Raw genomic sequence first — 137,847 nt, 5'->3', positions numbered from 1 at the left:
ACTGACGGATTATGGTTCACGTATGGCAGAGGGAAGGGAGTTCTACAGTGCTGAGTACAATAGAAAAGTTCAGCAGGTACCTGGCCCCTGTCAATTAATCTGGAGATGGTGTCACTGTGTCTACAGTTGCTTTACACAAACTTGGCACCTGCCATTTCTCCTTCTCTCATTTGGCCATTTATTGAAGGAAGTCAAGTACCCAGAGCCGGCCCAGCATTAGGCAAGGGGCTGCTTCTGCCTCAATCAGGACAAGCCCCTCAGGAGACATGCCCATGGGTGTCCCACCTGCCCTGATGCCACTGCCAGCGACAGAGAAATGCAGCTGCCATCTCGCCCAAAATCAACACCAAGACCTGCCAAAATCTGTAGGGATGTGAGCAGATGCTCAGAGAGATTATATTAATCTTTCCTTGCTCATGTTTGTGAGTTCAGCAGAGTGCCATCCCTTTGTAGCTTAAAAGGGAAGCTTAGGCTAGTTTTAGCCTTTTAGTTTAAGCAATCCAGGACGATTTAAGGCAAACAGGATTCTCTAGTCATTTCCCTTTTTTCTCTCCATTAAAACAATAATCACACAAACAGTCTAGTAAAAGGTAAAATTAACATTTACTCATTCAGAATACTTGTTGAAGAGCAAGAGACGGGGCCGGATTTAGGTTTGATGAGGCCCTAAGCTACGGAAGGTAATGGGGCCCTTTTATATGTCCAGCTGTCCTTTGTCAACAAGAAATTGTCACTGTTTTTTGTGTTGAAAATATGCTATATGGTAATTTATGGACCTAATATGTATCTTAAAGCCAAAATGTGTATTTTATCAAAGTGTTGAACTGAAATACAATTAAGAAGAAATATATTAATAGTGAAATACATGCCATGCAACCAGTCCATGCAGAATGTAAGCACCCTATATATAGAAATGAGCAAACCAGTGATATTTTAGGGAGCAGGCTAGCAGGTGGGGCCCATGACTTACCGGTACATCATAGGAGCCTACACAACACAAAACACTGTTGCTATATGTAGGTATTATTTTATTTGGTTTTTATCGTATACAGGGTTGCGAACGTGATCCGTGTGGGATGCACGTCCACAACCTGCAGCGTCCACAACCCGCAGCATCCGCAACCCACAGCAGTGCGTCTGCGCATGCACGGCTTGCAATTCAGTGTGTCTGCGCATGCGCAAAGCGCGATTTAACACTTCTGCGCATGTGCGACCGCCAAAACCTGGAAGTAACCCATTCCGGTACTTCCAGGTTTTAGGGGTCCGTAACCCAACAAAGAGCAACCTGAAGCGTCTGTAACCCGAGGTATGACTGTATTTTGGAAATGTACATCCAGTTTGTTTCTCCTTTATTTTGGGGGGGGGGCACCAAGAGAGTGGGGTCCTAAGCTATAGTTTTTTAGTTTATACGTAAATCCAGAACTGGTAACAGATACAGCAGCTTTGTTCAGGCAGGCTTAAAATGGTAATTCAGTTACAAGGACATACTTTGGTCTAGTTTAAAATGGCGTCTGGGCATTGGAGCTGAGACACAGCAGATGTTCTTCACATCTCTGGCTTGGTGGTGAGATGAAGAGAAGATAGAGGATATGCCCAGGCAGGTAGGAGAATATATGTCCTCCCCCTGTTTGGGCACACGGGGAGTGTCTCTCACATAGTTCTCTCTAGCAAACTTACAGGAAAACTCTGTAAGCTTCAGTGCCAATCAGATGCCTATCTAGGAAACCTGGAGTTGCTGGTTTGACTGCATTGTAAATATCCCACACAATTGATGGTGATGCTGCTTTTCTGCTAGTGACAGATGGGGCAGGGTGTGCAGGGGCAGTGGAGCAGGTAGATGATGGCAGCAGTGGTGGAAGTGGCACAGCAAAACAGCACTTCCTCTTCCGCCTCAAGCAGCAAAATGGGATGCACCGCCCAGAGGCGGAGCAAGGTGGGTGCGATTTGCCCCGGGTGCCATCCCTGAGGGGAGGGTAACATCGCCGTGGGTAGCACCTCCCCTGGGATGTGCACCAAAGCTGCACCCCCGGAATGCCCACCAAAACCAACCAGCTCCGCCTCTGCCCGTCCCTATGGGCGCCACATGCCACGGCCCGCCCCTAGCCCCTATGGGCTCTGCACGGTGTGCTCCACCCCTATGGGCGGTTCACCCTGCTCCTGGGCACACTGCCCCAGGTGCCTGGGAGGCCTCCTCTAACACTGGCATTACCCCTGTATCTACCCAGCTGCAAATTGACATCTATGGGTGTTATGTACTGAAGTTCTCACCCTGGGCCAGCAGGGGATACTGTAGATAGTTTTCACTCAGGTCCACATATGCAAATAAGGGATTGAAAGTGACGTTCAGTGATTGGATAGTTTTAGAAAAATTGTTACAGTTACATTGTACTGGAGCTCTATATAAGCAGGCTGACTGAACCCTTCAGTTCAGTTCTGTTCTGGCCTGTGAATAAACAAGAGCTGTTTGAAGAATCGCTGTGTCGTCTGATATGTTCACCCACAACTTAACAATGGGAGATTGTTTTGCCCAATAATGAGGGGTGGTGTGATTGCTGCTTAGAAGACTTATATTGAGAAAATGGTGGTGGAATCATGAAGCCGAGAATGGATTAATCATTTCTGATGGTAACCATAGGATGCTGCCTTATACTCAGTCACATCTGTGGTCCATCCAGCTCAATATTGTTTACACTGGCTGGCAGCAGTTCTCCATCCCTTACCTGGAGATGATGGGGATTGAACCTGATACATTCTCCATGCCAAGCACATGCGCTATCATTTAGCCACAGCTTTCCCAAATTGTCTGGCCCTTAGGTGCATGATAGATGCGCCCACATTGGACTTCTGCTGCTCCTTAGTTACCAAATTCCTTTCTTTTTCAGTTACTGCTCAGCAAAGGCTACCAATCAATGAACTTACTTAAAATGCCTGCAACTCTCACATTTCTTCCAGAAGTGGACCCCAACCAGGCCATGGAAATTCTTCCTGAAGGATATACTTGTAGAAGTCTGAATGGCGCTATCACAAACTTCTTCTTTGCCAGCTGTTTGGTAATAGTTTTTAAAGCTTTGCATAATAACAGTTACTCATCTTGCCTCTGAAATGCAGTTCCTCTTTTTCCATCAAAAAAGACCAGCATTGTGTTGTACATAACCTTTTAGGCCATCTATAGTCATTTAAATCTCATAAAAGCCTAGACTTTCTTCGGGGGGAGGGGAGCAAAAGAGCAATGATTTGGCTGATAATTGCAGCAATAAATATTGGCTGCACATGCCACAATGTGAACAGGCTTGATCCTTTTTCAAGAACTAAAATAGCCAGTGTTTTATTGTGCTAATTTTGAAGGGGGAAAAACCCCCATAAAATGTTATTGTTTTCCAAAAATATTCTCTTAAAATGTTCACAGTCTGAAGTGTTTGTAGCTTAGGACTAGTAAATTTTCTTCATGTTTTTCAAGATTTTCTTTTGCTCTCTTAGGGAGCGATTGTAAATATAGGAAGCTTAAGTTACACTGGTTTAACTTAAGCTGGTGCAAAAAACACCAGATCCAAACTCTGTTCAGGAGCAGGACTCCTGCCAACTGAGCTGGCCTAAGCTTGGCAGAGGGAAAACAAGCCTTTAAAACAGTGTTTGAGTTAGACCGGCCTCCTTTGCTTGCACTAAATTCCTCCAGGTTGCCAAATGAAGTGACTGAGCTGAGCAGAGGTAGGATCTAGTGTAGGCTCCCACTTCTTAGTCTGAGCCCCAACACTATTCTGGAACGCTTTTTTTCTGGGCTTATGTCAGCGTAAATTCCTCCAGTCTTGGCTCAGCCCCAGTTGAGCCAGGATGGGGGGAGCTACACTGGTGTTAGCTCCAGCTGAGCTGGAGTTAGGGACTTATGATCGTGCCAAACAGTTGAGTTAGAAACCATCCAGCTGAACCACAGATCCACCACATCCTAACTTGCTCATCCAATTGGATCTAGGGTTAGAATTGTGCCAGTGACCACCCCGAAGCCAATTTTTAGCATTTACCTTTAAACTTGGAATTTTGAAAGATTCTTATTGCCTGCCGTACGTAAGGAAGCAACATTCAATCTGTTTAGGGAAGTTTTTAATGGTTGATGTTTCTTCTTCTACTTCTTCTTCTTCTGTTGGGAGCCACCCAGAGTGGCTGGGGAAACCCAGCCAGATGGGCAGGGTATAAATAAATTGTTGTTGTTGTTGTTGTTGTTGTTGTTGTTGTTAAAAATACAGCAATTAAATTGTTTCTGAAATCTTTGAACTTTAAGAATTCTGGAACAATTCAATTGTTGTGTTTTTCTTCTTCTTACAAATTTGTCATCTATTTCTCTCCATTTTACTTACAAGTGAAAGAATGGACAGATCTTTCAACACACACACACATATATTTGTTTTGTTGTTGTCGTTTAGTCGTTTAGTCGTGTCCAATTCTTCATGACCCCATGGACCAGAGCATGCCAGGCACTCCTGTCTTCCACTCCCACAGCTTGGTCAAACTCATGCTGGTAGCTTCAAGAACACTATCCAACTATCTCATCCTCTGTCGTCCCCTTCTCCTTGTGCCCTCAATCTTTCCCAGCATCAGGGTCTTCTCCAGGGAGTCTTCTCTTCTCATGAGGTGGCCAAAGTATTGGAACCTCAGCTTCAGGATCTGTTCTTCCAGTGAGCACTCAGGGCTGATTTCCTTAAGAATGGATAGGTTTTTTCGTCTTACAGTCCATGGGACTCTCAAGAGTGTCCTCCAGCACCATAATTCAAAAGCATCAATTCTTTGGCGATCAGCCTTTTTTATGGTTCAGCTCTCACTTCCATACATCACTACTGGGAAAACCATAGCTTTAACTATACGGATTTTAGTCAGCAAGGTCAGCATATTTGTTAGGGCCTGATAAAATTGCTTCAGGAACCAGATTTGACTCCACCAGGGCTGCATGCATTGCATTGCTTTCCATGTGTGCCTGTCATATGCCGAGTTGACAGGATTTTTGTTGGTGCAATATACATAGAGAGAGTGTGTGTGAAAGAAAGGAGAATTCCTGGATGCAAGGATCCAATTAGGGACTAATACTATTTGGAGAAAGAACTCAGACAGAGATTTAAAATCACCAAACCTGCAGCATAGGAGTGCATGAAAATATATGCTGTAAACCCTTTAGAATGTGCCCCTCCAAATGTGTTCCAATTTTTTTCCTTTAAAAAGTTCCTTTCCAAAGTTTCCTTCTGCCAGCATAGGAAAAAGACCACACGTTTGGTAAGTTAAAAAATGGTTTACTTACAAACTCTCCAAATGTCGGATTCATGTGCTTTTCCATACATCAGTCATAAAAGTTGCATAGGCAATAAAACTTAGTTTAGTTCCAAAGTGGCAAAAGTTCCTAGATTATTGGTATAGGAACTTAATAATGGCTCGTGAGAGTCATGTGGGTGAGCTTGAACAACTAGGTGAAACCTCTTTCTTTACACACTGATCTGAAGGTTTCCTAAAAAAAAGCTCAACAATTTTGGGGGGGACCTGGTTTTTACTCTTTGAAATATGGCAACCCAATCAAGGTAAGGGAAGTAACTTAAGCATGTTGGTTCTATGATGCTAGTTATGCCACACTTTTATCATATCAGATATACTCAAGAACTCATTACTTAATAATCCCCGCCCCCCAAAAAACCATCACCACATATAGTGCCCTTAATAAAACATCTCTTTTACTTGAACTGTTTGTTTCATTACATCTATCAGCTGACATTATGATGAATGGGACCAAAGGTCAAGAATCCTGTTACAAAAGGAACAGCTGGGAAGCCTCCAGGAGAGATGATTCCTGTTTATCTTATAAATGTTAATTTGGGCCAGTCATTTTTCTGTACTGTATCCATATACTGTACTGTACTGTATCTAGTTATCTCCTGCTTGGACTACTGCAATGCGCTCTACGTGGGGCTACCTTTGAAGGTGACTCGGAAACTACAACTAATCCAGAATGCGGCAGCTAGACTGGTGACTGGGGGCGGCCGCTGAGACCACATAACACCGGTCTTGAAAGACCTACATTGGCTCCCAGTACGTTTCTGAGCACAATTCAAAGTGCTGGTATTGACCTTTAAAGCCCTAAACGGCCTCGGCCCAGTATACCTGAAGGAGCGTCTCCACTCCCATCGTTCTGCTCGGACGCTGAGGTCAGTGCCGGGGCCTTCTGGCGGTTCCCTCATTGCGAGAAGCAGGGAACCAGGCAAAGGGCCTTCTCGGTAGTGGCGCCCGCCCTGTGGAACGCCCTCCCATCAGATGTCAAAGCGGTAAACAACTACCTGACATTCAGAAGACATCTTAAGTTCAGGGAACTTTTTAATGTGTGATATTTTAGTGTATTTTTGGTTTCTATGGAAGCCGCCCAGAGTGCCTGGGGAAACTCAGCCAGGTGGGCGGGGTACAAATAATAAATTATTATTATTATTATTATTATTATTATTATTAATCAGCATCATCATCATCATCATTATTATATCTAAGAATGCATTAGTCCCTTCCACAATTCCTCTTCAGGCGTGTATGAATTCACAGAGAGAAGTGCAGAGCACTGTCCATTGACCATACCTGGAGTATTGCCGTCCAATTGGATCGACTGTCCATGCGTTTGGTGGAAGAGACAGCTGATGCACATTAAGCTGAATGCCTGTAGGGTCCTCCAAGCAAACAAGCCTATATGCCTTTGACAGACATACAATTTATTAAACTTCCCTTCTCAACAACACCGTGTTGTTTTGAAATTTTGAAGTCTGAAAGCATGAGAGTGGGTGTGAAATGTCACAAGTGCAGTGACTTCCTCATGGAAGCTCAGGATATTAATATGTCAGAGTAAATTGCAAATTATTCAGCCTACACTTTACATTTATTTTCCTCTTTTTCAGAGCGGTGCTGTGCTCAGTGCACGCAGAGCCTGGACAGTTAATTGACTGAGGAGGGCAACCTCAATTTTGAGTCCATGGTTTCAATCCCTCTTTTTCTATGGTTCATTTATATAAGCAGAGGGAAACCTGCCATGGTCCTCCAGATGTTGGTGGACTCCCATTCCTATCAGCCACAACCAGCTTGGCCAAAGGTAAAGGATGATGGGAATTGTAATCCAATCTCTGAAGGCTTGTAAAGGTTGCAAATATAAATGCCCAATTTATATTATTCTGGGTGTTTTAACTGGTCCACGCCCTACACACTGTTGCTTTGCTTTCAGTTTGTCTTCAGATACCAAGTAATTTTTGCTTCTGGAAACTTTGTATCTGATGTCACAGAAGTAACACTCTCCATGCTTCTCACATATGAAGGGAGAACTTTGCTTCCACCATAGCTGTCAACGTTCCCTTATTCTGAGCAGGATTCCTCGCAAGAAAAGGGAAAAGTTGACGGCTATGGTTTCCACCCCTTTAGACTCTTCCTCCCTTGGGGAATCTGAGGCTCTCCTGATGTTGCTGGACTGTATCTCCTATGAGTTCCAGCCAGCATGGCCAATGATCAAGGATGATAGGAGTTGTGGTCCATCAGTGTTTGGAGGGCAACAGATTCCCTGCTACTGCCTTACAAAGACTGAGGCCTGAGATGCAAATGGAGAAGATCAGCCAGCAAGGTTAATGTTGTAATTAACTTTATTTTTTATCACATTTTGCCTATGTGGCACTTAAAGTTGTGCATTCCTATCCCAATATTGCATTAACATGCTTTAATGATTACTTTGCATTTAATGCCTTCACTGACAATCTTGGCCATAGTAGATCTCAAAGGTGTGTTAGAAATAGAGCTTTGAAAAGCTTCAACAGGCACAGCTCCAAATTGCCTTCATAGCAAATCAGGAAAAATGAGGTAGATTTTTGTCCTGTGTTGGGAAGCTTGCTTATCTGTGGTCTATCAAGTTCCTCTATTCTTATGAATCCTGGAGCCCTGCTTTTTAGGGGACAACATCTTCCTGGCTCCTGCAGGTTGCAGCTATGGCTATCAAACGAAACGCCCTCCCACCAGATGTCAAAGAGAACAACAACTACCAGACTTTTAGAAGACATCTGAAGGCAGCCCTGTTTAGGGAAGCTTTTAATGTTTGATGTATCATAGTATTTTAATATTCTTTTGGAAGCCGCCCAGAGTGGCTGGGGAAACCCAGCCAGATGGGCGGGGTATAAATAATAAATTATTATTATTATTATTATCAAACCCAATTTGATTTAATTACTCAGAAGCATATTTTGCTTGCATATGCAAATAACTCTCCCATTGCAAACAGCAAGTGTGGAGGCGATTTTGATTGGAATCATGGAACTATGATTCAGGTTTCCCTTTGGCCCTCCATGATGCAGGTAAGCTACCCCCCACTTTTCTTTACTGGTTAAAGAAATGTCAACAATGCAAGGGCAACCTTCGTGACAGATGTCATGTCTAGTTTGGTCCTGCAAGGAAACTTTCAAAGCCTTCCCAGCTCCTAGGGATGAACTAGGCAGTTCTTATCTACCACACCACTGAAATTCAAGCATTTCCAAACTGTTGATAGGCTCCCAAATAAATCAGCAGACAACAGTCATTATCAGAGCAAAATGTGATAAAGAACAATCATTGTCCTTTGTAAGCATTATAAGTAACCATATCAAGAAAAGGCTGCCTTGTGGAAGACTATGTTTATTCAAGTTGTTACTTAGTCCCTGGAAACTCAGATCTCATTTCCGTATCACAAGGACTGAATACTCTCCATCGGTCAAGGCATACAATGTTGTCTGGAGCTCAGATAACAAGCTGATAAGGAGAAGCAGTCTGTAGAGCATTAAAACTTCTCTCATCAATATGCAATTGCAAGGGAAATATATTGCCTCCGTCTTGGAGATGGATGAGTTCAGAAATCCATCTAGGATATAAGAATTTAAGGTATCCTGTTCCCAAGTAGTTCAAGACTTTGTATATCAACAGAAGAACCTTGAACCTGATCCAGTAATCTATTGGCAGTCAGTGCAGATGTTTTAGTCAAGGTATCACATGCTGTCAGCCGTTTGCCCCCATTCGTTCACCTTCTTGCATCCCATTGCAGCAAGGAAAACCTTGCTTACCAAACACCTGCCGTCAAAAGCAGACTGAACTTGTGGGTAGGAACACATTTGGTTCAGTTCTTATTTTAATGGGAACCTACCTAACTTGCACTTCACAATACAATACATGAACCAAAACGCAGCTTTGGATACTCCTTCCAGCCCCGCCCCACCCCAAATCCATGTACAGAAGCTAAATGTACTGGCCTTTCTACATCACTTCAACACTGATAGAGTTCCCCACTACACTCAAGGAAAGCAAGTTAGTTTATGAGGTTCAGGGCATACCATGTGGATGGCCAGCCCAAGGCATTTTGCTGCCTGATGGAAAGGGCAAGATGGCATCCATACCCACCGAATTCTATATGTAGAAGATGATTGGACTGTTGACTCTTTGTTTGACACCAGCAATATGATGGTTTCCTCCAATGCACCTGAGGGCAATAGGCTACTTCAGGGTGGAGGGCATGACCCACATAACTCTGCTATTCAAGGGTGGCTAAGGAGAAAAGGCAGAATAGGGTAGGGCTGCCAGCCACTGCTGCCTCCCAGAATTTGCTACCTAAGGCAGTTGCCTCATTCAGGATCATGGTAGTGCTGTGTGGCATGCAGTACTCTGTCTTCTAACAGAATGGAGAGGTTGGTAGGTTCAGGAGAAATGGCTGGGAACCATCGCAGCTTTTTACTTTCGTTCTTTGTTTGTTTGTTTATCACCAAAATACAGACTCCTAGGTGCTTGTACAGTCAGATTTGGAATGCAGGCCTTTCTGTTATGCTTTGCTAAATGAATACACAGTGCAAGCTGACATAGATATGGACCAGCTTCTTTTTCTTCTTTTTGTCATGTGTTGAAGCAGCATCCTCTACTATCAAGAAGTGAGTCTTTTCAGAAATTCGCTGACTGTCACAGAGGCCTGATATTCCAGGGAGGCCATTTGAATCCCCTGTGGGGAACCTCCTTATGCGCCTCTGTAGGAACTCATTTGCACTTCGAATTTGATCGATTCCAGCAATGCATCAAGTTCATTCTTGAAATTTAATTGAGAATCGGGGAGTGGGGGTGGAATCAGGCTTCCCTCCTGAGGGATTATTGCCTGTATCACCTAGTTTCTGAGTGTGGGTTGTTTAAATTCACTTGGATTATCCCTGATGGTGGAATTTAAATTGCTATTATATTCTCAGAGAAGGAGTCATTTCAACGGGGGCACTGATGGTGGGAATGAAATACTGTGTGTCTGGATATATTTTTTTTTAAAAGTGTGCTTTTCATTTCATTTGAAGAGGAGGAAGGCTGATGCTCAGACTGTGTGTGTACAGATTTGGGGAAAGAGAGTACAGAGAATCCTTGTGGGAGATGGACTGCTACACTTGGGTACAATTTTCCAGTGAAAAATCTCTTATGGGTATTGCTTCCTTGAGGGATTTTCCTCTTAGTTTTAGCTCGTTAATTAAATATTTAAAGTGAGTATAACTCAATATATGAGGGTCTCAGATTTTGTCTCCAAATAATTCATTTCCAAGCCCTAGCAAAACACAGGATAAATCTCCAAAGTTTGTCACACATACAAAGACAGAACGAACAGTATAGCAAAGTACACTAAGACACCCTCTTCTGGCACAGGGGCTCCCATTCAATGGCCCACATGTCTTTACCCAACCATGACACTTCAAGCTTAGTTTAGTATCACAGCTGCTTTGACCTTAAAACTGCTTCAAGTGGCTACACTATGTATAAACTCCAAGATCACTGCCTTTCAATCCAAGGTTATGGATCCATTCCAGAAGCTAAATAGCTGCAGGATCAAAAGGTGGAAAAAATAGAATGTGTTGTGGCATCCTGTTTTCCCAAGCAATTAAGGATCTGATGACACAGTTCCCAGGGAAGGGAACCCATCTTGGTTCAGTAAATATGAGCCAAGGACTAATACAGAGGTATCTAACGACATAGGTCCTACACCAGTATAGTTCGCTTGTGTTGACTGATCATATAATTGTCATTATGGTATCCTCAGCAAAGGCAAGGACCACAAGACATCTTAGCAGCTATAGCATTTGATGATCACTGTATTGTGCAAGAGGCCCAAGCTTCTTTCCTTTTAGAATTAGCCTTAACTGATCTTTTTACCTTCTGTTTTGTCTCCACGGAATCAAATCTTTTTTGGTTACCATGCTTGGTGAGTATTAACAAGCTAGCAAGTACCTGAGAGACAGGAGATAACTAAGAGCAAACAGGACAGGCTTTGGTGAGTCAAGATCTGTAGAGGTCAAAATTCCACAGGAAGGACCTCACTCATGCTGTGTTACGATATGCAAGACCACCGCTTTTGAACAGGAATTTCAAATGTGAAGCAAGTGCTCAAAATTTGTCAATGTGTTCATTCTGTGATGCCAGCTGGTAATATCTGAGCGATGGCTGGCATATTGATAGGAAGGAAATGAATCTGGACTCTCCTTCCTTCCAGATTTTAAGCAGAGTTTGGATGGCCACCTGTCATGGATGATCTATTTGAGATTCATACAATGCAGCGGGTAGGACTAGATGAGTCGGAGGTCCCTTCCAAATCTACAATTCTATGATTCTAAGTTCAAAGTGCTTTATTACCTAATTTGGTAATCCACCTTGGGTCGAGGGTTTTAAAGAAAGTTGAGATATAAATATGGTGCAACGACAGAGAGAAGGAGAAGAAGTATAAGTTAAAGAGAAAAACAGCTTCCAGACTTTTAGAAGACATCTGAAGGCAGCCCTGTTTAAGGAAGCTTTTAATGTTTAACAGGTTATTGTATTTTAATATTCTGTTGGAAGCCACCCAGAGTGGCTGGAGAAACCCAGTCAGATGGGCGTGGTATAACTAATAAATTATTATTATTATTATTATTATTATTATTATTATTATTATTAAGTTAATGTAGCTTAGTGGATGGATTACAGCAAAATGGAACATTCAAATCTGTACTGAGCCGTGATGCTTGCTGGATGTTCCACCCACATGCATAGAAACAGGGGGCCCCTGCCTCTCTCCCCCAACTGGGAAAGCAGTTTTGGACAAGTGATTTTGAACAAATAGAAGGAAGAGGAGCGATTAAACAACTCATTCACAGTCCCATCATTGTTCAGCTCCTGATAACAGCCTCTGCGTTTCCTTTTCAGTTAAGAAAAACATAAGCAGGTAAAAGAAACATGCAGCCTTTTATATTGTAACATATAGTTGGAACAGTTAATTCCTCACCTGCCTGGGAGCACTTTTTGTGTGCGTACACATGTTCTAATGACCTCGTCTGTTTGATTTTATATTGTGTCAGAGTTAATTGCTGGGCAGGTTGGTGGTTTTAATATATTTTAATACGGATGTTTAATTACATTCTGCTAAATGCTGTCTTGAACTCATGTTGAGACACCTTTGTGATGAGACGTCTCCCATAGCCAACTTGGGTGAGTTCTCTCAGTTGCCAAACATTCTACTGTTCATTGGAGAATGCTCTGCCATACATTGATGACCGGCAGCAGTTTTCAGCTTTTTGATAGGCTATTGAGACTGTAATGACCTGAAGGAAATTAAAGGGAAATTACCCTTTGCTCCATGTTTGGTTTATGATGGACTATTTTAATTTTAAAAACATGCATTGTTTGACCAGGATTCCACACAGGATATGCAGAATGATTGTTTCAAATTAATAAGCTTAGCCCTTCATTTCAAAAAAGGTAAATGTTAAAGAGGAACAAGAGGATGCATAAAGAAAATGGACAAGACTTCTCCTTTAACCATTTTCCCCCAGCTCCAAGCCAACTTGATTACATGCTAATTCGTTATTGAATTATAACCTCTTTTAGATAGTCTGTGGATAGGCTTTTCCCTTTCCAATCCAATGGACAAGCAAAGAGTAGCAAAGTTGTAATGACCTTAAAGCCCTTGGTAAGTTTGGTATTACCATGCAGAGAGAAATATACCAAAACTACTTGTTTTATTATATTTATCACTGTAAATCAGGCATAGGCAAACTCTGGCCCACCAGATGTTTAGGACTACAATTCCCATCATCCCTAGCTAACGGGACCAGTGGTCAGGGATGACGGGAAGTGTAGTCCCAAACATCTGGAGGGCCGGAGTTTGCCTATGCCTGCTGTAAATGTTACATCTGGCAGTGATCCAGCCTTACGCTGTCACTCAAGACTCTCTCAAATCTGCTGACGGGACAAGAAAGAATTTCACATTCTCCTCCTGACAACCAAATCAAAGTATGATCTGGGTATTGTCAGCATATAATAATTTAGTGCTGCGGATAATGTTCTCTTTGATGCCGAGAAAGAACGGTAAAACAAAAACGACTGAAATACTTCTCTTGTTTTCAAAAGAGAGACTTCTTCTGTAGTGAGGAAATTGCTAAGATCGTTATTACCATTTTGAACATGTGTTTTTTGACATTCGAGAAGGTGTGGAAGATCTATTGAAAACATAATAATTTAATGAAAAAATAATACAGGCCCAGATTTAATGTTGTGTAATTCTGCGCAACAGTACAGTCATACCTCGGGTTACGAACACTGCGGGTTGCGTGTTTTTGGGTTGCAGACTGCGCCGAACCTGGAAGTACTGGAACTGGTTACTTCCAGGTTTTGGCGCTCACGCATGTGCAGAAGCACAAAATGGCGTCACACGCATGCGCAGAAGTGCTGAATTGCGTCACGCGCATGCGCAGACGCAGCACTTCAGGCTGCGAACGCTGTGGATTGCGAATGTGCCTCCCGCATAGATCACATTCACAACCAGAGGTATGACTGTATTGGAGAACTGGGGGAAAACTGCATGAGGGTGCGGCAGAATGCCTTGGAATTCTAATGTTTACCTATAGAAATATAGCAATTAGTGCCAGCTGGACAACTGTAACAGCCCTGTCATTGTGACCAGCTATCTCAATGACTCATTGTCCAGCTGGCACTAATTGCTCTATCTCTTTGGCCTTGCTTGAACCTATTTGGATCAGGTGTTTGGGTAGATATCCCTGTCCTCTTCTGGGTAACATATATTGACACTTATTTTGTAGTGTATGGACACTTGCACGCATGTACCAAGGTGCAGACAAACTGGATGGTATTCAACTAAATAGAGATGTTCATTAATTTCAGTTGATATACTCTCAGTAACACTAAATTGAATACCATCCACTGTGTACTGTGATTGTTCTGCTCTGAGTCTGAAACCCTGATGCAACAAAGCAAAGCTTTTGTTTCGGCAAAGAATAAGGGATCCTGAAACACTTATTGTGTATCTTGCAAGAAACTAATTGCAGTGCCTTAGCCTGCTTTAATTGCTATGGTAATTTAAATGACTTGTGCATTTTGCTGTAATTATAGTGTCATTCAGGCCACAAACCTTGCGGAAGCAAAAAATAAATATTGCCTCGTTGGTAAAGTTGTTCAGCCTATTTTGCCAGCGATAGCGTTAAGAGACCAACAGGGGTTCATCAATTTAGTCCCCATTTAAGCAAATTATTTAGGATTATTTTTGTTCTATTTATGTTGAATAATTCACAGGAAATAATCAAAGTAGTGCCTGCTGAAGTCTGCTTTACATATTCTCCTCCTCCTCTCCATCCCCTAAGCATCTAAAGACAAGTGTCAGTACAGTCGAGCAGCATAGCAGCACCCGTCAGAAGGATTAGACCAATTTCTACCTCACTGTGCGCATTCTAGTAGTTTATTGCAGTTTATCGGCAATCGCAAGTGACACTATGATGAGGAGTTGCTTGGCACTGTGTGGATTAGTAAATTGGTCAGCAGTAGTAAGGAGAATTATGATGTGCATTACTTAAAATGGATTTATGCAAATGTTCCATGTGGCTTTAAATGGAATCTACGCTAAGTACCAAATGGGGTGGTTACATGGAGCTAGCAGATTAATAATTTAGAAAATCTTAACCTTACGACATGTACATATCCATGATCCTGAATATGTGGCATCACTTTCTGGCGAGGCATACTTTTTTTAGGTAATAATGGAAGAATGGGATCTAATAGAATTAGGGGACTCTCCTAAGGCAAGATCTGCTGGGATGAGCAGCTTAGGATGCAGCTGATCTTTGGCTCAGCTGACTGATTCTTGGCTCAGCTATGCTCAGCCAGCAATAACTTTGTTCGGTACAACCAAGTGGCTGTGGTTTCAGAGTTTGTCCAATGCTTATAAAGGTAAAGGGACCCCGACTGTTAAGTCCAGTCGTGGACGACTCTGGGGTTGCAGCGCTCATCTCGCTCTATAGGCCGAGGGAGCCGGCGTTTGTCCGCAGACAGTTTCTGGGTCATTTGGCCAGCATGACTAAGCCACTTCTGGCAAACCAGAGCAGCGCACGGAAACGCCGTTTACCTTCCCGCCGGAGCAGTACCTATTTATCTACTTGCACTTTGATGTGCTTTCAAACTGCTAGGTGGGCAGGAGCTGACACAGAGCAACAGGAGCTCACCCCGTCGTGGGGATTCAAACCGCCGACCTTCTGATCGGCAAGCCCTAGGCTCTGTGGTTAAGACCACAGCACCACCCGCATCCTATCCAATGTTTATACGCTCTCACAAAATAATAATGATAATAATAATTTTATTATTTATACCCCGCCCATCTGGCTGGGTCTCCCCAGCCACTTTGGGCAGCTTCCAGCACATATAAAAACATAATAAACTGCCATACCTTAAAAACTGCCTCCAGGTGTCTTCTAAAAATTGTGTAGTTTTTTATCTCCTTGGCATCTGATGGGAGGGTGGTTTACAGGGTGGGCGCCATTGCCAAGAAGGCCCTGCTCCTGGTTCCCTGTAACTTCACTTCTTACAGTGAGGGAACCACCAGAAGACCCTCAAAGGTGGACCTCAGTGTCTGGGCTGAACGATGGGGGTGGAGACTCTTCTTTAGGTATACTGGGCTGAGGCTGTTTAGGGCTTTAAAGGTCACCACCAACACTTTGAACTGTGCTCAGAAAAGAACTTGAAAATATGGTGAAATTAAAACTAGGTTGCACTGAAACCCCTTTTGTGCTTGAAAACATTAAAGTGATTCCACCCACTCATGCACAGACCTAGAACTCTTCAACTCAGGTAAGGAACCATCTGTTGGGGAGTTTGTTTTCCTTAATCTCTGCATGGGGTGTCATTTCAGTTCTAATACCATTCTCAATTTTAATCAGTTACCGGATTTGTCTCTTTTGCTCAGCCGAGCTGCCTTATGGCTATCGGATAATGGTTAGAAGAATGCAAAGAGTAAAGGAAGCCATGGTGGCTCATAAGGAAAACACCAAAATCCATCCTATTGTAAGACCTTTATTAGGCCAACCAAAAATGTGTGCAAACTTTTGAGTTCTGCAGAACTCTTCATCAGGCTACATGATAAATGGGGCAAGGCTGGCAATGGAGAGGGGGGCACAAAAAAAAGTGAAACAGTGAAATGTGCATCTGGTCACACCTTTAAGATGGAATGAGGGAGGAGGTAGCAGACATGGAAATGGGGTTCTTTAGGTGCTCTGCAGGTTTTGGGTTGCACCTAGAGCTGCTAGGAAGACAAAACTGCTTCTGAGAGCCATAGCTCCATGGTAGAGCATCTGCTTTTCATGCAGAAGGTCCCAGGTTCAATCCCCAGGAGCTCTGGGGAAGTCCTGAAGAGCTACTGCCCAACAGAGTAGAACATACTGAGTTAGTTGGGCCAATGGTCTGACTCAGGAGAGGGCAGCTTCCCATGAAAATACAGTGGTTTAGGCCCCATATATGAAAATACAAAATCCAGCTGTTACTTAGGAGAATGCAACAGCAATCTTTTTTAAAAAATAAATAAATCTGGAAATTAAATGTGCCATGTTGATAATGGTCCTGATGGTAGCTGCAACCTGGAAACAAAAATCAAGATCTTCATAAGACAAATCCCCTGTGCTTTTGAAGCTTAAATAAAATAATATAATAATAGGCACAGTCCACAGGGAGCATAACCTGAGCAAACCATGAGTTTCTGCAGCTGCCATTCATTGCCCTGGAACTTCTGCAACTGTTCTGTTGGGTTGCTTCCCTGTTGGGTTGATTCACCATCGGGAATCATTGTAGAGCCAGAATTCTTCTTGGTATTGTTGCTCCACTGATGGGAGCAGGTATTTCTCTGCAGGATAGTGCATCCACCTCTTAAATGAAGATTCCCATCTTCATGATGAAATGGTAGGTCCCAGAATTATCTCCTTGATTCATTCCTTATCTTCTGCCTTGCCTTGATTGATCTGTAAACTGCTTTGGGCAGCTTTTTCTGGCTGAAGAGAGAGAGGAAATATTTAAATGAATAATAATAAATAACCAAACTTTTTGTTTTTTTAAGGATGAAATTACAGTTCTAGAAGTCAGCACCCCTCCCAGGCCTTAGTGCTTCCGAATGATGCAGTGATTGCATCCACTCATACTGAGACCTTGAATAAAAAGGTAAAGGGACCCTTGACCATTAGGTCCAGTCGTGACCGACTCTGGGGTTGCGGCGCTCATCTCGCTTTATTGGCCAAGGGAGCCGGCGTACAGCTTCCGGGTCATGTGGCCAGCATGACTAAGCCGCTTCTGGTGAACCAGAGCAGCACATGGAAACGCGGTTTACCTTTCCGCCAGAGCGGTTCCTATTCATCTACTTGCACTTTGACGTGCTTTCGAACTGCTAGGTTGGCAGGAGCAGGGACCGAGCCACGGGAGTTCACCCCATCGCGGGGATTCGAACCGCCAACCTTCTGTTGTTGTTTTTTAAATGATATTTATTGAAAATTTTTTAGAATTACAAAAGAAAACAAGGTAGAAAAAGAGAAAGAAAAAACAAACCACATCAAACAATACAAATTAATCAAAATCAAAATCAAAAAATAGCACAACACGATCAAAAGACAAAAATATACCACAAACATTTAAAAACAAATCCATTATTCTCAAATCCTTAACTGTCATTACCTTCTTTCTTTGACCTCCTCCTCCTCCCTTTTTTTGTATCCTAGTTGTTAATTGTTGCAGCAAATCCTTTCCATATTTCATAATATTCTGTCATTACATTACCTTAATCTATTTTAATCTTATCTTACTATAAAAAACCTTAAAACCTAAAACTTAAATCTTATTTTTACCAACTTCTCATAACCATAATATTCTTACATAATTCTTTAAACATTTTTGCTAAAGCCAAATAATTTCGTTCCAACATTTTTCTAACATTCATCAATTTTATAAAACAATCCTAATAATAAAAAAGAAATAAAAAAAAATCCAATCTTCATCCAGCATCTCTTCCTCCTGGTCCCGGGTTTTGTCAGTCCTTTTTATCTCATCAATCTAGCGCATTAACCTGGTAATCTTATATCCGAGGCCCTTAAGTCCCTTCCATGTCCCTTCCGCGGCTCTTCTTCATATTTATAACTGTATTTTCCTTTGTCTCCCGAACCGCCGACCTTCTGATCAGCAAGTCCTAGGCTCTGTGGTTTAACCCACAGCGCCACCTGCGTCCCGAGACCTTGAATACATCCACTAAATTTAGAAAATAACCTTGAATCAAGCTATCTTCAGTTCTCAAGGAATCTGTCTTCCCTAGTGCCTCTCCACACTTTGGCTTAATGTGGATGGTGAATCCTTGTGCCTTTTTGTCCGCATGGGTTTCTCCAACTACTGCTGTCCCACACTTTCTCCTTCTAAATTAAGGGATTCCCTGTGCTATTGATACAGCTCTCCAATTTGTATTTTCAAAGCATGCAAACCTCTGGATTTAGGGAGGAGAAATTGTGGAACAGCGATAACTGGAAGAGAAGAATACATGAATGAGGGGAATTTAAGGAGACAGAAGGGGTTCACAACCCATATTAAGCTGAGGTATGGATAGGCCCTTAATCTCCACATAAGGTCAGTTAGGATGCTGTTTCTTTTCACCATCTGAGTACCATCCTTCAGACTTTTCCCACTTCTGACTCTGTTCTGAGTTGTTTTGATTCATGGCAATGAAATGAAGCATTAATTCTGTGGTCTGCAAGATTCATTTTGGTGCCCTTTCTTAAACAATTGATGCCATTGCTGGGATGTTGGTGTATGCAAATTTAACAACGTCATCATTTTTAACTGAAAGTTGCTTTGATTGCATTTTGAAGAAAAGCCACACACAAAATACTACATATGAATGAGTACATATTAATTATTGAACTGACAGGCAGTCTGGTCCAGTGCATAGAAAGCTTGTGTCAGATTCAAATCCGTCTTCAGCCAAAAGGTCATGGGGTATCCTTGGACAAGTTGCTGTCTCTCAACCTCAGGTGCATTATCTGTAAAAACAGGAATTATTATTGCTTTACAGCAATGATAGGCAACATTTACCCTATGGGTGCCCCCCGCTCCCAAAGTTCATTGCCAACTACACATAGATGTGATGCAACTGCTGGGGCTGGAATCAGGAATTCATAGCTATGCCTCAGGTGCTGAGCCAAGAAGGTAAAATGTTGGAGCAGATCCCTAGACCAGGGATCACTGGCATGGGATCCACCTGCCAGTGACTCCTAAGGTGTTTGCAAAAGGTCTCAGGAAATATCCCCTCAAAATTATACAATAGATGAGGAACTGCTTACTCTTCTAATTTGCACCAGCTCAGCATCTCTTACACTGAATGCATATCACAGGAGCATGCTGATCAATAATCACATAGTCCAAAATTGGAGTTAGTTGACTCTACAGTCATACCTCGGGTTGAATGTGCTTCAGATTGAGTGCTTTCGGGTTGCTCTCCGTGGCAACCTGGAAGTAATGGAGCGTGTTACTTCCGAGTTTTGCCACTCGCGCATGCACAGACGCTCAAAATGATGTCACGTGCATGCGCGGAAGTGGCAAAACGCGACCCGCACATGCGCAGACGCGCCATCATGTCTTACATTCTATTCAGGATGTGATCAGGGCTCCGGAACGGGGCTCTGTTTGCATCCCGATGTACTACTGTATTAGCAAAAACACAATCTGCACAGACTTGGTTGAGCACCAGGCCTAATGAGCTCACTCCTGGTGGTCTTACTCCATAAAAATCAGTTTCTGAGACTGAAAGCCTCCACGTCCTCACAGCCATCTAACTTCCCTCCTCTCCAGGGCTTACATGTAGCCAACCTCGCCTCCACCCTCTTCATGCCTCTTCTGGTTCTGAGAGACAAGGGTGGAGGGGAGCTTGTTGCAGCAGAAGAGGGAAACACCTGTGACTCTTCACCAGCCTGACTTACCTCTGCCTCTTGGGCTCCCTCATCCCACTCTCTTGCTTTAGCTTCTGCCTCTTGACTTCTCTCTGTCACCAGCTTTCCCAGCTCACCCTGTTACTTCTTCATCTTCTGACACCTCCTCTTCCTGGTCTCCTCTTCTCCCTCTGACCATTCATCATTGTCCCACCACCACTCCCCGGGCTCTGAGGATTCTTCCCTTGGTGGTTCTCCAGCTGGTTCCTCCCACCGTTCCTCTGCATCCAGCCATTCCATGACAACATGCCACATGTCACTGGATGCCAGGAATGGACACCCACCTTCCCATCTGTTCTGAACAAAAGAGAGATACCAAGAGGGTCTCTCTGTAAATGAGTGTAGGCATGGTTTATGTAGGTCTGTTTTCTCCATATTTATGAGATGGCTTATGGGCTGAGGGAATTCCCAAACCATTTTGTGCTATTATATCTATTTCTTCTCTTTTATTTGCATCAGCCATGATGCCACACACATTATGTCACAGTAGCCATTTTCTGACATGCCAACCCTCCTTGGTACCCATTTGGTGTTGTGCCATGCCCCTACAGCAGGCATGCTGTGGCTGGCAATCATGGCATTCTGAGGAAGTTCCACATGTGCCCACTGGCTCAAAAAAGCTTGGTGACCCCTGCCCTTGGCAGTAAAAGATGTTTAGATACTGTGGTGAATTGTCTCTCCCAGGCTGGCCATTGACTGTTCTCCACAAGAAGACTATAAATCCCAGTGTTGTACCAACATCTGTCTTCCAACTTTTTGGAAGTATTTGTCTCCTAGGAAAGAAGTTTCTATTTTTCTGCCTCTTTCTCAGGGTTCTTTAGAATTTCTTTAGAATTCTGGAGGGTGGAGACAGGGAAGAAATTGGTTCGCTTGGCATTGGAATGTGATCTTCCCCGATTTGCAATTCCTGAACCAATAAGCCAACCAAAACACAGCTCTCCTGAAAAATTCGCACTTCTCCAAATTTTGTGATGCAGTTCTCTAACCCACAAGTGTGCACCAAAATGCATATATGAGTAAAATTAGCATATAAAACATTATATCAGAGAAAATTGCTTGCAAAAAAGGTGTATAGTAGGCCATGTTGCAAACAAAATTGCATATGTTAGGAAGAATGTGTGCAATATTTCATGCTGTTTTTAAAGAAAAAAATGCAATGTGAAAATGCGACAAAGCAAGCTTAAGATTGAGAAACTGATAGAACTTAAAACTGACAATCCTATGCTTACTTAACTTGCTTCTGAGTAGGTTGTAGTGTGGGATTTTAGTGTAAAGTTATTTCCATACAACAGAAACCAAAATTGCACATCATGCAACAAACACACACTGCCTTTTTGCTTCTTGTCCTTTTGATGGCCCTAATACAGGTGTGCAGAAATGGCCTCTCAAAATTATCCCCCCTGTTTGTGGGCAAAGAAATTGGAAATAGCTTTTCCACCGAGTTTCTCCAGTGTAGAGGACAGGAGAGAAATTCTCCAGCAGTTTCTCAGGGGTGGATCTCATCATTAGCAGAGGTATGCCTGGCCTTATCACTAACTTCCTTATTTCTTTCCTTCTTTCTTTGATACCCCAGGCCATGCCCAAGACCTACACCAATTCTCAGCCATTTTATGAATGGTGGGGCAAGTAGCAGTGTCAGCCCCCACAAACAATGATGGAGAATATTCAGTGAATATTCAATGCCTCAAGGACCGCCTTACCCTACATGAACCAACCTGGGTCCTTCTCCATGAATCTCCTCAGGGCGTGGGTGGAGGGGGGGCGGCAGCATACCTGGCCCTATCACTATTTGTTTTTAGGCAACAATCAAAATCATTTTTCTTCAGCAGTCCTTTGGACCTTAATTTTCTTGTTATCTTTTAGTGGGGTGGGATTTTAGTGGGCTGTGGACCAGTGGTGGAGCTTCATGCTCAGGTACCGGGGGGCGGAGAGCAGGTGGGGACCCATCCTGGGGGCATGATATGCTGCCCACAGGGGCATGGTGTGCGGCCTGGGGGCCGGGCACACTGCCTGCAGGAGCATGGCGCCCAGCGTGGGCGGGGGGGCAGCCACGATGGCACCCCACTGGGATCACACTGCTGGGGGCGGTGTGCTCCTCCCGCACTCCTCTTCCTCCACCAGTGCTGTGGACCTGTCTTTTATCCATATTTTCAGTGAGTGGTTTCAGATGTTATTAACCCATGTTTTTACACTTGCTTTTAATATTTGGTTTTGTAAGTGTGGGGGGACAAGAAAGAGCTTTTAAAGAAATGTCTTCAGAAAGTTATCTTCTGAGAAATTGCAGCCCACAGCACAGAAATGTGTTGATAATGGGATTGATGGCAGTGCTTCCAAACAACCAGCACTTTTACACTGTGGAGGTGGTTTCCACATTACATCTATCTATGTATCTATTGGATTCATACCGGTTGTCCTTCAGTCTGCTCATCCCCCATGATTCACTTTTCAAAATGCAGGTCAGCCAGCTCAGAGTTAGTGCTGTGACATCATAAAATAGAGACCTGTGCATCAACATGCAGTTATGGTGTCCTCGTATCATATGATAACATAGGCCATGTCGATATGGATTGTTCCTGGCTCTGTAACAGCGCCCTTAAAAAACCGCTTTTCTTCCTTCCTTTCTTCTTTGGCAAGATTCCCCACCCAAAAGTGAGGAAGGTGAAGAATACGATTTGCTCCCTTGTTGCCAACAGGTTTAAGAATAATCAGCAGATGGTTTCTGAGTGAATAATCCAACTGGAATAATGTCAACACCACTATTGAATTTGCTCCTCTATTGGATTATTCTCAAGATAAACTACAACTTGAGCTCATTAGGTACATGAATTTCAATCACCCTCCAAGTCGAGTGATGCATCGAGGAGAGAACAAATTAAAAGAAATGTGGCCAGCAGTGGAAAAGGATTTGTAGAAATGGCTTCTAAGAAGCTCTTAAATATTAAATGTTATGTTTAAATGTTACCAGCATGCATATAAAGCAATAGGTCTATTGGCACTGGGGATGTTTGTGGAGTGGTCTTAATAATTTAAGCAAAAGATGTGCTCCTTTTTTCTTAGACCGGGTGCAGGCAACCCCTTCCCTCCCCTTGTTAAGGCCTTCATTCTCTTGGAAGTAATCTGTCAGGGGCCACATGCTAGTAATAGGTGGGGCCAGATATAAAAGTGGGTGGGGCTACCACATTTAACTCCTTCTTTCTAAGACCTCTCTTTCTGCTCTTTCTCCTCTCCCACTGGGCTGCTAGGCGAGGAACAAATCACTTTCGCCAGAGCTCAGAACTGGCTTTTCAAATTGGGCCAAGGGCCACGTGACATTAGCCCAGCAAATTGCCCATTTCTATCTACTACAAACATCCATTCTTTTTTCATAAATGTTCTGCTATGCATTTTGTGTAGGCAGACAGTCCTACATGCAAAACAAGGGAAGTGTCCATTTTGTAACGCTATAGTTTTGCAAAGGCATGCAATATTTTTGTAGGGTTTTGTGTGTGTGTGTGTGTGTGTGTGTGTGTGTGTTTTAATGGTTTAATGAGTCAGTGAGGCTGGAGGGTTATTGATCTGCACACAGGAGTAAATTCTCCAAAGGGAGAGATGGGGCAATTGTTCATCTGGTCCCAGGGACCCAGTGAGGTAGAGATAATTTATCTGCAACACAATGGAAACATAATGGAAGCTGGCATGATAGATCATGTGGTTGTGCTGGATGTGGACATCCAAAACTTTTGCAACATATTGTTTGATCCTGTTCAAGACATTGCCCAGCTGTGGATGGACAAATTTATTGTTTACACAATGGCTACAATTTCCTTTTTCCAATGAGCATGTAAGTAAATCAAGCCATTCAGTTGTGTGTATTCAGTTCTCAAGCCCTCTTTAGCAGTTGGTTTCTTAATAGCTGAGAAGGTAGCAGGTCCCAATACCTCTTAATGGATATATTCAAGATTAACAGTCATTCCTATGGACATCCTCTCAGAAGTAAGTCCTATTGAATTCAATGGGACATCGTAACTTTAAATCACCCCCAAAGAATTGTGGGAACTGCAGTTTACCTCCTTCATAGCTACAGCACCCTTAAGAAACTCCATTTCCCAGGAGCCTGTGTGTGTGTGTGTGTGTGCGCGCGTGCGTGCGCGCGTGTGCATGCTTTAAATGTGATTTAAAGGCATGGTTTGTATTTAGCCTTATTCCCAGGTATGCATACATAGAATTGCAGCCTAAAAAGACGTCCACAAAAGCATTGCATTTCAAAATCATAAGTTCCATTCAATTTTAAATTTATTATCTATAAAAATTGGGCATAGAAATGTGTTCACACGCAGTATGAAAAACAGAGTTGGTTGGGTGAATAACCTGCTAGAATCTGGCCTCTAATTGTAACGGTTGTCAAGCTGGCAGTTAATTTCTTTCCTTTTCTGACAATATAAAATCCTTCTTTTCACAAGGGAATATTAATGCTCAGAATTCTCTAGTGATGGCCATTAGCCTAAATGGCTTCTTTAAAAAGGAATGGACAAATTAATTGCAGCCAGTTCTATTTCTGGCCACGATAAATAGTTCTGAGGCAGTATATTTTTGAATAGCATATTCTGGAGAAAACAAAACTGGATGACAGTTAGCTTCATAACCTCCTCCCCACCCCACCACCTTTTGGGGAAGGACTATGGCTCAGTAGCTATGTACCCAAGAGATCCCAGGTTCAGTCCATGGTATCTCCAGGGTGAGGGGGAGGCCTTCTCTGAAATTCCAGAAAGGCACTGTTATTGAATGTAGGCAGGGTACTAGACTACAGTTCCCATCACCACTGATAATTGACTATGCTAGCTAGGGCTGGTGGAGGTTGGAGGCCTGAAATATCCACCTCTGGTATCGACAATATTCAGCTAGAGGGACCAATGGTTTTACTCTGTAAAAAGCAGCTTCATGTGTTCCTACTGGAACATGGATTCAGTCTGAAGAGGTAAGTGTAGGCTTTGCTTTAACTCAGTGGCATAGCGTGGGTTGCCAGTGCCCAGGGCAACGTAAGCGTTGCACCTATCAAGGCACGTGTTGTGCATCCTAACCAGCACCTCCATGTGGCGTTGCTGCTGCTGCCAGACGGAGCTGCAGAGCACCGGCAGGACATATATGTGCGCCTCCTCAGGTTAGGGTGCCACTACCACCATTGCTGTGAATCTCGCCATCTGCCCACCTCCCCTGCCATCAAGGGATGCTGCGCTGCTGAGAGATACAGGAGCCCATCCTTTCCCTGCTCCTGTTTGGCATGTTGCTCAGGTGTGGGATGGAGAGCGCCTCTGGTTGGGGTGGCAGCTGCAAAGGTGTGCCCCTCAAAAAAATTGTGCTCAGGGAAATCGCCCTGGAAGGTACACCTCTGCTTTAACCTATTTTAAAAAGGAAATTATGATGGCATTTTAATTCAGCTGTTTTCATTTTCATTTCATTTTTTTAATAAAAAAACACATGTTGAAGATGTTTTCCGTCCCTCACTGAGCTTTATCTACTCACCTTACATAATCATGATGTACTTGATAATAAAATGCCTCAATAATGTACTGAAAGTATGAGATACTGGATAAATACAACATTTCCCAGATTAATTGTGTTTGTGAGCATGTGTGCATGCGTGGGCGTGTTATAAAAAATAAACCCAAAACTCAGTGAAAGGTTTGCTTGGCACTGTGTACGCTATCTGCTTTCAGCATATTCTCCACATAAGAAGTCTGACATTTATAGGAAAATGGCCTATATTTTTCTTGAAAATACCACATGTGCTAAATATCACATTTAAGCACAAAGCAAAAGGCAGCTGTTTGCGAACAGAGAAATCGGAAGAGACCTTAGGTGCTTCTGTTAACACCGAAGTCTTTTTTGCTCATTCAACCCTCAACCCCTTTCACAGTTTGATACTTGCTTTACACTTGCCATTTATAATTTACAAGGAGAGAAGGGGAGGGGGGATTCAGTTTATCTAAGTGAATCTGAAGCTTAAGATACTGCCCCGAGAAAATGTCACAGAATGGGATTTGTTGCTCGTCTCTTGTTCAACAAATCATAGAATCACAGAAATGTAAAGTTGGAAGGGGCCCAGGGGTCATCTAGTCCAACCCCCTGCAATGCAGGAATCTCAACTAAAGCATCCATGGCAGATGACCATCCAATGGACTGCAGCCTGGTAGTACAGCACATGCTTTGCATACAGAAGGTCTCTGTTTCAACTCTGGGCATCTCCAGGTAAGGCTGGGAATGTTCCCGGTTTGAAATCTTGGAGAGTCACTGCTAGTCAGTGTAGACAAGACTGAGTTAACTGGATCAATTCAGGATAAGGTAGCTTCATATATCCCTAAAAGGTCATTTTTGGGTGCCGCAAAAAAGATCCATGCAAAGAGTACATTTGGTTAAAAATGGAAATGGACCACTGTATCCGCTCATGTAAAACCAAGGATGCTGGTCTGTATCAAGACAGCTCAAGAGAATCTATGCTGATCAACTCCACGCAGCATAGCCAATTGTCAAGGATGATGGGAGTTGTAGTCCAAAACAGTACCCAGTTTGGGAAGGCTGATATGAGTGCTCTCGCAAAAGGGAGGAAAAAATTAAAGGAATTTTGAAGAAAGACATTTGCAGCTTCAGCTAGGAAGCTGGAGAGCTAAATCCCATGAATGGTTTGGAGAAGCCTGACAATGCTTCTCTTAGTGGTGGGTGGAGCTACATTGGCAAGTGCAGAGACTGGCTGTTGCAGGCATAGGCTGTGACCATTTTCAGCCAGGATAGATTAGAAGGAACCAGTGTGCCTCTAAGGCAGAGTCGGTTTTAGGGCTGTTTTAGTGCATCTGCACTGGGTGCCGTTCTGCAGGGGGCACCAAAGCAATGCTGTAGAATGTGTGGTTGGGCATCAAATTTTAGCATCGCGCAGGGCGCCACTGAAATTTAGGAGCCCAATGATCTGTCGTAGAAGCCATGTTGGAGCCTAGGAGTAGGATGGAGACCATCATAAGGGTCACTGGTACACAGAGAGGAGGTTTGTAGTTCGAGTCCTCATCAGAACCTGAAGAGTTTGGATTTGATACCCTGCTTTATCACTACCCTAAGGAGTCTCAAAGTGGCTAACAATCTCTTTTCCCTTCCTCCCCCACAACAAGCATTCTGTGAGGTGAGTGAGGCTGAGAGACTTCAAAGAAGTGTGACTAGCCCAAGGGCACCCAGCATGTGGAGGAGCGGGGAAGCAAACCTGGTTCACCAGATTACAAGTCCACTGCTCCTAACCACTACACCTTCAGTTGCAGAACTCTCCTGTCTTTCCCCACTCAGAATATTTGATTTAAGAATTATATGCTGCTGCTTCAGCTAGGGATATGGGAGGATTTATTTATTTATTTATTTTTGTCCACTTTTCACAGCAGGCCAAGCTGACCCAAGACTCCTGAACTTGCTTGCAGGTTCCCAGTTGGATTGAGCACTTCTGGATATTTTTAAACGCTGTTTTTGGTACATGCAAAATACCCGTTTGATGTAAGAGATGCATACAAAATGCATGTTTTATGGATGTAATGAACTGAAAAGCATCGGAAAGTGCCTATTTTTCATAAAGAAGAGCATGCAAAATGCATATGGTTTAAAGGCAGATTTCCCATCTGTTCTTTGGGGGGGGGGAAATCCCATCCAAAATGAGATGGAGCAGACTTCTGACTGAAACAGAAAAGGGCTTTGTCCACCTTTTTTCAGCATGCATCTTTCTGTACAGTATTGGCTTGAAAATAAAAACACAACACACATCAATAATAAAACTCCAAAGCAGCATGAAATAATGCACTAAACATTAAAATGCTGGGAGAATAAAAAAAAGGCCTGTTTGCAGAAAGATATTGAAGTAGGCATAGACAAGTCTCCCTAGGGAGAGCATTCTGTAGGCAGAGTGTCAAAACTGAGAAGACCTTTTCTGCTGTCTCCACCTTCTTCACTACATCTGCTGAGGGCACCCAAAGGAAGATCTGGGATAGGGGTGGAGCCCACATTCTGGAACGAATGTGCTTGTTCTGCAGCACCTGAAATAATGTGTGCTGCTCGAGATCTACCTTCTTGGTGGATTCTTCTCTGAGATGGTCCAAAGGGCTGCATGGGAACGTACACTTTTAAAACAAGATTTCACTACTTAGGGGAGCTCTGAAATGGGACTGAGAATGTCCTCGTGAGGAAGGATACATGATGAGGTCTCATCTTTCACAAGAATTTTGAATGGGGGCAAAGATGGTAGCAATGTTAGAACAATTTTCAAAAGCAGTCCACATGCAGGATAGTGCAGTAAGCCAATCTGGAGCTCGCCAGGGCACGGATAAAGATGGTCAGGATATTTCTGATTATATGAATGAGTGATGGTCCCTATATACAGCTGGTAACATTTTTCTGGAAGCTACCCAGGGTGGCTGGGGCAACCCAGTCAAGATGGGTGGCATATAAATAATAAAATTACTCTTCTTCTTCTTCTTCTTCAGAGGGAAGGGTGAAAAAAGCTGGTCAGGGTGGGCTCCCCAAAAAGGGATGGCCCAGTACATTTTGCTGCCTTGGGTGAAGGGCAAGAGATCGACTTGCCCATTCCATGTACACAAGCCAAACGTGTCACTCCAACTTCATAGTTTGTGATGGAACAGCATCCTTGGCTATACTTAAGGGCAGCAGGCTAGCTTAGAGGAAGCAGGGCACAGAGAGCTCTGCCCACTATTTGCCACTCAGCATCTGATGCCTTGAGGTGGCTGCCTCACTCTACCAAATTGCCCCTGTCCTAACCACAGCAATAGATGGCAGGCTCCCATCTATTAAAAAGTTTGTTAAAAAGAGTGAATGCTGTGTGTAGAATCATAGAGCTTTGGTGTGGATATGGTTTCTTATCCCGATGCAGCAGAATCTGATGCGTAGACCTAATTAACTGGAGCTGATGGACCAAGATGCTTGAGCCAAGTCAACATTTGTTACCTGTATGAGCCATGCAGGTCCTGTACATGCTTGAAGGCCCCAGGGATGTAGAGATGGGAATGGTTTAGAGTGGCCATGAGTCCTACTTTAGGAAAGACAGCCTTTGAAGGCTAAGGGGTGTCTCGTCCAAGTCTAGTTTCAAAATAAAACCATGAGAAAGATGATATATCTCACAAAATGAAGCAGGATCTGTGAAGTTGCCCATCAGCAATTTGCACCTGGACAGCAGACTGAGCAGGTAAACAGAATGAGCTAGTAACTCTATTTCCCACTATGGTGATATGTATTACAGTTCTATTTAAATCACGGCCAGCTTTGTACCCAGCATTGCTCAGAAACTCCAAGAAACAAAAAACAAAACACCACACCAGTGCAGTTTTGAGATACTAGTGGTTGAAAGCCTCACAGTTTTGAAAGGTTCTTGATTCAAAATGGCATCCATTAGTATCCAAACATACTTCTTGGTCTCAGGAGCCATCAAGGAAAATGTGGTGACAATATCTTAAGAGATGTAGAAATGCATAGTGATCAAGCAACTTTCCAAAATATATAAGGTATCCAATATTAGTCCTAATCAGAACAGACCCAATGAAGTGATGTGATTAACTTAGGCCCATCAATTCAATGGGTCTACTCTGAGTAGGACTTAGTTTGATACAACCACCAGTAGTGAGCAGTTTTGTAAACCGCTTTGAGAGTGCCTTTTTAAACAATCAAGTGGTATATACATTTTTTGAAATAAATGTAGTCACTATTTTAAATTTGCGCATCTATATAGAAATGTCAATTTTATGCAAACAATGCCCCTTTTCCACTTGTTGCTGCATTACTTCTTTTTCAGGGGGCGGGGAGTTCAACTGCCAATTGATTGAATGGTCCAAATCCCGGAAAGAAGTGCCATGTCCTTAAACTCTTAATACAAATGATATTTCGGCAAACGCAATGCAAAAACGAAGGGCTCAGTCTCGTTAGGCTCAGAAATAAATTGTGATGTGCTTCTTATAAGGCAAGGTAGCAGTGCAAAATCAAGAAAGAAAGTGATGGTTTAATAACCTTTTATTTTTAATCCTGTGTAAATATTTCTCATCTCACTGATTCATTCCAATTGATTATTTGTTTTTCATCTGGAAGCCTGAAAAAGTTTGGGGGAGAATATAATCCTCTTCTCCCTCTGTGATTTCCCTCCCTGTCTCTCCTTAATAACATTAGAGTTTGCAAATGATGATAGATTGGCTCCAGCATGACAGTTTCATGATGCTCTGGCAACCATGAAATGAAGGCCTGCTTTACTTTATTTTTTAAAGAATCGTGGAAGAGCTTATTTTGTCCTGGTGGCACCTGCCTAGAGAAAACGTTTTCATGCTACAGCATGTGGTCAGATTATGACACTGATTCTCAGTTCAGGGAGAGACGAGCTTAGGTACCTGATCCACATTGCAATGACCTACTTTTAATCTGACACAAAGCATGTGGAAATTTAGCGAGCAGGAATAATTTCAAGTATGCAGCTTAGGGAGCCGCTTACAGAAGATACAAGTCTGCAGCCGTTTCCTTTGAACCGTTGCTTATTCTAAAATCCCCGTTCCTTCCTCTGAGCTGTCCCATAGGGCTCATTGGATCCATAGTATTTTGTGGGGGGGGGGGTTTTAAAAAAAATACCAGTGACATACCTTTGCTTTAAACACCTTCAATGCTTTCTTTTCAGTCATTCCAGCGGTGGCTGAATTGTGACCCTCCAGACCAGAGCCAATTTTATGCCTGCCAGATGTTTTTGGACCACAACTCCTGACATCATGGAGTTGTAGTACAGCAACAAAGGGGGGCACCATGTTGGCTAGCTCTATCCCAGATGTTGTTGGACTACAACTTCTATCAGCCCTGACCATTAGCCATCAGGTATGATGGATGTTGTAGTCCAAAAACATCTGGAGAGGCACAGCTGCCCCAGATTCATTGCATGATTAAGGTATGACAGTGTTTAGGAGCTGTTTCACCACAACCCATATGTAGTAGGCATTTACGTTCAACTATTGCCTGCCATTTAAGTCAAAAGCAAAATACCCATCTAAATTTCTCACTGGAATTTCTACATTACCTGGTCATGGATTAGAGGAAGCTGCCTTAAAGGCGTTGAAACTATTCGTCCATCTATCCCAGTATGATTTATTGTAGTCTCCTCCGACCTGGTGCCTACCAGGTATATGGAATCCAATGCCCATCAAACACAGCCAGCATGGACAATGGTAAAGGACGGTGGGAGTTACAGTCTAATAACATCTGGAGGGCACTGGGTTGGAGATAGCTGCTCTACTCTGACTGGTTTTGGCCAAGAATCTTTTGCAGCCCAGTGTGATAATTCCAGAAATGCAACCTGGGACCATTTACCATCCAAGCTCCATCTGAACTAGACATTTGAAGTTGGATCATACCCCTCCACGGGGCCATGTATCTTTCTATGATGCAAGATGTAACGTCTCATCATTTCCACTCATCCTCTCTCCCTGGAGAAATGAATTGAACCGGTCCCTCCAATTTCTCTGCCCACAAACAGGGTGGAGAATTTTGAGAGGCTGTTTACGCACAGCTCTGGTGCGAGCAACATCCAGATTACATCAAGGCTCCCTGCATTTGACATTTGGAAAGCATTACAGAACGCTGGTTTTCTGACAAAATACCCTCCCCGCCTCTCTCTCCTGAACTAAGGTGAACTTGCCCTAGTTTTCGCTGGTTGCAAATAGAATTTGGGGGTTGGCCAGGATGTATGCATGTCCCTCAATACCTCCATCCTGATTGCTGTTAACACAAGTGTGGGGCAATGTAGCTTCCTGTGATGATGATTCCCCCCCACTTTTTTGCTGTTTGCTACAAATCATAAGAAGTCCTTAAATATGCTAGCATGCTTGCCATGTTGAATGAGGCAGGTCGGCTTAAATGAGAGCTGCTCCCTTACATAGGAATTAGAGATACTCTATTGGTAAAGTCATCAAAGTCCAGAAGTGGAATGTAACTATTGGAAATGTGGGCTTTCAAAATTACAAACTACTTGCTCCACTTGGATCAGAATGTGAATGGGGAAAGAATTCTTGATCTACCAGACTCTGTCTGTCCTCACTGACTTCTCCATTCCTTCCTGAGCACTAGGACTGGATCTGGAATTTTCCTCCAGAAAACGATTGAGCCACTCTGAGAACACTCCTGGAGGGCTTGCCTATGTCCAGTATGAGTTTGCAGTATACCATGTCATTGCACAGCTGTTAATTTTGGCTGGCAGTACTTCTCCAAGGTCTGAAGCCAGAGATGGGGAACCTCAGACCCTAATCACAATTGTGGCCCTCCAGACCTCTCTGTCTGGCCCTTAGGGCACATCACCTCCCCATCACACACCCATCCTAAGGCCACACCCCTTTCTATCCTTGCTTTGCCTCATCCCTCCTCTTCTTCCTTGGCTGAAATGTGCCTTGATGTATGATCATGCTTCCTGCTTGCCTGGAGTAGGGTGTGCAAGTGTGTGTAGAAACTAGCCTAAAGTGCAAAGGTAACATTTGCATTCATTGCCCTGCCCACTTTTGCCTATGACTAGGTTCACTTTTGCCTCTGGTTTTGTCCACTACTGGTATATGGACCCTGGAAATCTGACCAGCAGGGAAGATGGCCCCCAGGATGAAAAAAAATCCCCACCTATGTCTTGGGCAGAGGTCCTTCCAGGCTGCTACCAGTGATCAGAATTGGAGGTGGTGAGGATGAAATATATGACTTGACCTACATAGGCATTTCTTTTTGATGAGAAGAATTGGTAAGCTATGGAGTTTTGCTATGCAATCCACTTCCAATCCATAGGCATGAAAATCAACACCAGCCAGTTATATTACTTGTGTTGTACCTTTATAAACATGACAAACTGAGCTAAGCGAAATGGTTTCATGATTTCTGGTGAACATTTCAACTCTAGTTGACTTATTCATTTACACTGACCTTTGGTCCTCCAGGTGTTACTGAGTGATCCCCCTGATAATGCCTAACTGTTAGACTTGCTGCCTGGACCTGGTAGGAACTGGTGTCAAAAAACATCTGGAGGTCCACAGATAGCCATCCCTGATTTACATAGTGTCCTCATTAGCCCTCAGTGACATTATCACATATCCAAGACTTATTGGCTACATAGCATTGTGACATTATACTGTTTACTGCATGGTCAAAGAGAATTTAGATTACCAAACATTCAAAAAGGAGAGATATAGCAGTCATGGGAGACTTCAAGTACCCCAACATCTGTTGGAACTCAAACTCTGCCAAGAATATAAGGTCCAACCAATTCCTCACTTGCCTCACTGACAATTTCATTTCCCAGAAGGTGGAATAAGCAAAAATGGGATCATCTATCATGGCCCTGGTATTCAGCAACAGGAAGGAACTGATCAACAAAGTGGAAGTACTTGGAACCTAGTATCCTTTGTATTCTATAACCAAAACATGGATGACAGTAACGTAAGTCAACATAAAAAGTCAATTCTGTTGAAGACGCTGTCATTGTTTATAAGATGTCTCTAGGTAAAGGGTAAAGGGACCCCTGACCATTAGGTCCAGTCGCAGACGACTCTGGGGTTGTGGCGCTCACCTCCCTTTATTGGCCGAGGGAGCCGACGTACAGCTTCCGGGTCATGTGGCCAGCATGACTAAGCCGCTTCTGGCGAACCAGAGCAGTGCACAGAAATGCCGGAGCGGTACCTATTTATCTACTTGCACTTTGACGTGTTTTCGAACTGCTAGGTTGGCAGGAGCAGGGACCAAGCAACAGGAGCTCACCCCATTGCGGGGATTCGAACCGCCAGCCTTCTGATTGGCAAGCCCTAGGCTCTGTGGTTTAACCCACAGTGCCACCTGTATCCCAAGATGTCTCTACTTTCAATCATATATGCTGTTATCTCTTGCTTAGCCGTCTTTATGTCTGTGAGGGAGCTTATCCTCTCATGTTTCTCCCTCTCTGTGGTAGTTCCTCCTGGATCTGTTATTGGCCCTCTTCTCTGTATATACACTGTCTTTAAGTGACCTTATCATACACCATGGCTTCAGTACCATTTATACACAGATGACACACACCTCTTCCTCTCTACCCTTGAACTGTCTCCTTCCTCCAATACCAAGGAATGTAGTTCCCAAAGAACTGTCACCCTCCCTCCAAAGAACTATTTGCACTTTGGTCATCAGACTCGGTATGCTCAAGACTCTTCATCTTTCCTTATACATGTTCCTTGTCCATTTACACATTACGCTCAACAACTGTACAATCTGTGTCCCTAATAGCTAGCACACAGCAAGTATGGACTCCACCTATGTGTGTACACAACATCATGTATGTAATAGTTGAGCAAAACAAATCATGCAAGCACTTGTATGTGCATCAAGACAGCTTGCACCTGCGTTCAGCGTAACATGTGAACATGCCTAGTGTTACTTTCCAACCTGGGAAATGCTCTCCTACATAGTTAGGTCCCATTTTCTTGTACAGCACCATGTACACTAATAGCACAATCATCATCATTGTCATCACATCCTAGAATCATAGGAACAATTCACAGAATTGCCATTTACCAAGTCAGACTATTGTTCCACCTAGTTTGATATTGTTTGCGCTGATGGGCAGTAGCTCTCCAGACTTTCAGACTTTTCACTAATAGTCTCCACAGCTACATAATCATGTCCTCACTTCAAACTATAATGCTTATATACCCTTCCTTATCACAACAAGCCCTAAAAGCTCCCTATACACAGACCAAAGGATCTCATCCTGCATCCTGTTCTCACACTGCCAAATCAGATGCCTATAGGAAGGACAACATCACTCTTCTCACTTGCAATTCCCCGGAACTGGCATCAGCTCTACACCCCTTTATCAGATGGGAGATAAATGTATAAAATCCACAACTAGGAGTAGATTATCAGAACACTGCAGCTGCCTTTTAAGCACAAAACTTTGGAGGAATCCAAGAATTATGAAAATGAATGAACATTTGGTTGCTTTTTAACTGCATTCTCCATCTTTGTACAGTCAGCGCACCAAAGGTTTTGGCCTTGAAACATTTGAGATTATTTAGGTCAAATTATGAACTGGGGGAGGGGAGGCAGTTTATTGATTTATCCAGTGTTTTTATCAGACCCTTCACTCAGTGATCTCAAGGTGACCTATATGGTTGGCCGTGTGCATTCTAAACTCACAGCAACCCTGTGAGGTAGGTGAGGCTAAGAAATGAGATCTGGCTACAGTTTGCACAGCGAGACACATGGCAGGAGTAAATGTGGTCAAAAGTGAGCATGGCCATCCCACACCCTTGCACACATTCTCTCTCATGCATACACATGCACACGCACACAAGAGATATCCATGCAGATTAGCATGCTACCCATCAAATTATCTGATGACTGGGGAGGGGGCAATTTGCACCCAAGGCAAAGCTTTGGTTTTTCTTTGTTTATCATGTTTCCCCAGTATATTTTGCCTAATGGACACATCTTTTGCAAAGCAATTTCCCCTAATATAATGCATTTCTTTTTGTTATTTCCCCAGCATGTGCACAATATATGCACTTTTGTAAACATTAAGGGAAGCATGAGTTTTGAGGGATGCATATTGTATGGTAAAGTTTGCATTATGTAGGCTCACATGAAAAGGTGAACCAAATTTATTTCCCCTATTCCTGTATCCATCCCCATCAGGGCACTGAGCTTGGTGGTGCTGTATCTACTTAATTCTGCTGTGGTTGCTGCTGCCCATGTGTGGGGATTGCTCTGGCAGACTTGGCTACAGGGCAAGAAGTTAGCCATCCCTGATCTAGGCAACACAGCACAATGACATGATCAGCCAAACTGAAAAGTGCTATTCTTCTAGAAAAAAAGAGGTGCCGGAACTGACCATGAACACCTCCCTTGTTCTCTTAGAATGGCAATGGCACCCACCTGAGAGATGCCAGAACTGAGTTCCAGCGAGTTCCTCCTCAAAAAAAGAGGAAAGCCCTGCTACGAAGAGATTTGGGCCACTGGCAACACAGTACACAGGCATAAGATCTGCAGGCAACACCAAGCCTTCGAGGTGTAGATGAGTATTCCTAGCCTTTTGTTTGTGGTTTCTTAGTCATAGGGAGCTTCACTTAGACAATGAAGATTTTCTTGGCATCGGTATTGAAGCTGCAATTGCTATGGAAACTACCATCTGGCATTATATTATTTCAACAGGAAAAGTGGAGGAGGCTAATGTGATGCATTGAGGAGATATGTGGCTTCCAGAGAGCACCACTGGATAGAGCAGGTGTGGGGAAGCTTTGGCCCTTCAGATGTCACTGAACTACAGTCCCCATCAACCCCAGCAAGCATTGCCAGTGGCCAGGCAAGATGAGAGTTGTAGTCAGCAGCATCTGGGAGGTCAAAGGTTCCCCACAACTGGGACAAAGGAAAGACGCAGACTGGATACGTCAGAGAAAGATTGTAGCTGAGCAGAAGAACATCTGCTTTGCATGCAGAAGGTCCCAGATTCCATCCCTGGCATCTCCTGGTAGGGCTGGGAAAGACCCTTGCCTGAAACCCTGCCATTGTGGCATAATGGTTAGAGTGCTGGATTGGGAGCTGGGAGAGCGGGGTTTGAATCCCCACTCAGCCAGGAAGCTTGCTGGGTGTCCTTGGGCCAGTCTCGGACACGCTCAGCCTAATAGACCTTCACAGGGTTGTTTTGGGGATGAAATGAGGAGAACCATGGACACCACCTTGAGATCCTTGTAAGATAAAGGTGGCATATAAATGTAAAAAAAATAAATGAAGAAGGAATCTAGCCAATACTGAACCAGATTGACCAAAAAGGCTGCAAATAAGGCACCTTTCTGCTTCCCATGGGGTGGTGATGCAAAAAGATTATACTAGTGCACTGGGTGTGGTTAGGAACTCCTTAAACCTTGTATTGTGGTGTCTTCTCCACATGGCCCCAGCTTCAGTGGTGAAGTTAAGCCAGTTAAGTCAAAAATCTCACTAACACCATAATGCCCTAAGCCAGCCCTGCTGTGTTTGGACTCCACCTGCTCAATCTGCTGAGGGGGCCTTGAGTTTCTGCTGTACTGCCCAGCTCCCCACCATGCATCCAGGCATCCCCTTCTTCCTTCCTCCTGCACACACAGGTCCTGTTTTCTCTCTATAGCCTGATAGTGAGAAGTTGCTACAGCCAAGTTCTATGATCACATACAACCATCTTTTCTCACATTGGACAGCTAATGAACAACGAAAGATGAACTGGGAGCTACTATGCCGGCTGGATATTGGTTGCCTCCTGAACTTGTCTGAGGAAGCATATGGACCACATAAAATTAAATTCCAAGTGAATGTTTTGCCTTGAAGAGCATGCCACAGAAAGGCAATTTAGCTCATTTAAAATAACATATACATTCGGCATCTACAATGCCAATCACACTTTGCATCTGTCCAGAAAAATAGTTTTGAAAATAAGAAACAAATGAATACCATAGAACCTTATATGGATTCAAACAGCATATTTGAACTTCATGGTGCAAACACATTTGCCTTGGCCTAGGGACGGGCAAACCACTTTCACTTTCTCACTTTTTTTAGCTTTCAGTTCATTTCACCACATTTCCTCATCAGTTTGCAATTTTTAAAAGAAGTCCTTGTGAAAATTCATGGGTCTTTTCGTGTGCATTTCTCTCAGTACACAATTTTCGGCATCACTTTATAGATACATTTTACAAGCAGATTCCCCTAATATAATGCACTTGGTTTCTAATTTCTATGAAAATATGCATTTTATGCAAAAAATAAAATAAAAAATACCCCTAATATACACATTTTTGTATACATCTCCCCCAACTGAAGAATTGCATCACAACATTTGGAGAAGTGTGAATTTTGGAGGATATCTGTGTTTTGGTTCAGCATTGTTTCAGCAAGTTCCCATTACATAGGCCCACATTAAAAGGCCTGCCAAACCAAGTTTCCCCCCATTGTGTCCCTCTATTGGCAATTGTATGGTGTATCCATAAACCATTAATACATTTTGAATCCATGGTAGGAGCCTCTAGAGAGAGAGTCTTATCTCCAAAGAGAATCAGTTTCTGCTCATTTCTTCGCAGGCTGTAAACACACACACAACACAAAAATCCCATTGGTTTCATTCAGGCGCATAGGAACATTTGAAGTATGAGCTTATACTGAGTTTCTGCATCATAGCTGTATATTGCTGAGAGCCGAACCACATACATTCAGAAATATCATTCTGTTCACACCCTTTTTGGGACTCTACCACTTCAGACTGCAGTTGGAGCTTATGTTCAGATTGCCAACCACGCCCCAATAAAAAGGAAATAAAAGAGAGAAAATTAATCCCTATATACAAAAAAATAGCAACTTAATAAAAAAGAAGACACATCTTCACCCCAGTCAAGTTATCAGGGAGTTTTTGAGAAGGGGGTAAGCAAGACCTGTGTTTTGAAGTGGTATGGCCTCTGCATGGTTCCTTCTCCATTATTTTGCTTAATATTATCATAGTCATAGAATCATGGAACCACGCAGGGTCATCTATTTCAACTCCCTACAATGCAGGAATCTCAGCACATGGTCTCCCATCCAATTTGAAACCATACTGGACCCTGCTTAGCTTTAGCAAATATGCTAGGGCTGTCATTGGCTTTCTAAGATCTCTGACAAAATATGTTCCAGACTGAGCATCTTTGACAAAGTTGGAATTAAACCTAGATTTGGAGACAGAACATATGATCTACCACACCAAGCAATGGACTCTCCTTTCAATGTGTTCTGTTGTGATTCAGCTGAGTACTCAATCTATATATATACTGTAATGACCTGTTAGGCAAAAATTCATATAATCACCTAGGCTACAGCCAATTCACAGATTTCCGCAGTGATTTTTTCTCCTGCTTCTTTGCCATTTTTTATACCAACTGACAATGCCAGATCTCTGCAAGGCATTCTAGGTGAGCAATTAGTGTTTAATTTCAAGAAAAGGAGAAATCGTTTGGATCATTATCAGTGCAATGCTGTGCATGTCTACAGCTAAACTGTAGACATAATCCCAGGTGATTGTGAATAGGATTGCATTATTTTTATTTATTTTTTATTCTTTTGAAACTAGAAATATTTTCCTTTCAACTTCAGATTTTCGGGAAAAGAGCTGCTGGGCCTACTAGTGCTATCTTAATATAAAGAATTGTTTTCCAACATAAATAAAAGGGTGAATAAAATGAATGTTAGATCAAATAAATCCATACTTATTGGAATGAAAAAAATGCCATTTTCTTCTAAAAGGATAGTGGGTGGATCCATTAAAATCAATAAAAATTAGTCACATTTGTTTATGACTAACTAAGCCCAGATCCTTCCCATAAAAACTTGAATACAGAAGAAATGGGCAAAATCATATTTTAACGTAACTACCCCCAATAAAAACCTTGCTTTCTCTACATAATGAGAGAAAGTTGATAATTAACAGAACTCTGCTGGTGCAAACAGTAATTAGGATCATCCAAGGTTTCACAAGCTTGCCAAGTGGTTGAACTTTGACCTTGAAACTGATAATCACAGTAACTACTTCAGATTCTCAGCACACTTTGTACACCTGATATTTTTGCTGGCCATCTCGCTTATGGTGATCAGTTGGTTTTACATCAAACATATTGATTTATAAAATCCCTGAGTCATAAAATACAGCCATAACCTGTATCCTCAGAAAGTCATACATTTTCAGGCAACATGCAGAGTTATTTCAGGAGATTTTATTTTGCGAGGTGGCAATGGGGGATTTGAATGATCTTAGGTCCTTTTTGTACTGTGAATCATATCATATCACTTTAAGCAGTCATGGCTCCCCCCCCCCTTCCAAAAAAGAAAAGAAAGACTCCTGAGAACAGTCCTTTGTTAAGGATGCTAAGAATTGATAACAGGCCCCTCTTCCCCTCACAGAACTGCAATTCCCAGAATTCCCTGGGAAGAGGGATTATTAAACCAGTTCTGTAAGGGGAATGGGGAGGGAGGTCTCCTAACAACTAACAGAATCATAGAATTGTAAAGTTTGAAGGGCCTGCTACACTAGACACCCTTAACAAACTACGGCTCTCAGCATTCTTTGGAGGAAGTCAAAATAGTATATAATACTGCCTTAAAGAGATAACACAGAGCTAACTCCTGCCTTAGCTCTTGGGGGATTTCAGGCAATTTGTGACAACATTCGCTCGGCTTTGAGATCTCACTTTCAATGCTATCGGAAATATTTTTGTACCTGTCCTCTTTTTAGCGTGCTTTAGTATGCTTTGAAGATTCTGGCTAATATAGGATTATTTTAATTGGCTGGACAAAGACTTAGAAAGCCCAATTGCCCAGCTGCTTATTCTAGACACTCTGTTATTATGCCCTGCCTTGTTCAATGCCCTGCCTTGCTGTTTGTGTCAGTTAGGGGAAGTGCTCCTGTTCCAGCCGGCTTTCCCCATGCTTTGCACTTCAGATTTGAAATAGCGAATTTTTTTTTAATCTACTGAGCTCAGTTTTACATTGCTTAGGTTTTTTGATCATTACGGATGGTGGTATTTCAACTGTTGTGGGCTCTGAGTAACACAAACATGTTGCAGGTATGAGGCATAAACAGCAGTGGACCATGTGGTGGCATGAAGAGGATGAGGGGTGGGGCGGCGGCAGCAGGGGCAGCGCGGTGTAAACGTGCCAACAGGCACACCATATTGGCTCTGCATGTGCATTTGCACCATGCCAACCTCACTTATGCCCCATCCCTCACCCTCTCCATCCTGGCATGCAGGAGTGACTCAGCCAGGTCAGGTGAGTGGCACAGCCCCAGCACACCATCTGCAACTGAGCAGACATTTCAAAACAAATACAGCGGTACCTCGGGTTACAGACGCTTCAGGTTACAGATGCTTCAGGTTACAGACACTGCTAACCCAGAAATAGTACCTCGGGTTAAGAACTTTGCTTCAGGATGAGAACAGAAATTGTGCGGCGGTAGTGGGAAGCCACATTAGCTAAAGTGGTGTCTCAGGTTAAGAACAGTTTCAGGTGAAGAACGGACCTCTGGATCGAATTAAGTTCTTAACCCGAGGTACCACTGTAAATAAACTAAGCAACTAAGCACTGTAAATAAACTAAGAGAGAGGAAGGACAGCAAGGCCCCCTCATTCAGCTGGGCTCTGACCAATTGCCATTTGCCTCTTTTCTCTCCCGCAATTTTCTCGTGCAATTGTCACAATACCTGTGTTTGCTTTTCTTTCTTTCTTTTGATCTCCCCTCTCCCCGCCCTCTTTTCCTTTTGTTTTGAGCCCATTGCATCTTAAGCTACTGCTTTAAACTGAACTGCTTCAAGCACAGGAATGTGATATATAAATCTAAAAAAATAGCTCAATAAACACACACGCAAACTTGGTGGCCTCTTATCAACTGCTTTGCACAACACCACGCCCCCCCGCCCCCCCAATGCTGGAGAATCTGCCATACTCTCACCCTTCCTCCTGCCCAACGACTAGCTTTTCCCATTCAATGCAAAGAGTTCTTGTATTCAGCATAATACATAAAACTGAACTTCCGTCAATACTCAGTAGGTAACCATTTAGCATTTCACTTTCCATATTACATCAGCAGCAATCTGAATCTCCACAAAAGACACCATTCTATCACTGGTTGTGAAAACCCTTCATCCTGCTCACAGCATTGCAGTTTTCATTAATAATACTTTTATAACATAGGTGCAGGGGAAGTAATATTATTCTTATATGTCTTTGACACCTTGGAAACTTTAAAACCTTTTGTTCCATTCCTTTAGTAGAAGGTTAATTAGTAAATTATACCAATCATTCAACTGTTTTGCTATGACTGTTTAACCATGAAAACAGGAGACTAAGAGGAGAAATGACTGCCATCTTCAAGTATCTCAACAGCTCTGACCATCCGAGTTATTCCTGATGTCTAATCAACATCTCCTTTTTTGTAACTTGAATCCATTGGTTGAAGAGAAAACAAGCTTGCTCTGCCTTCTACGTGACAGCCCTTTAGAGATTTGAAGATGGCTATCATATCTCCACCCAGTCTCATCTTTTCTAGGCTAATAGTCCTAAGCAAGATGGGATTTACTTAGGTCCTCTGCTTTCTATCCCTGTGATGTCTGTGCTCATCTCTTCTGCGCCTATGCTGAAGTGATGCAGGAGTTCCAGGGTTGCTAGGCAACCGACATTTCTCCACCGCCCCCATCTGTTCACCAGACTACACCTCATCCTCCTCACTTGCTTACACATCACACATCCCAGAGAGGGTCAGGATTCAAAATATTGTTTGGAGAAACTGAGTTCTACAATGTGGTTTAGCACAAGCCCTGACCAAACATCACATCCATTTGTTTCAGAAGCACTCTAAAAAAATTATACTAATTAGAAGTATTGAATCATTTTCTCAGGGGGGAAAGGAAGAAAGCATCTCTCCTGTAGATGTAGATAATCTCATTTTATCCCATTCCTTCCAATATTCTAATAATGATGCTGAAAGTGATAAATCATCTACGCTAATTACCCATCACTCAGATTAATGAATGAAAATAGCCACTGATACAATGACCCACTTCTGAGAAACCCGAAACAACAGATTTGTTCATTAGCAACTCAATCCCAAAAGCATTATGAAGCAATAAAATCCGACTATTATATGGAGAAATGTTATAGCTATATATTCGTACCCCTTATGCACAGCGGGTATTAGTGTAATTTTTAACACACGAGAGAAATTGCCTGCACAAGGGAACAAAAAATATAACTCGATTTTAGCCAAAAAAGTATCTCTTTTAATACAAAATTTCATTCTCATAAATTTATTTCCACTGAATAAATAAGATCGCTTCACCAGTTTCAGGTGAAAATTGCACCCTATATTGGAGTTGAGATGCGAGTATAAATAAAATATAAACATTATTTATAACCATTTATTCCCGCTATACTTTGATGTGTGCAATACTGTATTTAAAATGTGTTCAGCACCTTGTCATGGTAAGATCTGCAGTTTAACCTGCTCTGTACAATACTGAATGGTGTTCATGCGTGTGTTGTTATCAATAGCTGCATAATGACTGCCTTTCAGAGTATCTGGATCTGCTTTTCCTGGTTTATAATTTTGTTTAACGCATGCAAGCTTATCTGTACCAACAACTTTTTTTGAGAGAGATAGAGAAAAAAGTACTTAATGCAATAGCAAGAAAATCTATATTGTAAAGACAGCTGTGTGTAATAACTCAATAAGGTGGGAAAGACTGAAAGATGGGTCGGATCCAACATCCCTCGACAAATGGGATTCCCATTCTCCCCTTTCTTCTGCAGCCCCCCTGTCTGTCTCAGGGGATCCCCCAAACCCCCACAGTAGATTTTGGGGGTGCATGAGGGCTCAGAGAGAGAGGCACGGGAAGTCAACTGAGCAAAAGAGACACCACAATCGGATATCATAGACTTTTTTGAAGAGCTTCCAATATCAAAGATTTAGGCTGCAATCCTAACTCCACTTACCTGGGCTGAGCCCCATTGAATTAATTGGAATTAGCGTCTGGGTAGACCTAGTTAGTATTGATGCCTTAAGGACCAAGAATAACTTCAGGAACCCTGATAGGTTCATTCCCAATGGGTCACACACCCAATGAGCCTATAGGTGGGCTTTTTGCATCTCCTTGACCTATGAATTCAAGAAACATAGAGAACCTATGCTTCTAGGTGGCCATAATGCTCATCCCATCTGTGCCCCAATAGGACATATTCTGAGTCTTCTGCTAGCCAGCCTCCCTGGATTCAGCTCTCTTCCTCCATGTGGGCCTTTGGGATGCTGATTCCCTACTACAGGGGAAAAGGATCACAGCCATGTTTTCAGATACAGTACGCAGAAATTTAACGCGATCAATCTAACCCCGTTGGCAGCGTAGGGATGCTTTCTGTAGTGTAGAGGTTTTCACTTTCACCCCACAGCTGAAAGGTCCCTAAATTCAAATCCAGGGTTTTTAAAAAAATCCTTTTAGGGAAGGGGTCATAAGTTTCAGAGCCCATCCTTTGCACACAGAAAGCTCCAAGGCTCAACCCCCTTGCATGTCTCCCATGCATGGATTTCAGGCAACCTGCAGTGTTGCTGTGGGTCAGAAGATAAAATATGCAGCGAGATGTGACCCGACAGCTTCCTCTTCCCCCATCTAGGCCCATCCCCTGCGCTGAGGAATTCTCAGAAGCTAAGCATCCAACGTGGCAGCCTCCCTATCTCGTAGCAGGCTTAATGTAAGGGTTAATCCAGGCCTGGTCACAGCCATAACCCACCAAGCACACTGTTGTTGTTGTTGTTTTTTCGCAGAGAAGGTGTCAGCCTTTTGCACAAGCTTATCTTGGGGCAGCAAGATTATATGCAGCAGGCACAAAACCTCCAACCGCACATTTGCTACCTGTAGGCCTTTTAATCAATACATAATATAAAAAAGCCCAAAGGCAAGAGAGCCTAAACTGTGCACATGGGGCTGTCTCAATCCATAGTTTGGCATACTGAAGCCTAAATTCTGCCACAATCCCCCAACGAGTAATGCTGGGTTCCTTGGCTATCGACTAAAAAATAAAAGGCCCATAACTCCAGCAGGGTTAAACCATTTTACATTCTAAAGCTCTCGTTTTTAAAAACTGATTTGTACATGGTTGTTTGTTGGGCAGCTCTACCACATGTACATAATATTATATATACCAGTTTTCTTTTTTAAAACAGTATTTTCAAAAGAGCAGACTTTTCTTTAAAATAAAATGAGCACATATATGACATTGTAGCATGGGTAAAAAAAGTCTGACCCTGGCCTAAATTGCTATGATTTATGCTACGATTCCTTAACAAGATTTGTTAGAAACACCAATGAGCATTGGAAGCAGCTTTTAAGTGTTTTTCTCCTTTGCAGCAGAAACATTTCATTTTCCCTGGATAACATTTTTTTTTTTTTTTTAGTAAGACAAATAAAATATATATTTTGCAATATTTCATTTCTAAATACATTTCCCTCTTTTTCTGCATCGGTGTGCAATGTGTGTGTGTGTGCAATGTGTGTGTGCGTGCGCAGCAGGGTGTGTGTATGTGTGTGTGTGTGTGTGTATAAAAATCTTCAAAATAGAGGATTTCCCCATTTCACATCCATACACACCAAAGGAGCTAATATCCACACTTTCCCTTTAATTATATCTCTATCTCGATGTAAGGCATTAGTGACGTCTGCTGAATTACATTCAATGCGATGATTTTTCTATTAAGGACAGATTCAAGAGTCCAAGTGGAAAGCACCGTTGATGGGCTGTGCACAATTCAAAAGTAACCTTGGGTCTCTGTGAGGCAATTGCTGGAGCTCTGTCGCCATCTACTGGCCATACTGGAAGGTGTGAGGTTTTTTTGTTTTGTTTTTCCGCCATCAAACAAAGCTTTTTCCTTCGGCTTTATTCATGTGTCAACCCAGTTCTACAAGAAACAAGATACCAGCTAGATACCTTGGAAAGAAACGAAATAAACAAAGCATCTTTTCCACTTTCTCTCCCCCCCCCCACCTCTCTCTCTTCCCCTCTTTGGTTTTATTCTAACCTAAAGGGCTTAAGAATAACATGCTCCACACAAATCAATTTGGCAATGTCATAGCGACTGAAAAGTTAAAAGAAGAAATATCTTAAATAAGAAAATTCCACACACAACACTTCATTGTCTCACATCTCCAGCTACTGTTTCAGTGAAAACGAGTGCGAGATCAGAGAGGCAGAGACTTGAACTCATGCTATTAGGCCTAATTTTCTCGATTGTTTTTGCTTTTATCAAAAAGAGGAGAGAAATGCAAACATGCCCAACAACTGCTGTTGCCCAAAATGCAGCAATGTATGCTTGCTATCCTGCACACACACACACACACACACACACACACACAATCCTCTATAAATGCATTTCCTTCCATGTACTTTTAAATATTTTATCCAATCTCAACTGCAAATTGTATCTCATATTATCATTTCTTTTCCTCATATCCTTGCAGCGGAACATAATAATCCTAGCAATTAAAAGGAATTAAAATAAATCTATTGCATATTTTCATCTAGGAGGGGTGGGGAAAAACTCACCAAGAGAGATGCATAACAAATTGAAATGGAGGGAGGGGAAAGAGAGAAACAGAGAGAGAGAGAGAGAGAGAGGAAGAGACTGGAAATCTGAATTCTAAAGTCCAGAACCATCTTTTTTATATATAGAAAATTTGCACCAAGAGTTATTTGTTGTCCTATACCTTGCTAACATCACAGTGGATTGTTGTTAATAAAATAACATGTGGCCTTAAAGGGGGGAGGGGGAGGGAAGCATTGGTGTGAAAAGGGTATAGTTGAAGTTTTAAGATTCAAGCTTTTTCTTTTAACTTCTAATATATATCTATATACCTATATCTATATATTTTTTTCAAAACGTTTTATTAGGAAAGCTATACCAGACGCATCACTGTACAATGATTAAACATTACCTTTACAATTTATATTCACTTGAAAGTACAGAATAAATATATGCACAATTGTATTTGTGTGTGTTTGTGTGTTGTCTGCATTTGTGAGCGAGGGGGGGGGGAGAACGTTAGCACCTCTACTCAGAAGGAAGCCCCACTGATTTCCATGGGGCTTACTCCCAGGTGAGGGGGCACAGGACTGCAACCCAAAAGGGCTTCTTTTACAGAGACACCGGTGGCAGCTTACCAAGCAAACGTCCCCTTTCCAATGCATTTGTGACGTCCGGTTCTCTTTTTAATTAGAGGTGCAGCTGTCCTCCAGAAAGGAACTCAATCAAATGGCAATGACCTTTCCTTCCCTGTAGGGCAGCCACAGAAGGGAACAAATAGACAGCTCCTTCGCTGGAGAAGCAAGCCAGTGACCTCCCCTCTGGAATAGACTGTGGTACCCCATCCTTGCGGTGGGGGGAGAGATGCAGAAATAGAACAGGGTGCAAGCAAATTGGGATGGCTAGGAGGCTGATTGGAGGGGGTTTAGGATACAGAGTGGAGCAGAATAAGCGTTTGGACCTGTGTTTGTATGTGTGAGAGAGAGAGAAGAGAGAGAGAGAGAGAGAGAGAGAGAGAGAGAGAGAGAGAGAGAAGGAAGAGGAGGAGGAGAAGCCAAGAGAGTGAGAACATTTGGGGAAGAAAAGGACCCCTCTCCCCGTCGCTGCCTGCAGTTCCCAGACATGCAGAGAACTGCTTTTGTTGCTGTTCTTGTGGTTCTCTTCCCCACCCCAGACACCCACCACCCCTTCAAAGTAATGTACAGGTTCTGTGCCATAATGAGGGAAAGAATAACCAAAGCCACAACCGATGTTGTCTTTTTTTAAAAAAAAAAAAAAATCCACCTCCCTCCCCATAGCATTAAAAAAAAAAAAAAGATAGAACGAAAAGGTTTCTGTTTTGTTTTGTTTGTTTGTTTTTTTAAAAAAACTACAACAGAAAAAAACAAAAGCCTGCGAGAGAGAGAGAGAGGAGATAGAGAGAGTAGCGTAACACACATAGAATTTACTGTCATCAGGACCGAGGCAAATAACCCCCCCCCCCATGATACTAATTATAATAATATTCGTATACCTTAGACAACATGGCACAGTCAAAGTCTCCATTTTTTTTCCAGTATAAAAAAATAATGATTGATTAACATCTGCTGGCAAAAGTCTGCAAAAGGCACTTTATCGATTCATGATCATCTGAGAAGGGCCTTTCCTCCAAACCATCATCTGGCAGGGGGAAAGCACAGAGCAGTATCCTCTAGTATCAGCATGCGGTGGTTTGGGGGCAGGAAGGGCGGGGAGCCAAGGAGTGGGGACTCAGGGGGCCGTGGGGCTGTGGGGCGGGTCTGGGATTTGGCTGTAAAAGCTAGACTTTTGTTTTGTTTTGTTTCAAAACCTATAAGTGGTCTTCTCCAGGACTTCGAGGTAATCCGGCTTGGTTTGGAGTTTGGCCCTTAACTCGAGGTATTCGCTTTGGGGGGGTTGGTGGTGGTCTGGGAAGCCCTTACCAGCCGAGAAGAGGAGGGTCTCTTTCAGCCTGGCGTCCTGCTGCAGGTCTGGATATTGCATGCCAGGGGGGTGCACGTGCAGTTCCTTTAATTTGGGCACCGTGCCGTAGAGGCAGTCCACAAAGCCCACCGTGCACGGTGGCGCCAAAGGCGGCCTGTCCCTGCTGTCTAGAATGGCACCACTAGGGGGGAATAGCACCACCCCACCGTTCTTTTCGTGGTGGAAGACAGGCGGCACCAGCGCTAGCTCCCCCAGGAGAGGCAGCCCCCCTCCAATCCCCCCGCCGGGCGGGTGCGGGTGCGGGTGATGGTTGGTGGTCACTATGGTGTTGAGCTGCGAGCTGGACACGGCCAAGCTCCACTCCTTCTCCTTCTCCAGTAAGGTCCTGTAGCAGCTGCTGCTCCCACCGTCCTTTGTGGGGTCGGCAAACTGTTCCCCTGCACATCCAACTCCTCCTCCACCACCACCACCACTACCAGCACCACCACCACCTCCCAAAAGCATGTCCCCAGGTTGCCCCGGCTCCCCCGCCACCACTTCGTCCTCCTCGCGGGGCTTGTAGATGGGGTTGTTGCACATCTGGGTCACTGGATGCGGGATGTAGTCATAGACGTGGCCCACCGGGGGTGCCTTTTCCGGGGAGGCACTGAGTCCCCCGCCGCCTCCGCCGCTTCCCTCCTCGAAGAGGTGGTGGCACTGCATCTGGATGCCCGTCAAGTCGAGGGTCTCCTGCCGCTGCTTGTTCCGGAAGGGTAGCTTCTTGTGACGCCTGCGCAGGACGAAGGCGAAAAGGCCCGCAGCAATGAAGACCGCTGAGAAGAACAGTACAAGGAGGCTGAGGATGAGCACGGAGAGGGGCACCGGGCCTCCCCCAGCCGGGGGGAGCTCATAGGGCGATGGACTGGTGGGGCTAGGGTGGCCCCACGCTGGAGGGGCTGGCGAGGCAGCAGCAGCATGCAACATCTCGGGGCAGAGTACTTCCAGCTCCACAGAGCGGATGTCTCTGTGGGTAAGGTTGTCTGGGCTGGCGCAAAGGACATCCCCCACCATGATGACGGAGCTGATGGCCTCAATCCACTGCTTGAGAGGTACCAGGTCACACGTGCAATCCCACGGGTTGAGCTTCAGGTCAATCTGCACAATGGCGTTGAGGTGCTCCAGCACGCCAGCCACGGGCAAGTACAGGAATTTGTTGTTCCTCAGGTTGAGCCTGGTCAGAGAGGTGCCTGCAAAGGCATCTGTAGGCAGGTTCCTCAGGAGGTTGTCGTTGAGGAAGAGAAGCTTCAGGTTGGGCATGAGACTGAAGGCAGCGGGCTGGATCTCCCTGATCTGGTTGTACTCAAAATACAGATAGTGCAGGCTCTGCAGACCCCTGAACATGCCTGGGGTCAGCTTCTCAATGTCATTGCCGTTCAGGTACAGGCTCTTCAGGTTGGGCAGGTTGACAAAGGCCCCGTCCTGAACGTAGGAGATCCGATTGTTCCCCAAATGCAGGAGATCCAGGGAAGAAAAATTCCAGAAATCGGAACGGTAAATTTTCTGTATCAAATTACCGCTGAGGACCAGCTTCTTGGCGTTGACGGGCCTGGGAAGGAGCTCGGAAATATTGTGGAACCCTCTTTCCTTGCAGTTGACTGTCAGGCCCAAGTCATTGATGTGCAAACTGCATGAACAGCCAGTAGGGCAGATGATGGGGATGGGTGGCCTCGTCTGGTAACCAGCTATTGGGGGCTGGTTGGGCGCAGGGTATAGGCCTCGAGGTGTCGGGGGTGGCTTGTGTGCCCTGGGCTGTTTGGTGGGCCTGGGCTGCTTAATGGAAGTTTTGTATTCGACAGAGGAAGCAGTGAAATGGAAAGAGGACAGCATGGAAGAAGGCTTAGTAGGCCACGCGTTCTCCTTGCTTGAGGGCAACTGAGGGGCACCGATGCTGACCAGCTCCGAGTCAGACAGCATTGGGCAGAGTTTATTCCTCTTAATTTCCCTCAGGTCCTTCCCGTGGAAGTGGAAAGGGGTCTCACAGGTTATGTCTCCCACAAGGGCAGTGTAAGGGATGCGCTCCAGCCAGCTCTTCAGCTGGACAATATCACAGGTACAGTTCCACGGGTTCTCCTCCAGCTGGATCTCCATCAGGCTCCTGCCAATGTGATCCAGCATCCCTCGGTAGGAGAGCACTTTCAACCTGTTTCCACGCAAGTCCAAGTGAGTTAAGGACACCGACTTAAACAAATTGGTGGGGAGGATGGGGATAAGGTTGTCGTTCAAGATCAGGACCCGGAGCTTGCTCAGGTTTCGAAATGCCCCGCTCTCGATCCGCTTAATGACATTGTAATCTGCCTGCAGATATTCCAGACTCTCCAAACCCAGGAAAGTGTCATTTCTGAAGATGTCCAATTTGTTCTCATGCAGGTACAACCTCTTCAGGATTCTGAGGCCGTTAAAGGCTCCCGTCTGAATGTCTTGTAGTGCGTTGTTCCCCAGGTTGATCGAAACGGCGTTGTTCAGGTGGAGAAAACTGTTAGTATATAATCTCCTCATGGAGTTCCTCTGCAGGTAAAGTTTGAAAGGTCTCGACCAGGACTCCGTTATCTGGCTAATATTTATAAATCCCTTGTTGTCGCAGTGTATGTGAAAAAGGCTTTCTTTGACTTCACAGTAACAAGGATCGAAGCAAGACTCCTCAATCTCCTCCGAGTCCTCTATCAAGGGGATGGGGGTAGTCCACGCTACAGCAATTGTGCTGAGAAGAATAATCCACAACATCCTTCTCTTACGGGGAGGGTCGGCTGTCGGAGACTTCATGGTTGCGACGGATTACAAAACTGAAACAGAAATGAAAACACAAATGGATTACGGTCGATCAGCATTTTATCGGGCTATTTTTATATTGAACCATGCATCTAGAGCATCTAACGGGGTTTCGTGAGGTTACTTGGAAGTTCATTACAAAAAAGAAAAGAAAAGAAAACTCTAGCATTGCTCTTAGAACCTCCCCTGGTTTTGACTTAAGTGATACTGAAACATCTCATCATGCAACAGCCTTCTTGTTTCCCCATCCTGCTCACCCCTCTCCCAGGCTACTTGGTGAATGACACCCTCATGAAAAACAGCAAATGAACCTATAGGGCCTATGTTGTGAAACATTTCCCCCGCCAACACAAAGACAAGGAGTGTTTAGGAGGAAGCATATGGGAGATCATCTCAGTCTTACCTCGACACCTGCATCAATCACAAGAGTAAGGAGAGATGAGGTGCAGGAAGAGATTTTTATCTGGTACACACACACACACACACACACAAAACCATGCAGTCTATACATTGCATTCTCATGAACACACAAACGCTTAACTTGGAAGTTGTTGTGTTTTTTGTTATTCAGGCAATGCCCATCTAATGCTATGATACAGCCATTATTTAAGGAAATGGGGACAGACAAGTTCCCAGAGCCCCGATCCCTGTAGGAATATCCATAACTGGGATTTTATCAGTATACAAGGATTAGTAGCAAGGCTTGCTTCAATACCGGGGGTTGGGGGAGAGGGAGAAGGAGGGAGAGAGAGAGAGAGAGAGAGAGAGAGAGAGAGAGAGAGAGACCCTTCTCTCCCAAGCACACAAAATGGATTAACGCAACTGGTATAGTATCAGATAAATGCACACTCCATATTAGTCATTTCAGCTGATTAAATCATTTAGAGATGATTAATCTTCGGGAGGCATGTGCCTCTGCCATCCACATACCCAAGGGGGAAAGCGGCAGTTGCAGGGCTACAGACGGAAAGAGATGGTGGAATGAAAGGGGGCAATAGGGATGGGTGGGAGAGACTCTGGACGTGGGTGTTTCGTGCCTGTAGAACCATCCAGGGATGATCCAGCAGGACAAAAGACGAGAAGGGGGAGGAAAAGTAAGAGGGGGAAAAATACCTTTACACAAAGCCCAGGAGAAATAACCCTTGCTTTACAGCAAAAGCTCACAAAAGATTCCTCTTGGAGGGGACAACTGGACCCCGTGACCTACAGCCTCCTCTGCTTGGGGCGGCAAAGGGAGGGCATCTCTTTTTCTCCTTGACTCCTTTTGCCCAGATCATTCCAACACAGAAGAATAAATCACTGTTAAAGACTATGACTCCTGACAAGGATGGCTTCACAGCCCCTACTTGCTGCTGCTGCTGCTGCTGCTGCCCATTTCAAACGGGTTTGCCAGAGTCCTGGTATTTATTTCTGTTCTCTTCATAGCAAAGGAGCTTTACAGATATGGATTATCGTGCACTCTCCACTCCACCCCCACACCCCAACACACCCATGCAGGCGAAGGGAATTCCTCCCTCCCCGTTATGAAAAAAGAAAGCCCTTAATAGCAAAAGGACCTAGTTAGGGAAAGAAATGGGAGGCGCAGGTGGGGGCAGGGTGGAATAAGAGCATTTCATTACAGAAAAATGAAATAAATCGAAGCAGAGAATCTATTTGCAAATGAAGGGAACTGGGGGACCCGTTGGAAGGAAAATTACCAGGCACGATCTGAATGAGGAAAGAGGAAGGGGAGAGGTCTTATTTTTTGCTCTTTGTCTCAGTAGAAAGATGGATAGATAAATAGAGAGAGATAGACGGACAGAGAGATAAGCTACTTAAGTTCTTTTCCTCTTCTGCATTAAAAAAGGGGGTAGAAAGAGATGCTCTATCCCAGCAGAAAAGCGGGGAGGGGGAAGGGAGAAAGAGAGATCGAGAGATCCAGAAAGAGCTTGTACTTACCGGTCCGAAGGAGATAATTTTTTTAGCACATTTGGAGAGAGCCGGGAAAGGAGAGAGGGGAGGAAAAAAATAGCCAAACCCACTTGGAAAAATAGATATCTACGTACGGAATTTTCAACGGCTTTTAAAAATAAAATAAAATAAGGATTGCTGGTTTCTCTCTTTCTCTCTGTTCTGGTTCTATACTCCTGCTGAGGGCTGAAGCAAAAGGAAGGGGGGGGAGCAAGCAAAGATGAGACGTGCTAGGAATGCAATGAGGTTCCTTAGGATGCAGAGATGCTGTTTGGCACAGTCAATGGAGGAGGGAGGCAAAGGGGGCTGCTGCAGCCTCCTAGATCTGCCGCTGCCGCTGCCGCCGCTGCCTTCTCTGGGTACCACCAGCTCATCTTTGAGAAACGAGGGAGGGAAGGTCTATGGCAGGAGGTTCAGGCTGGGGCTTCTCATCCTTTCGCTCCTTCTTCCACTCCTTCTTCCCTTGTGTGTGTGTGTGTGTGTGTGAGAGAGAGAGAGAGAGAGAGAGAGAGAGAGCGCATTGTTGCCCCTGAATCAGGCTTCCCCCACCACCACGTCATGGATTTGAGCTTGAAGAAAAGGGGAACAAATGTAGGAGGACGCACTTGGCACCAGGTGGGGGGGGCACGTCTGGGAAGCCCTGACTGTACTGGGCTTGCTTTCTACCCCCACCCCCCATTCCCCGCCAGGAGGAGGAGGAGGAAGAGTTATTCGGGGGATCAGGAGCGGGGGAACCCGAGATGATGGAGAAAGAAGAAGCAGCCAGGAGCAGAGGGACAATCCCGGTGGTGGCTGGGTGGTGGTCTCCTACGTCCGCCCCCCTCTGGAAGGGGAGGAAAGCCTGGGATGGAAAAAAGGATCATAATAGGGGAATGTCCCCTGGGCCACCAAGTGTGCATATTCCAGCAAATCCTTGAGAGCTGCAGCCATTAAGGGGAGAGGAGATACCCGCCCCTCTCCACATAGCCAAGAACTCTTTCCGCTGGCTTCCAAAGTAGTAGGCTCAGTTGAGCTCGCTCGCGCGTTCTCTCGTTCTCTCTCTCCCGCCCTCGCCTGCAGTTCTCCATCAAACCTAAACCTGTCCCAGCAGAGGTAAAAGAAAGGGCAGCGCCGGGGGAACTTGGAGGAGAGACCTTCCCCTTCCTTCTTGCTTTCCTCGTCCTCCCCGCTCCTCTTTCTACTCCCCACCCCCCTGCAGCTGAAAAGGCTTCAGTCCACCCCACAACATCCAACAGGCTCTTATTTCTTCCCAGATATTTTCCCCCCTCCTTCCTCCTTTTCCAAAGCTCCTAGCCAAGTGTTGAAGCCACTTGGGTGACAATGGAGCATTTTGCATCTTTTCCTTCCAGAGGGAAGAGGGGGCGGCGGCGGAGGATTTAACCGCTCCCTTGCTGCCTCCCTCTCCTTATTTTACCTGCCTCGCCTCCTTTTCATTTCTCTCTCTCTTCCTCTTCCCTAATTGTGTTGGCTTGGACTTGCTGTCTGACCCCAGAGAAGGAGAACCTATGCCTCGATTTCTGCCTAGATCCAAGGGAGGGGAGCGCCCCCCCCCCGCCGCCGCCAATCTCCAAAGGTAAATTGAACAGCTCTCTCTTTCCGTAGAAAGCAAGAAGGCAACCAAAAGGAGCATATCTGGAGCTGGAGGGAACATAGAGAACAAACATGCCTGGTTACTAGAGTGCAGGAAAGATTCCCTAACACAATAAGCTCCCATGCTTAGTCAGCTTCCCCTAGATTAAGTTGGCACCCATTTGCCCAAGTTCCCTTGAAGGTGGTGCGCTGGTTGGGCCCATCATCCTATTGCTTTCATAGACCCACACGCCCCTCGCTTGTCAGAAGCTAGGTACTTGCGAACGGAATACCCTCAGATTTATTTTTAATAATGCCTCTTGCAACTCTATTTCGCTTAGAGCAGGGAAAGGCAGGGCAGGATTCCTCCCCTCCCGGAAGAGTAGGGTTTGGGTGGCCGCCTCCTGATCTCCCCCTTGAGGAAAGGAGGGGAGGTGGGGCTGGCAGGTGGCAGCTAGAGACATCCCTCGGAGACAGAAGAGGCTCCGCTTGCGCCAGGGAGGAATTCTGATGCCTCTGTCCCCAGCGCCCTTGCAGCCCATCATCTCTTTGGGGATTCTGCTACAAAGAGTGGAGAGCTGGCAAGCTGGGAATCCAATGGGACAGCAAGCACGCACCCCCCCCCCCCTCTTTGCCCCAGCGCGGGTTCTCTTAGGACCCTACAAGGGAGCAGCCAAATCTCTGCTCCCCACCGCCACCTTCAAATCGCTCTCCTCGCCAGCGCTGCTCCTTTTCAGAACCAAGTCCTGTTGCAACGTAGAAGTGGCGATCGCTGTCGATTACAAAGCTGCATAGCTACTATTATCATTACAAAGCACGAGAACCCTGCGTTTTAAAACGCGTGTGTGTTGCGGGGTGGGGAGTGGGGAATAAGGATCCGTGAAATGTTTATAGAGTTGTTGGCGGGCGGGGGCAGAGATGAAAGGAAGACACTAAAATAATAACAGAAAAGAGGCTGGTGACAATGTTTACATTGGAAGAACATTGGCTTGGTTATTATTTTAAGGGTCTTCCTTCCAGATCCTGGGGGGGGGGGGGGGGTGCGTCTTGCAAATGCAAGCGAGCAACAATGGCAACAAAAACATCGCATCTCTCTCTCTCTCTCTCTCTCTCTCTCTCTCTCTCTCTCACACACACACACACACACACAAAAAAAACAGTGGCCAAACCCCGCAATCGCGCCTCATCCCTCCGCTAGATCAAGAAGCGAAGGCGCAAAAAACCCAGGAAGGACAGCGAATACCTAAGGAGATCCGAGCGCCGGGCTGGCTGCGAGGCGGAGCTCCCCGGGTCTCCCCGGGCGGCGTGGCTTTGCGGGCCGACGGAGGAGGCACTCTTGCCGAGCTTCTTCCTCTCCTTTCCGGAGCGGCTGCGGCTCGCTGACCCCCATGGCGGGCCGCGGAGCGTGCCCCGGGTCCATGTCAGCCTCGCCGACCCGCCGCCTGCATTTCAGCGGCGAGGCGCGCACCCAGGCGCGCGCGCGCCCTCGAGCGCGCACGGAGACTCCCTCACGCGCCCCTCCCCAGCCCAAAGCGGCTGTCTGCTTCGCCGGTGTAATCCTTTTTCGTCGAGGCGGTTTTCTCTCCCCCACTCAAGTTTTGCCCAGGAGGAGAGAAGCGTCGGGGATCGACGGCGAGGAGAGAACCAGGAAAAGCGAAGGCGCATCAGAGGAAAGAGCGCCGGGTGCGCGGCGCCCAAGCTGGGCATGGCGCCTCCGAGGCGAAAGCGCACCGCCTCGCTCCAGTAGGGCGCTGCTGCTGCCGCCGCCGCTGCTGCCTTAAGCTTCCCAGAGCAATCGCGTGGCTCCCTCCGAGACGCGGAAAAGGAGGGTTGGGCGAGCCGGATCCCGGGTACCGGATCTCTGGATCACGCATCTGGGCGCCTGGCTTCCTCCACCTCTCTCATCTGTCGGCGAGGAGGGGAAACTCTGCCCGGAGCCTCCTGGAGTCCTCTGGAGGTGGGACATCAGCCTTCAGCTCCTTGCTTTGCTCGCTTGTATCCTTCTCTTCTTGTCTGATGTATCGAGAGAGAGAGAGAGAGAGAGAGAGAGAGAGAGATGGTACTAGTGGGTGGATCTCTTGTGCGAGGCGCACAGGATAGAGCAGGTCAGCTCCTCGTCCCAGCCTCAGGCAGAAAACAACATGGCTTTAAGGAGGAAGGGGAGAGGGAGAGATGCCTCTTTTAAACAGCTGTATTTGAAGAGGGGACCGGGGCGGGGTGGGGAAACCAAAGGAAGCCCGCAGTTTTTGGAGATCTGCTGCAGTTCAGTTGTATGGAGAAGTCAGAGTTCCTCAGGAATCAGAGTTGGGGAGATGGGCTGTTTTTCAGGTAAAACAGCTTCAGGGTTATGGTGGTCTGGGAATGGGAGGACGGAGAGGGCTTCCAGGAATGGGAGGGTGAAGCTCAGAGGCGTCCAAAAGGAGTCACCTGCAGCACACCACAAGTGCCACTTGATGATGATCAGGAATGATAAATGCACACCCTGGTGACAATGAGAAAATGGGAACCTTCATTTATCTGTGTTGCATAGGGTGTGCCTTGCACCAACTCACTCTGCTCTTGCTCTCTGTTGTCTACGCTGACCACCAGCAGCTCTCCACTTTTCCGAGCAAAGCTTTCCCCTCCCCCCCCCCCCCCGCTGAGATAAACCAGAGATTGAACTTCTGAAGGGCCCAGTTTGGGGGGGGGGGGACACGACCCAATGAGATAGTTTAAGGCAGGGAGATGTGACTTCCTCCTTCAGGATGATGATGATGATGATAATTTATTATTTATACCCCACCCATCTGGCTGGGTTTCCCCAGCCACTCTAGGCGGCTTCCAACAGAATATTAAACTACAATAGTCTATTAAACATTAAATACAATACATAATTTAAATACATTAAATACAATAGTCTATTAAACATTAAAAGCTTCCCTAAACAAGGTTTAGCAACTTGGATTTCCTTGCCACCCACCCCAACTTCAGGGAAACTGGAGGTCGTCTGGATGTTGATGGACTCCAGCGCCAATCATCTCTGAGGGTGGCCCAGGGCTAGTGAGAGTTGGGAGTCCAACACAATTTAGAAAGTTCTAGGTTCCTCATCTGTGAACTAGAGATCCCCTACTGCACAGGCTTTCATAGCCCCTGGAATACCTCTACTTGAAACATTTCTTCTTTTTTCTCCTGATGCTGTAGGACATCCTTAGCGAACATCAGGAGATGCCTCATCAGTCCATCTAAATTACAGTGTGCAGCTCCTCAGGGTTTGAGACAGGGCCCTTCCCAGTCAGATTTGGAGATGCCAGGGATTGAGCCTGGGACCTTCTGCATGCTAGGCATGTACTGTCCATCCTTGGCATGCAAGGCATGTGCTCTCCATCTGAGGTGCAGCCCATCCTTGTTGGCAGAATGAACTGGCTCTGATTCCTCTCTTCAAAAGCATAGAATGAATTCTTGGCTTCCCCCATCATTTTAGAACCCACCCTCTTGACTGTAATTTAACTATTTTTTACTTTAGAATTGTTGCAACCTATCTTGGGAGTGCATGATGAAGCTTGGGTGATGAATCTAAATCAATGGTGTGGGTGGGGTGGTGATAATAGTAACAATAACATAACACTCAGCAGAATCTTTCACCTTGATCCAAGTTCAAGTTTATGTGCATTCAGTTCTTGGCTGAACAGTATCCACATTTTTGGGCTGTACTCTACCTTGGGCTGTGTCCAGATATCAGCTTGCTGAGATAGTACTGAGGCGAAGCTGGAAATGAGTGTGTGTGTGTGTGTGTGTGGTCCTCTTTTGCAACTATGCCACCAGTTCTGATCCCTGTTCTGCTGAACCAGCACACCTGATACCCAATACCTGAAAGAAAGAAACAGGTTTATCTCTGGAAGCACCAGAACAGTGTGTTTTCCCCCACCCTTTGAATCATATTCCTTTGCAGGCAATGGTATTCCCATTTGTTATGCATTGCAATCACAAAATGGCACAGTCTGAAGCTAACACAGAGGTTGTTATTCCAAAATGTTTAGTGCAGGGTAGCTATTTGGTCCTGATTAGTAACATGATTGTTGTTGTTGTTGTTTTGTTTTAACAGGAGCCATCTTTTGAATTGAGCTAGGTCTGAAGATATTGGTCATACTCACTAGCTTAGAACAGCATGGGCTGTTTGTAGTGCCATGGTCATTGTTGTGGGCTAGGATTGTGGAGACTTGGGTTCAAATCCCTACTCAGTTCAATGGATTAACCTTGGACAAGTTGCTGTTGCTTAGCTTGGCCTACCTTGAATTTTATTGAGAGATGACAGATGACAGATAGATGATAGGTAGATAGAATTGTAGAGTTGGAAGGGACCCTGAGGATCATCTAATCAAACTCCCTGCAATGCAGGAATATGCAGTTGTCCCATATAGGGATTGAACTTGCAACCTTGGCATTATCAGCACCATGCTCTAACCAACTGAGCTGTCCACGACAAGGTGGGTGATGATGAAAGAATCATGTATGCTATATTGAGCTCCTTGGAGGAATGTGGAAATAAATAAGCAAGCAAACTCTCTTATATAAGAGAAGAGTTTCTATATACATTGCATTTTAAATCTCTCTCCCTATATATCAGTTTATTATGACATTTATATCCTACCTTACCTGTAAGGAGCTCCAGGTAATAAACACTGCCCTCCCTGGTTTATCCTCACAACATCCCTGCGAGGCTGAGAGAGCAATTGGCCCAAGGTCACTTAGTGAGCTTCATGGACAAGTGAGAACTGGACCCCTGACACTCTGACCACTGTGGCACACTGATTGCCATTTGCCTTCATTATCACCTGAGGTCGTGAGGGGAGATCTCTGAGTGAATCTCTTGTGGCTCATCCTGAGGGATGGTGAAGAGAAGGACCTGTGTGATTTGGAAGAAACCAGCTCAGATGCATAGCAAGGATGGAGGTCTTTGCATTGAGGGACTATGCTCAGAGCCCAGCAAGAAGTTTGGGAGCCAGGTAGATCCTGAGACCATCACTTGACTGTCCCAAACATATAGAGCTGCTGTCTATTCCTTGAACCTACATGCTACACTCGCAAGAAGGAAATCCCTGATAGAGGTAAACATAGAACTGAATCTTCCCCTGGTGTACTGCATTACTAATCGTCACCCCATCCCTCTGAGAGTATTTTGTTCCTTATATGATCTCATCAAAAATATTCATGATAAAACAATTGATCCTTGACTATATGAAATAAAATGGTGTGGGGTTTTTTGTGATTTTAGGAAACAAAACACACAACTCTAGCATGTATGCCCTTTAGGGTCCTACTGACCTTGAAATATATATTTATTATTATTGATGATGGTGCTGCTAACATAGAATCATGACTGCCGCTGCTTCTTTTTAAAACTAATCTATGCTGTGCTGCCTTTCCAGCCCGTTCATCCATCTATCTGTTGCTGATGTTTAAAAACTATTGATTGCTTTATGGCCACTATTTTTATATTGCTATCAGTTGCCACGAGCCTCAGCAGAGAGAGGGCAGGTTATGAATCTGAATAAATGCCTTGTCTTTCCAGGAAATAAAAGAATACTGACATGGTAAAAATTAGATTAGCAGGAAACCATAATTATCAGCAGATCTCCCTGAGTTGCAGCTGGAAATAGTAACCCTCTTTTGGCAACCTCCCCTCTTAATTATGGTGTTCAGGTGACCCTGCCCAGCCTTCTAAAAGGATCACCTTTGGGCACCCTTTTGCACGAACCAGATAAGGGATCTGGCCTGGGAAGTGCCCCTTTTCTGAGAGCATTATTAGAGCATTGCATTTCCACCGGAGGCCACCATTAGCCTCACTGCAGTCCTCCTTAATGCAGTCGTTTAATGCTCCATTCAATCTGCTCTGTAAAAGCAACTCGTTGCCTTTCCTAACAGGTCCTCCCCTGACACTTCTTTGGGGAAGATCGCCAGGAGAGAGGGAGAGAGGAGTGGGAAGCTCACCACCAAGCAGTGGAGAAGATAAAGCAGCTGAAGGGAGGAAGGAACTATGCCAGGGATGAATCTAGGGAGTGACAAGGTCGGGGCATTTGCAAGCACCCAAAGATCTGCTGGCAGAAGACTGCCTCACCGGTGCTGTTGCTATTAATGCAGGCAGGCTCCACAAGAAGCCCAGTGGCAACGCAATATAGTTCACAAGGTGCATGTCCCACTTCTTAATGTTCCTATTTATTTGCATTTATGCCCCACCTCTTTCTCCAAGGTTCTCAAGGTGTGGTGTCCATGGTTCTCATTTAACCCCCTTCTTGTGAGGTACATGAGGCTGAGAGGCAGTAGCTGACCAAGGTCACCCGGTGAGCTTCATGGCTGGGTAAAGATTGTAATTGTGATCTTTAGGTCCTTTTCCAGCACTCTAGCCACTGCACCATGCTGCTGGATCAGATCAAAGGTTTATTGAGTTTAGCATCCTTCTTCCCACCAGCCAATCTGAGGCCTCCAGGAAGCCCACGGGGCATGAAAGCAATAGGCTTCTCCTACTGTTAATCCTCTACAACTGGTGCTGAGTGGGATACTGCCAATGAACTTGGTGGTTAATGACTGGTAGTCATTGATAGATCCTTCCTTCATGAAGTTGTCTAATCCTCCTTTAAAAGGTATTGAATTATAATGGCTTTCTCTACCAGCCTAGCCCCTGGGTCCACCTGCCTCTCCCAAACCAGCATTCTCATGGCTTCTACAGGGCAAATGTTTAGATGAATCAGTGCTGGTTTATGTCATTCAACCATGGATCCTGAAAACTTAAGAAGAGTCCTGTGGGTTCAAGGCCATCTGCAATGGTGGCCAAAACTGTGGAAACCTTTTGGGAAAAGTGTATTTCTGAGGTTTGATGGCTCATAACACCACTTTTTTATAGTAATGCCATAAAGTTATATATCAATGGAAAGATAATTTAATCAAGAATGTAATGCAACAAAGTTTGTTCAATTATCTGTATTCTATAAAAAGTTATAGTAAAATAACCAGAAAAGGGAAGCACAACTTGCTTAGGTTGATATACTGTAGCTTTCCTTCATTTGAACGTAGCCAATGAGCATGAGTGTTTAGAGAGCGCATCAGGTGCTATGAGCCACCAAACCTCAGAAATACACTTTCCCCAAAAGGTTTCCACAATTTTGGCCACTAGTGTATTCTAGCATCCCATATATCACAGCAGCCAACCAGGTGCCAACGGTGACTGTGAATTCAGACAAACCAATGTTTCTCAACAATATTTATCACAGGTTCCCATAGCTTGTCTAGCAGGAAAGTTAAAGAATATAAGAAAAGTTCTATTGAACTAGGTCAAAGGCCAGTCTAGTCCAGCAATTCGTCTCCCATGGTGGCCTGGCAGAGAAGACTACAAGCAGACCACGAGTACAATAGTACTTTCCTTGTTGTGATTTCCAGCAATTGATATTCAAAGGTATACTACCTCTCATGCTGAGTTTTCATGCATCCAGTTTGTCTAGTAGCAATTAACAGCCCTGTTCTCCTCCACAATATTTCTTTATCTTGATTTTCTCCTTCTTTAAGACTTCTTTAACCCTGGGCCTCCTGGATATTGTTGAATTAGAATCCCCTCATCACCAGCCAGCTTAGCCAGTAGCAAGGAATGATGGGAGTTGTATTCTACCAATGTCTGGGGACCCCAGGTTGAAGAAAAATGCTCTACACCAGCGGTTCTCAACCTGTGGGTCTCCAGATGTTGTTGGATTACAACTCCCATCATCCCTGAGCTCTGGCCTTGCTAGCTAGGGGTGATGGGAGTTGTAGTTCAACAACAGCTGGGGACCCACAGGTTGAGAAAGGCTGCTCTACACCATTGGGAAATGGTGGACTATCGTGATGGCATGACATGAGGCAAGTTCTTCTAGATGTTTAAGAGATAGGAGTGCAAAACTTGATACAGCCACAGAGGCCATCACCCATTCACCAACTCAGCTAATTTGGTCCTGACTCTCTAATTTGCAAGAACACAGTAGGCCTCTGATCTAGATGCCCCGTCCTCTGACACCAGATATATAGAGGCAGCTTGTAGTTCTTTATTAGAGAGGAACTGGTACTCTGCACATGGCCAGACACTCTCTAGTCATCGTCGTATTACTGCAGATGATCTTTGCATTCAAAATGATTCCACGGCAGACCCTCTTACCCATTCCAGCACTATCTCTCATCAAAAGCGAAGAGAAAACATAGTGAGGTACAACTGTGTTGTCAGATCAGTTCATTGTGTCGAAAGGTGAGCTCAGAAAGAGCCAGAAAAGTCTCTGTTTGGGAAGAAGCAAGCTTCATGCACCCAATGCAGCATTTCAAGGTCTATTTGCATTTCTAATAATATCCACAGCACAAGCATGAGTATGTAGCTTTGCAGGCACGTTCTGTGTGGAGAGAACAGAGTGGGTTCCGTTCAGTGGTGAGATGAGATTCATCCGAGCAGGGGAGCATGTGGCAGTTCCAAGTGGGAGGGTGAAAGATGAGAGAATTGTGAAGCTGATTCATTTGGCGAAGTACAAAGGATTTGGGGGAGCTGCCAGAGGCAACTGGAGCTTTGAGGGCTGGGGCTTTGAGGGCTCTGTTGACCCAACAGGTATGGAGGTCACCCAAATTCCCTTATGTAGTGTGGAAAGCGTCATTTCCAAGGTGGTTAGCAGATTTCGGGTTTATTCCAGATTTCCGTTCAGCAGTTTGAAAAAGTGACTGCATCCTTAACCTGAGGCTTTGTTCCCCTGAAAACAATCCATTGTTCAAATGAAATTCTTGTCACAAGTTGGCTTTGGGGGGAATTTTGGGGTGCTGAGCCATCCTGTATCAGTGTGTAACCGCTATTCAGGTTCCGACCCAACAGGGCTCTTCTTAGCTTCTAATATAACAGTAATGATAATGATGATGATGATGATGATAACAATAATAATATCCAGCATACAGGATTACCAATGCAAACGTTGAGGGAACATTGACATTCCAACTTTTGAATAATGCATGTGGCAGCAAAACAATCAGAATAGCAGAGTTCTCAGGCTTTGTACTGTGGTACCTCTGGTTATGTATTTAATTCGTTCCGGAGGTCCGTTCTTAACCTGAAACTGTTCTTAACCTGAGACACCACTTTAGTTAATGGGGCCTCCCACTGCTGCCACGCCGCCGCCGCACGATTTCTGTTCTCATCCTGAAGCAAAGTTCTTAACCCGAGGTATTATTTCTGGGTTAGTGGAGTCTGTAACCTGAAGCGTATGTAACCCGAGGTACCACTGTATTTCAGAAATGTGCATTTTGAATAATCAGAAGAATAAGAGAAGGATGAATGAGTGAGACCCACTTCTAAGGTTCACAGGCAGTTGAATATATGCTTAGAGAGCAGGGCGGAAGAAAGTTCACTGTGCAGAGGGAAGCAGATTGTCAGTTAAAGGCATAACTTAGAGGTAGTACCACATAATGACAAAGCTCTCCGGGAGTTAAATGGGGACAGAAGCAGTCACTAGATGAAAACCTCCAGTGGTTTTTATAGGGCATTAATCATGTGATAATGCCTTGGAGTCAGTAGTGACCTGAGCTAGCTTCAAACTACTGAGTAAGAGGTGAAAGGCTTCAAATCTAATAACCAGTCTACTGAGCCATTCATATTTTCTATAGAATATACCACTCATCATCACCATCTTCATTATTGCTACTTTATTTGATAAATATGTTTAAAACCAGGGTAGTGTGTCTTTCAATCTATTTCTCATTCTTACTTTAGGGAAGCAATGATTTAAAAGATGCTATTAGCCATGGTTTGTGAGGATCACAAGGATTGGCAAGGGACCCCAAAGTCCATCCGTCCCCATACTGCCAGCTCTTTGGTTCACAAAGCACAGAAAGGAACCACAGCATAAATAGAATCTGGGTAAACAGCCAATCAGATCTGGAAGGTAATTCTGTCCCTATCCCAACAATGGAAGTCAGTCAACCTCTGTCCCCATAGCTCAGTTGTAGAACATAGCTGGTGCTACTAGGGTTGCCATATTTCAAGAGGTCAAAATCTGGACACAATTTAGGGCAATCGCCTGATAGCCCGCTGCTCACACCACAGCCACAGTCCGGATCATCCGTGCCCATGCCTGAACCAGACCCTGGGACGCCAACACCACAGCCAGAGCCTGAACCAGAGCCCAGTTCAACCATGCTAGAGTTTGGGCTGCCGTCACCATCGCCAGAGCCCAGGATGCCCATGCCAGAGCCAGAGTCCAAACCAGAGCTACCTGTGCATTTACCGGTATATATATATATATATATCCAAAATCCAGGACACTTGCTTTAAAATTCTCCCCAGATGGGCATGTAGGACTCCAAAAGAGGACGTGTCTGGGAATTCCCGGATGTATGGCAACCCTTTGCAGCTAGAACCAAGGTCCCAGGATGAATCTCAAGGGAAAGGACTTTAGGCAACAAAGACAGGAAAGAGCCCTGCCTATGGACAGCCACTGCAGACCTAGTTGGCTACATGGACTCTGCAGATCACGTTGCCCCAGTGCAGACTGAACTGGGTGAATCAGGAGAAAAATGGAATATGCTCACTGGCTCCATGCCTTTCCGCATTGCAGGGTCTACATGCAATCATGCAGACAGAGCCTTGGTGCCCATGTTGAGCTGGATGTGCAAAACAATGGCAGAGCCAGTGGGTGCAATACTGCTTGCCCATCCTTTACCCACTAGTAACACCCAAACGGTTCTAGCATTAGCCAGCTTCAAGTCTTTGTGTGAAAAACTGTTTGTAGGTGGGGCGGGGAACCTCTGTCCTTCAAGTTATAGTTGGACTCCGACTCCCATCAGCCCCAGGCAACATGGCCAATGGGAACTGCAGTCCAACCAGTAACAGACGGTGCAGTGGTGGGGTTGGCACTCTCTTCCCAACAACTGAGTCACTGTTGCTTACTGGGAAGAAGGCAGGGAAGGGTGAGGTGGTGCAAATGGTTGGCACAGTGCAAATAGGCTGGCAGAGCCAATCTGATGCCCCTTCTGGAGTGTTTGCACCACACCGACCTGCCTGCTGTCCCCCTCTCTCCTTCCCAATAAGCAACAGTAGCTCAGCTGTTAGAAGGTCAGGTGAGCATCAGTGCTCCACCACAACATCTACTCCTGAGTGCAACAAGATCTGGCAAGCTGCAGGTCTCCCATCAATTGCCTACAGGGACTTCCCAAGGTAAAAGGTATTGGTCCAAGTTCATACAACACAGCTTCTTGTCACTTGAGTTTAATTCATATGTTGCTACTGGTTGTTTCTGAAGGGAGAGCAGGAATGAAACCTTCCATTTCACAGGAGTAATGCACACAAGGGTCAGAATGTGAACTTATAGTAGATCATGAATCCAGCACCCCGGAAATATTAGGCTGGGATCCAGTCTACCACCTGCTGTCAACTCTAGTAAAAGGATGGAGCTACAGGATAACCAGCCAGAGCAGCAGAGAAGTGTCTTGAACAGTTAATAAGAAATTGCACAATGCACGCCTATAAAATTCCAGGTCATGCTCCTTCTCTTCCCATGTTTTCCCGCCTTGCTCCTATTCCATGCCATGGACCAACCTCCCCATTACCCTAAGGTTACCAGATTTTTTTCAGTGAATCCGGGGACACTTTTCAACTTCCTATTAAATGGATGGATTTTGTCAGGGGACTGATTTGTAAATCCGGGGACTGTCCCAGGGAAACAGGGACGTCTGGTAACCTTACCTTACCCCATTGCCAGGATCTTCATCCACTTGGTAGGAGGAGTTGGGTCTGCCCAAGAGCATCTATCCTATCATGGAGTACCCGGGTGGTACACTGAGTTTTCAAACTGGTACTGAACCTCCATTGGGGATGCTGGTGTAGGAACTAATCGAACAATCCAGGCCAGTGGGTTTTTTTAACCTTAGGGCCTCAAAAGTTGTTGTGCTATAGCTCCCATCCTCCCCAGGGATGATGGAAGATGTAGGTCAACATCATCTGGAAAGGTCATCAAAGTTGAAGAATCCAGGGTACCTCCTGGCCAAATGGAAGCAGCTTTTCAATAGCAGCTCTGGTCCAGCAGTAAGGTGTGAACTGGCCTAGTTCCTTATGTGCCCACAGGGAATGCAGTTGGCCAACTTACACATTGCTTGAAAATTGTGCTCTTAGCATCACATGTGAAACCATTGCCTTGAACGTCACAGTTCTGAAGAGGGGCTGTTTCTGCCAGCTTTATCCTCATTTCCCTCTATCTTTTCATCAAGCTTCACCTCACTGAGGCCTTGCGCTGGACTTCCCTGCAGTGTGCTTTATTGTGCCACCATGCATAACTCAAAGCTCTTTTTCTGCTCCGCATAGTCTTAACGCTGCAGGAATTCATTAAAATTCTCTTCCACACTCTTCCCCCGATCTGGGTCAATCCCTTTGCCTGACAGGTGATCATCTCTTAATGCTCCACAAATGCTCACCTAGACATTATCCTGAAGGCATTTCTTTTTTGTCCAGGTCATTCTCTCATGGCCTGATCCTTCAAGCTGCAATGCTGGCACATCAGGGTGAATCTGCACGGCTGGGTCTCCTGCTTCCAGTCTGAGAGAAGGAGCCTTAAGCAAGATACAGCACACAGCCTAGTAGAATCCTAGGTTAACGCAGCATCTTGGACTGCAGGTATAGGATAACCAATATTATGTCCATCAGTGATGTCCATTGTGAGCTGTCGCATATGCAAAGATCAGAGGTTCTGTAAATGTCAATCTGATTCTCAAAAGAAAGCCCAATGTCGGTGAGGCCTAGAGCATTTTGGCTGGCCACAGTGCAATGTCACGGTCCGTGGTGGTTGCCTTGACACTGTGGGTCAGCCAAGAAGCAATGTATCTTGTCTCCTGATCCAAACCACTGATATGTGCCATTTTTACTAAAAGTTAAAAGGGGGGGGGGAGCAATCTAATGGTACAAGTTCAGTGGCAAGCAAAGAGCAAAATCTAGTCCTGGAGGTCTTACAAAACAAAGAAGTCTGGCCCAGGAGTAAGGATCAAGGTTCAGGGGTGTGAGATTAGTAGAGTTCCAAGACTGCTCAGGAGCTGTGATGTTGTTCCAACAAGTTTCCATGCTTACCCACCCAACCTTTAAGCAGAGGTGGAGAATTTCCAGTTATTTTCAAGAACCCCTGTCCCAGTGGGAATTCCTGGCCTGCAGGTGGATGCTATGTCTAGTGGATTGAATCTCTTGATGTGCCACCTCTCCCTGGAAGATGGTACTGGATCCTCCTTGCTGTCTGGATCCTCCTCTGGGAGAAGAAGCATCCTCAGGGTTTCCTGCTTGGGAAACTGAAGGGATGGGGCTTCACCAAAAGGGCTTGGTTCCGTAATATACATCCTTCCTCCTCCTCCTCCTCCTCCTCCTCCTCCTCCTCCTCCTCCTCCTCCTCCAGTTCCTTCCACTCCTGTTCAGAATCAAGAGTGGTCAGAGGAAACTGTGATGCCACATGGCATGATGTAGCACAGAACTGAGCACATGATGAGTCACTACCCCTTCACCAGGCCTTTTGCATTCTGTCTTGTGTCCTCAGGATGCATTCAGACAACCAGGCTTCCCCTGCTCCATACTGCATATGGGGCATGTTGTATATTAAAACTTCCAAATTCCAAAAATGAGAGGTGCTAAAAAAGTTGTAATGTGACTTGGGAATTCAAAATATATATTGGTTAAATTAATATAATTAAGTTTTGCTTGGTAAGTAGAACATATGTAAAATTGTATAGAAATCGTGTCAAAATGATTGCCAAGTACTTACTATTATTGTTAAGAATGATCTGACATATTCAGAAGGTAAATTAAAATTCTTTGGTTTTCCAGGAACAGTTTATGTGCTTTTTAATCAAACGTAGACTTACCAACCTAATTGGTAAATGATAGCAGATTTGAATTCTTTATACCCCAAAACATATTTTTAAGACCCTTCACTGAATAAATTTGCAAAAAGTAATGTTCACCCTCTAAAATTACTAAATTACCCCAGTCACGCTACATCTTACTGGGAATGCATGAAAGTCTGGTTTTGCAGAGAAAAGCTCACAGCTGCTTTGCTTCTCCCTGATCTTTTTTACTCCCATACTGTGCTAAGGTAAACAAAAATTTGGTTTTGCTAGTTTTGTTATGTGAATGGTGCCATGGACCCGCTGGGTGGGTTACACAGACTCCCTGGGGTCTGCGGACCACCAATTGGGAACCACTGTTCTAAACAATTGCTTACACAGATAGTGATTTGCCTATTTTGGAAATATATAAAGAAAAAAGTCAAAGAGAGGGGGTCTCAGGCATGGGCCCCAAATGTAGCGCCCAAGTCCCTCTATCTGGCCCCTTGGACTGTACTCAGGCCCCAGGTGCTCTTTAGCCACACCCCTCATGTCACACCCTTCACCAGCCCAGCTTTGCGCACTGCTTTTCCCCAGACTGAAATGCATTCTTGAACTCTGGTAATACCTCTTGGTTGCCTGGACAGAGGATAGAGGGGCATGTGTGAGTGCGTGTGGAAACTAGTTTTGTATACAAAATTGACATTCATTGCTTTGCCCACTTTTTGCCTCTGGCCCTGCCCAGATGTGGCTGCCAGAAGTTGTCCAGATGGGAACTCTAGTTGAGTTTTCCTCAACGCAAGAACCACACACACAAAAAAAACATAGGGTGTGTTATTTGGGTCAGTCAGTAAGTGCAGACGAAGAATGCTGAAGGAGAAACTCTCAAAGGAGCTAATTCTTCTGTGAGAAGGGTGTGTTGAGAACTCAGTGTTGATTTTCATGGAAGAAGCTGCTGTTCCGTTCTGATAACGCCTTCTCTGTCATGCAATGAGTCTACTCACATGAATCAGTTGCTACTCGCATGAATCAGTTATTTCTGAACAGCTGACTCAAGGAATGTTTGAACTGGCTTCTCAGATGGCAACAGTATTGACATTTGCCTGCTTCAAAAAACTATTTCTGACTTGCCAATGGCAAACACAGTGACCAGTATCTTATGTCTGGTCTTATGCCTTATGTTATACTTGCCATAAGGATTAATTTGACCCTGAGTGTCTCTTCTGTCATGTTATGTTTATGGATTGAAATTTTCCCTGAAACACTAGCCCTATCATTACTTACTTGGATACATACATCTGTGCCCGTTTGCTTCAAGGAGACCCACTTCCATTGTTCTACATATTGTCTCTCAGTCCCGAGGAAAAAAATCTGTTACAAACATAAATCTGTTGGTTGGGTGTCCCGTCCCCGCCCCCCACTTCTTTTTCTTCCATTAGCTCATTTATCACATGGAGCAGGTTTTAAATTTATCCAAAATGCTCCCACGAGTAACATTCTCTCAGAATCTGACTCACTGTGTTCCAGCTGAAACAGACCCAGCTCAGAAAGCAGCAAAGATGGCTTCATTGCCACCAGTTCAACACACACAAAAGTAAATGGGCAACATTTGGGCCTATGGAGAAAAGGTGGGAGCTTTCAAGCAAAGCAAGGAACAGCTACCTGGCCCCTGTGGTGATACCAGGAGGAAGAGCCCTACCATTAGGCAGAAGGAGGGAGCTGGTTTTGGGTGACCTGATAGGGGTAGCAAATTGTTGTTGTTTAATTTATTATTACCATAGTATTATTATTTACTTCCAGAGTGAGGCACTTGTGGGATTTTCTTTCTTAGGTGCCAAAACACCTCGGACATCATAGTGTACAAAGGTAGCTATGCAAACACGTGCTATCTCATTTTGGGGGGTAATCTAGCATCATGGCACAAGAAAAGTATCAAATTCTATCTGTCTGACATTAACCTGGAAGTAACTGCAAGGGTGGCTGAGTTTTTGTCAATAGTATCTCTTAGAGTGGTGAATGGCACTATTTAGCGGGAAGAAACTCCAATGAAAATCCTCATTATTACATATTTTACATGGCTGTTTTTGTATATATTTTAAAGTTTTATATATGGATGTTTTATGATGGCCTATATTCATAATGCCTAATAAAGCTTTGGCGAAGTAAGTATCTTTGTGTACAAAACACCTTGTTTTGGGGGAGAGGGACCTCCATTTCCTATTCTGCCTCAGGCAGCAAAGCTTCATGGGCATAAAAAACAACAGCTAAAGCAAATGTGTGGATACAACACATTTTGGAGGGTGGGGTGGAGGGAACAAGACTCAGCGAACCTCAAAGTACTGATATAAGAGATTTCCAAAACTGTAAGATAAACACAGTATATTTTAGATTTTTTTTTACTGTGGTTGCTCTATTTTAAAGGTAAAGATAAAGGGACCCCCGACCATTAGGTCCAGTTGTGGCCGACTCTGGGGTTGCAGCGCTCATCTCGCTTTATTGGCCAAGGGAGCTGGCGTACCCCTTCCGGGTCATGTGGTCAGCATGACTAAGCCGCTTCTGGCAAACCAGAGCAGCGCACGGAAACGCCGTTTACCTTCCCGCCGGAGCGGTACCTATTTATCTACTTGCACTTTGACGTGCTTTCGAACTGCTAGGTTGGCAGGAGCAGGGACTGAGCAACGGGAGCTCACCCCGTCACGGGGATTCAAACCGCCAACCTTCTGATCGGCAAGTCCTAGGCTCTGTGGTTTAACCCACAGCGCCACCCGCGTCCCTTGCTCTATTTTAAAATGCCACAATTTCAATAGAAATGTTATCACCACAGGATCTCTTCTTGCCCCCTGTGATTTTTGGAAGAAAAGGAAACTGACATTGGCATTCATGCTTAGTTCATAGGCCCATATAAGTGTTTATAATGCAGGGAAAGTTGCTTCTTCACTGGCGTGCTTGTTGCCTTCCTTGGCCCTCACAAACCTTCTGATAGTCTCTTCCCTTATCCTGGCAGGCTCCTAGCTCGAACTGCCAAGTACCATCCTTAAACCACCAGGCTCCCACCTCCAAAATTATTGGAACAACCACGTTGAAGCTAAGCAGGTCTAGGTCTGGTCATTGTGTGGATTGGAGCCTGCCTGGAAATCCCATGATTTCCTTCATGAAAGGAAGTTAGGATAAGGAAGAGGAAGACATACGGTACGTAATGAAAGTTAAGCCAGCCTTGGGCACGGAATGTGACTTGATGTAGAGTTGCTCTGTACTCTTGCTACAGGCAACCAGCCTACATTTTCATTCTTTTCTATTGGGACAACTTAAGTACCAGATTATAACATTTCTGTCCACCCTGAGCAATCACATTTCCTTATTCATACGGTTCAAGTATATCCTGCATTTGGTCCTTGTGTGAACATCTCATTGACCATTATTAGGGTGATACATTGCCATGGCTATGCAGGCGCAACTCTTTTTGATGGGAAAATGAGTTTTGTGTGTGGATCAAAGGCAGAAATAATTCCCTCAGGGAATGATCAGGCATCTTCCCATCAGAGCTGCAGAAATTATCAACTTCTTCTGTTACAGGGCACAAATTTAGTCTCCCGTGGCTGTTATCCTTCACAGACATTACTGAAGCTGGCCTGCAGTGTTCAGCATTGGCCTCAAAGATACAACCTCTTTTTAATGCCTTTAAGGAGTCCCCCCCCCCCCCGATATAGCATGGGAAGCTCCTGAGCCCAGTTCAAGAACTGAAAGGAGCTTTTCCTCTACCTAAACCCTTTCCCCTTTGCTCCCCACCCCCCACTGTCTCTATTGTTTCAGTGTGACTAAAATCCATGCTCTAACTGCTTTCATTAAAGGGTGTTAAAAGAGGTAACGAGTTTGGCCTCAGTGGGCTCATGGCTGTGCCCTCTTCTTGAATTCAAGGGCACACACATGAGCTCTCTGCAGCCAAATGAGTTATTCCTTTTAATGCCCTTTAATGATTTTATGATTGATTGGAAGCACACATATCATTTTGATGTAATACTGTTGTACTCCCAGCCTTCAAGGTAGCTGAAGGGCAGCGAATCACTAACACACACACACACACACACACCTGCTCCCACACACCCGTCGTGCAGGCCTCTGTGTGAAGTGGGCATCCTTTTCCACAAGAACTAAAGGCACAAATTTCACAATTTGCTGGGTGAGAAAATGATCTCTGGAAAAGTCACTAAAAAAACCAACAGATCATGACAAAAAACACAACCACATACAAAACTACCTGTATTGTTGGAGCTGGTTTAGAAAACACACACAAACACACACTCATATTTCCTTTTCCAGGAACAGAGTTTGGCTGTCCCTTCACTTGAGTTACTGCTGGAACTCTTCCCATACCCAACAGTGAAAGTTAATTGCCTGGCGGACCTCAAACAGAAACTTACCAAAAGTGAACAATTCAAAGGATGGGGAATTTGGATAAGGTAAGTTCTAAACCTCATCCAAAGAGCAACCTGGATGTTTACTCAGGATTCAGGTCAAATTCAGCAGCCCTCACTTACAGTACTTAATCCTACACAATCATAGCAGGTCCCATTGACACACAAGAGGGAGGTATCATCAGGTCTTTTTTTTGGGGGGGGGGTGCAAAGAGTTGCAGAAGTAGAAAATGTATTTTTAGACAGAAAACAATAAGAGCATTATAACTCCAACAATGCCCAAGGAATCTTGGACTAGTCAGAGGCAGATTTAGGAGAGTGCAACTGGTTTGGTCACACTGGGTGTAGAGCCTGGGGACGCTGTGGAGAAGCCACAACTATGATTTAAGAGGAAGTGCGAAAGTCAAAGGGGTGCTGAATTTTGGCAACACATAGGGCGGCGGTGAAATCTGAGACCCCACAGTCCACTACTAGACTAGTCCCTGCCCCCACTCCTCAGAGGTTAAGGAAGAGATACTCACACCATGCTATCAAATATATGTAGCTTCCTCACAACTTTCTTTCAGTAACTTTTTTTTTATATAAAAAAAATACAAACAAATGCAAAATATATTGTTCCCCAGAAACTATCACCCGAAGCAGCCCACTTTACGTCAGGACCACCTATGTATACATTTCCATGTGCTGAAGAGTGTTGATCATTGCAAAGCAATATTTAGCCTTTAAGAGAGATTGATCCCCAATAAATTAATCAAACTGTCCTCAATCCCTTCTTCTTTTCATTTCCCCTAATTGGGTTTCTTGCTGTCTAAGTAATCAATTAGGCCCTGTGTTTATTCACCCTCAACAATTATTCTCTCTGCATTAGGGATTGAAATAAACACACTCCTCTAATTTCTCTTTACAAAGCGAGCATTTCCACAGAGGTCAGTCAAAGCTAGTCGTTAATCAGTCTTTCAGTAAACACACTCATGTCATTCAAATAATAATGATCCATAAAAGAAACTGGAACCAGTCCAAGCATACCTCTTCACACCACAACATTAGACATCTTAACAGCTTACTTAACAACAGTTGTTGCTAACGAGTTCCAATGTATTAATATATAAACACAGCGGCATATTGTATTATAAAAATTTTAATAATCTCCACATTTCGCAAACACTTGTGATGCATTAAATATTAGAACTTCTAAAAGAATAGTGTTGATTTTATGATCAGAAACTAAAGCCGTGTGCAGACGGAGAAGCTACGTGAGTGACTGACTTGCTCTCTCCTCCTGGTTTTGAGTCTGAAAACCACAACTTTCATTCATTTGTGATTTATATCCCACTTTCTCCCACGAGCTCAACTTTTATCTTTACAACAACCCTGTGAGGTAGGTCTGGCTGAGAGACAGTGACTGCCTGAGATCACACAATGCGTTTCATGCCTGAGTGGGGATTCGAACTCTGGTCTCCCAGGTCCTAGTTTAACACCCCAAACCCTACACCGCAACATGTAATGAAGGAGATGGGCAGCTTTGGGTCATGGTGGGCAGACAGTAGATTGATATCCGCTGCTGAAGGAAAGCTGGGTGGGAACCCCAAATGTATTTTCACGTGAAAGGATGGTGAGCTCAGTTCTGAAACAGGGAAAAAAACTGAGCTAAGATAAGGTGTCCTGTTCCTTTTTTCAAAGTGTATTATCTTAGCTAGTGCTGCATGGTTGCTAGGGTGTGGGACATAAATGAGGAATGAAATAATAAAATAATATGTGCCCCTTGGCACAAGCTGATGGTCTGTCCAAGGGCAGAACATGCAACATCAATTGTATATGCACCCAAAGGACTGATGGGAGAACCTGTGACCCTTCAGATGCAGTTGGACCCCACCTCCCAGCACCCCCAGCCAGCATGGCCAGTAAACAAGGATGATGGGAATTGTAGTCCAACAAATTCTAGAGACCTTCAGCTGCCTCATCCCTGACTTAAAGTGTGCAGTTTGTTTGAAAACAGTTAGAGTGGAGAACTTGTTTCCCTCCCTTTTATATGTGGATGTGCACATTGTGTAGCACCTGAGGACTGAATTTGGTCCTCCAAGTGTCTTTGTCCAGCCCTTGAACCTCTCCACAGGCCACCCCGTATTCTTTGACCATGCCCTCCTTGAATGCTTTTACCTGGCTGCAATGTTTTGTGTTTGCTAGGGTGGAGAAGTTTATGTGTAGAAACCTCCAACTTCTGGAATATCGCTTGCTGTAAGAGTCACATCCCTTGTTCTGCCCATTTTAGCCTGGCCCCACCCACCATTTGCAATGTGGCCCCTGGAAAGTGGCCCACGAGGAAATGTGGCCCTCGTTCCGAAAAAGGGTCTGAGGCCTTCCATGGCACAAAACCGAATATTCAACCTTTACCAATGAACCATCGGCATACGCTGGCTTGCCCAAAGTGTATTAGGCGATGAACTGACAAACTCTTTCTGAGCCTGCTCCATGAGTTTCGCACAAAGGAGGTTTAAAGTATTATCCGATTGAAATTGGAGCACCCATTTTGTACATGTTTTAAGCAAGTTGGAAGGCAGTGCAGAATGAAGCACGCTGGAGTGTGCTTGATAAAACGAACAAAGGATTGTTTTATTTCCTGGTTTTCATTTGCAGTTAAAAACAGCCTTGTGATGTTTTGAGTTTCTTTTCAGTTTCACCCAGATTGTTTGGAGGCATGTAAAGAAGTGGAGGAGCGCATCAAAACAGATCGGCGCAAAACAATGCAGTCCCGTTTTCATAGCAATAATTAATGTTTTATCTCATGCAGTTTTACGAATTATCCCTATAAAGCACATTTAGGGAAAGCAGCTTACAGAGCTTTGAGGGCACATTAATCCAGGAGACTTTTCATTGAAATACAGAAAAAAACCACAAAGTCATATCATGGTAAACCTAATCGAAGCAGATTTGTAACAATACAACCGCAAACTTCAAGTATCTCAAATATACTAAGTTGATTTGGAATGATGGATTTGCCGTCACAGAAACAGAACTGTTGGCAAATTATCTGCCTTCTCCCTGTCGTCCCAAAGCTGAGGGTTTCTAAAATAATTGGTGGGGGGAGAGAACTATAGAGTCATTGCCAGCAGTCCTCCTTTTCCTAAGGGTTCATTCAGATAAACATTTATCATGGATTAATACAATCTTAAAACTCATGTTAAACTCTAGATTGAGATAATACCAAGGGCCAACTGGGAGGAAAGCAAAAACTAATGATCTTCTTTTAGGCCTGCATGACCTCCAAAGGACCTATCAACCTTTCTGCTCTTATCTTAAATCCTCTTTGATTGATCACCTTGACCAGAATCCCATTGCCCTAGATCAGCTTTCCTCAATGTGGTGCTCTCCCGATTATTTTGGACTACAACTCCCATATTGCCTGACACCCTGTGCAAGCTGGTGGGACATGTAGTTTTCAAGGGCACCATGTTGGGGGAAGGCTGCCTTAGAACACAGCAACCTTGAACATATCTGTTCTGTTCTTCTCTCTAAAAATTGATTGGTTGTGTTTGACAAGGAAATCCTCTCATCCGACAGTTACGTGCCCATGTAGACAGATACAGCTCATGAATTTAACTCTGATTAAACTGATAGGGCTTATAGATAGAACATATAGATAGAGTTTACACTGTTCAGGCTTCTTTATATAGCACAGCCAACACTTTGTTACTTCATATTTGAGAGCGTCCTTCCAGACTGATGGGTTGTTGTTTTTTTTGCAAGTGTATTCTGCAACATGTCATTGGCACAGGTAAAAGGTAAAAAAGGTAAAGGACCCTTGGACGGTTGATGCCAGTCAAAGGCGACTATGGGATTGCGGCACTTATCTCGCTTTCAGGCAGAGGGAGCTGGCGTTTGTCTACAGACAGCTTTCCGGGTCACGTGGCCAGCATGACTAAACTGCTTCTGGCACAATGGAACACCTTGATGGAAACCAGAGCACAAGGAAACACTGTTTACCTTCCCACCACAGTGGTACCTATTTATCTACTTGCACTGGTGTGCTTTTGAACTGCTAGATTGGCAGGAGCTGCGACAGAGTACCAGGAGCTCACCCCATTGAGTGGATTCAAACTGCCAGCCTTCTGATCAGGAAGCTCAAGAGGCTCAGTGGTTTAGACCACAGCGCCACCGTGCATTAGTCATGGGTTCATACTGGACCAAGCACCCATCATTCTGCTGCATTAGTTGTTCGGCAATGTCACTCTCTCTGGAGCGGCACTTTTGCCCAATAGCACAAGAAATGTGAAGCACTACACCACTCCAGAACATTTGTGGTATAAATACTTCCATGATTTCAGCAGGCAATTATGAACATGCAGTTGGATGAACAATGTCCCGGGGTGTGTTTGTTATATGCATTTAATGTAAAGCTTCCTGTAAGTAGAGATATAGGGATGTACATTTATTTTGAAATGAATAGCAGAATAAAGTGGGGCCCACTTGGTTCATTCCCCTCTAATTTATGATTAAGAAAGAAGCATTGGATACAAAAGGAAACTGGTAGAGCAGACACTGGTAGTCACTCCTGGCAGCCGACATTTATTTCCCCCCAGAATGCCCCAGTGTAGTGTCATTCCAGGGCATTTGGGGAAAGGAATGACACCCAAGAAAAATATTGCACTCCACAGGTGAGCATGATCTTTGAGGTGGCCACCAGTTCTTCCATCAAAATAAAGTCCCAGAGCAATGCTGTACTTCACACGCAAAAAACAAAAAAAAAAACAACAAAAAAAATATGGGAAAAACAAAATGGCAGCCACCATTGGGGATGGGAGAAGTTTTATTATTATTATTATTCAGGTCACATTTAAAGGCAAAACTACCAAATTCACTCTTTCCAATACAATGCACAAACTGAAACACAAACTTCCTTTAAAAAAATCACACTTCTCCAAAATGTAAAGCATTTCTCAAGTCAAGTAATGTTTAAAGTAATTATGCATAAAATGCATATTTTTTGTGAAACCAGCATAGGAAAATTGCATACTATTAGGGAAGGTTGCCTTTCCAAACAAACAAAAAAAAAAGGAATATTTGGGAAACCCATGCTAAAATATCAATCAATTTTCACGAGGATATATTTTTTTTTAAGATGCTGAGACTGGTAACAGTGGTAACAGTGGTAACACTTACATTTGTGGGCAGACCCCCACAGAGAAGATCAGAACATAGGGAAGAAAGAAGTGTGATTTCATAACATTCAAGACACACTAATTTAGCTCAGCTGAAATGTGCTCCTCGATGCAAAAATCTTTGTTTCCCAAATATTTACCAATTAAACATCTTTGTGAGGGCCTCCAGCAGAGATCTGTGATGAGGTACATAGCTTCTGAATGCACTCAGTTACACCATGCACGCTACAGAATCTGCTTTGCATGGGTTGATTTTTAATCTAAACTGAGAACTCAAGCTTCCCACCCACTGAAGAAGCTGATGAATCTCATATTCTGTCATAATAACTGGCCTTGGTTTCATTTTCTGCAGAGGCCTGCAGGTTCCCCCAGATGGCGCTTTCATGTCCTATTCTCTCAGTGCAGAGATTGGCCGGCAACCAGGAAAAGGTTACAGCTAACAGAGGAATTCATGCTTTTGAGGATCAAAGAAGGCTGTTCCCACCAAAGCTGCAGTGACAGCAGCCGCTCAGAATGACTCACATTTTTTCTCACTTTTGAAAAGAGGATTGCAGCCAATGAAACAGCTAGAGGATTGGCCTGCACCCCAACGAGAGAAGGTTATTGCTGTTTTCTTCCGCTCATCTGCATCTGATTCCAGGAACTTTCCCTAGCCTTACATAATATTGTCCCCCCCACCTCTGCAAGAACATTTTGCTAGTACAGTGGTACCTCAGGTTACATATGCTTCAGGTTACATACGCTTCAGGTTACAGACTCTGCTAACGCAGAAATAGTGCTTCAGGTTAAGAACTTTGCTTCAGGATGAGAACAGAAATTGTGCTCTGGCGGCGCGGCAGCAGAGGGAGGCCCCATTAGCTAAAGTGGTGCTTCAGGTTAAGAACAGTTTCAGGTTAAGAACGGACCTCCGGAACTAATTAAGTACTTAACCCGAGGTACCACTGTACAGGCAGGAGAGGAGCTGTGTGATATACAGTATGAAGCATAGAATCGTAGAACTGTAGACTTGGGAGGGATCTCGTGAGCCATCTAGTCCAACCCCCTGCAATGCAGGAATCTCAACATATGGCTCCCCTTCCAGTTTGAAACCCTATGGGATCTTGCTTAGCTTTGCAAATGTGCTAGCAGTTTTATAGCTATACAACAGGTGAGAGGGAAGAAAAACTGTGTTTCAGGAAACATTTCTAGTGGAGCAAAGCCTCCCCAAATGCCCTTCCCTCTTTAGGAACTGCATTAAGAAATAGCACTGCCATTGCCTAGTTAGTTTTTCAATAGAACAGATTATTAAGGGTTGCATAAATCAGGAGTGGAGGGGGGACCTGTGACCCTCAAGATTCTGCTGAAGTGCTGCTCCTGTTGTACCTTGTCCACACTTCTGCTTCTCCCGCCGCTTCCCCCTGAATAAACCTACTCTTTACCGCTGAATCAGAGCAAACGTCAATCAGGTTTCCTGTGGATTTTGATGTTTGCTCTGATTCAGCAGTAAAGAGCAGGTTTTCCTGGGGAAAGTAGTGTGGAAAATGAAAAACCACTCAGACCCATGCCTAGAAAATTGTTCAGACCCATTCTTCCTAGGTGCATACCCTCCTACAGCTCTTTAATAAAGATAGGGGCCTCCTATCTAGTAGTAGTAGTAGTAGTAGTAGTAGTAGTAGTAGTAGAAGTAGAAATAAATAAATAAATAAATAAATAAATAAATAAATAAATAAAATTCTATTTATACCCCACCCATCTGACTGGGTTACCCCAGCTACTCTGGACATTCCGGGATCAAATCAGAAACTGGGTTGGCTTCTGTAAATCCAGGACTGTCCCTGGAAAATAGGGACATTTGGAGGGTCTGCAGGTGCGGGAAAAGCAAAGTGTGGGTGAGCCCTGATGGCAGTAGCAGTCCAACAACTTCTTGAACTTCCATACCCCTGGTGTAAATCTCCAAGGAAAAGTCAGGGATAAGGTTCCCTTATCTTCTAGTTTGATCATACTTTCAATAAAGTTTGGACAAGGTGACCTATGGAGTCTCTTTCAACTGTTCAGATCTCACCAGGTTCCTGGGAGCTGTTAAAATCAGCTCAGACAATACTTTGCCCCCTGTTTTCAAGCTTCCAGTACATGTGAAACTCTCACACAATTTATATTTACTGCTGTGTAAATGCGCTCTACATAGGGCTACCTTTGAACGTGACCCAGAAACTACAACTAATCCAAAATGCGGCAGCTAGACTGGTGACTGGAAGGGGCCACTGAGACCACATAACACCCGTCTTGAAAGACCTACATTGGCTGAGCACAATTCAAAGTGTTGGTGCTGACCTTTAAAGCCCTAAACGGCCTCGGCCCAGTATACCTGAAGGAGCAACTCCACCCCCATCGTTCTGCCCGGACGCTAAGGTCTAGTCCCGAGGGCCTTCTGGCAGTTCCCTCACTGCGAGAAGCAAAGTTACAGGGAACCAGGCAGAGGGCCTTCTCGGTAGTGGCGCCCGCTGTGTGGAATGTCCTCCCACCAGATGTCAAAGAAATTAACAACTAATTGACGTTTAGAAGACACCTGAAGGCAGCCCTGTTTAGGGAAGCTTTTAATATTTGATGAATTATTGTATTTTAATATTTTGCTGGAAGCCACCCAGAAACCCAGCCAGATGGGTGGGGTATAAATCATCATCATCATCATCATCAGGTGTATTCGATTAAACCTGTTGCACTAGCAGAAACCAGTGCAGTGATGCCCACTACTACAATGGGACTTCCCCCCTCTCCTCCCCTTGTGCACTCCTGTGACCTCCCTAAATCTGTTCCTGAGGGTCAGGGGAAAACCCTCCCCACAAAAAACCCAGTGGGAGTGGCAGGGCCCGATTGTTCCATCAGGCAAGCAGAAATGTAGTCCTTGGCACTACATTCAATGCAACCCTGTACATTCAGGGTGGCATATGCAATATAAAAATAATACCACCTGATAGGAAAGCATTTTCAAACTACTTCCACGTCTTTAGTGGTGCAAATAATTGATTCGTGGAGGCACTTCATTCAGCACCTCAGGATTATTTGGCCATTGCTAATGTGCTAAAACACAGACTTGAGCCTGCAGACAAGGTTTCGGCTGGCAAATTCTCATGCACACAGCCCTTTCCCTCTCAGGCCGTAGCTATTTAATCAGTGGCTTGTGGAAGAATCTCTCTTTCTCTCCATTGCCCCTGAAGCCTCTGACGCATGCTGTAGATATATCTACCTGAACTTTGGGCTCTGGGCATTCTTGGGTACCTTAAACAGCAACACAGGAGCAAGGAGCAGGGTCACATTGTGCAGCTCAGCCTCTGATGACCATGTGTACAGTGCAAACATCTGTAGGGAGGGAGGAGACATTGCACACCTGGTTGCATTGCCCTTTTAGGATATTTCAGAATTGCCCAGGAGAATGGAGGCAAGGCTACTTGGCACGACTCCACTCTATCGTCTCCTGTTAATACACAAAGGAGTGAACAATACCTGAGCTGGCATTAATATCTTCCTACATCTGTCCCATCTTTCTCCCTTGTTTTCTGCATTTTGTTTGCTTGCTTGCCTGTCGAACCATTTTTCTACACTCATCTCTGTCTCTCGCCCCACAAACTGGAACATAGGAAGCTGCCTTATTCCCAACACTATAATTGATCCGTTGTCTACATTGACAAGCTCTCTATGGTTTCAGGCAGGGCAAATACCCAGCCTGACCTGGGATCGAACCTGGGACCTTCTACATTCAAAGGAGATGTTCTGCCACTGAGCCATAGCCCTTCTCCTGATCTGATGCCTGGATTGTTTGTGACAAGGCTTCACTGAGGGGGTTGTTTTTTGGTGGGGAAAGAGAACATGGTCAAAACTCTCCAGAATGCTTGTAATAATAGAAGCTGAGCCAGAATGTATGCAGCAGATCAGGGAAGGGACCACCAAGGCCAAGAGGATGCTGGCATGGTTAACATGCAGACTCAAGGAAACTAGAGGCAAGAAGGCTTCCTTCAGAAATAATTTCCGGATGAGGAGACCACACCTGCAAAGCAAGCAAGCATGCAAAAAGACTAAGACGAGCAATATTAAAATAAAATAAATAAAAAATTAGAAGCAGTAAACCAGCTAGGGAGGTGGTTGCACCAATATAAACATCTAGGCCCTGGTGGTTTTGTAAACTGAACATACCAGGCACTGCATTCTGCAGCTGAAGTGCCTTCAGACTCAATTCCATGTGGCGTGTATTATTCTGGAAAAGGCTAGAGGGCTCTGAGGGAAGGATGATAGAGACAAGAGGAAAGGGGATCAATGATTCACCAAGAAAAGTCAGCACCTGAGATTTGATGAGCACCACTGAGTCAACAACCTTTTCTTTATGTTGGCCTGTCAATGTACAAAACAACTTTGGCTCTTTTTTTACTTGCATTTGTACTGTGCACATTTGCTTTAAAACTGCTGATTTTATTTACATTTTGACATATGTTATGCCAACTTGTTTTTAATGGCTGGTTTTTATCAGTATTTTTTTAACAGATATTTTCTTTTGTTTTATGTAACCCTTTTAGAGGTTTTCGTTTATTAGGTGGAGGTGAGGAATGGCTTCTGCTCTCTCCTGGCCATTTGACAATTAAACGTAAAAAAAACCTAGGTCTGTTTTCCCTGGTCAGTTAGCCATACTAACTGCTTGCCAGTATAGTTAGCGTCAATTGTTTGACATGTTTATCCTATTAAAATCTGCTGTCTTCAGACAAGAATAAATGTCAACATTTCAATATAGGCATCTCCATCAGTCATTTGATTTCCTCACATGCTTTTTCTTCCTCAGATAATGCTTCTGAATAAAACCTTGATTCAGGTTTCAAGTCATGTGTGTGTGTGAGAGAGAGAGAGAGGGAGAACAGATGGATCAGACCAAAAGCCCATCTAGAAAGAGCAGTGCTCCATGCCCTGAATGAACTTAACAATAGGAATTGGTAGAAATGTTATATTTATTGGATTATATTACCTGGGAAAAGTCCTCTCAGGGCCGGATTTAGGTTTGATGAGGCCCTAAGCTACTGAAGGTAGTGGGGCCCTTTATATGTCCAGCTGTCCATGTTGTTGTTTAGTCATTTAGTCGTGTCCGACTCTTCGTGACCCCATGGACCAGAGCACGCCAGGCACTCCTGTCTTCCACTGCCTCCTGCAGTTTGGTCAAACTCATGCTGGTAGCTTTGAGAACACTGTCCAACCATCTCGTCCTCTGTCATCCCCTTCTCCTTGTGCCCTCAATCTTTCCCAACATCAGGGTGTTTTCCAGGGAGTCTTCTCTTCTCACGAGGTGGCCAAAGTATAGGGGCCTCAGCTTCAGGATCTGTCCTTCCAGTGAGCACTCGGGGCTGATTTCCTTCAGAATGGATACGTTTGATCTTCTTGCAGTCCATGGGACTCTCAAGAGTCTCCTCCAGCACCATAATTCAAAAGCATCAATTCTTCGGCGATCAGCCTTCTTTATGGTCCAGCTCTCACTTCCATACATCACTACTGGCAAAACCATAGCCCTTAACTATATGGACCTTTGTCAGCAAGGTGATGTCTCTGCTTTTTAAGATGCTGTCTAGGTTTGTCATTGCTTTTCTCCCAAGAAGCAGGCTTCTTTTAATTTTGTTACTGCTGTCACCATCTGAGGTGATCATGGAGCCCAAGATCATGGATCATGTAGCCCAACTGTCCATAGTAACGGTAAAGGGACGCCTGAGCATTAGGTCCAGTCGTGACCGACTCTCGGGTTGCGGTGCTCATCTCACTTTCAACAACAAATTGTCGCTGTATTTTTGTGTTGAATATATGCTATATGGTAATTTATGGACCTAATAGGTATCTAAAGCCATTTGGACATGCAGAATGTAGGCACCCTATATGAGCAAGCCAGTGATAATTTAGGGAGCAGGCTAGGAGGTGGGGCCCATTATTTACATCATAGGATCCTACACAACACAAAACACTGTTGCTGCATGTAGGTTTTATTTTATTTGTTTTTTATCTTATATTTTGGAAATGTACATCCAGGTTTTTTTTCCTTTAATTTTTTGGGGGCTCCCCAAGAGAGTGGATCCCTAAGCTATAGCTTGTTTAGCTTATGCGTAAATCCGGCATTGAGTCCGCTTCCCCCTTTTTGGAGTGTGGCGTCTTTGTGGGACAGCTAGTGCATCCTCCCCCCCCCCCCGACAATGCAGAGCTGGGATGCCGGGGGCCTGTTTTGCTGGAGCATGAGCTTCAACATGCACTCCCAGCTTGAAATCTAGCTCCACGCCAGCCTGTCGAATTGGCCAATGGCAGGCTGGCACGGGGGGCAGGACTCTTTGGGGGTGTGCTGGAGGGAACAATCAGGCTCCCCTCAGGTCCACTCCTGGGGAATTTAAACAGCCTGTGTCAGCCTCTGGCACCCAGCTCTTCTTCATCAGATCAACCCACCCACTCCTTTAATTTTGCATTGGCCTTGCCGTGGCTGCGGTGTTCGCCATGTTTTGGGGGTCGGGTAGGAATTTGCAAATTGGCTGTGACTTGGGGTTTTTGCCTGCCTCATAGCAATCACCACAACTTTGGTGGTTTAAGCATTGGGTAACCTTAGTCTTGTCTGGAGGGGGGGTTGTACCCTCACTTTCCCCTCCAGAAACAAGTTATCCCATTAAAGGGACCCACAAAGGAATTGCTTCTGGCCATATTTCCAGATGGGGGCTTGGGCCTCACGTCTACTAGAGGCAGCAATCCCAGCAGGGATCCCCCTATTTGATGTAAGTCATAGGATTCCCCTCTGTCTGGTTGCCACTGACATCATTTCAGGCAGGTGGGCCGGAAATAAATGGTTACCCATTGCCTATGCCAAACCTCCTCATCTGTAGTCAATAAAGTTTTGGCCTGATTACAGTAGATCCCATTCAACTGTGTTGTGTCTTTACTGGTATTTTATCTGAGCGGAGGATGGGGAAGTATGCGGCCTGGCCATGCAAGTACCATGGCTGATCTGCATAAATCATATCTACAGAACAGCATTAAAATGAGATCTAGAGAGACCATTAATTTCACAAAACTTTGACTCTCAGGATGGTTTCTCTCAACCACTTCCCCACTTCCCCTATTTTTATTCTCCATTTCATGTTATTTCTGTTTCCCCCCGCTTAATGCTACATCATTTACCTACCACTTCTAAACCATCTCGGGCGCATGTTAAATGCAGCGTTTGTAATGGTTGAAGCTGGCAAACCCACTCATTAACCGTCTAAGTATGTAATCTAAGTATCCATTTTCAAGGAGTTTTAGAAATAGTAATCATCTAGTTTCATGGCTTGTTGTAAGCCATGTGTGCAATACAGCTTGCACCAAACTCAAGTAATTATCCAAACACATTTGAAAATTGTGCAGGCACAGGTATGCAATTTTCAGCACCCAACAATTGTGTCCTCATCCACAAATCCTTTCCAACCCACCTAGATGGATGACTAGGTGGGCATACTCAGTTTAAGATCCCAAACACAAATTATTCCTGGCTATGGCACTTAACTCCATGTTTTCCAGAGTTGGATTAAACACTGCACAACCGGTGAGGACTTACCTAGAAGAATGTCCCTGTCATAACATCTTTATACCAAGAAAGGCGATATCTGCCAAACATCTGTTTCTATGCAGCTATTAAAAACGCAGGCACCACAACAGAGAAATAAAAAGTGAACACATCTCATGCTCAATATCTGCTTTTCTTTGACCCTTCCCCATTATAAGCATCTACATTGTATGGACTTGTATGGGCAGGCTAAAGGCATCCATTACAAGGGCTGAATCAGAGTATGCTTTTTTTCTTTCCAGAACTGGAATTCTTTTATCCCATTGCAGTTTTCTCCCACTGACTGACGACTAAATCATATTTCTTGTCTCTCCTAGTTTTTAAAAGTATTGTTATTAATTGCATCACCTATCAGCTTCACTACAAAACAAAATTCCTACTCCACTCACAAATAGATGCAAACTTGAAAAAAACACAACAACACCTCACTCTTACCCTGCTTGCAGCTTCCCATGGGTATCTGACTGGCCATTGTGACAGCAGGACACTGGTCTACATAGGCCTTTGGTCGGATCCAGCGAGGCTCTTCTTGTGTTCTTCAACACTGAGAAGGGGAAACATTTGTTGTCACAGCAAATGCATTATTGTCTGCAAAGCACCATTTGCCGTAGCTCCCAAAGTTCATCAAGGAGAAAGAATGGCTCTGAAATCGCTTCACACAATAGGCACTAATTTATGAGGTGGCACTTGAGGTTCGGTTCCATCACACTTCCAACTCGCTAAATGCCTATTCAATAATTATGACATTTGCAAACTGATAAGAAAATGAGCCTCAAAGTGGCGTTCCAAGAGCAAACCTGTTAAAGTAATGAATTGCCTCAGGCAGGGTATTTAGAAGGTCTTGCTGCTTTCATTTTGTGCTGAACATAAGGTGTCCTTTCTTACACACACACATGTATCGCTAGGGTTTCCATTTCATTGTTCATGCTTCTCTGTGAGATGCCTTCTAAGCCACGCAGACGAAATTTATGGTCATGGTAACCCGCCTTTTAAAGTGATTCCAGTAGATGGCTAAAGACCAGCAGGAGATGCAACATGAACACACGAGTCAATTTCTGCTTTTACTTTGTGAGCTAAGCAAAAATGATGCCCAGTTTATACACGACTAACTGAAAGGTGCCCAGGAATTTTAAGAATCCTAAAAAACCAAGGAATCCTAAGATTTTTAAATGGATAGTGTAATTTGTTAGTATTAGGAGTGTGCACAGCCACTACCATCTTGACCCAGGACCCCACCCTGACCTAGGGATCAGCTGATCAGGTGCCAGCCCAGAATGAGTGGGGCTAATGTTTATTTATAGGTGTGTTTTTTTAGCATATACAGTCAAAATAGGGGCAGAGGAAGGATATGGTGCATCTTCCTATCCTTTCTTTCTGATTAAACTGCAGCCAGGAAGAGGGTTCAATCCATCTGTGTGCTGCTTCACAAATGCATTCTCTGTGGGAAACATGTCAATGAAGCAGGATTGCACCGTTGACATGAGGTTCATGCAATGGTGTTTCATGTGCTCGGCTGCTGTGCCAGAACAACTTCGCATTCCCCTTCTGCCCCTCTCTCAACTGGCTTTGTGTGGTTCAGATCACAGAATCTTAGAGCTGGAATGGACCACAAGGGTCATCTAGTCCAACACCCTGCAGTGAAGGAATCTCAGCTAAAGCATCCCTGACAGATGGCCATCCAACCTCTGTTTAAAAACATCCAAGGAAGGAGAGTCCACCACCTCTAGTGGGAGTCTGTTCCACTGCTGAACAGCTCTTACGGTCAGAATTTTTTTTCGAATATTTAGTCGGAATCTCCTTTCTTGCAACTTGAAGCCATTGGTTTGAGTCCTACCTTCCAGAACAGGAGAAAAAAGCATTCTCCCTCCTCCATGTAACACCCTTTAAGATATCTCCTCTCAGTCTCCTCTTTTCCAGGCTAAACATACCCAGCTCCTTCAACTGTTCCTCATAAGACCCTTGATCTTATTGGTTGCCCGCCTCTGCACACATTCCAGCTTGTCAACATCCTTCTTAAATTGTGGGGCCCAGAATTGGACACAGTATTCCAGGTGTGCTCTGACTCCTGTAACTTGTCCATCACTTCAGCATGTGCAAACAAATCTCTAACAAACCTTTGCAAACATAAGGCTTCTCTCTCCCATTTTCAAGCTATGATAATTAGCTTTGTGATGATGGCATTACTGAAAGGAACTCATGGCAATCAACTGTGTGCCCAGCCAAAACTGATGGAAACAAATGCTTTCACAAGTACTGAAACTGCCCAAAGGTGGAATCACATTATATATGTGTGTGTGTGTATGTGTATATATATATATATATATATGTGTGTGTGTGTGTGTGTGTGTGTGTGTGTGTGTAATATTATATACTGAACCAGATCCTTGTTCCTAGTAGCTACAATGACCACCATTGGGTCTCCAGTATTTCAGACTGTCTCTTCTCAACATAAGGTTCCTGTTAGGGTTAATTATAAAGTTTTAATCACTGTACAAAATATCCCAATCCTATTTGGAGATTCCAGGGATTGAAACAAGGATGTTCCACAGCATATCAGCAAAGTTTTTTTTACTCTCTTAAAAAATAATCATAATAATAGCAACAACAAAATGAGGCCCCCGCACCCCTGCAATTATATAGCAGAATGAAAACAGCTTTGGTGGTAAATGGACTAGTTTGTACTGAAAACAAAGTACTGGGGTCAGAGTTCTTTAATGCTTTAAGTGTGTGTCTTTTACACCTGGCTCCAAGTGGTGGATCTTGAGACTCCCTTTAAAAAATGAAGTAGATTCCACATGTGGGAAGGCTGCCCACAATCAACAGTGTAGAGTAGCACTGAAGAGAAGCTTGATCAGGATCTGCTGGTTTGTGGGTGATTTGCAGTAGATCAACAAGGATCTGACTTGCAATTGCTTTACTGAAAGAAAACAAGAATGGATTTTTGTGTGGAAGGTCCATGAGCTCACTTCTGAGACGGAAAAACAAATTCCTGGGCTAAGATGCACTCAGTGGTGCCCTGTTCCTTAATTCTAAGAATATGCCAGGACTCTTTAGAAGCCATTATTTTGCACTTGGCGCCAGCTGGTTGACCTTGGGGTTCTATTAAAAAGAAACACAAAGTAGATTTTGCAAGCTTGTAGTTCACCCACCCCTAGCGTGGAGCATGATGAATGAAGCAGGGCATGAATTATGAAAACAAGGGAAAAAACACTTTTTCGCATCAAGAAACATTTCCATTTATAAGATTGTTTGTGTATAACCATATTGTAAAAAAAGCAGAGTTGTGAAGAGGACTGTGAAGCGGGTGAAAATACATAAGGAGGCAAAATAACTTAAATAGGCAGTAGACAAGGTACAGTATTAAATTACTGGGTTGGATTTTTAACTCTTATATGATATTGATAGAAATCATTCAGTGGAACTTGTGAAATTGCTTGGCTTTAATTTCAGGTAAAACGACACTTTAAAAAAAAGTTAGAAAGATGATCAATTATTGATTCTGTCCTAGGAATTGTCACTTTGGGGAAAAAGAGAGAAGGTTGGGTTTTTTATTTTACTTGGTTGGCTGGGAATTAAATATCTAGCACAATATTTTAATAACTTGAAATCTTATCAATGAAATTATTACAGATGTTCTCCCGGTTCTTAAAAAAATAATGAACCATGCCAAAGCCTAAAGCAGTCAGATTAATTAGGAATGTTTGGGACTCTTCTAAAATCTCATCTAACAGCTCCTTTATTCACCCCTTGAAATCCCTTAGATGCATCTTGCACAGTTGCAGAATCCAGAGCTGGAGAGAAGCTGATGGCATGGAGTGGCTAACAACTTTTATCCTTTTTTCTGTGGGTCCCCAGTTGGGATACGTGCAATGTCCCAGAAAAATAAACATCTCCCCCTTGTCTGCCATTATAGTCCTTCGGATGTTTCACTCATGAAGGAGTCTTCTAATTGCGACAGAAATTCTGCTTTAGACAAAAGTCAATCTGTGATATGGTCTTCAGTGGAAACATGATTGGGGACAAAAGTATTAAAGATGAATGAGCATGAGAAAAAGAAACAAAAGTCTCATTTCCATGCTTAAGCTCAGAATCCACAACCTGATTGGCTTACAGTAGAATTCCGGAATTAGCCAATCATGTGCAGCCCATTGTGTAAATAATGTATATAAAGCAGATGCTTTGAGGGGACTTTCATCCATTCCTCCTCACCACTATGAGCTGAATAAAGAGCATGAAATCACTTTGCGACTCTGAGTATATTTCAGTCTCCATGATCTAGGACTGTGATGTTGCTCCTGTCACAAGCTGAACATGGTTGAGAGATGAAACAGAATGGCTGAATGCATGTGAAAATGTTACTAGAAATAGACTGGTTTGCCCATTCTTGGATTCAGCAAGGTAGCTGCATCATGTGTTGGGAATGGTCTTCATCTACCAGGGCAGAAAATAGAAGCTCCAGTTCTTGTGTCGTCTCAGTAATTTTTAAGGTCAATCTTTCCACCACCATTGTAAAAGTCTACAGCCTTTGCACCCCCCCCTCCATTCCAATGACACTGGAAGAGATGCTCACCTCTTCCTAACTGACTAGAACAGCCATATGCCATTATTCATAAGCATTTTCAGCAAGAGACAGATGCATGAACTCTCATTTCTGCTGAAGGCTTCTTATGGCGTTAGCATTTACTAAGCTGTGATTAGATAAGATGACACCATGGGAAACAAGATAGAAAAGAGGCTACAGCCAGCAAACTACGGAGCTCAAATATATTGGTCTCTATGGAAGAAGCTCTCCTTTAAAACAGATTTAGAATGAGCACTCACACTTTACACTCTGGGGGCCCTTTGCGGGATTGTGAACGGTGCTTCGGACCTCAGGGAACTTACCAGTTTGTATGGGCTGGCCTGCCTCTCAGTTTATTCTTTGGAGTCCCACGCCCAGCCTCAGTTAGTCAATTTACACTGCTGGGAGGTGGGGCCAGTCGCATAAATAGGGGGAGGAGCCAGCAGTAGCCAGGCAGTGACTCACCCCCCTCCCCACGGCGACGATTTCAGGGTCCCCTCTTAAAGGGCCATACACTGAAAGGTTGTCAGTGAACTACCCTGCGTGTGGGAATATGGGATGGGCTGCCTGCGTATACATACATCTTGCAGAGCACCCCCATATCCCATTTACCATGAGGAGCCACAGTTCCCCCGGCTCCGGGAGGGATACATGCCCAATGCCTAAGCCAAGGTTCTCCTACATTTGAAAGTTTAATAAAGTTGTGGCCAAATTTTAATTCCATAACACATTGTCATAATGCCAAGCTCTATATATCTTTATTTCACACAGAGAAGAGTGAATTTGCCCAGATCTCACCTGAGAGCTTCTTTTTACAAGGCTACACTTTGTTGCCAATGGTCTTCCAAGCACTTACCGAGAAGCAGATGAAATAACCTAAATATCTATCCATTTCACATTCCTAGAAACTTTTATATCAGGGGAAACTCGGGCATTTTTCAGCTTGAGGGCTGCATAGATAAACATTAGATAAACATTAAAAAGTAACTAAACACTAACAGAATTAAAACAATGTATAATAAAGATATATTTAAAATACAAATAATAGCAACAATAAAAAACGTCGTAGCACCATCCTTTTCCTAGAGGCCTGCTGGAATAAGAAAGTTTTCACCTGCTGTCAGAAGGATAGCAAGGAGGAAGCCAAGTCTAATTTCTCTTGGCAGGAAAATCCAAAGATGTCAGAGGCTGGATCTACACTGACCTGTTTAATGTTTTTTCCCCCTATTAGAACGATATTAGATATGTCATTCCAAAACATCACAGGGCATACTTGTTAATCAAAAAGTTTTTTACCTTGTTTTTTTGGGGTCAAATGTAAGTAATATCTGGCCACACCATTTCCCAAAACGCTGTTTTTCCCCCTGCTGCTGCTGGTCTCTCTGCTCCATCCTCTGATGTCACATTCTAATTTGTCCTTTCTCCCTCCCTCCCTCTGTGTCCTTTGTTATTTGAACTGTCCCTCCAATGCCACTGGAAGGGGGGGCAGAGTTTGAATGTGGTAAAAAAGGGGGGAAGGGGAACACTACATAGGGACACATGAGCCGTGTTTCACTGATATAGCAGCATAGAACGATTTTTAAAAGTGATAAAAAGACAAGGTAATAACGCATTGTGAATGTAAAAAGTAGGGCGTCATGTGTCCATCTATGTCATGGGTAGGCAAACTGAGGCCAGGGGGCCTGATCTGGCCCAATCGCCTTCTCAATCTGGTCCGCGGACGGTCCGGGAATCAGCGTGTTTTTACATGAGTAGAATGTGTCCTTTTATTTAAAATGCATCTCTGGGTTATTTGCGGGGCATAGTAATTTGTTCATTTTTCCCCCTTCAAAATATAGTCCAGCCCCCCACAAGGTCTGAGGGACAGTGGACCGGCCCCCTGCTGAAAAGGTTTGCTGAACCCTGATCTATGTTATCAAAACCCTTCCTTAACCCTTCCTTAATGTTAAAAACCGTTAGTGTAGATCCATCCTGGGAGGAGTAACCACCGAGAAGGCCCTTCGCTGCATCCCTACCAAGTGTGGCTGTGAGACAGGTTGTTGGACTGAGAGAAGGGCCTTCTTCAAAGATCTCAGAACCTGGGCAAGTCCATATGAGGGAATATGGTATTTCAGATATCTTGTACCTAAGCTGAATAGGGCTTTATAGGCAACAAACCAACACTTTGAATTGTGTCTGAAAATTAACTGGTAGACAGTGAAACTGTTGTAGCAACTTCCACAATTGCTGCTTGTTTGTTATATATTTTCTTGTTGGCTAAGCAGTTGAAAAATGAATGTGCAGCATTTAAATGATGCCTTCCATTCATTTCTGGGAGATAGCTGTTACGGTGTCCTTTTAATTAAGACATCTGGTGGGGAAAAACAAAGATTTTTGCTTCTGGTACGGTTGCATAGGAAACGCAGGGAAAGGTCACTTAGGAACTTGTAGATGCTGCCGGTCTGCAGGAATGTTTGCCAGGCTGCATTTAAATATGCTCTTTTAAGGGAGTCAGCTGTCTTATATGACTTCATATGTAGAGACTTTAAACGAACTGGCAAGGCAGGATAAATTGGGTTGCCAATCGCCAGAATACAAATGAAGTCATTTTTATGTTTGTGTGCGTGCGCATGAGAGACAGAGAAGAAGATGGGGAAAGTAATAAGGTGGGGGGCACGGTGTGGGGAACACTGCCATTCTGGTCATGTGGGAAATTGGGGCAGGTGGAGGAGAGCATGCAAATGAAGAAACGTTGCAAAGAGAAAAGAAGGGAGAGAGAGGAAGGAGCAATGCAAATGAATGAGAACTCAAGAGTTATTCAGATACGTAGAATCTCTGGAGTAGGGATGAAAAATATATTGGTTTGAGTTTGGCAGGAGCGGGGTTAGAGTTGAAATCCAAATCATCTGTAGAGCACATTGTTGGCTACTAAGGTAAAAAGGTAGCCTGGACTCCTGGATGGTTAGGTCCAGTCAAAAGTGACTGTGGGGTGCATCACTCATTTCACTTCAGGCTGAGGGAGCCTGCATTTGTCTACAGAAAGCTTTCTGGGATATGTGGCCAGCATGGCTAAACCTCTTCTGGTGCAACGGAACATCGTGATGGAAACCAGAGTGCACGGAAACACCGTTTACCTTCCCACCACAGGGGTACCTGTTTATTTACTTGCACTGACGTGCTTTTGAACTGCTAGATTGGTAGGAGCTGGGACAGAGCAACAGGAGCTCACACCGTCATGGGGATTCGAACTGCCGACCTTCTGATCGGCAAGCCCAAGAGCCTCAGTGGTTTAGACCACAGCCCCACCCGCGTCTCTGCTGGCTACTACTGCTTTACTGACCTGGCTAGAGATATGCTTCAGCATAAAGTCCTGGTGGCCCATCAAAAAGGGCAGTATGCACAGAACTATAAGTTGCCAAGCAGAAGAAGCAGAAGACATCAAAAAGAGGTGGCAAGAATACACAGAGGAATTATACCAGAAAAAAATGGATGTCTCATACACCCCAGGTAGTGTGGTTGCTGACCTTCAGCCAGACATCCTGGAGAGTGAAGTCAAATGGGCCTTAGAAATCACTGCTAATAAGAAGGCCGGTGGAAGTGATGATATTCCAGCTGAACTATTTAAAATTTTAAACGATGATGCTGTCAAGGTGCTACACTCAATATGCCAGCAAATTTGGAAAACTCAGCAGTGGCCAGAGGATTGGAGAAGATCAGTCTACATCCCAATCCCAAAGAAGGGCAGTGCCAAAGAATGCTCCAACTACCGCACGATTGCACTCATTTCACACGCTGGCAAGGTTATGCTTAAAATTCTACAAGGCAGGCTTATGCAGTATGTGGACCGAGAACTCCCAGAAGTGCAAGCTGGATATCGAAGGGGCAGAGGAACCAGAGACCAAATTGCAAACATGCGCTGGATTATGGAGAAAGCTAGAGAGTTCCAGAAAGACATCTACTTCTGCTTCAGTGACTATGCAAAAGCCTTTGACTGTGTCGACCACAGCAAACTATGGCAAGTTCTTAAAGAAATGGGAGTGCCTGATCACCTCATCTGTCTCCTGAGAAATCTCTATGTGGGACAAGAAGCTACAGTTAGAACTGGATATGGAACAACTGATTGGTTCAAAATTGGGAAAGGAGTACGGCAAGGCTGTATATTGTCTCCATGCTTATTTAACTTTTATGCAGAATTCATCATGAGAAAGGCTGGGCTGGATGAATCCCAAGCCGGAATTAAGATCGCCGGAAGAAATATCAACAACCTCAGATATGCAGATGATACAACCTTGATGACAGAAAGTGAGGAGGAATTAAAGAACCTTTTAATGAGGGTGAAAGAGGAGAGCGCAAAATATGGTCTGAAGCTCAACATCAAAAAAACGAAGATCATGGCCACTGGTCCCATCACCTCCTGGCAAATAGAAGGGGAAGAAATGGAGGCAGTAAGAGATTTTACTTTCTTGGGCTCCATGATCACTGCAGATGGTGACAGCAGTCACGAAATTAAAAGACGCCTGCTCCTTGGGAGAAAGGCGATGGCAAACCTAGACAGCATCTTAAAAAGCAGAGACATCACCTTGCCAACAAAGGTCCGTATAGTTAAAGCCATGGTTTTCCCAGTAGTGATGTATGGAAGTGAGAGCTGGACCATCAAGAAGGCTGATCGCCGAAGAATTGATGCTTTTGAATTATGGTGTTGGAGGAGACTCTTGAGAGTCCCATGGACTGCAAGAAGATCAAACGTATCCATTCTTAAGGAAATCAGCCCTGAGTGCTCACTGGAAGGACAGATCGTGAAGCTGAGGCTCCAATACTTTGGCCACCTCATGAGAAGAGAAGACTCCCTGGAAAAGACCCTGGTGTTGGGAAAGATGGAGGGCACAAGGAGAAGGGGACAACAGAGGATGAGATGGTTGGACAGTGTTCTCGAAGCTATAAACATGAGCCTGACCAAACTGCGGGAGGCAGTGGAGGTTGCCCAATCTCCCCATTGCTTTTTGGTTGCCCAATCTCCCCATTGCTTTTTGGTTGCCCAATCTCCCCATTGCTTTTTATATCGGTCCTGGAGGTTTTGCTCAATATGATTAGAAAAGACCAATTGGTTAAAGGTATACAACTCGGAGCTAAACAGTACAAATTGAAAGCTTTTGCTGATGACTTAGTTTTGACATTACAGGAGCCAGAAGCTAGCACAAAAAGAGTATTACAATTAATCCAAGAATTTGGTCAAGTAGCGGGTTTCAAATTAAACAAGATGAAAACTAAGGTATTAGAGAAAAACCTTACAGAGATTGAGAAGGAGAGGTTTCAGAAAGAGACAGGATTAACAATTGTTAATAAAGTGAAATATCTAGGGGTGAATATGACTGCCAAAAATGTGAATCTGTTTAAAGATAATTATGAAAAATGTTGGTCAGAAGTGAAGAAGGATCTAGAAATATGGTCAAAATTGAAGTTATCATTGTTGGGCCGAATTGCAGCGATAAAGATGAATGTATTGCCTAGAATGTTGTTTTTGTTTCAAACATTACAAATTGTGGACAAAATGGACTGTTTCAAGAGGTGGCAAAGAGATATTTCCAAATTTATCTGGCAGGGCAAAAAGCCTAGAATAAAATTTAAGATATTAACAGACGCGAAGGAAAGAGGGGGATTTGCCCTGCCAGATCTTAAACTTTACTATGAATCGGCCGCTTTTTGTTGGCTGAAAGATTGGCTACTTCTTGAAAATGTGGACATTTTAGATCTAGAAGGTTTTGATAATGTGTTTGGATGGCATGCATATTTATGGTATGACAAAGTTAAAGCGCATAAGGCCTTTAAGAATCATATTGTCAGGAAAGCATTGTTTAATGTTTGGGTGAGATATAAGGATTTGTTGGAAAGTAAAACACCAAGGTGGCTGTCACCAATGGAGGCAAAGGCATTGAAAAAAACAAATATGGAGACAAACTGGCCAAAATATTGTGAAATTTTAGAATAAGTTGGAGATAAATTAAAATTGCAGAGCTTTGATAAATTAAAAACTAAAGTTCGAGATTGGCTTCACTATTATCAAATAAGGGGGGTTTTTAACCTAGATAAAAAGATTGGTTTCCAGGAGGAAAAATCTAAACTGGAAACGGAATTGTTAGAACCTAAAATTAAAAATCTATCAAGAATGTATAATCTGCTGTTGAAATGGAATACACAGGATGAAATGGTTAAATCTGCTATGATTAAATGGGCACAAGATGTTGAGCATAATATCATGTTTGCTGACTGGGAACGGTTATGGACCACAGGTATGAAATTTACGGCTTGTAACGCCTTAAGAGAAAATATAATGAAAATGATTTATAGGTGGTACTTAACCCCAGTCAAGCTAGCAAAAATCTATCATTTGCCTGATAATAAATGTTGGAAATGTAAAGAAAATGAAGGTACTTTTTTTCACCTTTGGTGGACGTGCCCAAAGATCAAGGCCTTCTGGGAAATGATATATAATGAATTAAAAAAGGTATTGAAATACACTTTCTTGAAGAAACCAGAGGCCTTCCTCTTGGGCATGGTCGGCCAATTGGTGCGAAGGGAAGACAGGAATTTTTTTATGTATGCGACAGCAGCGGCAAGAACAGTTATTGGGAAATACTGGAAGACACAAGAATTGCCTACCCGAGAAGAATGGCAGAGGAAAGTGATGGACTATATGGAACTGGCTGAGATGACCGGCAGAATTCGAGATCAGGAAGAAGGGTCGATGGAAGAAGACTGGAAAAAATTTAAAATATATCTTCAGAAACACTGTAATATAAAAGAATGTTAGAAAAGGTTGGAGAAGAATATTAGACCGTATTGGCAGACAGGGTATAATGGAATAAGTAAATATGAAGTGTAAAATAAAGATAGAGGAGAATTAAATACTTTCGAATGTTAAAATAAGTAAAAGAAAAGAAGGTTAGAAGGATTTGCTGGAGATACGATTCAAATTAGAATACAAAGCAGGGAGGTGAGAGGAAGTCATGGAAACAAGTAAATGGGAAGATGGTTGTAATGGTTTAATTGATTTTTGTTATTTTTTATTGTGATTTTTTGTCTTTTGTATTTCTCTTTTTACTGTCTGTTTTTTGTAAGATGTATGTGATTTGTTTGTTTTTTCTACTTTTTTCTTTTTTTGTAATTTTAAAATTGGAATAAATATCTTTAAAAAAAAACAAAAAAAAAACTGCGGGAGGCAGTGGAAGACAGGAGTGCCTGGCGTGCTCTGGTCCATGGGGTCACGAAGAGTCGGACACGACTAAACGACTAAACAACAACAATAAGTTGCCAGATCAAAACCTTGCAGTTCCTGTTGCAGTCTGAGTTAAGAAGGGAAAGGTATGGCGTAATGTGCAGATAGAAAAAAGGAAAAAGGAATGAAAGGATACCCACCCCCAAAAGTCATCTGTTTTGTAGATGACATTTGTAATCTGGGTACTGACAGCAAGATAAACTCTCATGGCACACGTCTGAAATGGCAGTGTACACAAGTTCCCCTAAACAGATGCTCTCTGTACCAGAAAAGAACAAAGAGATATTAATCAGCAACCATTATGGGTGAGCTAAATAGCACTTCTGGTATCACTGGGGATGCCCTCTTTGCCCCCTGTAACATGAAGGGAGATTGAACGGGCAGATCACTTTCCATATCGGTATCATATGCAAATAGTCTCCAGCATGCTTTTCTGTCTCTGCATCTACTTGCCTTGTAGATGCACATTACAATTCCTGGAAACAACAATGATATGATAATGATGTAAGTGTAGCTTGTTTTGAGTGCTTAAGGAGTCATTGATTTGTTGTGAAGCCTCTAATTAAGGTAACATTCATAATGCTTTAATGGTAGCATTTAATGCTGATCTGCTATGTGAACAGCAAAAGAACCACTTCAAGTCAGGAATAGAAGTTACACTGCAATCCTAACCATGTCTGTTCAGAAATAAGCCATAGTGCATTCAGTGGGGCTGACTCCCAGGTAACTGGGGTTAGTTTTGCAGCCTTAGTCTATGAATGAGGTAGAGAAGGAATGTAAGTCTGGTAGTTAAGAACACTATCATGTTTATTCCTCCCTCCACTGTTATGTACAAATTATATTAGAAGCCTATTGAATCAGTCCCTCTCTTGCAATGTAACTCTCACTAGTCTTTGAAAATGGAAGAAATTTGATAATCTGTAAGAAACCCCATTGGCAAATCTTTGGGCTATGGGTGCATGAAAGGTTGTATATATACCCTCGCCCTCCCTGACCAAGGAGTGCACCAGACCTGCCTCAGAAATTCCTGGGCATCAACCTGGGACTATTAGGTTTGAAGAGGAATATGGAACGTAATAAGTGTAAAATGGAGCATGTTTGATTTCTAACTTTTATAGTTGAAATTGACTGTGTGATTTTTGCATGTTCAGACTCAGAAACCTCCCCACTAAATAAATTCACACATGACTCAAATTTTGATTTGGTTTTTGGCAGAATTTAGGCCACAACTTTATTGATTACAGAAAGTGACTGGTTGCATAGGCTCTGGTTCAACTAGCTCCCTGCCATGCAGGTAGCGCTGACCCAGGGTTCCAGCATAGGTCAGTCAAGGGTGAACACCTGGATAGGCGGAAAGCCGGGAATGGGCCATCTCCACCACCCATATGTCCCCCTGGACTCAGGCACAGGCACACACCCCTCTCAGGGGTTGACCAAACCATCGAGTCCCTGGATTCCTTTAACGGAATACCCTTCACATAGGGATGGTGAGAGCGTTCTCCCATCCCTATCACCTGAACCAGAACCTATCCGCAACCTTACAAGTTGTGATGATTTGCTACAAGGCAGGCAAAACCCAAATGGCAACAGCCAATCAGCCAAGTGGGGAAAATTCCTGCCGTGCCCCTGTCCCAATGACAGACGACACATGATAGCATAGCAAGGTCAAGCGCAAGCCGTAAAAGAAGGGAGAGGTGGGTTGGTGTTCCAAACGCACACACCGAAAGAGGAAGCTCTGGGTCACGTGCATGGGCATAAATAGGTCCCTCGAACCGTTTGGACTGTGTCCCATTGACCAGATTGCACCCAGCTTCGAGGGACCTACCAATCGGGTGTTGTGGCTGACCAGTTGTACCCATCCACAACACAAGGTGTCGGTTGTCCAGGTCTCACTGCAATACGCGTCCTCTTTAAGAGAGGACCCGATTTGCAGATACACATTGGATTTTGTACATGCATGTCACATTTGGTAAGGACATCATGTTTTTACACCCGTGAACTCACACAAACTGCATCTGGGTAAAGTAATGTCAGATCTTTCCCAAAGTATATTACCAACACTCAGTCACAGAAACAGCTGCATTGGTTTCCAATTAGTTTCTGGGCCAAATCTAAGGCATTCATGCCACAATTTAAAGCCCTAAAGGGCTTAGGCCCAGGTATTAAGATCAGCAGAGGCAGCCCTATTGGTTGCTCCATCTCCCTCAGAAGTCCAAGCGGTGGTGCCCTGGAGAGGAAATTATCTGTGGTAGCCTCTGAATTGTGCAACTCCCTTCCTACAGAAATGTGTTTGGCACCTTCATTATGCAACTTTCCACAAATGCTGAAGATGTACCTCTTTATCTTAGTCTTTGACACCTGAGATGTGTGTTTTCAGGACCTACTCTGTCCCTCTGACTATAACCTGCTTTATCTGTTTTTAATTCCAGATTTTGAAAGTTTTGAAACTCACCCTGGGACTTGTCGGTGAAGGATGGGTAGAAGTAGCAGCAGCAGAAGCAACAACAACAACAACAACAACAACAGAGGTTTACCTGTAAAGGCTCTCACCCCCTAAGGCCCAGGGAAGGTAGCTGAACCCATAGCAATGAAAATGCTAGCAGATCACATTAACCTAATTTGAAGAAGGCAGCTCTCAAAGGCAAAACAGGGACAGATATGCACCAGAGATAGATGCTGGGAAAATCTTGGATAAACAGAAATAGTGGGAGCAGATGGCAAGCTATTCTAGAAATTTTACTCCCACAGAAAGGCAAATTATTATTTAAGTCCTGTTTAGATTTCAAATGGATATAATTTCATCTTTTCCCCAATATGATTCAAATGGAATAATTTGAATAATTCAACAACAGGACTTTAAAGTCAACCTGATGACAAAAGATTAAAAAATAATAATGAGGCCACAAATGTACTGCAACATATTCCAGATATTCACAGATTGGCACTTACTGTGGTGTCCACTCTGAAACATTTAGTTGCTATAGGAACTGCGATACCATGTTAGTTTTATGCAGGAATACTTCTATCTGTAGCATGGCATTAATACTTTATGTAAGCACCCTCTTTAATAGTTGTTCATAAAAAGCAAGCAAGCAAGCATGATTCTTACTCTTAATCATAGATAAATATACTGTATCTAATTCAGACCCTCCAAGTGTCCCTATTTTCCAGTGACAGTCCTGGATTTACAGAAGCCACCCTTTCTTCTGATTTGATCCTGGAATGTCCCGCTTTTCCTTAGGATGTTCCTGTTTTCATCAGAGAAATGTTGGACTGTGTGGAGTTATCCAACCCCCGAACCATCTGAAGTCAGTCCTGTATAGGGAAGTTTTTTAGTGCTTAATTATGTTTTTATATATGTTGGAAGCCACCCAGAATTGCTGAGGTATTATTATTATTATTATTATTATTATTATTATTATTATTATTATACCTTGGTATTCAAACGCCTTGGTTCCCAAATGCCAAAAACCCAGAAGCAAGTGTTCCAGTTTTTGAACATTTTTTGGAAGCCGAACATCCAATGCGGCTGTCAGCTATAGTTTCCAGGGCGTCTGCACCAAAGTTTGGCACTTTTGTTTTTGCTATTTTGCGTTTTTGTTTTTGAGGTTTGTTCGGTTAATTTGTTTTTGTGACCGTGTGGAACTCGGTCAGCTACTGATTGATTGGTTGTGTGACTGTGGAAATGGATAAACCCCCACCCACCCAAAAGCCCCCTCAGTCAAAACAAAGGGGGAAGGGGGCAGGAGATCTGTACCGCCGGACGTCCCCGGTACCCCTTTGGCAGTGGCGGCGGCAGTCAGCAGCCTAGAGCCAACCTGGTAGCACAGTTGGGTCTGGCTGGCTTCAGGAGCTGCTCGCTGCTGTAGCGCCTGCCATTTTTCCTTTCCAGAAATTCTGGCAAGGAAAAATGGCAGGCGCCACGGCAGCGGGCAGCGGGCAGTGGGCAGTGGGCAGCGAACAGCTCCTGGAACCAGCCAGAGCCAATTGCACTACCAGGCTGGCTCCAGGCTGCTGAGGCTGCCGCTGCCACATTTCCCGGGAACAGATTTGCAAATCTGGGGACATCCTGGGGACTGAATTTGTCCGGGGAAAGATTTGCAAATCTGGGGACTGTCAACCGGAAACCAGGAACATCTGGTAACCCTAGTTCTGGGGTTTGTTTTTAAAAGTCTGGAATGGATTAATCAGTTTTGCATTACTTTCTATGGGAAAGCGCGCCTTGGTTTTGGAATGCTTTGGTTTTGGAACAGACTTCCGGAACGGATTAAGTTTGAGAATCAAGGTACAACTGTATGATGATGATGTTGTTGTTGATGATGATGCAGTGTAATGCTGTCAAGATGTACAGCAGTGCGCAGTTACAGATTGATGAAGGATACTGTTTTCATTAAAATCAATGCATCAAAATCAATAGGCCTTAGTTAGCCATGTCTGTTAATTTCAATGGGTGTAGTCTGAGTAGGACTAACACTCCTGAGTAGCTACAACCCATGACCTGTGGCTCTGCCCTTAAATTCCAGGTTCAACTGCAGACGATTTATATGAAACAAGCCTAGAATTCCACTGCGCTGCGTTTTCAGAGACACTTGGAAATGGAGTTTCAAAAAGATTCTTGTTCCCATCCCTGTAATAACCATGTGTGTGTGTGTCTGTGTCTGTTTGTGCCTGTCTGGAACCTGCCATTTTCAATATGAAAATGGTCATTTGTGCATATGCACCAGCTGGAAATCCCTTCGCCTACCTACAATTGCTTCCCATTGTCGCTGATAAGTTACAATTGTTATATTCTGTGTTGGTTGTGGAGATAATTACAGCGATCCATTCAGGGCTCGGCCTCCAGAGATGGGAGTTTGTGACACCTGGAAATAGCTGCTCATTACTGACAGGTAGGGGTGTGCACAGAGCCAATTTAGACCCAGAGAAACAGACAAAAATAGACCCTTTCCCGAATGTGGCAGGCCTTGATGAGGCTTATACTGCACTAGGATTTGTCTGAGCCACACAGAGGCTATTGCCCCTTAATATGGCTTCTCTGCCTCAGTGTATAATCCATTCAGTTACTCTTTTATTTCTGAATCCTGTCATTTCTATAGTAAAAACACTCGGATTTCTGGGGGCGGGGGGAAATGCTGAACATTTCAATTGCTGAAGAATATTGCTACACTTACTAATAGAAAACTAATTTTTCTTTTTAAATATTTTTTTATTTCTAAATTTTCAACACAAATTAAAACTAAGTAATTATTTATGCCTTCTGAACTCCCCCACCCCCCACCCACTCTGGTTTCCAATATCTCCCCTTGTTTCCTTACACATCTTATCTTTTCCATTCAATCTCAAATCCATTAATAACCTTAAGACATGGGACTTCATAGATGCTATATCAATCCTGCTAATGCTTTTAGTTCTTTACAATGAACTTTAAGGTATTCTATAAAAAAGTTTTCCAATCTTGTACAAACTTTTCACCTTGGTCGCGGATCTTCCCGGTCATCTTTGGCATTTCAGCATAGTCTGTCATCTTTGCTATCCATTCTTCCTTCATTGGAACTTTCTTTTTCTTCCATCTTTGGGCAAATAGCATCCTTGCTGCTATGGTTGCATACATAAATAGTCTTTTATCATTTCTTCACCTGTTATTCCTAATAAAAAGGCCTCTGGTTTTTTAACAAAAGTTATCTTAAACATCCCCCCCCCCAATTTGTTATAAATCATTTCCCAGAAGCCTACTGCCTCTTTACATGACCACCACATATGATAGAATGTACCTACTTTATCTTTGCACTTCTAGCACACATTAGATAAATTCTTATACATTTTAGCTAACTTTACTGGAGATAAATACCATTGATACATCATTTTCATATAACGTAATTTTCTTTTAAAGCACTACAAGCCGTAAATTTTAAATCTTCTTTCCACAACTTCTCCCATGAATTGAATGGTATATTGTAACCTATATCCTGTAGGTTAGAAAACTAATTTTTCAAAGTTCCTATACTTATGTAGCAAAAAGGCACACAAAAGGGGAATGTCAGCAGGTTTGTGGGGAGCCTCAGGAAGTCCAAAAAATATACATACAGTGGTACCTCGGGTTAAGAACTTAATTCGTTCTGGAGGTCCGTTCTTAACCTGAAACTGTTCTTAACCTGAGACACCACTTTAGCTAATGGGGCGTCCTGCTGCTGTCCTGCCGCCACTGCGCGATTTCTGTTCTCACCCTGAAGCAAAGTTCTTAACCCGAAGTACTATTTCTGGGTTAGCGGAGTCTGTAAACCTGAAGAATCTGTAACCCGAGGTACCACTGTATTTTTAAATAACCAGGGTGGGAGAACCCTGAAAACTGAATAACGCTCAGTGGGCACAGAATGCTGGCTGACTAGTTGGCAAGTAAAACTGGGGAATGTGGGGAGAAATGGAGTGGTGTATCGTGGCATACCCTCCAACATGTTGGGTCCCATAAAGGTAAAGGACCCCTGACCATAGGTCCAGTCGTGACCAACTCTGGGGTTGCGGCGCTCATCTTGCTTTATTGGCTGAGGGAGCCGGCGTACAGCTTCCAGGTCATGTGGCCAGCATGACTAAGCCGCTTCTGGTGAAACCAGAGCAGTGCACTGAAACGCCATTTACCTTCCCGCTGGAGCGGTACCTATTTATCTACTTGTATTTTGATGTGCTTTCGAACTGCTAGGTTAGCAGAAGCAGGGACTGAGCAACGGGAGCTCACCCTGTCGCTGGGATTCGAACCGCCGACCTTCTAATCAGCAAGTCCTAGGCTCTGTGGTTTAACCCACAGCACCACCTGTTGGGTCCCATACCAATGGCCTATTTAGCTTAGTGTTGCCTGTACTGACTGGCAGCAAATCTCCAGGGATTCAGACAGGAATCTTTTCCAGGAGATGCTTATGAATTGAACCTGGGACCTTTTGCACACAGCCACTAAGCTACAGCCCTCTGCCAGCTGCAATTGATTTTTAAAGTGCTGGTCACACCATTGCTAATGGCGTCAATGGCATTGTATCCAGGAGGGCTTTTATTGAAGAGGGAATTGCAGATGGGTTAATCAGTTGCTGCAGTCATTCACTGCTGGTCAAAGTCTACTCACTCTGCTTCACCTTCGCTCCCACTGTGCAACCATGTACCATGAACAATCAAGCAAGGTTCATGGGAAGAAAACTTGCCTAGGTCACCAGTCCAAATCCTTCCAATTAAGAGGCTTGTTTAGGCTCAGGAAGTGGCAAAGCACTCCCCAGATGAAAGAACTGGCAACCTTTCTCTCGGACACTATGGAGAAAAGAAGCCCAAGGGGGAATAATTTGATCCATTAGCTCTGAGTAGGTGGCGATGGGTTTTGAGTCTGCATTTAAAGGAAAGATTTATGTACAGTCATGTGATCTGGGTCACACCCTTTAGGACAGTGCTTTTGCGAATATGAACAAGTGTGTGGTGTAGTGGTTAAGAGTGGTGGACTCGTAATCTGGTGAACCGGGTTCGCTTCCCCGCTCCTCCCCATGCAGCTGCTGGGTGACCTTGGACTTCTCTGAAGTCTCTCAGCCTCACTCCCCTCACAGAGTGTTTGTTGTGGGAGAGGAAGGGAAAGGAGATTCTTAGCTCCTTTGAGACTCCTTAGCCGCCCTTAAGGGGAGTGAAAGGCAGGATACCAAGTCCAAACTACTGCTCCTCCTCCTCCTCCTCCTCTTCCTCTATCCCACCTTTCCTCCAAGGAGTTCCAGGTGGTATACATGTAGTTCTCCCCGGTCCATTCTATCCACACAACAACCCTGTGAGGTAGGTTAGGCTGTGAATAGGGCCAGGTCACCCACTGAGATTCTTAGTTGAGTGGCAAAAAGAACATTACTCTCCTAGGTCTACTTCTAGCAATCTAACAATTATGTCACACTGGCTAGCAACTGGAAGATCCAAGAATCAAAAGGACAAGGCTGAAACATACCCCCCCCCCCGCCAATCTTGGAGAGAATTCCTTTCACTTCTACTAGACATGATACCTTTTAAGCAGATTTCCTGGGGCCAGGTGCATATGCTCTTTTTTGTGGCAAGCCACAGTAGCATAAAGGTTAAACTGCTGAACTAAGACTGGCGAGACCCAGGTTCAGATTCCCATTCAGTCATGAAGTTGGCTGAGTAACTTTCAGTCAGTTCCTATCTCTTAACCTGCCTTACAGGGCTGTTGTGGCAATACAATGGAGGGGTAAGATAAATTTCTTGAAGAAAAGTTGGGATGCAAATAAAAAAAGAAAGAAATAGACTATCTCTTTGTGGTTCCAGAAAGGAAACCAAGGTCACATTCAAATCATACATTTGAAGCACTCCTATTCAACAGTCATTACTCCCCCCCCCCCAAAAAAAATAATAATTATGGGAACCGTGGTTTGTTAAAGGTGTTAGGAACTGTAGTGCTGTGAAGTGTCCCCTAATAGTTATCAGCACTCTTAACAAACAGCTGTTCCTGGGATTCTTTGAAAGAAGCTATCACTGAGAAAGTAGCACGAGTGCTTTAAATGTAGGGTTAGGTCCTGACACAGAAAGACAAAATACAGTGGTACCTTGGTTCTCAGACTTAATCCATTCTTGAAGTCCGTTTGATTCCCGAAACATTCAAAAACCAAGGTGCGGCTTCCAGTTGGCACAGGTGCCCCAGAAACAATAGCCGATAGCCACATCAGACGTTCAGCTTCTGAAAAACGGAACACCTACCGGTACTTCCAGGTTTTCGGCATTCAGGAGCCCATTTGTTCATCAGCTAAGCCGTTTGAGACCCCAAGTTTCACTGCAGATGCTTTTTTAAAAAGGATTCTTATCTCTAAACTTGTAACTTTTGTCCCCATCCTCTCCCTTGCCAGAGCCAAACATATTCATGTGAGCTGATTGTTGTTGCTTTAAATTTAACACACTTTCTGCTGCATTTTGGTTTCTCCTACGATGAATGGGTAGCTTGATCCAAAGTAAGTCGCTTAAAGGGTTAAGCCATGAAGTGATTGTTGCCTAAATTGCATTGCCTAAATAGCTAGTGGCATGTGGACGTTCAAATTACACATGATTTCCTTCTGTTTCCCACTTCATGCTAACAACTAATTTAAACCTTCCGCTTTTATTGACCCTTAAAACAAGAGGTCCTCAATATTCGAAACCCCATAAATTTGTTTAGAACTTCCTCTATTAGTCATCAGCTTCTGTACATCATATCACTATTCTTTCTTCTTTTGTTTCAGAAACACTTATAACCAACAGAATGATCATTCCTCACAGCAAAGACCCACAGTGCCCTGCAGCAGCCTACTTTAAAGAATACTTTCAACTAAGGGCATCAGCAGAACAGCATTTCCCCATCTAACACTGCAAATTAATCTCCATAAATCTTCCAGATGTAAAACTCACACACTAACTCATTGCATTCCCGGCAATCAAAGGAAAATCAACTTAACTGATGTGTTTTAGTTAAATGGTAAGGAAATACTTTTCGCTGCCACGTGGAAAGCAGGAAGAAAGGCAAAAGGGGTATTATTAGATAGCCATAGCCTTGGAGGATTAAAGGTATGAAATATAATATAGAAAAGGGTACAGAGGTGAGATTATCTCAGGATAATTCATCCTTTAGGATTCTAAACTGCAGTGGAGGCAATCAAACCTGTTACCATAGCATTTATTTTAATGCACAGATAAATCTGTAGTTCTTGTTTATATAGTTCGTCCTCTGGAGGCACTAATATGATTCCCTTTAAAACTCAGGCTAATGAGAAAATAATGGAGAATTGTAGATATAAGCAATTTTCCCCCCACTGTCACTGTCATCATCTTTTTATACAGCCAGAGGGCTCTCTGAAAGTATAAGCTGAATTTATTTTATGTACTGCCGAACCTTTAACAATCTTCTTTTCACCAAGCTTTCTGATTCCAGCCTGAAGGGGAAGGGGGTGGGGGTGGGATAGGAAATGCCACGTTCCTGTCTAAACACATTTCTAAATCAGTATATCATCCATAAATTTAACCTTATCCCTAATAGAAAATTCAAAATCGTAAGTCTTAAAACTTTGCCTTGGCAACGCTCATTCATGTTTTATTGGCTTTCCTGGGTTGCGGTGCAGATGAAATACTGTATGTGGCGAGGGACAAAGGACTGCCTATTGCTTGCAAGGTGTAGTGAACTGTGTAATGAAGCCATGTTTGTTTACTTGCCTTTGTACATAGCCTTTCGCAGCATCTTCTCAGCAGATTGGTAATCTCCTTTTGCCTAATATCTTATCCAGACTTTATGAATGCCAGTAGTGTGGAGTTGCATTCATTGTGTGCTGCAGAACAACAACAACAACTGGAACATAGGAAGCTACCTTATTCTGAGTAGGACCTCTTGGTCAGTCCAGCTCAGTATTGTTTACACTGACAAATTTGCAGGGTTTCAGGCAGGGTGCATTCCCATGACTGTGTGAACATAGAGATCTGTTTTATACAGAATCAGATAGACCCTTGGTCCAGCTATCTCAGGATTGCCTCTACAGATGGTCAGAGAGTCACCAGGGGACAATTTCCAGGTCTACATAAACACAGGAACCTGCCTTATACTGAGTAAGACCCATTGGTTCATTTAACTCAGTTAACCAGGGTTTCCCAAACTTGGGTCTCCAGCTATTTTTGGACTACAACTCCCATCATCCCTAGCTAGCAGACCAGTGGTCAGGGATGATGGGAATTGTAGTCCAAAACAGCTGGAGACCCAAGTTTGGGAAACCCTGGTCTATACTAACTGGCAGTGGCTCTCCAGGGTTTAAGTCAGGGTGTGTTTCCAGCCCTACCTGAAGATGCCAGGGATTTTATCCAGGACTTTCTGCTTGTAAGACAGATGTTCCATGACCGAGCTATGACCCTTCACCTAAGAATAATATTGAAAGCAACAAGACAGTGGCCTGAGAGCCAGTGTGGTGTAGTGGTTAAGAGTGGTAGATTCGCAATCTGGGGAACTGGGTTCGCGTGTCTGCTCCTCCACATGCAGCCGCTGGGTGACCTTGGGCTAGTCATACTTCTCTGAAGTCTCTCAGCTCCTCTCACCTCACAGAGTGTTTGTTGTGGGGGAGGAAGGGAAAGGAGAATGTTAGTCACTTTGAGACTCCTTCGGGTAGTGATAAAGTTGGATATCAAATCCAAACTCTTCTTCTTCTTCTTCTTCTTCTTCTTCTTCTTCTTCTTCTTCTTCTAAAGGAGAGATAGAAATGAGTTAAAATATTGTTGCACACCATCCCAGTCTCTAAGTGGTTTGAGATTCCAGGCACTTACACAGGGTTTGTGTTTCCTTGGGGAAATGAGATACAGCAGAGACTGTGGTGTCTTTATGATATATGGTTTATTTACACATATATACAACCTGAGCCTACAATGGAGGGGTTCACAGCATTAACATTCCAAAAGAGTCTTACTTCTCCCATAGCCACAGCCTTAGATTCAAGCAGAGATCAGGCATGGTGCTCTCTCCCTGCTTGCTGCTTGTCTTCCAAGTCACACCACTCCTTCCTAAACTCTCTACTCTAAACTCTGTTTTTTTCTGTTGAGGGAGTAGGCGCCACCCATTTGCCATCTTGCACTGAGCCCCTTAATAGCCCATCACCCAGGTGATCACCTCATCAAGAAACTAGCCTGGCTTATATTTTAACACTTGCTGGATCCAGGGGTTCAGGAAGCTAGCCTGGCTTGATTAAATTCTAAGACTTGGTGGATTCATGGATTAGAGATGTCTGGCAGCCACAAACCTCTAACAATATATGGGGTGGAGTGTTCATACAAGGAATGGCTGTTAATATTCTGGCTGGGGTTGGAGAAATTGAGATGGGAACAGATTCTTAACCAATATTCCAGGGTGACACAGTTTCTCTCTCTCTCTCTCTCTCTCTCTCTCTCTCACACACACACACACACACACACACTCAAACGAAAAGAAAGAAAAAGAAGAAAAGAGAAGAAGAATAAAGTTACATCAAAATATCATACAAATTCCACATATCGAGATTTCTCTGAATCTCCTGACTTCCCCCCATCCCACCCATGCTTTCTCTTAATTATATTTTCAAGTACATATCAATACTTTTTCAATTTTTCATCATCCTAAATTATCTGTACTTTTACATTACAAGTGTATTTAGAATTCTGCTAATGTTTTGACCTGTTTGCAATGATTTTGTATATAAATTATAAACATTTATTTCTTTTTTAAATTTCCAGTCTTCATGGTTCCTGAGCTTCCCAATTAACTTTGCCATTTCGACATAGTCCATCAACTTGATTTGCCATTCTTCTTTGGTTGACAATGAAACAGTTCCCATTGTTTAATAAAAGCATTTGAAATTGGAGACTGAACAGGATTATTCACTCTATCCACTGTTAATACTGCAAGAAATAGTAGGTTTAGACTATGCAAGGTAGAAATAGATTAAATGTTTAATCTATGGGTCTGTTTAAGCAGAAGTCTGGGAATGTGCCGCCATGAAGTCAAGAGGTGAAGGAAGGAGCTGGTGGTTCCAATAGCTGCCACATTCTCATGCAAAGAGCCTTCTCCCAGCCCTCCTTCAGTGCTGTCAGATGCCTCGGGCAGCATTTCCCATCTTCTTGTAGCATGAAAGAGCAAGATGCAAGTCAAAGTGACACAGAAAAGGCTGGGAGGTGGTTCTCCATGTTTGGCTGTAGTAGCTGTCAGAACCCATCACTACCAAAGTCACCAGGAAGGCTGCTGGGTAAGGCTGGTCCATGAAGTCCTGTACACACCAACCTTATGGCTCCCATTCTGTGCTTACGCACATTTAAGTCCTGTTGACTTCTCCTGCATCTAGGCAGATACAGAAGGAATGTGGCACCTAACAGCAGTTTCCCAGCTGCTGTGCTGCCTGTGAAAGAACCTCCATCCTTGGTGATTCACAAGGGATATCTAGGGCAATAAACCTAAGCTTTGTTTATCTCCGTGCACACAGGGAGGGGAGGATGTCATTGGTCAATAAATAAGCAAACAAGCACATGGAATTGGATGTAAGTGCATAAGTGATAACTAGAGATTATTTCCAAGAAAATGAGTAGGAAGAGGATTTTAGGTATAGCATATCATGCTGTAAAGCAAACTTTGGGTTAAATGGCCCAGTGGGCTAGCTTCCAAATGCATGACTATATGAAATTGTTTCAGGAAGAGTATTTTCTAAGGGTCTGTATGGACCCCAATATTTGCCTTGTGCTTGCCGTTAAAAAAACAACATTCTGTTTCTGAATCACTCTGTGCTCTGTCCAGTTTGATTTGTGATTCACCTTCTGAGCTGCTGAGTGTAAAATGAAACCATATGTTCGCCATTCACTCTTATGGGGAATCTAACAATGATTATATATATATATATATATATATATATATATATATATATATATCCTTTTGGCAGATGAACTTTGTAGACACAGGACACACCCATACTCACCCCACTAGGGAGGACTGAACCTTCCAGAATGCAGGTGCAAAGGCTTTCATGGGGGAAGTGAAAGTGGTTCTCTTTTCTCCACAAACCAGATTAGGGCAATTTTTAGGCCAACCAAAACTCTAAGATCTGTATGAGTTTCATGTTTTCTGGATAGGAGCAGGGATTTGTCTTACTTTTCTTTACCTTAAAATAATTAAGAAGTCACCAATCATCTGTATACTTGCTTGTCCTTTTTTTTTTTTTAACAGCTTCACATCAGCCAACATAGCTTTCCTGGCACTCGCAAGTATTGGGAAGGGATATCCCCCAACAGAAATTGCAAGGTCACGCTGTCCTTAATACTGCCTGCAGAGTGCAGATGAGCTCCAAATGGGTGTTTTTTTTTTTAAGGAAAAAGAAAAGCTGTGCTCTGTTGTTGTTTTAATTCAGAGTTCTTCAGCACTCTGCAGGCAGCATTCCAACCACCTCGCTTCTTGCAAATCCTGTGGATCTAGAGTATAGAAACAGAGACGTAAAAGCATATAGATATAGTGCCCAGAAAAGTAGAGAGTACAGAAAATCAGAGCAGCAGGCCTTGTGAGTTTGGATTTGATATCCCGCTTTATCACTACCCTAAGGAGGAGGAGGAGGAGGAGGAGGAAGCGAACCCGGTTCACCAGATTATGAGTTATGGCTCTCTACACCACAGAGCCCTGATTCGTCTGGGGGTACTTTGCCGACAACACAATTTGATTCAAGGAAGGGTAAAATGACTCCAAATCACCCCAATTTCCCTTGTTATTCTGCTGCGGCACAGAATCATTGCACACGCCTAGAAAAACATCACTGCCTTTGAGGAAAGAGGAGATTGTCTACAAAAACCCATATTTCAAGAAATCACCTAGGTTTTCCCACAGGATACTTACAAGCAGATCTCCCAAGTAGGGTACTCCATGTGAAATGTAATTTGCCCTTCTGCATCAAAGGAGATACAGATTTGAATGAGCGCCCTGCTTTTTCTCCCTGGTAGTTGTTCCTTAAGTATCCCTGTGTGCTTACTTGTGCCTATGTCTAGTGGCATTGATTTGCTGGGATAAAGGGAATAAATAAATGTGTTTGTTAAACAGAAAATGACTGGAACGCCGTACTTCTGGACATTTTATTTTGTGCACTGTGTTGGTTAGCTGCTCAATAACCTAGGTTATTAAGCAATTTAAAACAAGTTCAATCAGCATAACACAATCTAAATGCACAACAGAATCCAATAAAACACAGCCCAGCACCAGTACGAAGAGGAAACAAATGACAGTCACAGAACTAAAATCAACGCTATAAGGGCGTACACATGCAAATCAGAGACGTCGCTGTCAACATCTGTACTTAAATTATGTTAAATAAAGTTTAAAATGTCAAAATTATGTTAAGAGGCCCGGAAGAAGAAGCAAGTGTTTGCAAAGATCGATCGATCAATAACATTTTATTATGCAGTCAACAGACCCATTGAAAACAAAATGAAACAACAAAAACGTATGATTTCTAACAAAAAAAAGAGAGTTAAGATATATGGTACATATATAAAATTAGGAAGGAGAAAAACAACCCTAAAATTGATCGCAGCCCCAGCTGGCAGGGAGCGGAGGCACTACACGCCTGGTCTCCCATCAGCAACATCTCAAACACTTGACAGGAAGGGACAAAGCGGTAGGGAGGTCAGGAGTGTCAGACCGTCCCTGTTGGTACACCTATATAAACACTAAACTCCCTGCCACCTCGCCATTCCCTTTCTCCTTCGTGGGAAGCATTATTGAGGCTGCTGACGGGAGGTCAGGTGTGTTGTGCTGCCCATGCTCATGAGCTGCTCTTGACTGATAGAATCCCTTTATGAAGCGTTATAGCAGAAAATATAATTCTAGGAATTCTGGAAGTATTGCACACATTTCCGCAGATAAATAGGCTGAATACCACTCAGCAGACAGAAGCTATTGTATATCAGCCCAATTCTAACAGGTGTTTTCTGAGAGCGCTCCAGTAGTTTCTGCCACATAAGAGAATCGGTGCCCTTAACTGTTGGAGTGTTGTGGGTATCAAGGAGTTCAGCATCACGAGACGTGGGGCGTTGCCTAATTGGTCTATAGCTAGCTAGTATAAAGAGGCATGGTTGATATTGGCATCTGCACTGTATGTAATCCCACCAGCGTATGCTGATTCCTGGATGTAAGAAGACTGTTTTATGATGATGCAAGACTGCAATTGGAACAAAGCCCTCCTTGAAATACTGCTTGACTCCTGAGTGCTTCGTGTGGGGCTTCTGCACATCACAGCATCAACTCATGAAAGGAATGATGAAGTGGTGGACTTGAGGACAACATTACAATGAAGGAAGTAAGAAATGCAAGGAGCTGGCGCTGGTATGCAAGGAGACTTATCTTTAGTTTCATGGTGAAGGGTCATAACTTAGTGGCAGCACATCTGCCTTGCATGCAGAAGGTCCTAAGTTCCTCCCCCAGCATCTCTAGCTAGGGTTTGGAAGGATTTCTGCCTTAAACCCTGGAAAGCCACTGCCAGTCAGTGTGTCCTGGTCCCGGGGGTTAATCAAGAGGCAAGATCCAAGTCCAGTCTATGATCGATGAGGCAAGATCAAGGCAGTCTGTAAAAGTCAAAGCTGGGGGCAGGGCAGGGTTCAGACAGCGACTGACAACCACCAACGTTGCTCCCGCAACTTGGGACTGGGGCTGGCTGGCTTTTATATGCCCCGAGGCATAGGGCCGCCCCGATCCACAGGTGACTCACCTCTCCTGGCCTGGAGGCGAGCACTCCTCCTGCGGGAACTTAGTTCCCTCTGCCTCTCTGCCCTGAGCCTCTGCAGCTCAGGAGAGGATGGAGGGTTACCGGACCAGAGGCAACCCCAGCTTCCTCTGACGGGGCTGAGAGTGGAGTACCTGCAGGCAATGGGTCCTCCAACGCCTCAGGAGCCAGAGCAGACTCAGCTGGTGCCTGCACCTGAGGATCCAGCACGGGTGAGGACCCTTCAGGCTCATGCCCCAACCCCAGCTCAGCTCGTTCTGGAGGCGGGGGATCCTGTGCAGGCTGGGATTCCTCAGGTTCAGCATCTGAATCCGAATCCCAGGCCATCACACAGTGTGGAAAATACTGAGAGGTGGATCAGTGGTCTTATTCAGTATAAGGCTGTATAAGGAGGCTTTGTGTAGCCCCCCTCCCACGCTTTAGACATACAACCCATCATAATGATGATCATTTTGTTGTTTGCTCATACTGAATGAATCTGACTGATGTGCAACCCAAGCCTGCCAAATTTCAAACTCGCAGCTGGGTTTTCCAATAAATACTCAACTGAAAAGCAGAACTGAAACCCCAAATTACTCCACCCCGCCCCAACTATCAGACAGACCTTTTGCCCTATACAAACAGGCTTTGCCTGATCAAGGAATTAATCATATGATTGTGACAGTTCAGAATATCAATTCATATCTGGAAGACTCAGGAAGGAGTCTCTCTGCCTTTGAGTCTCTACACCAACGCTGCTGCAACCTTCTAAAAGTAAGCCTGCTCTCTTGGGAGTCAAGGGGAGGTTTGCCATTAGATTTATGGATGAGTCACACACAAGACATCCGTCTACTCTAAATGCACTTTCTTCCAAAATGTTGTTGGCTTGGGCTATGGTTTAATTAGGATATTGTGTGCTTGAAGTGAAGCGCAGGTCACTAGAAAATCACAATAAATCTGCATTTGTGGTGGCGTACCTAATTGGACAGGGACCCAGCCAAAAGCATGATCTTGCAAACTGTAGGGTTCTGCACAAAATAACCCATGATATTTTTTAAAAAAATCATGGGCAGGCTTAGGCATTTTGCAACTGTAAACTTGCCTTCTTGCATGGTCTTTGGTATGCAAACATATTTCTTCACATTCAAAATGGTGTAATTCAAAAAAAAAGCTATAAAGATTTTTGTGTGTGAGCAACTATGCATTATAAGAGGTGGGGGGGAACCTGTCACCCAATATGGCAACCCTGTGCTGAGTCCCCCCACTTTTCAATGTGCAGAACAATTTACCACATTTTCACATTATCATGCTGTTTGCCACCATCACCGGTGACACCCAAAAATGTGGACCAGGGAGAGGAAAAGCCCATATTATATGTTAGGAGGTAAAGTAAGACATATGGGATATATAAGGGATAAAAGAAGGATTTAACCTGAGGCTGCTATTCCTGGCAACACCTTATTTGCTTATTTTAAAGTGTAGATGCTAATGGGGGTCAGGTTTGGGGAAACAGAGGCCCTCCAGATATTGTTGGACTAGAACTTGCATCATCCCCCTCTATTGGGCATGTTGGATGGGGCTGATAAGAGTTGAAGACCAACAACATCTAGAGAGCCACAGGTTCCTCATTCCTCTGTTCTGATGTAATTCCAAGCAACTGTGTATACAAGCCTTTGGTTTGTGCACTCCCTTCTCCTATTCCCTTTCCGCCTCTCCCACTCTAATTCTATTATTTCCACTTCAGTGCCAACCATGGTTTGCTGTTACATCCAAACCAGCAAACTGAGGTTTGCCCTTGCCCTCCAAACCAAGATTGCAAAGTATAGTGTGAAACAGGCTCAGTTGTAACAGCAAAATTAGGAAAGAGTTGTACTAAAGAAGAAGTAGTTCATAGAATGGGAGCATGCAAGGGACGGGAAGAGGTTTGTTATTACATGGGAACTGGGTCTCAGATGGTTTCAAAACAACCCTCCAGCACTTACTTTTGCAGAAGGGTTTTCTCTAGTATCATGTACTTGACATCATGGGAATTGGGATGATTCATTGAGGGCAGATTTGAGGGAAAACTCATTTGAATTTTCCATCTGACAAATCTCCTTTGAATGAGGTTATGTTTTAGATTGCCTTTAGGGAAAGACTTATAGTTGGGGAAATTAAATCTCAGGGGAGGATTTTATGGAGTCCAACTCTCATGTTGGACTTCTGAGAATTGGTGTATGAGGTACTTGAAACAGTGGAAGGAAAACATATTTGTCTGTGAGCTTCCTTGGCACACAAAAATTCTCAAAACCTACGTATGAGATGACAAGAGACCTCATTTCACCTCATAACACCATTCAACATGCCTACCATTTACTTGCTCTAATATCCCTTCCCTGGAGAGTTAGGGATGGGGGAAATTGCCTGTAGAATGTAATCAAGCTCTCAGAGCAGCTACTCATTTATATAATTAAACAAAGCCTGCCACTTTCCCATCCCAATGTTTTTCTCCCAGCTGGGCCCACTTCTTGTATCAGAGCTCAGCTTGTGGTGTGTGTGTGACATCAGGGAACTGATTTTTGTGAGAGATAGTATAGAGTGGTCCTACCATTAGGCAAAGGGAGGGCTCTGTCTCAGGTGGCAAATGCTGGGAGGGGGGTAGAGAATGGCACCGAGGTGTTTTAGGACAAATCTCTGGACACTTACAGACAGAATCATGCGGGATAAGACTATCAGTAGCTACAAGTCATGATTATTTGTTTATTTATTATATTATTTTTGATGGCTATATGCTACTTCTACTGACATGGGACGTGGGTGGCGCTGTGGTCTAAACCACTGAGGCTCTTGGGCTTGCTGATCAGAAGGTCAGCGGTTCAAATCCCCATGACGGGGTGAGCTCCCGTTGCTCTGTCCCAGCTCTTGTCAACATAGCAGCTTAAAAGCACACCAGTGCAAGTAAATAAATAAGTACTGCTGTGGCAGGAAAGTAAACGGCATTTCTGTGCACTCTGATTTCCGTCACAGTGTTCCGTTGTACCAGAAGCGGTTTAGTCATGCTGGCCACATGACCTGGAAAGCTGTCTGTGGACAAATGCCAGTTCCCTTGGCCTGAAGCGAGATGAGCACCGCAACCCCATAGTCACCTTTTACTAGACTTAACCATCCAGGGATCCTTTACTTCTTTTTTTTACCTCCACTGACAAAGGTAGACTACCAGTTGCTGGGAATCACAGGTGGGTAGAGTATTGCTATCCTCACGTTTTGCTTGTGGGCTCCCCATGGACATCTGATTGTCCACTGGAAAAACAGAGTCTGGACTTTGGGACTTTGGTCCAATCCTCCAGAGTTCTTCCTATGTTCTAAGCTAGCCAGCTGCCTTCAGACACAGTGAAGGATGCCTTTCAGTCAGCTCCTATCCATCAAATGGAAGGTGTTCCATCTTTTTGTTACAGACAGGCAACAAAATGTCTTGGGTTGCCCTGCAGAAAGTGGAGGATTCAATACTCCCAACCTACAACCTTTCTACCCTACAGGGGTGCCAGCTTGAATAAAATATTGGAGGGGCCCAGGTAAGCCCTACCTCACATAACTGATCACAAGATGTGGGGCATGTAGACCATTTGAATGACAATTTCCAACTTGGGCGGGAGCTCAAGTATTTTATTGTGGGGGCCAAAGGGACCTTGGCCCTTAGGAGCTGGATCCTATGCTACCCCAACACTTTACATGTGATTGGGAGAGACTAACATTTAAAGACACAGATCCACTGTTGCTACATATAGCTTAGTACTAAATCCTTTGTTATCAGTATATATATCAACATTTGGAAAGTTCTGGGAGAAATAGTATAGCTAGTACACTGTAGAAGCGAAGCATGTGGGCAGCAATTTATCTTGCTTTCCATTCACATAAGTGCTGAAAATGGCCATAGCTCTAGAAACTTGAATCATAGAATCAGAATAAATCATGCAAAAGTCATTCTGTGCTTTTCATTTGCATGTTTATTTTAAACCAAAGAAATAGATTTGTCGGTTGTTGTGGTTTGGCACAGATTCAGAACATCATTGGCACAAAATCTACTGCTTTGTGGAGATGCACACAGTCAACAGATATTTGACACAATGCATTGATGATATATCAACACATTAAGAATGGACATACCCATGCAGATTCATTTCTGGGGCTTGGTTGTGCTTTTTCAAATTTGGGATCTCCTAGCCCACATGGGGCAGGATACTTAACTACATGCAAGTTCACATGGCTCACAGGAAGTGGAGTGATATCACAAAGTCATGATTGCCTGGGATCACATACTAGAGGATGCTTTTGAGAGAAAAAAACCACATGCCCAAACCACAGTGAATGGAAAACATTGGACAGGAGGATCCGTTGATCTGGCCCATACACATGGGACAGGGATTGTCCACCTGGTGCATCTTCCGAAATATAACATACCCAGATAACTACGAAAATATACTGGACATTAATATTAAAATGCAGTCTAAACACATAAAATCCAATGCACATAGCTCAGATGTTATGACCAATTACCAAACTGATGGTGCAAAATTGGCCTATACATTGGATTGTGTGTGTGTGTGTGTGTGTGTGTGTTACATTAGAAGAACATTGCAGTCATACATGGATGGATTGAGACGTTTGAGGTGGACTGGTCATGCCAGGTGGGTGGGAGCTCAGGTGTGCACTGTATTCCTTCCACAGGAATGAATGACATCAGGAGAGAGGTTTCGTCCAGTCCAGCCCATGGCAGTGGACAGACACAACCCATCTGGAGAAGTGTGGAAGGCAGGCATTGGGTTTGAAGTTTGTTTGCATTTTTAGATGAACGCTTTCATACGTTCATCCCTGAGGCATGAGTTTTCACAGCAGCAACTGAACCTCACAAAACCCCAAAACAATGTTCTGCACAATCACAACCTGCCTCTCTCTTTCTGTACACACATGCTATGCAATGCCCCTCTGATAATGAAAGTCAAGAAAGCAAGAAAAGTGAATCATGCAGAATCATGCATCTGGATACAAAAAGAACTTGAGTGATACAAATGCACTGGTAAATACTTGCTGATTGCTGCTCTGTGCCAATAAATGGTGCCTATTGAAACTTTTGAGAGGAGGAGATGTCTGCTAAACAGAATGCGGCTGTAGAATACTAACCAGGAAAGTGATTTGCACACAATTGGAAGGAATCCCCAAAGCTTTCCCTGGGCTGCCTCAATATATACTCACAACATGCACAAAATAAGCATGACATTCTCTAGAGAAATCCAATGTCCTTCAAAGGCGATGGGAGCACAGAGTACCAGTCAGCAAGGGGGTAACATGTACTCTATCTGTATGATTATTTATATTACTATACTATATACTGAAGTTAAATGTGATGCATTTCGCAGATATATTGTCCTCAGAACAGAGAACTAATGGCAAACTTGTTTGTTTATTTTGCTTCCTGTTTCTGAAGGTTGTATCATTAATTTAATGACTATTGCTTTGGTTACTGCCACTGAAGCCCATTGAGGGCAGGTTTGTGCCTTGATGTGACTGCTTATGTCTCCGCTTCACTCTGGGAAGCTTTTCACATGTGAAGCTAAAAGGCACCACTGAGCTTTTCTCATGCAAGTTGTGCCACGTGTGAACCCGGTTGTTGAACTGAATGTGCATCACGGCATCACATTTTCCATCACAGAACAATGCAGTCCTCAGGTGTGGATAGACAATCACTCCACCCTAACTGCATGTACTTTGCATCCCGATGGAATGTGGGTGCCTGTCAGTTCAGGTGATTAGTTTATCTAGTCCAGCAATCCCTACGTGTCTGGATAGGCATGCCTAAGCACAAATGTTTTTAGCAGACACCAAGGAAGGTACAATAAATACACCTGCCTGATGTCAAAAGGCAGGGAATTCCAATGTGTGGGTACAGCCACACAACCATTTTCTTGCAAAACCAGAATAGGTATTATGGGGTACCTGTAACAGTGCCAGTTCCACACATCAAAGTTGTCAAAGAGGCATATGGGGCAAGGCGATCTCACAAGTAAACTGGTCCCAAGATGTTAAGGGCTTTATATACTAATTGTGACCCCTTGAACTTGGCTCAATAGCAAATTGGCAAACAGGTGTCTGAGCTGAGCAACAGGTGCTGTATGCTGACAGGGTCTCTCTCCTGTCAGTAATCTTGCAGCAGCATTATGCTACAAAGGCTCATCCATACCTCTGCTTGTTCCTTGCCTCAGAAGCATGGGTCAGAGCAGTTTTCCCTTTGCCCTGTTCCTTTTCCAGAGAAAACACAATCTTTAGCAACAAATCAGAACCAATGGCCACCTTCCGGAAACCTGAATTGCATTAAAGAGTGAGATTCCCCTGGAGAAAACAGTGTGCCAGTAGGAAGTATGGCTAAGCCTTCATTATTGTTGTTTAGCCTTCATTATTGTTGTTGAAGTCCAGCAGAATAAAGTGGCAGTTTAGTCCTAATTTCTGGGTGACTTGATTTTGTTGTTGTTTAGTCGTTCAGTCATGTCTGACTCTTCGTGACCCCATGGACCAGAGCATGCCAGGCACTCCTGTCTTCCACTACTTCCCGCAGTTTGGTCAAACTCATGCTGGTAGCTTCGAGAACACCAGCCAACTATCTCGCCCTCTGTTGTCCCCTTCTCCTTGTAGCCTCAATCTTTCCCAACATCAGGGTCTTTTCCAGGGAGTCTTCTCTTCTCATAAGGTGGCCAAAGTACTGGAGCCTCAGCTTCAGTATCTGTCCTTCTAGTGAGCACTCAGGGCTGATTTCCTTAAGAATGGATAGGTTTGATCTTCTTGCAGTCTATGGGACAATCAAGAGTCTCCTCCAGCACCATAATTCAAAAGCATCAATTATTCGGTGATAGCTGCAGCTATTGGATCAAGTGCAAAGTAAGCCCCACAGAATAAAGCCATGTTTACTGAACAAAGTGTGGATCCAATCTAAGCTAGAGACTCACTGTTGGACAAATCACAATCTCTCAGGCTCAGTTTCATTTCAGTAAAGCAGGGTTAAGCAGTGACCTGATTCACGGGTCCTTGGTGTGAGGAACAACATTTTTACATTAAAAAATGATGATTTGGTTTTAATAAATTGCCCCCAACTCTCCCCCACCTCTCTCTCTCTCACACACTGAAAGAATCCTAACCAATGCATAAAGGATTATTACATCTTTTCCACCCCGGCTAGTCTTAAGGGAAAACACGAAAATGTTTCCAGGCATGTGAGGAAGGAAAAAAGCTAGGATGTTAATGGATTCCGTTTTCAAACACCTTTATTCCCTGTGATGACAGATAGCTGAGATGTTATTACGTTGCCAGATACTTCTGGAGGTTAACAGTTTAGGGACACATTTTGTTTGCAAATTGTCAGAACGATTAAGTTGCTGTGTTTGCAAGGAATTTAGCAGAGCAAGAAAAGCTTTGAGCTTGCCCTCTTTAACCACAGAAGTAATCCCTGGGCTATTCATATCTGGCTGCCCTCATGATAGGAGAATCCTCATATCGCTAGCAGATGGGAAAGGAAGAGGAAACACTCCCATAACCTCCAAACTGCTGACGCGTGGTGGAAAAGAATAAGTTATTTATTCCCGTGGTGCTCCCCAACCACTCATCCATCAGGTGAATGTATCCCAGAAGCTCATGGTGAGCGAAATCTCTTTGAGGATGAAGCCCAGAGAACAGGAAGGGATGTACCACAAGGGAGCAAAAGAAAGATGTCTGTATGCTGGTGAGCAGGCAAGCTAGCCCCTGACAAGTTACGCAAACAATGAGCCAATGAGGCATGTAATTATTACATAGTGTGGAATGTGAAGCTGTGAGGAGATAAAATAGGGGTCTGGGCCTTATACACTGCAATGGGCTCCTCTGGAGAAACCTTTCAATTACATGAATGTAATAAATACTGACTCTGTGTGGAGGCCAAATAATTGGTGTGAGGACTTTCCCCTCTACAGACTCAAAGTGTGATGTCAATACCCCTCACCTCAGATTAGCACACGACAAAGCCTTGCGCTGCTCTGTCCATCTGTTGTTGCTGTGCTTTTCTCTTCAGATACAACTCTGTCATCTCCTATGTCTCCATTTTTTCTGTAAGTCAAAGGTTTTGCAAGAAATGATGCTGTTCAAAAACTGGAAGAACTCTGGGTTGTTGCTGTTGTTTTTGTTAAAACATATCTGTGGAAGATTATTTTTTTTTAAGCTTTAAGTTAGTATTATTATTTTCCGAAATCCTGCATTGCTTTCTTTTAACAACAACAACAAAAGGCCCACAAAGCTCTCAAGAACTCTGCAGGCAGCATTTTAGACAACTTCACAATGTAAGGCCTTCTGGAGGCCTCTTCAGAAGACACAAAAATGCCCTGGAGAGGAAAGGCTGGTGTGAGGCTACAAATGATGTTTTCTTTAAAAGGGGGGGGGGGAGATTACAAGTAAGAATAAATAGCATTTGGCAACCTCTTTTTTAAGGTGAGAAATTGCAGAAGCGGAAAAAAATTCACCTCCCTTCAAAGGATGATGGAGAAAAGTTAATACCTAAGAGAGGGAAACTGGAGATTGTTTATGTATGTGACAACAGCAGCAAGAATTTTATTAGCACAAGTATGGAAAACATAGAAAATGTCAACAAAGGAAGATTGGCAAGTCAAGCTTATGGACTATGCGGAACTAGCTAAACTGACAGAGAGGATACATGAGAGAGACAACATCGATTGCAAAAAGGAGTGGGAACCATTTATAAACTATATAAAAGGACAGTATAAAGATTTGGACCCATTGGCAGGTTTTGACTAGACTTTCACAAGTATATAAGAGGTAAAACCAGCAGGTTAAAGAATTTGTTTAATAAATCAGTACTGAAATACAGGGGAAGCCAAAGAGTGGGGAGGGGAGAAATATGGATATATAAATTGTTCAATTAAGATTTGTGGAAAATTTGTTGTTACAATTTGAAAATTCAATTTTTTTTTATTTTATTTTTTAGAGAGAGAGAGAGAGAGAGAGAGAGAGAGAGGTTAATACCTTTTACTCCCCCCCCCCCAAAAAAACCCCCTGGATGTATTTCTCTGCAATTTGACATGAATAATCCATTCCAAAGGGTTTCCTAATCCATTAGATTTCTCCAACTTTGGCCAAAGGAAAAAAGTTATAGCAGTTTTTAGATTCCCCATTATAGTGAATGGGGACCACAGACCTTCATTCTTACATAGAATGCTTAGAACCCAAACTACCGTTCAAAGCAAAGAGAGCACAGAATGGCTCAGGAAAACAATTTTAAAAAACAAAAGCCCACAGATATAAGATGAATATTCAGTTCCACTCATACTTCTAATAAATGTGTCACCTCGTAGCAATTCTAGGTGGTGCAGACTTTCCTTGCAGTGGAATAGCTATGATGCCCTTTGCTGGCTTGAAAGGATGATGGTAAATCACTTGTCACAACTGACTTAATTTATTTGAGAGTAGTGCTCTCTGGGAAAGATGATTTTAGGTCCATCTGAGAGCTCGCAATGAATGTTCAACCACCCACACCAGGGTCACAAAAGATGTTGCTGCCTGTCTTTTCTAATATGAAGCATAGCACATACGTAAGCCTTAGGATAACTACCAAGGTCTGAGTTCCAAGGTGAAATAATGACCTTTTTCCTGCTCATCCTTAACATAAATATTGGAGATATCACTACTTCATTCTTCATTCATAGGCAGTTCAGGCAGGAGACCAGCAAGCTATGGGGAGCAGAATGGGGAGATAACTAAGTAACAGCTAAATACAGAGACCCAATAGAAATATCTGGAAGGACAAATTTGATCTATGGGCCCAAGGTCCCTCATCCTTGGTATGTACAACTGCATGAGGATAACTTGCATTTTTGCAAGAGAAAAGGGTTGAATTGGGGGCAGAACTGAATAAATGTCCAACTACCAGCTCCTCTCCTAATAGGCTATGAAGCCCATGTGGTTCTTCCACTCAATCCCTTCTGGAGAAAATCTCCTAAGAGTTCTTTAAGCAGAATGTGGAGGAGGCGGCGGGGGTGTTCCTGTCGTGGAATTCTACTCAATATTGATCCAGAGAGGATTCCAATGTATAGTTAGCAGAGTAAAAACTTAAACATGTTGCAGGATTCCCAAAAATAGACCAGGGACAATTACTATTTCATCCAGTAGAGCTTTACAGTGGTACCTCGGGTTACATACGCTTCAGGTTACATACACTTCAGGTTACAGACTCCGCTAACCCAGAAATATTATGTCAGGTTAAGAACTTTGCTTCAGGATGAGAACAGAAATCATGCAGCAGCAGGAGGCCCCATTAGCTAAAGTGGGGCCATAAAGCTTCAGATTAAGAACAGTTTCAGGTTAAGAACAGACCTCTGGAACGAATTAAGTACTTAACCCGAGGTACCACTGTACTGCTACTGAAGGCAAATGAGCATAATGGTCACAAATCAAATACATTCAGGATTGGCACTGTCCATAAGAAATCCACTTGCAGCAGACTTAACTTAAACTTACAATATCTTATAAGTCTAAACCATAGCTCTAAGCATATTATGTAGACAACACCACACTAGAAGGAAAGAAAGAGAAAGTGAAACGCAGGCTCCTTCTGGCCTTACTTTTTATACAGTGCTCCCCCCCCACCCAAAAAAAAAAACAGGCCAGGGTACTCTCATTTTCCTACTCATATTGAAATACTGCCTCTCAATGAGGCCAAACTTAGATTCATGAAATGTTTAGGGGTAGGTGTACCCCTACGTCTCCCCCAAAAAACGCACAGCTTTTATAGTCAGCATGAAAGAGATAACAGATCCAGTTTAAGCCAGCTGTACTCATCTTCTCTGAAGGTATAACCCACACATTATGAACCTTTTGCTTGTTTCTTTCACATAGAGAAGCATCCGGAACCCTCTTGAATTAAGCAGAATAGGAAAGATTTCTACACATCAGATCAATACTTTCTGTATTAAGAAATGCAAACTGACAGGTTTGTCATGATGGAGGCGAATGTGTCTCTGCTTTGAAGTTACATACATACATCATTTATTTGTATGCCGCCTTTCCCTAGCTCAAATCATGCTCAGGGTGTCTTACAACGGGGGCGGGGGGGACACATCATTACAAATATAATAAAAGTAGTTGTAAACAATAAATAAAACACATCAAAATGTACACAACCAAACTGAAACAATTTCCACATAAATCATAAAGTCAAAAAGGAATATCAAAAACAGCAACAACAACACCCCCCCAAAAAAACTCCACCCCAAGAGCCTGTTCAGTAGCCTCAGCTATTGTAGATGGAGTCACATACCTCCCAACTGTCCCGTATTAAGCAGGGCATCCCGAAATCACAGAAGTGAATCCTGGTTTTGGTTTGCATCTCAGAATGTCCCATTTTTTGTTATGGTGCTCATCAGCAGGGTTGCACCACAGCACCTTCTGGATCCTTCTGACTCACGCCAGAGCACCAGAGCAGAAGGCACTCTGGCGTGGCTTCTGACGTCCCAATTTTGGGGGACGAAAATGTTGGAGGGTGTGGAGTCAACCAGGACCCCATCTTCCTAGGCCAGGTGGGGAAAGTCCTGCAAGGCAGGAAGCAGGTCTTCCAGGGCTCACAGCCAATATGGTCTCTTGGGAACACTAGCATACATAAAATGCTTTGAAAACTTATTAATAATAATAATAATAATAATAATAATAATAATAATAATAATTTATTATTTATACACCGCCCATCTGGCTGGGTTTCCCCAGCCACTCTGGGTGGCTTCCAAAAGAGTATTAAAATACTGTGATACATCAAACATTAAAAGCTTCCCTAAACAGGGCTGCCTTCAGATGTCTTCTAAAAGTCTGGTAGTTGTTGTTCTCTTTGACATCTGGTGGGAGGGCGATCCACAGAGAGGGTGCCACTACCAAGAAGGCCCTCTGCCTGGTTTCCTGTAACTTGGCTTCTCGCAGTGAGGGAACCGCCAGAATGCCCTCGGTGCTGGACCTCAGTGTCCGGGTAGAACAATGGGGGTGGAGACGCTCCTTCAGGTATACTGGACCGAGGCCGTTTAGGGCTTTAAAGGTCAGCACCAACACTTTGAATTGTGCTCGGAAACGTACTGGGAGCCAATGTAGGTCTTTCAAGACCGGTGTTATATGGTCTCAGCGGCCGCTCCCAGTCACCAGTCTGGCTGCTGCGTTCTGGATTAGTTATAGTTTCCGGGTCACCTTCAAAGGTAGCCCCACGTAGAGCGCATTGCAGTAGTCCAAGCAGGAGATAACCAGAGCATGCACCACTCTGGCGAGGCAGTCCGCAGGCAGATAGGGTCTCAGCCTGCGTACCAGATGGAGTTGGTACACGGCTGCCCTGGACACGGATTTAACCTGTGCCTCCATGGACAGCTGTGAGTCCAAAATGACTCCCAGGCTGCGCACCTGGTCCTTCAGGGGCACAGTTACCCCATTCAGGACCAGGGAATCCTCCACACCTGCCCACCTCCTGTCCCCCAGAAACAGTACTTCTGTCTTGTCAGGATTCAATCTCAATCTGTTAGCCACCATCCATCCTCCAACCGCCTCCAGACGAGTGTCTGGAGGACCGTCACCGCCTTCACTGGTTCTGATTTGAAAGAGAGGTAGAGCTGGGTATCATCCGCATACTGATGAACACCCAGCCCAAACCCCCTGATGATCTCTCCCAGCGGCTGCATGTAGATGTTGAAAAGCATGGGGGAGAGGACAGAACCCTGAGGCACCCCACAAGTGAGAGCCCAGGGGTCTGAACACTCATCCCCCACCACCACTTTCTGAACATGGCCCAGGAGGAAGGAGCGGAACCACTGTATGACAGTGCCCCCAGCTCCCAGCCCCTCAAGACAGTCCAGAAGGATGTTATGGTCGATGGTATCAAACGCCGCTGAGAGATCCAGCAGAACTAGGAAACAGCTCTCACCGTTGTCCCTAGCCCGCCGGAGATCATCAACCAGTGCGACCAAGGCAGTTTCAGTCCCGTGATGAGGCCTGAATCCTGACTGGAAGGGATCCAAATGGTCCGCTTCTTCCAGGCGTGCCTGGAGTTGTTCAGCAACCACTCGCTCAATCACCTTGCCCAAGAATGGAAGATTTGAGACTGGGCGATAGTTGGCCATCGTGGCCGCATCTAAAGATGGCTTTTTAAGAAGCGGTTTAATAACCGCCTCTTTCAGCGGGTCTGGGAAGGCTCCCTCACGGAGGGAAGCATTCACCACCCCACGAAGCCCATCGCCCAGCCCTTCCTGGCTAGCTTTTATAAGCCAGGATGGGCAAGGATCAAGGAGACAGGTGGTTGGTTTCACTCGTCCAAGCAGCCTGCCCACATCCTCGGAGGTAACAGATTGGAATTGATCCCACGCAATTTGACTAGACAGGACTCTAGCACTCTCCCGCCCCGGCCCTGCTCCCACGGTGGCGTCTACCTCTTCCCGAATCTGAGCGACTTTATCTGCAAAAAACTTGCAAAATCATTGCAGGAGATCATGTGGCCCGTACTGGGCCCCGATGTAGCAGGTTGTTCCGCTAAATGGCGGACCACCTGAAAAAGTCTCCTGCTGCTGTTTTCTGCAGATGCAATAGAGGCGGTGAAGAAAGTCTTCTTCACCGTCGCTACCGCCACTTGGTAGGCTCGACATTGAGCTCTAACCTGTATCCGGTCAGCTTCAGAATGGGTCATCCGCCACCGGCGCTCTAGCCGTCTCAACGATTGTTTCATTGCCCTCAGATCCGTGGAAAACCACGGGGCTGTCCGGGCTCCATGCAATCGGAGAGGGCGCTTCGGAGCCAAACAGTCAATAGCCCTGGTTAACTCCATATTCCAGTGGGCCACCAGGGAATCAGCTGAAAGGCCATCAATATGGGATAAAGCATCCCCTACCACTCTCTGGAGACCATTTGGATCCATTAAGTGGTGGGGGCGGACCATCCGAATCAGTCCCACCTCCCTGCAGAGGGGAAGGGTCACGGAGAAGTCAAGTTGCACCAGGAAGTGGTCTGACCATGGCACTTCTTTCGTTTCGCTTTTATTTAGTGTCAGATCACCAACATCCATAGAGGTAAACACCAGGTCCAAGGCATGTCCGCGGCTATGGGTTGGGCCAAACTTATTCAGGGACAGCCCCATGGAGGCCATGCTTTCCACGAAGTCCTGAGCGGCCCCTTGTAAGGTCGTGTCGGCATGGATATTAAAATCCCCTAGAACAACCAAACGAGGTGTCTCCAGGAGAATATCTGCCACGACCTGAAGCAGCTTGGGCAGGGAATCCTTGGTGCAGCGGGGAGGTCGGTACACCAAAAGGAATCCTGTACTGCCCCTATTGCCCAACTTCCAGAACATGCACTCAGAGAACTGGGTCTTCCCAATAGGACGCCTGGTGCAAACTAATGACTTCCTAAAAATCACTGCAACCCCCCCTCCCCACCCACAAGGCCTGGGTTGCTGTGCGTAAGAGAAACCTGGTGGACAAGCAGCGGCAAGAACAGGCCCATCTCCTTCATCCAACCAAGTCTCTGTTACACATGCCAGGTGAAATCCTCCATCCATGATCAAGTCATGGATGGCAGTGGTCTTATGAATCATTGACCTGGCATTGCACAGCAGCACCTTCAGGTCATGTGGGTATCCCTTGCTGATTCTAGTATCCGTCCGGTCAGGACCAGACCCGGAGGCAGGGATAGTCCTCAGACAATGCCTAAACCTGCCTCCCCTGTAATGACATGGTCTGGTCTTAGCGTAACTCCTCCTCCTACCCGTGATCACTGAGATTGGTTGTCCCAGCGCATCCCCCTCTGTGGAACATGCCCCAGCCATTTTGTTGGCTGGGACCCACTCCCCGGCAGCCCTGACCCCTCCCCTTAAGAACAAAATAAGACCTTAAAACAATAAAAAACAAAAAACAAAAAAAACCCAGAAAACAAAAAACAATACAAAAAAACTGTAAAAATTACAAATCCATCAAAATCAAACAAATTCCCAACTAAACATCCATCCCACCACCATCCCCGTCCCCGCATATACAAAAAAATAAAATAAAAAGGAAAAGGAAATTTTTTAAACATTTTAAAAAGAACTCTGCGCCCCTCCAGATCCCCCTGGGCCGCAGCAGCAGTGACAGCAACCGTCCCTGTGAGGCCTCTCAGGCCCCGCCCTGGGCCAGGTGGTGAGTGCCAGGAGCAAGGCCCTCAGGCACTCACACAGGAGAGTCCTCCTGGGCAGTGGAGCACAGCAGTCCTTATGAGGCTTCAGGCCCCGCCCCGGGCCAGATGGTAAGCGGCAAGAGCAGGGCCCTCAGACACTCACACAGGAGAGTCCTCCTGGGCAGCAGAGCACAGCAGTCCCTGTGAGGCTTCAGGCCCCGCCCTGGGCCAGGTAGGTGGTAACCACCAGGTAGGTGGTTAGTGGAATTACAACATCAAAAGCAACACACAATGGCTTCTGGCTATGGCCTGTGAAAAACTTTGCTTGTCTCTTGCCCTGTGCTCTCCATAGTTGCTGCTCAAAAGCATGCTTGAAAGACATGGGGGGGGGGGATAAATTGCTCCCTATAGTTTCCGCGGCAGCCTAAGTTGCCTAGGCAACCATCTAGAGTTGCCTTGTGTTAAGGCTAGGCATGAGCCAGCATTGCTGTGAACTTGGATTGCAATCTTGAAAGCAACGCAACACACACAAGCGCGCATGCACACACACAAAACATTCAAAAGTAGCACAGTGCACTTCAGTTCACTCATCACCAGCAAGTGGATTTGGAGCTGCAACCACAGTCTATTTTCAGTTGATTCCTTACACTTGAGCATCTGACAGGGGGAAAGAGCTGTATCATTCTGTCTAATAGAGCACTCAAGGTGCTGAGTGCTGAGTGAACTGAAGAATCAAGAACATGCTCAACAGCCAATGAATGTTGCGGGTTACTTGTAAATGGAAACTTGGCGTGTGTGGCTAGACTGTAGTATTCTGAGGGAAGCCATGGCTGGCTGGTGGGAGCAGTCCTGTGAGGAGGTAAGGATGTTGCAGTTCCCACTTCTTATTCCAGGAAATAAGTCAGTGTGGCATAGTGGTTAGAGAGTCGGACTAGACCTGGGAGACCAGGGTTCAAAAACTTCCTGGCCCTTAATGGGCAGGAAGGAATATCATGGGCTTCCTGTTGCAACCAAACCTTGCTTGAACAACATGGTGTTGCTGCGCTCGGGTATGTTTCTGTAACTTTGGTCCTGTAATCTTTGGTCCTGTTGGCTTAACACACACCTTCCAGCTCTTGTGTCCTGGCTCATAAAAAAAGATAAAGATGCATTATTCCCTCAAAAAGGGGAGTAGGGAATTCAGGTAGTGAGTGCTGACAGGACTGAAGAAACACGTGCATGCTCAGTTACCATGAAATGATGAGCATTAGTTGGTATTAGTCTGGCAGAGTGTGTGAGAGAGTAATTTAGTGGTTACTTTAGTGTTATCCCATGACACTAGCATGAGCAGGAAACAAAATCTAGGATATAGCTCTGCAAATGAAGGGACAGGACTATACACAAAGGAGTAAGTTTGATTCTAGGTGATTGAGGTCCTCAGACCCACTTATTAACATTGACAAGACTTCAGTAGTGCCCCTAGATGCTTGCCATTCAGGCTTATAAGAAAAAGTATAGCACGGTACTTGGGGATACCACTGAAAAGGGGAGGACCTGTCTACTCCTAATGCCAAGAGTCCCAGGGACAGTCCTTTGTAGTGTGCAAATTGAGAACCAGTGTGTTGTAATGGTTAGAGTACAGTGGTACCTTGGGTTACAGACGCTTCAGGTAACCCACTAACCCAGAAATACTACCTCGGGTTAAGAACTTTGCTTCAGGATGAGAACAGAAATCGCGCGGTGGTGGTGCAGCAGCAGCGGGAGGCCCCATTAGCTAAAGTGGTACCTCAGGTTAAGAACAGTTTCAGCTTAAGAACGGACCTCTGGAACGAATTAAGTTCTTAACCAGAGTTACCACTGTTTCATACTAGGCCCTGGGAAACAAAGGTTCAAATTCTCACACAGCCCTGAAGCTCTCTGGGTGACCTTGGACTTTTCAGCCTAACCAACCTCACGGGTTTGTTGTGGAGATTAAATGAAGAAGGGGAGAACCACGCATACCACCTTGAGCTCCCCAGTTAAAAGGTGAGCTATATAAATGCAATAAGTAAATAAACAATAAGTCCCCCACCAATACACAAACACTCTCATAATGATGCACACTTTGTTGCTAAATGAGAGTTAACAACACCGCTTGCTTCTAATATAAGTTCGTCTTCACGTGCTGCTTAATTTCTAGTGAAGGTCAAAAGGAGCTTTGCTTTGGGACAAGCCTGCAGGCTCTGGCCTGGTGCGCTTTGAAATGCCACCTTCTTTACAGCATGGGTTATACGTCAACGAATGATCTGACTGGCACTCTTCTGGAACCAAAGCACCTTCAGACATTAATATTAATTCTCCCTGTGTTACCTCCAGGACATGTTCAGACAGACTAACGAACCTGCAAGTACAAAGAGCTGTGCGTCGATGATGAGGAATGGTGCTGGTGGTGGTGGTGGTGGGGAGAGACATTTATGCCCTGAGGGGCAGCTTGCAATGCAAGTATGATGTCTACTGTGCACGCTCCAGTGCTGCATAGTGTTGTGTTTCAGCTGCTGTTGCTTGCTGACTGAAAGCTCTCTGGTAAAAATAGCTTCTGCCTCTTGGGAAATCAGGATGTCTTCCCACTTATTGCAGACCCAACTAGCCTGGGGCATACTGAAACTTCCCTCTCTTCTCCACTCCTCCTCAACCCATATGAACATATTCTTCCCATTTGAAAAAAGGCCTGCCTCTTTCTACCTTAAATGCAAAGGCAGATTTAGATATATTTTGGGTGCCTCCTGTTTTTAAGTTTTTAAGATGCCACATCCTCCTGTCTGTCTGTCTCTCTCATGTGCACACAGCACTAACATCAGGGGTGAGTATCGCAGGTATGTGTCATTAGAGAGCGGGGAGAAATTTCATTGGTCTTGTATTTCAATGTGATTCTTTCAAATTCACACTTTCTGAAATGTATAATCCTTCAAAATGTGCACTTCTCTGAATTTTGCAGAGCAGATTTCCAATTAAGAAATGTGTGCATTAGGGGATGGTGCGTACAGAAACACATGTATTCGTGAAAATATTGTGCGCAAATCCAGATTAAAATGCTGCCCTGGGGTGGGGGTGGGGAGACATTTTAAAATATTAGAGACTGATGCATAAATGTGACGAACTGAATTTAAGATTGGAAAAATGAAAAACTGACAGATTTGTCCATTCCTACCTGCCACGCCACAGCAAGTGTTCCCACTGTTGACTGTTTGATAGGGCCAGCCCAAGACATTTTGGTGCAAGAAGCCCACCACAAAATTGTGTCACACAAACCTTGCCAGGGAAGGAGGGGTGAGTGAATATCTCCATCAGGAGCAAGGGGAGGGATAAAGATCTACTTCAGGAACAAATGGGGAATAAAGAGATACATTGGAAACAATGGTGGGAGAGACCAGCAGCCCCTCCTATTCAGCAAGTTGCTCTCTGCTGCTTAGCCATCCCTAACTTACAGGTGTGGTATATGAATAAAATGTGGTAAATAAAATGGCACACTGCCCCTTATCATAAGTTGGTTTTGGGTGATGGGAATCCAGGCTTGACTACTACGCGGGGCTGGCCTTGAAGCTGTCCCAGAAACTCCAGCTGCAGGGAGGCTCATCATGGGGTCCCTGCCATGGGAGCATATTCACCCAGTGCTTTTCCAGCTGCACTGGCTCCCAGTGGAGTACAGGGTCAGATTTAAGATGCTGGTTTTGACCTTTAAAGCCCTTCACAGCCTAGGACCCTCGTATCTATGGGAACACCACTCCCCATATGCCCCACAGAGGACCTTAAGGTCCATAAATAGCAACACCCTAGAGGTCCCGGACCCTAAGGAAGTCAGATTAGCTTCAACCAGAGCCAGGGCCTTTACAACACTCTGTCTCATGAGACCAGGGCCCTGCAGGATCTGATTTCTTTCCGCAGGGCCTGTAAAACAGAGTTGTTCCGCCTGGCCTTTGGCTTGGAACCAACTTGATCCCCTTCCCCTCTTTCCGTTTTCCTTTCTCCTTCTGTGATGGAACTCCTATTTGGGGACTTCCCTGGCTTTTTTCTGGCCCACGTAGGACCAGTCTGGATAGTTGGCCTTGGTGAAGATTTGATGTTTTCATCCCCAAAAAGTTTTTGATTTGAGTTTCTACTGAAATGAGGCTGCATTTTAATGTTGTATTTTAATCTTGTTTTTAAGTTGTATTCTAATCAATTGTTTTTATGCCTGGTGTTAGCCGCCCTGAGCCTGGTCTTGGCTGGGGAGGGCGGGGTATAAATAAAACTTCTTCGTGGCAAAGTATCTGGCAATTTTCACATTGCCAAAATAAGGGCATGAGATGAAGAAGTTGAAGTGGGCTGAGTCAACTTCACACAGCTCCCTGCATGGAGCAGCACCTATGGGAATAGGTCTACAGCATGCAAAAAGAAAGTAAGATTCTTGCTCTGGAGAAGAGAGGTGCCCAGAAGTTGAGGTTTTCCTTGCCATCTCTGCAATGAGCAGTACCTGCTACCTGATAATATGCGCACAAGAGCGCTGCCTTTCTTACTAATGTTGCTGAATTGTATAAAGGTTCTGCTCAGAATGCAAATTCAGACCATTTTTAAAGTGCTCAAGGATTCTGAAATGGCTCATCTGTCCCAATAATTCTTCTCCAATCTGGGTTGCAATTTCAGCTGGGAAACAATTGCAGCTGGGGGACAGCAGCAACACTGGCAAGAAGGAATATTCCTCCCCACCTTCTTCCTCCGTCTGGTAGGTGAGGGCCAGCAGTGGCCAGAGGGGTTGGCAAATCCTTTTTCTTTTTTTCAGCCCATGTTATGTACTGAGTTGAATAGGATCCAAAATGCAGCAGTCTGATTGGTCCTAGAACAATAGGATCCAAAATGCAGCAGTCTGATTGGTCCTAGAACAATAGGATTCAGAATGCAGCAGTCTGATTGGTCCTAGAACAATGCAGAAGTATGATTGGTCCACAGGAGCCACCCAATCCAGCTCCAGGTGGAAGTGAATCCACAACCTGATTGGCCTACAGGAAAATCCCGGCATTAGCCAATCATGTGCAGCCCACTGTGTAAATAATGTATATAAAGCAGATATTGTGGGGGAACTTCCATTCCTCCTCACCACTATGAGCTGAATAAAGAGCATGAAATCCACTCTTGACTCCGAGTATATTTCAGTCCACATCGGACTTAAAGGATCTATTCACTGCTAGCTACTTACTAGCCATAATAGCTATTCTCTGCCTCCATGGTGGGAGGAAGTGACACTCCTGAGTATCAGTTGCTGGAAACCACAGGAAGGGAGAATGCTCTTGTTCTCAGGTTCTGCTTTAGGGTCTGTCACAGACATTTGGGTAGCCACTGTGAGAACAGGATGTTGGGCGTGATCCATTAAACTTTTCTTATGCTCACATTTTTGAGTAGGTGGAGCGCACATTGCCAGCCCTCTGTTTTGAAACTTCTGTGGCATCACTCATTTGATCTATGGACTCGTGCGCTGATAGTGGTGATTAGTTTTTCTTCCTTTCCTGTTTTCAAGTAGTAAGAGCTTGAGAGAGAGAAAATAGGTCATAGCAAAGGGGAGGAAAGAAAAGAAAAAGGAAATATGTTGTGTAATATGGATCACAGATATAGATCTAGCAACCCACAATATCCTCCGCAGGTATCCAAGCTGAAGGTTTTATGCAAGTGCCCTCAGCAGGGGCTAGGATAACTTCTAAAAGCAGGTGGTTTTTTTTTTCTTTTCAAGAAAGTGCAGCTATGCTCTCCTGTCTCGTTGCATTAAGTCACATGTGACGCATCATGTTAAGTTACAGTGCATCATGTTGGTGCAAAGAGTGAAAAAGCCAAACTGGAGTAACATGATGTGACAGACAGCATTTAGAAAGGAAAAAAAAATACTTGCTTATTTGGCTTCGATACCAGCTATCACTTTGAATCAAAGCATGTTGTTGAAAACAAAGCTGGCAGATGGAGGTGAATGGTTAAGTTTTTTGGGTTTACATTGCAAGCAGCAATACCTGATGTTAATTTGGGGCGCGATCTTGGCGCGAACCCACCAGTCATTCCTCTGTGAGATGTCTTAGTATTGTTTCATTTTTAAGAAATGGAAATTAACCCATTCCAGTTCCTACACTTCTGTATTTCTAAGTGCCCAGGGTTGTTCTTTAACAGCATATTTGCAATGCAAGCTTGTATAGGTGTACTCAGGAGAAAAATAAAGGCCAGCTAATTGCACAAAATTATATTTCTTTAAACCACTATATATTATGAGTATAATTTGTCAAAGAGAGAGAGCACGCCAAGCCCTACATGGCACGATATTTATACAGCATAATTTTCTAAAAATTAAAACATAAGCATTTTTATACAACTATATACATTGTTGTATGTATTTGTTTATATGCTAGCTACTTTGGGAAAATAGGGGTGTATATTGTTACAAGTTTGCGGGTGCCAGACCATTATAATCTCTCAACTCAACAAATGTTAGAATGTAGTTAAGGCTTGGGGCGCTAAATTGTACACTAGACAGTTTTAATCTCTTGAATCAGCAAATGTCAAAAGCTAAATAAATCCGTCTAGTTTCCCATGCAGTGATAGCCTGGGTGATGGACCATTAGGAGAACAAAGCATCCAAAGGACTCCATTTGTTGCCAGACAACAAATGGGTGGGGCATTTTCCTAAACAGATAAAGCCAGTGTTTAGAGTAGAGAGTTAGAAGCAATGTGAGCTAGCAGTTTAGGGTAGTACAGTGATGGCCAACTTGGCCCTCCAGCTGTTTTGGGACTACACTCCCATCATCACTAGCTAACAGGAACAGTGGTCAGGGATGATGGGGATTGTAGTCCCAAAACAGCTGGAGGGCCAAGTTTGGCCATCACTGAGGTAGTGAGTAGGAGCGATGTCACCAAGAAAGAAAGGGGGAAAAATCAGCAAGTTGAATTAGAGAGATAGAGCATGATGTTGTATGAGAGCCAGTGTGGTATAGTGGTTAACAGCAGTGGACTCGTAATCTGGTGAACTGGGTTCACGTCCCCGCTCCTCCACATGCAGCTGCTGGGTGACCTTGGGCTAGTCACACTTCTTGTTGCGTTCGCAAAGTAAAGGAAGGATTGAACTCTGATTAATAAGAATGCACACAGAGGCTTGAACCAGCAAGACTCTGGGAAGGGTGCGTATAATCGTGTCTCTCTGTGCTTGTCCGAATGCAGCCCCCTGGCCCAGGCCGTTTTTATTCACAAAAAAGCTTTTTACAGAGTGTTCGTAAGAACCAATCAGATTTCTTCTGAGCATTTCCACAAACCCACGTGGGGACAAGTTAACCTATAAACACTAGTTATCCATGCATACTTTTGGGGTAAATAAGTTGAGAACTACAAAGAAGAGTATCTGGCAACCCCGGAGGTAATAAACAAGCAATACACATGATAAGGAGGATGGCCAGGAGGACAACAATCACTATCACCTTCATGTGAGATCGGTTTCCTGGCCCTAAGATTAACATCCTAAGATTACCTGTTAGAAACTACAAAGACGAAACTGCTCAGTCTTTGAGGACACAGGACGCCTGCCTGTCTAAGTGTGTACGTGATTTGCCAGGCAAGGAGAAATGGGCAGCAGAGGCCAAAGGGCATTAAAAGGGCATGAATGTAGAATCTTATGGGATTTAATCAGAAATTATCGTCAATATATCAAACCCAGTCAACACAATGTCTTCATCGTGGACACGATGGCTTGATGTATATTTTATAATTCCTCATGGTAATCCCATCTGATCCCTACACTTCTTTGAAGTCTCTCAGCCCCACTCGCCTCACAGAGTGTTTGTTGTGGGGGAGGAAGGGAAAGGAGATTGTTAGCCGCTTTGAGACTCCTTCAGGTAGTGATAAAGCGGGATATCAAATCCAAACTCTTCTTCCATGTCTGTTTGAGTCCAAGGCTGTAGCTATGGGAGAAGCAAGACCCTCTTGGGGTGTTGATGCTATGAATCCCTCCATTGTAAGCTCAGGTTGTATATATGTGTAAATAAACCATATATCTTAAGAACATAACAGTCTTGGCTATGCTTCATTTTCCAAATCAGGGTTGTCATATCTTGAAGAGCAAAAAAGAGGATACATTTGCTGACTTCTGTTTTTAACTATGAATCACTATGACGACTCTCATGTTACATATACCCATGAAAAAGAGGACATGTCCTGGAAAAAGAGGACATATGGCAACATAAGTCCTGTCCTGGGTAAGTGCCTGGAATCCCCAGAATATCACACTGCTTGGAGATTGTGGTGGCGTGCAGCAATATACATAAAATATGTATATAATATTATATACATTATTAATGTATACAGCTGCTGGCATCCGTCTGTCTCAGGAGACAATGGAGGAATGAGCCTTTGGGGATGAGGTCAAGCTGTTGGAATAAATATGTATATAATATCCTATACATAATGTGCAAGAATTGTTCCTATTGTAGTGTTATTAGTAAAAACAAACAAACTTCTAACTGATATAGCAGTTGGGGGACGACAACTGTGGGATTCTAACGTGTATAATAACGCATATGATATTTTTAGTGGAATTTGTAAAAGAAAAAGCCCACATGAGAAAAATCCATGCAGAAAGAAAGCTTAACATCAAAATTTCCAGAAATTCCTACTGTTGGCAGGGGATCAGACTAAATGGCTTTGAAAACCCTTCCAACTCTCTGATTCTGCATTTTATCATATTAAAATTGATGTATCTGAATTCCAAGAGGGTTTAGGTACATTCAGATGTGGTGTTTATAGCACTCTACCTCATTCCCTAATGTCCCTTTCACATGGCTATACCTGTTGTATTATGGAACTGTGGCTTTTTGCTGATGGGCCATAATAAAGTTCATTCATACCAGTGGGCATGGTGTGTCACAACAGTGGTTGCCATCAGACATGCTGCTACCTTCTATGTGCATGGCAGATAAGCCTCATTATTCACCCATGAAAGCAGCTGGAAAGACTAATATGCCAGAACACCGCCCCAGATTTTGACACATGGCATGATCCATGAAAACTGGGGGGAAATTACAGT

At 44.1% G+C, this 137,847-nt stretch overlaps 1 protein-coding gene and 1 long non-coding RNA gene across 6 annotated transcripts; one reads left to right on the top strand and one right to left on the bottom strand.

The window, feature by feature from the left end:
* Nucleotides 1–16,337: 16,337 nt before the first annotated feature.
* On the bottom strand, nt 16,338–56,104 carry SLITRK3 (SLIT and NTRK like family member 3). Of its 5 annotated transcripts, none has more exons than XM_081007853.1 (4): nt 55,882–56,103; nt 48,314–51,133; nt 19,227–19,340; nt 16,338–17,318 (listed from the first exon to the last, which is right to left on the bottom strand). In XM_081007853.1, exons 2-4 carry the CDS (start codon nt 51,111–51,113, stop codon nt 17,263–17,265), a joined length of 2,970 nt encoding a protein of 989 aa, XP_080863979.1. In that variant the 5' UTR covers nt 51,114–51,133; nt 55,882–56,103; the 3' UTR covers nt 16,338–17,262. The 5 variants fall into 5 exon arrangements, 3 of the variants coding, with proteins under 3 accessions (XP_080863979.1, XP_080863980.1, XP_080863981.1); XM_081007854.1 differs by lacking the exon at nt 55,882–56,103 and adding an exon at nt 53,058–55,809; XR_013987032.1 differs by lacking the exon at nt 16,338–17,318 and having other exon boundaries at nt 19,235–19,340; nt 47,887–51,133; nt 55,882–56,104.
* Nucleotides 56,105–56,476: 372 nt separating this feature from the next.
* Nucleotides 56,477–79,655, top strand: LOC308478539. The gene is made up of 3 exons (XR_013987121.1): nt 56,477–56,595; nt 72,777–72,916; nt 78,380–79,655. It is a non-coding gene; the product is annotated as an uncharacterized lncRNA (long non-coding RNA).
* Nucleotides 79,656–137,847: the final 58,192 nt, after the last annotated feature.

This window comes from Podarcis pityusensis, assembly GCF_964106645.2.
Source record: "Podarcis pityusensis genome assembly, chromosome: 5".
Taxonomy (NCBI): domain Eukaryota; kingdom Metazoa; phylum Chordata; class Lepidosauria; order Squamata; family Lacertidae; genus Podarcis; species Podarcis pityusensis.
The sequence above is the reverse complement of the archived record's forward strand: the minus strand, read 5'-3'. Positions and strand labels throughout refer to the sequence as shown.

Excerpts from the sequence above, each read along its gene's own strand:
- SLITRK3 (XM_081007853.1), bottom strand. The coding sequence starts at position 51,113 with ATGAAGTCTCCGACAGCCGACCCTCCCCGTAAGAGAAGGATGTTGTGG. Across the intron at positions 19,341-48,313 it reads GACCCTCCTCTTCTCGGCTG|ATAATGCACCTGAGGTTGAG; the intron begins GTAAGGGCTTCC and ends CTGTTTTTACAG. Across the intron at positions 17,319-19,226 it reads TGCACTGGACCAGACTGCCT|CCAGAAAAAGCTGCCCAAAG; the intron begins GTCAGTTCAATA and ends CTCTCTCTTCAG.